The sequence below is a fragment of the Ursus americanus genome, chromosome 32 (assembly GCF_024610735.1).
Source record: "Ursus americanus isolate L20-20 chromosome 32, mUrsAme1.1.p, whole genome shotgun sequence".
Taxonomy (NCBI): domain Eukaryota; kingdom Metazoa; phylum Chordata; class Mammalia; order Carnivora; family Ursidae; genus Ursus; species Ursus americanus.
The window spans coordinates 22619953-22764131 of record NC_142158.1 but is presented as its reverse complement, the minus strand read 5'-3'; positions in this window follow the sequence as shown (position 1 = coordinate 22764131).

Here is a 144179-nt window from a genome sequence, read left to right as displayed (position 1 = left end):
GGAATCCTCGAGTGTTGGCATGCCTTTTATGTGCACTGTGGGATTCAGCCCCCGGCCGGAGATGGAGGGTTGATGAAAACGACTATTGGCCGAGGCAAACACCATCTCTGCGAAGACAGCAGAACTGTATGGGAATCCTCCGCCTATGGCAACAAGGTTGGAGCCCAAACCTCTGTTTCTATAGCATCACCCCTACACATCCCCCCTCATCTTCGTTGTCCTCTCCCTCCCCCACGCCCTTCTTTGTGCAGTGTTCTGAGCTCATTTGCTTGGGTTCTTTCCATTGCAGACTTCAATTCAGCGTCAAATTGAATATTGCGTGAAGAGTGGGGAAGGAAGAGTGCTTCTGAAAAGAAAAATAGCACAGGAGGAAAAGCATGATGTGGTGGGCTTGGGGATTCCTTTCAAGAGGGACGACACCGAGGGACTAAGGGTCAACGAAGCACCTCTCTTGCTGGGTGTGGCTCGGTCTTAAGTCCTTTCACTTGTGTTCTGGTCCATTTACCTCCTGCTGCTCGAGAAGAGTCACCCCCTTAAGAACCTGCTCTAGTGGCCGAAGGGAATGAAAATACTGCTGTCGTCCCTTCCAGCGACTTCGAACACACATACTTACAACGCACAGCCACGTGTACCCACACCTGCCCACACACGCTCACACACACAGACGTATACATCACACACACACACACACACACACACACACAGTAGTGCCATTGATTATTGTCAGTGTTTGGGAAGATCTTTAAAAAATTCTCAGTTCTAACTTCCCGTGCCTGGCTTTGGAATTGCTTGCACAAATCTACGAAAACCACCAGCACTCTGAGGCGGCTCCCCCCCACACACACCACCGGTGTTGGCAAGGCCACACGTCCTTCGAAGGCTCTAAAGGAGAATCCTTTCTTTCATTTTCAAGCTTCTGGTGGCTCCAGGTGTTCCTTGGTTCGTGGCTGCAGCACTCCCATCCCTGTCTCTTCTTCTTCTCTTTTGGTCTGTGTCTTTCTTCTCTTCTGTCTTATATAAGGCACTTGTCGTTGCGTTTAGGGCCACCTGGTTAATTCAGGAAAATCCAGACTTGAGGTCTTTAGCTTGATGACCTCTGCAAAACGCCCTTTTTCCAATAAGGTCTGACTCACAGGTGTTGGGGCTTAGGACTTGGTCATATCATTTTGGGGACCACCATTAAACCTGGCTCAATATTCAAAAGCAAGATAAGGCATTCTGTTGTTCAAAGCCCAGCCCTGGCTTACCATTGTGCTTAGAATTACAAATCCCTTGGTTAATAAGGAATAAGACCCTGGTTAATAAGACCTCGCCCAGTCTGGCCTTCTCCATAATTATTCACTATCATTCACAGCACTCCAGCTACACAGGCCTTCCTCTGATGTCTTGAGCATGCCAAGTGCTATTCTTCTTCAGGCTTTCTATGGCTCCGTTCTAACTCGTGCCTGGGAACTCCCTCACCCCTGCTCTTCACTGGGCTGGTTCCCTTTCTCCTTTGTCAGCTTGAATGTCATCTCCTGGAACCGTATGTAAAGTAGGTTTGAACATTATCCTTTATAGTGGCAATTTCTTGATTATCTTCTGTCATTATTTGTAATGATTTATGTATTAGTTTCTTGCCCAGGTGTTCTATGAGCTCTGCCATGCACTTTTTCCATCTTAATCATTGTTTTAGCCTCCAAGTCTAGCACAGAGTGAACAATAAATATATGTTGAATGACTATATGAATGAATGAATGAATGAGTGAGTGAGTGATGCTCTTAGTTTGGGAGATGCTCTGATGGCACTCAGAGTGGAGCTGGTACTTCAGGCACACATGAACCGTGTCAAAGGCTTGGAACCTTAATCTCGAAGCCATTTCTTATTACGCAGACCAGTGAGGCTACAGTAGCATATTAGTGGGATGTTCAGGGATTTCTGCCCGGATAATGGGTTGGTATGAGTTTGGAAGAAACCTTTCAGACAATGACGGGTCTGCACTAAAGAGTAAAACTCTTCAACACTTCTCCTTGCCATCTTTCCCAGGAAATAAGAGGTTGGTGGTCTCGCCCCAAAGCTGAGACCCATACACACATCACAGGCCAGCAGCCAAGGAGCTGCCAGGATCCCCTTATGAGGGTGGCGAAGGGTCCCCAGGCTCATCCTTTAAAACCACACACCCTCACCCCATGTAGCCCATTTAAGCAGAACCCTAGAATTCACTGAAGAAGGGAATTAGGAATAATGAGGTAGCAGCCTAGTGGGGAGTGTTGGGGCCTGGAGGGAGGGGCTCCAGGGAAAATCCTCATGGAGTTTGGGGCTGCCTGTCAGAAGAGCAACGGAAGAGGAAGGAGCACAGGTGCGGAGGGGCCCAGGGGTCAGGCTGGGCTGGAGGGGGCAGGGAGGCTTGGGCTTGGGTGAGCATTAGCATTTTGACATCAGAAAGTGAACCCTCAGTTTTTGATGTAAAGTTCCATGATTCATTACTTGCATATAACACCCAGTGTATCATGCAATACGTGCCCTCCTTACTACCCATCACCAGCCTATCCCATTCCCCCATCCCCTCCCCTCTGAGGCCCTCAGTTTGTTTCCCAGAGTCCGTAGTCTCTCATGGTTCATTCCCCCTTCTGTTTACCCCCCTTTTCTTCTTCCCTTTCTTCTCCTACTGATCTTCCTACTTCTTATGTTCCATAAATGAGTGAAACCGTATCTATTCCCAACAACTCTTTTCTATAGGAAGCCACCAGAAGAGAGAGTAAGCAAAAACAGTCTTAAGCAACCCATTCTTAAGAATGGGAAAGAGATTTAGAGACAAGATGTACATTGTAAAATGCAGTGCCACGTACGATGTGGTCTACAGGCTGGTACCACTCTATGACAAAGGTACAGAAACTGAGAATAGTATCTAGAAAATTTTATAACAATTTGAGAAGTAACTGATGCTAAATCAGATTTGAATCTGGTAATCAAAAATGTGGATTGGGGGCACATGGGTGTCTCAGTCAGTTGAAAATCTGACTTTGGCTCAGGTCAGGATCTCAGGGTCCTGGGACTGAGTCCCGTGTTGAGCTCCTCAGTCAGTAGGAAGTCTGCTTATCTCTCTCCCTCTCCCTCTGCCCTTCCCCCGTTCACAGTCTCTCTGTCTCTCTCTCAAATAAATTAATGAAATTGTAAAAAAAAAAAAAAAAGAAAGAAAGAAAAGAAAAAAGGAAGTGAAACCTCACTATTAAAATGGGACTTGCTCTATGTAGTCAAGAAAGCTAAGGGACTGGCAGTCTGAGATGATGTCAAGGAGAGAGAGGGGGTTTTGGAAGGGGTGTGTTGCAAGGCTGTAGTCAGGGAAGAAAATAAAAGCTGTCTCCTGTTTATTCCCCTTGGATTTTGGACTGTTCAAATAAACCAATTAGCTTATTATTAGAATTAGTCTATTCAATGTAAACTATAGGAATAATGAGGTTTTATTTTTTTTTTAATTTGTATATACAATAATGATTAACCTTTGCTGAGTATTGACCTCAGACCCTGTACTAAGTGTTTTATATATTCTGCGAGTGTGTGAGTATGCGTGTGTGTGAGTGTGTGTGCTTGTGTATACAGACATTTTGTAGCACACACATATGAGTCCTCATAAATTCTCATGACAACCTAATGAAGTAGGGACTGTTGTTATCAACTCATTGTAAATGAATTCATGGAGGCATAATAGATAAAATACTTTATCCAAGATCACCTAGCTAATAAGCAGCAAAGTTTGAACTCTGGTCTGTCTCACGACAAAGAGCCAAGATTTTAACCACTCTGCTCAGCCATTATTGCCTAAATGTATATGCATGTATATACTCTGTCTGCTTGAAAGAGAGAATGAAGGGAGGGAGATATTCTGGATTCTTTAAAAACAGGAAGAACTTGTAACTGGGTTCTATGCAAAATGTATGAAAAGACTTGACTCCATCTTGCCCTTCAATTTCTTACAGTCTAATGGCAAAAGTAAAACCCATGTATGGCAACACTGCCCCCTCCCAAGGACCACTTATGATTTTGGGGGTCCAACACAAGCAGGGTGGGAGGATTTCTGGACACCATCTAGGAGGCGTGTTTGGTTTTGCTCATATTTATGAAAAAGCCAGAGAAGGACTCTCCCCCATCATATATGTCAGAGGACATCTGGGTCACCTAGACTCTGAAGTGCTGGGGGAGAGCAGAGCAAAGGAGTAGTCAGGGTAGTGTAGGTATCTGTAGAAAAACTGGATGGTGGCAAGGGCATTGCGGTTGAGGGGTCTGCCACCCTCTAGAAGTGTGACCTTAGGCAACTCATTTCTCTTCCCTGGACTTTAGTTTCCTCACCTGTTAAAGGAGGCAGTTGGGTCATATGGCTCCCAATGCCCTTCTTCAATGCTCAATGCTATGCATCGATGATTCTGTGAGATAGTGAAGAATAGTCAGGGCAAAGAAGGAGAGAGAGACTAAACAAAGCATGTAAGGCAAAGAGGAGCTAAAAAAAGAAAAATTAGTTATTGACTTTCTTGTCCCATTGCCCATTCCTTCCTATAGAAATAACCTCCAAAAAAAAAAAAAAAAAGAAGAAGTAGATTTGGAAAACTTGTAGCAAGATGGTGGAGCAAAGACACTTAAAATAATCCTGCCGTTGAGCAACAAGATTCACGATATCCAGGAGCCCAGGTGCTTGTTGCACCTTCAAGGAGACACAGCATGCTTGGAAAATTGCCTGATAAATATGCCGCACGCTGCCCTGCTCTGGTTCAAGCACATCCCTGGTCATGTCAGCACTTTGATGCTTCCTGGGGCCCTTCTCGTGCTCATTAGCATTTTCAGAAGGTTATCGGAATCACATCCATTAGTAAGATATGCCCCCCCCCAAGTTGTGGGGGGCTGGAACGAGAGAAGACAGGGCAGTGAACTTGGAGGAGACTCACCCCCAGCCCCACATTCTTCTGGTAGGTGGACAAGTCTGTGTCTTTCATGGTGAAAGAACAGGTCGTGACCCCTTCAGACACTGTCTCCGGTGGGGGCAGAGTTCACAAGATGCAGAGGAGGGGGGCCCTCATTTGGAAAGACCCTTGCTGCTGACTCCATCCCTGTCCTTGAAGAGACTCTTTTTGCTTCTCTGCAACTTGCAGGCACCCTGGTGGGTTGACCCCAGGGACTCCCATCTCAATTGGAGACCAGCTCTCTGGCTGTCACATTCACTTCAACAAAACCCCTCCTTTCACGAGAATGACCTAGAGGTGACCCTCTGAAGGAGACAGCGTGTCTGTGGTATTTGGCAGAACCGATAACGATAGTCTCTTTTCAAGAGCAGCCAGGAGAGATGGTGGGGTCACGCAGGCATGTGGGTGCCCCTGTCTGGCTACCCGGACTGAAAACACCGGTCTAGGAACAGAGTAGCTCAGAGCACAACAGAGCTCCCACGCTGTTTGAGACGAAAGTAAGCAGGAAACGAGAGGCTCTAAGTCGGGAGTGGATGTGAGTCAATGGAAACCTTGAGCTCCTTTTGGACCAACCAATAAGTGGATTTGAAAATAGAGACATAATTTTTTTTTTTGAAATCTGCTTAAAGTAACCCTAGGAGGAGCACAGCCTGGGCTTGAGTCTTTAATGGAGGTATCAGGAGGGAATTAAGTAGTTATTGTCTCTGGTTTTGGACAAGGGTCAAAAAGATATTGATTCTCTCTATAGGCAAATGCATGCTTATCAGCAGGAGCTCATTTATACCATCTGCAAGCAAGTGGTCTCCTTTTATATGTAAAATGACCAGAACGGGCTTTAGGACAAGAAACCTGGTGCTGTAGAGCAGGCTGGGTTTGGGAGGGAAGAGATGGCAAGAGGAGGTCCTTAGGGGGATCTTGTGGTGATTTTAATATTAAGATGAGATCCCAGGCCCAGAAGGTGGCATCGCGCCTGAAGAAGAATTTGCTACAGATCAAGAAAGCATAGAATGACTGGTCTTTCAGCAAAGTTCCTGAACAAAAAAGTAAAAATAGGCAAAATGTGGGGAGATTTGTGTGTGTGTGTGTGTGTGTGTGTGGCCACTTTGGCATGTGGGGACAGAACTTGTCTGACCGCAGTGACCTGTGACCGTGGAACAGAGTGTGGTGTCTAAGTTTTCCAGGGCTGCCGTTAACAAAGTGCCCAAGACTGGGTGCTTTAAATTACGGGAATTACTGTCCGATTGCTCTAGAGGCTGGAAGTCCAAGATCAACGGGTCAGCAGGGCTGGTTTTCTCCGTGGCCTCTCCTTCACTTGTGGATGCCTGCCTTCTCCCTGTGTCCCCTGATGGTGGTCCCTCTGTGTGTTTCTGTATCCTAATCTCTTTTTATAAGGATGCCGGTCAGATTAGATTTGGTCCACTCCCATGTCCTCATTTTAACTTAATTACCTCTTTAAAGGCCTATCTCCAGATACAGGTGCATTCTGAGGTACCGGGGGTTAGGATTGCAAACCATGAGTTCTCGGGGGACACCATTCAGCCTACAGCAGGTCATGTTCTGGGAAAAGCTGTGAAGAAGGAAGCGGATCATCTGAGTTAATCCTAGCCTTGTCACTAGCTGTGTCCCTCACTTCTAGCCTTCCATCTCTCAGCTTCTGCTCTTGCTTGACCTCTTCTGCTTCCTGCTAAGAGTCAAAGAATATCAGCCTCACTAGTGAGCTATTTTAGATTATGCTTATGCATCCCAGACATCTGCAATTTCTGCCAAGTCCTGTGGTCATCCTTTGGTATCCAGATAAGATGGTCTGGGTCCCCCATCTTACCTGTTGCTAGAAGGAATCTCTGCTACTCCTGGAATTTCCGGAGGGGCTTCATTCTCCAGGGCCCTCTGGGCTGCCTCTGGTCATGGCTCTCAGCTTCTGAGCCCATTCTCTTTCCAGATCAGTCCCTTCTCTCCGAAGCATCCTACAAGGACTTGAGACCAAATTTTACTGGAGGTTTTAGGGGAAAGGATAGGCATGCAAGCATGGCGATATGACAGTACACTGCAAGGAAAGTTTTCAAACTGAATTGTGGATTTTCCTGTTTTAAGTTTCTATGGTCTTTTCTTATTTCAGGGCATTTCTTGCCTGAGCCACTGTAGCCTGCTTTGACTCCTGCTTTCTGGCCATCGCTTAGAGCCCTCTTTTTCCCTCAAAACTTCCTTCTCTTTTCCTCCTTCCCCGGTCCCCTTACATACCCCACTCCGGTGTCTCAAGCTGTCAGTGAACAGCTCCTAAAATCCCATTATTTTCTTATGCAGAGTTGTAGCTCATCGCAGTTTCTGCTTTCCTTTGCGTTGGACTCGGGGAGGAGTAGTAGGCGGGGTGGAGCTCACCTTCCTCCATCAAAGACCCATCAACACATGTTCCCAATGGTCATCTCCTCTGCTGTGAATCACGCCTCCAAGGTGTTAAAGCAGCTCTGTCTCTGTTTAAAATCACATTCTTGTCTCATTCTCCCATCTACCCCTTTGACTCTGCTCTATGACGGCCTTAGGCACCACTCTTTCATCTGTGATGTAGGTGAATTGATGTTGCAACGGTTTGGAGTACATTTTAGTATTTTTGTGCAGCGTGAATATTAATGGTAAGAAAAAAGGAGACACCATTTCTCGTCCTGGTTGCGTAGTACTGATGATTGCGTCAAGTAGAAAAGCATCATCGAGTCATTTATTTGATTCCCTCTCAGTCAAGACTTAAGTGGGTCAAGCGAGAAGTAGCCCGTGTCATATCTATTATTGGTGGAAGGCGCCAGTCCTTTTCTCTCTGTTATGTCTTTAAGACAACGACAGCAAACCAGCCCTGAATCTCCTGAAAACTGTCACCAGCTGTGCTAACGTTTCAGCGTCTTCCTCTTGCCCAACCCTTTGGAAGTCAGCGCTTTGTATCTCAACAGATCGTGGGGCCGCAGAAGAACTTCGTAGCAAGAGCACAGACTCAGAAGACAGAAGGTTTGGGTTTCCGTGCTTGGTCTATGACTTGTAGGTTACATGACCCTGGACAGTCATGGAAGGTCTCCAAGCTAGTCCCCCTTATCTATAATGTGGGGAGGAGTCCGGCTCTCTTGCTCGCAGGATTGAGTGAGATTTCATGAACTGGAAGCACTTTTTTGGCTAGAAAACCGGAAGCCAAGTGTCTGAGCTGGGTAGCTGCTGTGACTTCGGACATGATCGGGCATGTCCGGAGGTTTAATTGGCACATTTGCCAGGTTCAGGCTCGCCTGACCCGCTCAGGGGAGGCACGATGACTGATTTTATTGAATCTAACAATTGGCCCCCAAGAGTAACACCTGGCATGGTGTGTGAGTGGGAGCTAGAACGCAGGTGTTCATGCCGAGTCCAGGAATGCTGGTTGGAAGGGAGAGGGGCTGGTGCACGCAGGTGAGAGAGCATGCCTCCATATTGTCTCCCTGCCTCAGAGAACTCATGCCATGTTCCTTGAGAGGGGGAACTGGTATGAGGAGTGGGCCAGGGGAAAGAGGCCTATCCCTGGAGATACTGAGATAGAGAGCGGTTCCCCTGTGAGACGTGCTAACTCTGGGTTGCGCTAAACCTGGTTCAGTAGAATAATGCTAGCTGCAGCGTCAGGGGTAGACTTACATTTAGTGGGACCGGAGGTTGTGAAATATCGGGCATTCTCTTTAAGAAAGGAATACACAATTACAGATGCAAAATTGAGCAGGAATTATTTCTTTGGAATGATAAAGTAAACCACAATAACGTACATTTTTAAAAAGCTGACAAATAGTACAAAGCCCTGGAAAATAACAATATATTTTTTTCTAGTCGTCTGACACATCTGTTTAATACCTTTTTTCTTACTTTCTTTGGTAACACACATTTTGATCATCACTTCATATGACAATGATTTTGACTATCACTTGCTATTAGAGAGAATGAAAACATAATTTGGTCTTTCTTCCAGGATAGTTAATCAAAATTAATTCCCAATTATTGATTGTTAGGATGAATAAAAGAATGAAGACAATGCAAATGATGTACTCTTTGTGGGATTCCTGCAGCTTGAGCTCAACAAACACAAGAATCCTGAAAGATCTCATTTTGAGTGATTCCTACAATAAAGAGGAAAAAATACATGGCACATTTATAATTGTATATACCAACAAAAGACAGTCTCTGTTTTGACTAGGTGTTGATGAGAACCAAATTGTCTGCTTACATGTTTACATGTCTACAACTACAAGGAATTCCCATGGAGAAGCTTCTGTCAGGTGCTTTTCTCTACTATGCGCCCCTGTGGCACCAGGTCTCATAAGACCTGTACATGTTGCGTGAGAGCGTTTGGTCTTGCTCCTGCGTGCTTAGATACCAGGTGAGGTGGCACAAGGGTAGTAGAAAGTCATTTCTATTCTGGTACAGCTAGCACCAACATAAATATACCTGGAATTGATTTTGAACCAGATAAATTGATCCCATTAATTCCAAAATAAACTTCCCTTAACCAGATTCCAAAAATGTCCCTGGCCACTCCAATGCCACTGGAGACAAAATGAAGTATAATGGAGGACAAATCAAAGAGGAAAGGGAACGTGGTCTTGGCCACTGTAGCTAAAACATTTAACTTCTGCAGATTCTAAGGAAAAAAAAAATATGATCACATGAACTCATTGCCAAAAACTTCTACAGGTTCTTAGATGGGGCCCATGGAAGTGAGGGGGGTCTCAAAACTGAAGCTTCATTACCTTTTGAGGAAGTATGCCTCTGGATGAAACAGATAGACTCCTGAATTTCAGCTGCTTTACACAATAGTTTGTATTTTGTTGACATAAAGACCAGTTCGTGGGTGGTGGTTGTGGACTTGAGTAGCGTGGTGTATGTGGAGAAGCCGGGGTAGGGAATCCCTTACTCCATGCCATCATTCAGGGACCCAGGATGACAGAGGCTCAGGCGTCTTCAGCATGTGTCTTCCAGCGTTGCCTTGGGCACTGACAGCTAGCTGCCAGATGAGGAAGGAGATAGAGACAGAGAGAGCAAGGGAACATACAGGAGGTTTTCTGGGCCAGGTCAGGAAGTGGGGTACATCACTTCTTCCCACGGTCTTTGGCTGAAACTCACCCCATGCAATGCAACTGTAAAAGAGGCTGGGAAATGTGGTACCACTGTACATCGAGGGGAAAGAAGGAATAGGTTTTGGTGAATTACAGTAGTCTCGGACCTAAGAGGGGACAGGACTTTCCCTTAGTTGGGATTGGAGTGACACAAGTATGGCGAGACAACATGGCTAGAGCCACGAGAAGACCATCAAGAGCTCCTGGGTGACCCCCCCAGTGTCCTCTTGAACCAGGGAAGATTGCAGGGCTGCGGTAGGAGAGATATGTCATGGGAGCTCACAGAAACTATTGTTTTGCTATTGATATTTTCACTCTCTTTGTATCCAGGAAAACAGCCTGGAAACCAGCTTAAGGGATGATGATAAGGCTGACTGTGAGTTAATAGAGATTTTTAGGGATAAGTTTGGAAAGTCATATCTCTAAAATTCTACCTAGTGCCATTCACCCACGGGATTCCCAATGACTGTTTTTATCAGACTGTGAGCTCCAGGAGTGAACGTGTCTCATTTACTTTTGGGTCCCGGGCACTGGGGGCTGTACGGGATTGTTGAAAAGATTTTCCTTTACTCTCCTAAATACACAACTGTTCTATAAGCACTGAACAGTTTTTGATAAACAGTGCTGTTCAGAGCCTTGGCAGAATACATATTAATGCCCAAGGTCAACAAATTATGTTCACTTTGATCCACAGTTCCCAGATATTTCATAATTAATTGAACTTGGAGTCATGCTTTGAGATTGATTCTTTCTATTAGACCTTTTCTACAGCAATTTAAAAAAATAAGGCTTAGGTATACATTTTTTTTTCTTCCTTGGAATACAGAAATTCCTTCAATCAGTTGGAAAAGGCAAGTTCTTCCTTTCTTCTGGCAACAGAAAATTACTTTTCCCTTAAAGCTTTTCTCTCCACATAAGTTAAAAACCCATTAGTAAATTAGGCTTAGCTGGGTACATTCATTGATATTTGATCCTTGGAACCTCTCAAAGAAAATCAATGTGTGGCTTTTCAGTTGATTAACATAATGTTAATAGAATGTATAAGGCCAGTGTAGCTGGAATCCTCATACTTAGTGTTCTGCTCAGCCCAAGTGAGCAGAAACGGAGATCGATATTTTTCAGAAGAGAGCATATCTGGACTCCTCAAGGGAAGGCAAACCCAGGACTACTCTGAGGTGAAAATTGTACCTGTCTGCCCATTCCTGTGTGATTGCCTGGTGGGGATTGCTACGGCAGGAAGACAGGCTAGAACGAAGCTAAAAATGAGACAATTTAAATTCTGTCCATGTAAGGGCAATTAGTGGCAGCCGTGGAACCTGACCCGAATAGCAGACTCAAGTTGAACCCTCTGAGACATGGAGCTCGAAGAGGGGCAGGATGAGGAAGAGCGGGCTGTTAACTCAACTACTTCTAGGGTTTCTATGGTTAGGGGTGTAACCACAAAAAATAGTCTTCCAGCACCGGGTCCCATCCCAAGGTATGCAAATATTTTCCTCCCTTCCCTGCCCCCCTCAAAATGTTTAATTGTGGTAAAACACACACAACGAAATTTACCATTTTAACCATTCAGTAGTATGAAGAACATTCTCGTTATTGGGCACCCATTGCTGCCATCCATCTCTAGAACTCTGTCTTGCAAAACTGAGACTCTCAAACAATCCCTAGCCATTCCCTCCTCTCTCCTGGCCCCTGGAAGCCATCTTTCTCCTTTCTGTCTCTATGCATTTGACTGCTCTCGGTGCCTCATATAAGCAGACTCATACAGTATTTGTCCTCTTGTGAATGGCTTATTTCACTCAGCAGAATGTCCTCAAGGTTCATCCACATTGCAGCAGGTGTCAGAATTCCCATCCTTTTTAAGGCTAAAAAAATATTCCATTGTATGTATACACCTAATTTTGTTTATCTAGTCAGTGAACACTTGGGCTGATTCTACTTTTTGGCTATTGTGAATAATGCTGCTACGAACGTGGTTGTATAAATAGTTCTTTGAGTCTCTGTTTTCATCTCTTTGGGGTATACACCCAGAAGTGGAATTGCTGGATCATATGGTAATTTTAGTTTTAATTTTTGAGCAACTGCCATACTATTTTCCATAGTAGCTGTACCATGGTGCACAAGTATTCTAATTTCTCCACATCACCACCAACCCTCGTTCCCTTGTTCTTCCCTTCCTTAGTCTCTCTTTCTCTTTCTTTTTTCTTTCTCTTTTTCCCCTTCCTTCCTTCCTTCCTTCCTTCCTTCCTTCCTTCCTTCCTTCCTTCCTTCCTTCCCTTCTTTTATATAATAACCATCCTAATAGGTATGAGGGGCTATCATGCTGTGGTTTGCATTTGCATTTCTCTGTTGATTATTGACATTGAGTATCTTTTAGTATGCCTGTCAGCCATTTGTATGTCTTCTTTGAATAAATCTATCCAAACTTTTTGCCCAGTTTTAAGTCAGGTTGTTTGTGTTTTGGTTGGTAAGTCCTTCCCCCTTACTTAAGAGGTGGCACTCTGTTTGACTCTGGTTCTCTCTTTAGCCAGTCTTGCTCAAGGAGCTGAATGGGTCTGTTGCTGTCGGATCTCAGTATGTTTTGGAGCAGTGACTTTCCAATCATGACCCCTGTGCCCTCAGGAGTTGATAGGGGCTTAGGAGGCAGCTGGGAGAAGGGAGACCAGGGGTGGTGGTGAAGAGGGGATGTGCTAAGACCTACTCCAGCTTTAGGCCAAAGAAGCTCTATTTTTCCCTGGTTTACCCATTGGAATGTCCATCTAAGATGGCATTAATGTTTTCTCTACCGGAAAAAAATTTCCAGAACACTTGTTTTAGGGATAAGGTTGGCCTCAATTACCTTTCTGCACTCCAGCCTGTTTGAAAACAAGACCCGCTGTGGTTTGCTTTGAATCGATGTCTCAGAAGTGAGTTGAGGGGAAGCATTGCTCAGTTCGCTTCCATGAGTAACGGTGGGATGTCCAGTATGTACCAGACCCTGTCTTGATCTTACAGAATTGCTTACAGATAAATAAATGGCTGGTCTAGGGTGTGATCTGCCACCTTGGAAATAACCAGGTGAATGGGGCTTGGGGCTAGAATGTGATCCTAGCCTCGTGTGCCTGACCTGGACCTGACCAGGCACAGTTCTTCCCATATGGGCCCCGGGGACTCTCTACTCCATTCCCAACTCCTAAGTTCACCGGGACGCTCAGTGAAGGGTGAAAACTCAGCCCAGATGCTGCCTGCTGACCGTTTTCTCTCTCCTCTCCCTGTCCCCCAGACCCTTTCTCTGTCCCACACCGCACAGTTTCCCTTCTCCCCTTTCGTCTCCGAATCTCACGCACCATCTGCCGTGACTAGTGTTCTCATTCACCTTCTCCTGCTTATCTCCTCTTCGGCAGGAAAGTGCTTCGGAGGCTGACAGCCTAATCTCTCCACGGATCCCGTGTTTCTGAATTCATCATCCCGCCCCTCAGCCTGCTGTCCCTGCACTGATGCTGGGGCTGAGCAGGAGAAGGGAAGATGAGGCTGGACCAGACCAAAAAGGAAAAAAAAAGAAAAGCAAAGGGAAAAGCAAAAAGCGGAGGAGTCATCCAGGCACAGAGAATGAGGCTGTGGGTACCCCAGATGGCCCTTGAGGTTCTGACAGAGGCTGCAAGAAAGGTTGTCTGCCCCTCTCTTTCCAGGAGGGAAGCTGAGGTGGCTTTCTCATCTCTAAACACTGCCCCTTTCTGGTCACTCCTTGGCCAAGGTCACTTGCAGAGTGGGCTTTCTGTATTGCTATCCAGATGGTAGCCATAAATCATTTTTCCTTTTTCTGTTTTATATATATTTTTTAAAAATTACTTATTTTTAAATTGGGAGACGACAGGGCTTATCAGCTAGGGGAGAGGGCAGGAAACTCCACTGCAAAAAAGCAAAGCAAAACAAAACAAAACAAAACCTTAAAACACTGGCTGATGACCATAACATGAGGCCATTAAAGTGCGTGATGCTGCAACAGATTTCCTTTAAACGCACATTTTTAATTTCTATTCTACCTCAGAGAACGAGCTCCTCACCTCCACCCCAGCCTTCTGGACCACAGAGGATGCAGGCTCGCTTCACATACTACCCTCAGTAACACTTGACACTTACAAGACCTTGGAACATTTCCAGAACATTCTCCTTTTATTTTCTCTTTCACATGCATGTACACATTCTTCCTCTATGCCTCTTTCCCTTCCAAATCGGGCAGACGGACTGGACCTTTTTTTCCCCCCTTTCCTGTTTTGGCTCATTTGAGGATGCTGTGGTGTAAAGGAAGGATGCTTCCAGCACACTGTCGAACTGCTGAGGAGTGCACTTTGGGGAAATGAAGCTCAGGTCATGTGTCCACTCTCTGCAAAGGGGGAATTATGATCAAGTGTGAGATTCTGTCACTGTTACCATGCTAGCGTGTCCTGGAAGGAGGGAGCAGTCATTATTACCGCAGATGTTCTCACTCCTCTCTCTCCCACCCTAACGTACATCGTGTAATAAAATCTATTTCTGGAGCAAATGGAAGAAAACCGTGTGGTTCGGGGTGGCAAGCAAAGCTGATAAAATGATGACATGACCTTTTGTTATCTCTTTTTAAAGCTACTTCCCAGGGCAGCGATGTATCACTCCTTCCAATTCAATTCTTGGTGCTCCAAAAACTTTTACCTCATGAAGACATTGACCTCTCTCATGGCAAGTGGTTTCGTCCACTGACAATATAAAGGACCATTTTAGAACACTGAGGTTTCAGGACTTTTCGCTTTTTCTTGTGGCTGCGTACGTTTCACTCATGAATCACCGAATTCCATTGCTGCTGGGAAGGCGTTCTCGAAAGAGCTCGCGTGTGAATGCCATGGTCAGAGGGAAGGGCAGTCTCTGAGCTGCAGGTGGACGGGCTGCAATGTTTATTCAGCTTTATTCCTGGGAAGAAGCTATCGTGAAGCAACCTTCGGCCAGAAGAATAGTTGTCAAGTTTACAGAATGGGTCAAAAGTCAATAGCAAGAAGTTTGGCGGTTTCTTATGAAGTTAAACTTCTACTTGCCCTGTGGCTCATCAGACCCATTCACAAGTATTTACTCAAGGGAAACAAAAACATACGTCCACAAAAAATACTTTTTACAAGAATGTCCACAGGATCTTTATTCATAATAACCCAAGACTGGAGATGTCCAAATGTGCATCAGTGGTGGAAAAATGGATAAACAAATTATGGAATATTTGCATAATGAAATACCACTCACCAATAAAAAGGAATAAAATATAGATCTATTAAACAGCATAAATAACTCTTAAAGAAATCATGTTGTGTGAAAGAAACCAAACACAAAATAGTATATGTTGTGTAATTTCCTTTATGCAAGGTCCCTAAACAGGAAAGCTAATCATTAGTGATAAAAATTAGAAGAGAGGGATCCTGTGTGGCTCAGTCAATTAAACGTCTGCCTTCGGCTCAGGTCATAATCCCCGGTCCTGGGACCGAGTCCTGTATCAGCCTCCCTGCTCAGAGGGGAGCCTACTTCTCCCTCTGCCTCCTGCTCCCCCTGCTTGTGCTCTCTCTCTGACAAATAAATAAATAAAATCATTTAAAAAAAATCAGAAGAGAGGTTGCCTCTGGGGACCAGAGAGTAGGGATTGACTAAGAGGAAGCATCAGGAAATTTCTAGGGTGATGGAGCTGTCCCCAATCTTGATGGAGTTCAGGTAACATGGGATTTATATTTGTCCAAACTTTGCGAACTTAAAACTTCATTTTGCACTTCACGGAATATAAATTTTAACTCAGAATGAAAAAGTACTATAAATAAATATTTTTACAAAACGCGTAGCGAGTGTGGGGGCAGTGTCCCACTACGGGGGCTCTTTTGTAAACCCTGGCGCGGCAGCTCTGATTTTCAAACCTGGCTGGACCTTAGCTCCTGACCGGGGAGCTTGTATTCTGCTGGTGCATGGGGCTGACTTACCCCCAGAAATTCTGACTCTGGGAGTGGTCTTGGAATCTATGTTTCAGAATAAATTCCAGGGCTGCTGCTTTTTTCTTTTTAAAAAAATTTTAAAGATTTTATTTATTTAGTTGTGTGTGTGTGAGAGAGAGAGTGTGCATGAGTGGTGGCATGGGCAGAGGAAGAGGGAGAAACAGACTCTGCACTGAGCAGGACACCTGACTCGGAGCTCGATCTCAAGACCCTGAGATCATGACCTGAGCCAAAATCAAGAGTCAGATGCTTAACCATCCAGGCATCTCTAGAATAAATTCCAAGGCTTCTTAAGGCACCTGTGATGGTTTAGATCTCAGTGGACATTTTTAAGAGGCTGCTATGATATTTGGTCCCAGTCACCCCTGCCACTTTTGAGTTGTGACATCAGTGAATTAAATGGTAAATGTGTTTATTCAAACCCATGTATGTGTTTATAAAAGAAGTAGGTGTGAAGTGGAAGATAGAGGAAAGGAACTAACATATATTGAGAGTCTAAGATGTGCCAGGGAGGGTATTAGGCATTTGACGTAGATAATTTCATTTAAATTCTCTGGGAAGCACATTTATCTTTTATTATCTGTTTTTTCACCGTAATCGCCATAGTCCAGGCCCTCAGCTATTAACAGTCTTGCCTTTTAAGCTCCAGCAAAACCAACTTTCTTGCAAATCTCTTAATAGGCTGAGCTATTTCAGGGCCCCGGGCCTTTGCAATGTCTGGGATGCATGGCCCCTTCGTCTGCCAGACGTCCTTCTACTCACCTTTAGGGTCCAGTGGAAGTATCCCACATCATACACAGTCCTTCCTGACCCTTCCCTTACTCTATTGGTGGGATTTTGCTCTTTTTCAGGTAGAAGTTGTATCTGCTCTCCTAGGATTTGTACCAGACAGTGTCTTGGAATTCTCTTACGTGAGTCGGAGATACTCATTGGTGACCGCTTTGGTACTAAAGGCACTTAAACAGAGAAAACACTACAAATAAATCTTTGGTAGTCAAATGTCGGTTTGCACTTGACCGATTTCTACTTTTAGTATTACATTTATTGCACAGAATTAGAATTTTAATGTACATTTCTCTCTCACCCACTAGACAAAGATCTCCTGGAAGGCAAAACCATGTCTTTGAAATCCCACGACCTTGCAAATACAGTGCCCAGTAAATTATTCTTGAATAAATGTATGGATGAATGAATGAGAGCACCTGGCTTCTCCTTAAAATCTAGCCTATACCCAGATAAATAGTGAATTTTCAGTAACCACCCACTGACCTCAAGATAAATGTAAACCCTCAAAATGGATTCCAAGAGTTCCCAAAATTACCATCTGCCCTACCTCAGCTCTATCCCTAATTAATCTTATGGGCTAATGGTTACGACATTAAATCCCTTGGCTGATATATGTTGACCCATTTCTTGAACATCATACACTCATTTTTTTCCTCCACGGCCTTGATTAAATTGCTCTCAACTCCGTGGCATAATGGAAAGATCATAGAGTGTCCAAAGAGCTGATCATGAGATCCATACTCATGTTAGCTGTGTGACTTTGGTCAAATGATTTAACATCTCTGAGGTTTGGTTTTTCTCATTTATGAAATGGGATAACATCTGAGATAACACATACAGATTGCCCTGGAAGCCGTGCAAATTTTCTTCTTCTTCTTCTTACGTATTATTATTATAGCTGCACATAGAACCATATAAATATTATTATTTATCCTTCATTTTGAAGCTTAAGGCCCAAATTCTCTTTGAAGGTAGGAGAGCCGACATTGTTTTCTGACCTGTCTGAACCACTAACTACGTACTCCAACTACCCTATCAATTGTTATTTAGCTGTTTCATGTGTGCGTGGTCTTTCACCCAGATTGGGAGCCTCTCAAGGGCAAGAACAGGGAACTTGAGTTACCCTGTGACACCCTTCTTTTTATGCCCCTGATCACTTAGCAGACATATTAAAATGTAGTAATATAATCTATTAAATATATTAATATTAAATTGTCTTAAATAAGGATAATGGAAAATATATTTAGAATCAGAGGGTTTTAGAGTGATACATTCTAGAACATCAGTTAACCCTAGGTATGTCATATGCCTTTCTTCTAGTCAACAGCTGATAATAATTCACACTAATGATTCCTGAGAATATCCCAGCACTATGCCAAGTAATTTATTTTTTTTTAAGATTTATTTATTTATTTAGAGAGAAAGCGATATAGAGCAGAGGAAGAGGCAGAGGGGGAGGGAGAGAGAATCCCAAGCCGACTCCCTGCTGAGCATGGAGCGCCACGGGTGCTTGATCTCACGACCTTTAGATCATGACCTGAGCTGAAATCAAGAGTCGGCCACTCAACCACCTGAGCCCCTATGCCAAGTAATTTAAATGAATGATATACTTTAGTGACGTTGGATTACTTATGATCCCCACTATACAGATGGAAAGACTGATGCTTAGAAGCTAGGATTCAAACCCAGGAATCCTTCTCTGGAGCTCCCACCTTTAAACTTGCCTTTGGCATTGACTTAATTCTCACACCAGTGCCCTTCCTGCTCCAGGGGCAAACATTATCTTCTCTCCGTGGTACCGGTTCTTTGTGCGGCCCCAGACCAGCAGCACCAGCAGCATCTGGGAACTTGTTAGAAATGCAGATTCTTGGGTCCCACCCCGCCCTGCTGAATCAGACACTTGGGAGGGGGTGGGGGGTCCCACAATCTGTGCTTTGAATTCCCCAGTGATCCTGATGCACCTTCTTGTCTAAGAACCACAGCTTTTGGGTAAATATTATACTTGTCTTTTTGCTTCTTATATTGCTCATCCCGTTGCTTAATAGATTTTTATATAATAAGGTAGTTGTATAACAAGGGTGATAGATGGAGTCCCCATCTCTCCATCAATATTCAATGATTTCTGTGTTCTATATAAGAAACACCACTTCAAGCAAAGGGAACTAACCTGAAATCTGCTGGCACGCATCTTATAATTTGAAGAACCTTAATTAGTTTTGTTATTTCACTTGTTTTTACATACGTTTTTATATTTTCCCTTAACACAATTATAAGAAACAATTTGAATTTTCTCTGCACAATGACTGAAATTTTTAACAAAAATTGCATCTTCCCCAGGTCCTTCCAGAAATTCTGTATTCTGCTTAGCATCCTTAACAGGGCTTTAAAACATTTAAAGACAGAGCAAAAAATTTTTTTTTATTAAAATTTGGGCTGGATAGCATCATGAATGTGATATATACAATATGTAATAATTAGGGAAGAAACCCCGACTTCATTTTTATAGAATAGTAACATATAGACTGGTAAGAAGAACAAACAACCTTAGCCAATATTCATATGCTTAGTTTACATGAAAATAACAAGGGAAAAGGGCAAATAAAATATGTGATTTCTCCAGAGAAGCCTATTTTCTTCAGAGTCTTTTAAAGTGCTTGCAGTGATTTTTCTAGAATGTGGTAATGTGCAAACCTAAACTCATGATTGTCACGAGACTTATATGTGTTGTTTGTCATTCGGGTACTTTTTTTTTTTTTTAAAGATTTTATTTATTTATTTGACAGAGACAGAGACAGCCAGCGAGAGAGGGAACACAAGCAGGGGGAGTGGGAGAGGAAGAAGCAGGCTCATAGCGGAGGAGCCTGATGTGGGGCTCGATCCCAGAACGCCGGGATCACGCCCTGAGCCGAAGGCAGACGCTTAACCGCTGTGCCACCCAGGCACCCCTCATTCAGGTACTTTTAGATTAAAGCAATTACCGTTTATTTACTCAAAATATGTAGCTAACTTAGGGGAAAGTCTGTCCTATTTTTGATAACAATTTTAGAAGGACAGACATTTAACATTCCTACCACTGACAAATTTCTGCCAGTCAAAAGACTGCATCGAAGGACTCCAGATCCACTGGGACATGTTAAACATTTAAAATTTTCTACTTTTGGGCTCCAGAGAATAGGAGGTTAATGACTCCATTTTCCACAAAAGGAATAATGTAGAAGAAAAAGAGAAATGTAGTGGTGGTTGAAATGTCACCTTTAAGATTTCAAATCACTCTAAGTTCTATGGGTAATGAGATTTTTCTTGCTTTGGGGTAAGAATGGCTACTTTTTTGAACAATCTAAGATATTAGCTCAGTAGTATTTCTGAGAAACAGTGGAACAGCTCAATGAATCCTTAATACATCATCCTTATGGACAGAATGACTTATTCTGTACTTTTAAGGAACAAGGTCAGGGCAAATATTGTCCTTGTGGACACACAGCGAACGAAGTGTGTTAAACCGATGTGACTTCAGGTAAATTTCAGAGAATTTAAGAGTTATAAGGGATGTTAATTACCATCTACCCTAATCTCCCATCTAACCCCAAATCTCTTCAGTATAGTCTCTGATGGAATGTTATCCTGTGCTATTTGAATATTTCTCCTAGGGATAAAAGAGCAACCCACCCCATTCTTGGACAGATCCATTCCAGTGTCTTCTCAATTTCACTCATTGGCACAGGTTCTGCCTCCCGGAGCCCCACACTGACTGGTCTCATTGCCGACATCTGGATTACTTCTCATTTGTGAATGTCTTTCTTTAAATGAAGTTTCCAGAGCAAGTACAATTCATTCGGCTGCTATCTGAGAGCAGAGCAGAATGTGGGCAGGACTGACCATGATCTATACTGAAGACCTAGTTGTTAAGGATATATTTCTTTCTATGGCATTCTTTTATTTTTTCATCAGGTGTATTGAGGTCTAACTTACATGCAGTATAATTCACCCCTTATAATATACTGTCCTCCGAGTTTTGATGAGTGCATAGAGTTAGGCAACCCCCTAGCACAATCAAGGTACAGAACAGCTCTGTCACCACCTTGTGACCTCTGTAGCCAACCCTACACTTCAGCCGCAGCTCCTGGCAACCACTAATCCATTGTCTGTTTCTACAGTTTCGCCTTTTCTTCTTCGATGACATCGTGATTACTGAAGGTCAGTATTATGTTAGGTGCGAGGGTCCTCATGAGTATGACACCAGTTGCATGATAACCTGTAAAGAATTAAAAAAAGAAAAAGATGAGGAAAAAATAAGTAAGTGCAAGAGAATTGGCAAAGGAAAGAAAGGATCTAGAGAGAGGAAAAAGGAAGACCACAGGAAGGGGGTGTTTGTGAGAGGAGGTGCTTTGGATGTTGGTGGCCACATCTGTTCGAAAACCTTACCTGTCATGGCGGGGAGCTGACCCATGGCACTGATTGGAGACCTTGGTGAGCTCACTCATTGCACCGATGGGAAACTCGAGGGAGCACACAGCTGCCTGCACAGAGGGAGAGGTTCATCTCCAAAGCCATGGTGCTCACGAATAGTGAGCAGGAAGGGCTGTGTGTCGTCTGCCGCAGGGACAACCACTGTGTACGGTGCTAAATGTCTGTCTACTGCCTGTTACCATGTATTTCTATATCTTGACTTCTCTCTACTTCTCCGAGAGACTCAGATCCGGGTCAAGGCCGAGGTTTTGGAGAAGAGAATCTAACATGAATTTGGGAGACTGACTCTTACAGAGACACTTTCAGAAAAGAAGAGAGGTATTTGTTTTGAAATAATTTTCAAGTAATTGCAGTTGCCTTGAAGGGTTTGTTTTTTGTTTTTTGTTTTCCTAGCCAGTTAGGAAGATAGAGTCCCTCTTCCACTCCTCCTGACCCATTTATTGTTGTGATTAATGATTTGCACCTCAGATTAGTTTAGCCGTTCCTTTCCTCTTGGGGTTACTACTCTTTGGAAGGTCCTCATGGTGACGTGTCTGGAGATTTGGGCTCTAATCTCAGCTGTGCACCGACTGGCTGGCTAACTGCCCTACTGCCTCTCAGGCCTTAGGGATAGGGTTGTCGGGCTTAGCAAATTAAAAGAGGCTGTTGAGTTAAATTTGAATTTCCAATAAACAACAGAGATTTTTTAGTTATAAGTGTGTCCCATGCTGAGCTAAGTTGTTAAAATATCCTGAAATATGCAAATGCTGTGAAATGTCAAGCGGTTGCATTGTTTAAGAAGATATTCTTGCCTGTGGGTGACCCTTAGTGATTTAGGAGAACAAACAGTATATAACCCTTGTCAAGGAGGTTACTTTTGGATTCTCAGTATCGAAGGTAGCTTCAGCCAGTAAAATCATCAGGTTGTAATGGTGCTTGTAGTTCAAGGGTGGGAGGCGGGAAGGTGTGCACCCAAGACAGTGTCCACATGGGGGGATGCTGAGGACACCTGTAGAGACATTAATATTCAAGGTGATGGCACCATTTCTAGTTCAGGTGAATTTTATTTCCTGTGATTTTTTAAAATGTCTTTTCTTCTACTACCTTTTTTTTTTTTTCTGTTTGTTCATCAGCTCATTTTGGTCCCCTATTTGTGTTTTAAATCTTTGCTGTTTATTTTCATTTAGGATGTCAGCCCATGAAAAATAGATTTTTTAATTCTGCGCCCCGGACACAGCATCGATGATTTTTACTTATTTATCCATCTTTATCCTGCCTGAGGGAAAACAAGGATTTAAAATGCATTGTTGTCTTCATCTGTGAGTGGATAAATTTAGTACTTATCTGCGATGATGCTGTAGTCTACTTTCTTACTCCTGATTTTGCCGCCAGCAATTACTGGGCCACGGTCTTGGCAGAATGTCTATACGCTGGCTGTCTCTGTAGTCTCTCTAGGCATTTAATCATGGTAAGAGGGCTAAGAGTAGAACGAACAATGGAAATGGACATTACATCCTGATGGTTAATTCTTACCAAAAAGTAAATTCAGCTCCAACTTTCAGCTTTTTAGAAAATGACTGTATTAAAAATTTCATAAGTTCATCTGTCCATCAAAAATCTAGTGAGTACAGATCAGAATAACAGATTAATGTTAAACATGATTTCTGAGTGGCAGGAAATTTTGTTCTAGATGGAGCTGATGTCTCATACATACATGACTGACAGGTTCATGATGGCATATTACATTTACTCTCCCACTCCTCTTGTGAGTAGATAAAAAAAAAAAATCAGTTACAATAAAGATAGTCACATTTCCGATAATGTACTGTTAACTCATTATGTAATGGTAAGTTCTTTCAGTCAGTACTCCAGCAATATATTTTATATTGATTTTCTCTTGGTGATGCCTGCCTCTGGCTCCCTACCTCTTTAGGTATTTACTAAAAGAGGTAAGTTACAAAAATGAGATTATGGCTTTCTGAGCACGGGTAATTTAATACTTTAGTGAATAGAATCTGCTAATAAATATTGGTCTTCTAAATGTCACCTGGGACTTATGGCCTACTGAGCTGGTCAGCACGGATTCTGGGAAGATCATGGCAGAAGACTATCCCTCAAGAGAAAGCTCAATGTCAGGATAATGGAGATCTGCAATCCTCCCGCAGTTGGAGGTGAGAGACACAAGGTTAGCACATGTGATTAGCACAGGATAGTGGACAGAGTCTGGAGCTGAGACATCGGGTATTTTTTTCCTTCCTTCCTTCCTTCCTTCCTTCCTTCCTTCCTTCCTTCCTTCCTTCCTTCCTTCCTTCCTTCCTTCCTTTCTTTTTTAATTATAACCCCTGACCATCAAAATAGCTTCAGGTCCTTAGTTTTATTTTCCTTGTATAAAATGGAGAAGTTTTGAGCTGAGAGGGATTTTAGGGACTTCCAACTCAATGATCTCATCACATCCATGAAAAGTCTAGTATCCAGATGGGTTAATTGAGCTACTCAGTGGCACGAATAATACTGGTAGAGCGAGGGGCAGGATTTGTTTTTCAGATTTTTATTTAATGCTCTTGCAAATGTGGTCAAAGGGCATGAGCTCAGAGGCGAGGTTTGGGTCTTGGGAGGATCATATCTGAGCCAGATGACCTTTTCAAGTAACAATGTCCTTGAACTCAGCTTCCTCATCAGTAAAGTGGGGGCAATAACACCTGCCCTGTTTACTTCTAAAGGCTTTTATGGGTATCTAGTGAGACAATAAAACATAAAGTTCTCCCCTGCCAAAGAATACCACATTGTTTATTTCTTGCCATGTAATAATCTTCACAGCTTAAAGAGCAAACATTTACTATCTCATAGATTGTGTGGATCAGGAATCTGGACCCAATTTAATGGGATGCCTCTGGCTTGAGGTCCTTAATAAGGTTTTAGTCAATCTGTCAAGCAGACCCTTGGTCTGCTTGACAAAGCAAATCTGAAGGTTTGACTTGGGGGAGTGCAAGGAGAGGTCTTTTTCTAAAGTCAGTTACGTGATTATTATCAGAATTCAGTTCCTTGCGTGTGGACCTCTCTAGGACTGCTCACAACATGGCAGCTGGCTTCCTTGGACCAAGTGAGCAAGAAAGCAAGAGAATGTGAGCAAGATGGAAGCAGGTCTTTCTGTAACCTACTCTTGGAAGTAACATCCCATCCCCTTAGCTGTTCTCTATCTATTAGAAGTGGGTTACTAGGTCCCCACACTCAAAGAGCACAGATGATATAAGGGCACTGATATCAGGAGATGATGACCATCAGAGGTGGCTGCTGCAAGAATTATTCTCAGTTCTATGGTTGTTACAAGGAAAGCATTAGATAGTAGATGTATCCTTGCTTTAATGAATGAAAGGCTTTTACCAAAAAAAAGGTGGTATTAATATCTCCATTTATCACTGTTGATGGACTCTCTGCTCCTAAAAGAGATTCAAGGCGGCATCCACATCTTGGCATGTGCTTTATTCCTCCTGTTTAGAATGCCTTCCTTCTCGGCCCTTGTGCACCTGAGAATTGCTAAATCATCTTCTGCAAATTCACCCAGATGTTGCCTCCTGCATATGTTACCGTGATTCAACTATTATGCTTTCTAACATGAACTTGGCCATAGGACACTGTACAGTTTGGAACACAGTTGCATTTTCTAGTTGTATCACAGTTCCCTGATGTGTCTTCCCAAAGGAACAGGAATAAATGATCTTGGGCAAGGGGACCTATGTCTCACTGGTTTGTTCTAGTTTGAAGACTAGACCTTTGATGATTTGTAAAGAATTCTTGATACCTTTACAGTTACCTTGCTAGGGGTGGAGAAACATATGAAAACCTTTCATCAAAGTGGGGCCAGCTTCGGAAGGATATAAATTTCAGATCCTTGGGCGTTGCTTCAGGCTTACTGAGTAAGAATCTCTGGGGTTGATCCTAGAAATTTGTATTTTTACCAAGGTGATTCTGATGTACTTTGATAAGCCCCAGTCTGAAGGACCCTCCAAAGCTTATGAGTGACGGCTGTTCTTATTTGCCTTTATATTGGCTATGGTTTGTGATTATAGTTCTTCTAAGACACCAGTGGTTGTAAAAGGCAATGTTATATTATGCACTATTAAGAAAGAAGAAAGAAACCAACTCTGCTGATTGCAATGTGAAGACCCATAAAGATTCCTTCAATTGGAGAGATGTTAAAAGTATGAGAAAAATCTCAGAATTGAAGCAACATGACAAAATATCTTTCTTTTCTGACCTGACCAGATCTATGGGATAAGCACTCTGTATTCGACTTCCTAGATACGAATCTTTTAAATTCCTGCATTTATCCACCCAACCCTTCATTCATTCCACATATACCATCACATAGAGTTACTGACGGCCCGGCACTTGGCCGAGGTGATAGAGTGATGAACGAGGTGTGCCTCATGGGGCTTAGGCTACAGGGGAAAGACTAAAATTAAACAAATACACACACCAGTCAATATATACCTGCTATTAGGATAAATGCAATGAAGGACAAAAAGGAATTGTCACCTAGTAGTTGCCCAGTAGACAGAGAGATTCAAAGGAATTGGCTGGCGAGGGTCTGAGAATACACCCCGCTGTGGGGCCGATGGGGATAAACAAACAATTGTCTCTGAAGAGGCTGGAAGTAAGGGCAGATGGGAAGTCGCTGGCATTAGCCAGGCTCATACCAATGACTTCTTTAGCAGTGGCATGTGAGACCGTGAGCCCAGCACAGAGACACGCATGCGCAAAGGGTTACTCTCTCAGCATCCAGGTGGCTGATGTCTGGAAAGGCCAGCCATCCACAGGTTCAGCAACTGAGGACCCCGCTATGCTGGGTCTTGTCTTCCTTTCTCCCCACGTTCTCTGGGTTTGACTTCCCTTCTGGGCTTCCACTGTCACGTGCCTGACTGTGAACTGAACTTAAAACCCCGCATCATCAGTGTCAGCCGGAGATGGATTCTTTACAATCCTTAATGTGACAAACTGGATTGATCCCCTGCCCGTTACCTGCCACCTTGCTGCAATGTCTCCTTAAATCTCTTCTTTTCCCTCTGTCTCGCTTCCTACACCACGCACAGGAAAGGAAAGGCATTTCCCTGCAAATGCTCCTTTATTACCCAGTGTGGAGAAGCAAGATGATAGGGTCCTGAGTTCTGGAGTCCACTCGGACCCTCATCTCCTCTTCGTGCTAATCTGACGTGATGGAATTCTGCAGCCTTGTCAGCTGCCTAAATGCCCTTCAGTCTTTATTTTGGGAGACTTTGTATAAAAATTGAATCAATCTGGGTGTCATCCGGAAGCCTGAAACAAATGAAATTGTAAAAATGTTTATCGCCGACCTGTGATTTGAATACCCCCCTCCCCCAAACCTGTTACAAAGAAGGAAAGCAGATCAGTTGTCTCTGGGAGATTTAAAATGAAAGGTACTTTTCATCTTAAAAATGGAACTCAGGACGCTGTTTGATTGTGCTGTGCATTCAGTATTCACAGGGTACAACATAAAAGAAATAACATGGATTTAAAAAAAGATATTATTTTTCTGCTGCATGCTGCTTCTACCAAACCACCTGAGAGGTGATTTGAGAAGGGCATTTTAGAATAAAGACATTGTTCTGACAGCAAATACAAATGAAATAAAATTGGCCCAAGGCTTTGATGCCAGAACCCACATGGAGAGCTGAGACATAGCAACAGGCTAGCTTAATGCACCAGAGGAATAGAACCAGCATAATTTGTAGAAGCAAAGAAGAAAGAGGAAAATATTTTTTTAAAAATTTAAAAACATGCACAGAGATTAGAACAGACTTTTCTGGTCGTATTAATTCCTTTATTGCAAGAACTTACCCATAAATGTAACAAGGAGACAGAGTTAAGCTGTAATCTTTTTGTCCCCGCTGTCAAGGGAAGATATGTGAGTGGGGAGGAATAAGTTATTTTCCTCTAATTTTTAAGAAAGTAATAGAAAACAGGGGCGCCTGGCTGGCTGGAGCAGGTGACTCTTGGTCTTGGGGTTGTGGGTTTGGGCCCCACATTGTGTGTAAAGATTACTTAAAAATAAAATCTTAAAAAGAAAAAAAGAAAGTGAAGAAAGGGTAGAAGTCTTCTTTTGGGTGCTAATGAGATTCCGGCTTCTGGCTCAAGCATGTGACATACCTTGCAACAAATCCTATACATAGGATATGATTGGCGACCCCGATCTTCCTCTCCTGTGAGCTTTGCCCTAAGTGTGAGGAAGTGGCTCAAAATGGCTTCCAGTCAGACATAAAACAAGTAAGAAAGGGACAAAAACCACAGGAAAGTGAGACCAAAGCTATCTCAGACTTTCCAGGTGACACTATGTCCATGAGTTGTTCCTGACGAACAGGTATAAGAGAAGTTTAAGAAGAAATAGGGACTCAGTCATTTGACAAGCCCCTAAAGAGGGTCATTTGCCTGTTGTTTTTAGATCAGTCACCAAGTACCACAGCAGAAGGCTGAAGGAAAGATCCCAAGTGCCTTTCCTGTGTATTAGTGAAGAACACACTGTCCATTGAGAGGCGGTATGGCCATTCGAGGCATGGAGAAGGAAAACACGGTTGATAACTGATAACTGTTCCTACAGACCGCTAAGTCTTCTGCTATCACTTGAACAGCTAAAACAATGCTGGCTGATTTTAGAAAAGACACCCTCTGAAGTCCTTTCCCGCTCTTTAAATCTTACACAAAACAAACGAAGGCAATGCAAAAGATCAAATTAAAATTGCATTTTAATCTCATTCCTTAAATAATTAAATTTGTAATTTTTTCCCTTTGATAAATGATTTAGCCTGGAAGGGAGGTCACTTAGGGTGTGTCTAGCATGGATAACAACGTAGAAATTACACAGCATTCAAAAACAAGCTCTCGTGCTTAATTAGCTGTATGGTCTTGAGCAAGATGCTTACACTTTAAGCCTCCGATTTTTCATACATAAACATGGGATGAATATCTATTTTTCCAGGGTTACCATAAGTATTAAATGAGATATGTTCAATTGCTTAGTGTAGTGCCTGACACATATTGGTCACAAATAACTTCCCTTCTAAGGATTAATATTTAGATTAGATTTCCGTTCTCACACGAGACCTACAAGAAGAAAAGTAAAAAGTCCCAGCTTTTTAAGTTTTTTAAGCCTATAATTCTTTCTCAACAGTGAAAGTAACACATATTCTTATAAAAAATTAAAATATAAAACATTGAAAGAAAAAAAATGACAGGGGTCCCCCTTCTCTGTGCTTTCTGCTAGTTACCCCAGGTCAACCATGGTCAGATGATCCTTCTTCTGACTTATTGTCAGAAGGTCAGTCTACGTCACAATGCCTACGTCATCCACCTCACTTTGTCTCATCACAGAGGCGCTGTTAGAATCTCGCATCTTCACAAGAGGAAGAAGGGTGCGTACAGGACAATAAGATATTTTGAGAGACAGACCACAATCACATAATTCTTTTTACAGTACATGGTTCTAATTGCAAGGGTTTCATTTCTATTTATGATTGCAATTTCTGTTTTATTAATAGTTATTGGGGTTAATCTCTTACTGTATCTAATTAATAAATCAAACTTTATTATAGGTATGTATGTATAGGAAAAAACACAGCATATGTCGGTTTCAGGCATCTGCTTGAGGTCTTGGAAACGTATCCCCTGTGGGTAAGGAGGGTTGCCATATTATCCACAATCTTACCACTCTTAATATTTGTAGGTTATGAATTTTCTGCATTTATTACAGTCTTTTAAAGATATTTTAACGTTAGCTATTATATATACAGATAATTAAAGCAAGAAACTATCTTTTCTAAAATCAGCCAGCTTTTCAAATTCGAATGAGAGCAAAACAAGTGCAATATTATATTTTTCTCTCTCTTTCCTTATATTAGTCAAAACTTTTGGCACATCTAATGTTTGTTGGTTATATATTGCACTTATATGTCATAAATGCTTAGGATATTTTCAATGTTTTGCTATTGAAATTGACATTGAGATAAATATATTCACATATTTTCAAAAATTTACTTAATTTCCAAGTGCTTTTTGTAAATAGATTTCAGGGTAAGTGGATAAGAACACTTCTAAGACTTTGAAAACATCGCCAAACTGCTTTCCTATAGAGTTGGGTCAACTAATATCCCACCAGCAACATGAGAGCCTCACTTCCTGGTTTCACTTCTACCTCATAAATATTGAACAGTATTATTGAAAAAGTTTCGCAAAAGTGAAAAATGGTATTTTTGCTACATTAGTTTGCATCTCTTTATTACTGTGTTTGAATGCTTTCCCCTTTTGTGAATGTTTGTTCATACCCTGTGCCCATTTGGCTGTAGGGACCCTCATACTTTCCCATCCATTTAGATGTACCTTCTCTATAGAAAAGATAAACACTTGGTCATACGTGCTGTGAATCTTTATCTTATTTTTTGCACATTTGCTTTAAAATTTTACAGTTCTATTTATTCTTTTCTTATGGATTTTTCTTTTCTATTAAGGTTATCCCTTTAGAGAAAGTCCTGGGGTTATTACTCATTTTTCTTTTGAAAATTTTGCTACCCAAAGGGGTTCCATACTGTACCCCTAAAAAGCTGAGTATTTCCTCTGTGTGTGTGTGTGTGTGTGTGTGTGTGTGTGTATGTATGACTCTAGTTAGGAGAACAAAAGGGTAGAATGGAAGAAAAGATCACGAATACCAATCGCAAACATAATCAAAATGATTCATAAGTTTGTTTTTTCTTAAAAAATCCAAATGCCCATAACATTTCACTGTGTGGTTTCAGGCTTGGAGAGAATTAGAAAGAGTTGCTGACAATAAAATGGAATGTTAAAACCAGCAGGCTTCTTGACAGATGGGAGGCACTATGAGTTAGTTATATGAAGAGCTATTTGAGACAACGAGGAACAGTATAGTAAGTGGCAGAATCTACCCAGACTTAGCTCCTCTCAAACACTTTTCCTCTTTGTGTTTGCCTGAGCCTGCCTGTGGCAGATCTAAGGGAATCTGTGAACAGCCAAAGAGAGGCGAACGATTTTCAAACAGAAGGAAATCTATAAGAATGTGATTCTTCCTCACGCTAATAGGGAAACAGTATGAAAAGTCTTTCTCAGCTTATGGTCCCAATTAAGCTATCTCAATACTCTTTAAAGCAAATTCTGCAACCTGTCCCCCACCCCAACACATAGTTGGCCACGGTCACAAATTTCAACGGGCAGGATGTCTTCTCCTCTGAGAATATTCTCTCTTTTAAAATTTTCTGTTCAAACGTTCATTCTAGAGAAAGAGAAATCAAACCAGAAACCCTCTACTTTTCAATGCTCTGCATAAAACAGAGTTCTGAAGTCATGGATGCCGCGTATAAATGTACTGAGCAAAGAATTATAGAGACACCACACCCGGCTGCAAGGAGGGTGTGGTGGGCAAGCCTGTGCCAAGTGCATGGTGTAAGGGACGTGGACACAGATAAAGTAAGATAAAGATATTAAAGATATTAAATCAATATAAGAATGGACCAAGAACACCACACGTGACCTACACATGAAAAGAGATGTGCATCGGTTCACCTGATATATGTAATGGTAAGTATGATACGGGTCATTGGTAATTACTAGCACCAGTCCTTAGGGTACCTTCTGTGAGGCACCCCATCATGATAAAAACTCTCTCAGTAAGAGGAAATAGAAGGGATATCCTGCAACTTTACAAGGAGCAGGGACGAAAAACCCACAGCTAATCCCATACTTGTGACCATGTGTGTTGGTTATTCTACAAGATTTCCAGAAAAGCTGCTGGAACTAATAATCCCGGGGATGGCAGGAGAAGGTCCACTTGGTCACCGTATATCATGCTAAAGACTTCGGCAGTAATTTCTAAGTGGCAGGAGACGTGGAATACTTTTGGACTGAGGAGTAATTGGTCTGATTCTCATTTGTGAAAACTCCTACTGGCAGGTGAGTGAAGACTGGCTTCAAGGGTTTGATACAGAGAGCAAAGAACATTGAAAGGATTTTTCAATGGTTCCTGTGAGAAATGATGTGGGACTAGATGAGGAGGGGGTGGATGGAGAGCAGAGCGGATCCTGCAGAAGGCAGGGCTGTCGGAACACAATAATATGGAAGCAAGGGAGAAAGAAGAGTCAAGGATAATGTTCAAGGTGTCTGGCATTGTTTGAAACCAAACGTGCATCCTTGCTTCTGAGTTGTTCAAAGCACCGAGAGAGGAAAGTGGCATTTGACACTGAGGTGAGAAAGGAAAAATAATAAAAATCCAAAGTGCATTTTTCAAAATGAGCTGAAATACACTGTATTTTGTGATTCGGACATGCAGGCTGGGATTGTACCTTCTTAGTTCACACCAGGTGGTTTTTTGGTGTGATTTTGAGTTTTAACTGCATCTTTGGGTGGGAGATTTGTACATTTCCCCCGCCGTCTTGAAAGCTGATTTTAGGCTGGAAAGATTGCATTCTATGAGGATCTGCCAACACGTGATAATGAAGGTTTCCTTTGGTAGGTCTCTGAGAAAAAACTGTAAGTTATAATGCATGATAACTTACCATCGGAACTATTACTAGTTTCTAAAGATGAGCGTCCATAATGACATAGAGTCTGAACATGATAGTTTCACATCCTGACCTTTCATCCTTCATGGTTTCAGTTCTTTGATGTCAGATGTGAAATAGTAGCAGTGCAAGAAAAGACTTTTGGGTGAAAAATGCCTTTGCTTCCAGGAAAGCTTGCTGTTTTCCTTTTCATTCCTCTTCACGTGGGAGTAGATATTAGCCCTTCTTGTTCTGTGGCTGTTATTTGGGAGGGGGGCGATAAAATAGAAGCCAAGAGTATATTTTAAAAATTGAAGAGCATCAAGACATCACAGCCTGAGTTGGCCATCAAGATTTACAATTACATTTCCATCACAAAGAGCCTGGCCCATCATATTTGGCCATGACCATTTATGTTTTGATTTCTATTTCTTTGGCGGGACAACACACCCCAATTAGACAGATGAGCATTCCGTTCTGATTCTGGAGCATATCCTTGCTGGCCTAGGTTACTCTGGGGCCCCAGTGGCTATTCTCCGCTCCGCGGTGCCTGTACCCCATGAATCCTCAGCATAGAAGAAAACCATGCAGGTTAATACACTCATGGTAATTTAACCTGGATTGTGGTGGAATTACCTGGATGACAGACCAGAATTTTCCCTGCAGCTTCCAAGTTTTTCACCCTTAAGTGCTTTTTGCTGGTGTTATGTAAATTGAGCAAAGGTCATGGGGGTTGGGTAGAGGGAAAGAGTCTGGAATTTATTTTTCTCTCCTTGTATCCAGTAACTGGGTTGGAATGTCTACTTTAGCCTCCTGGTAGCACATGGTGTTCTTATAAAATATCACAGGAAAATCATAACTAGAGCATCATTATTATAAAAAGGGCGTTGTGGCTGCAGATTCTGACATGTGTGCAAAAAGAACCATTTTCATTCAGAATTAATATCCCGCTAACACAATACATAGTTCACGTGTTCACAGTTGTGTATTATGACGAACGTGGGTTCACTGTATATCTTCAGTGAAGGAAATATAAAAGGAGAAACCATCGGACTTGTCCTCCTTGTAAGAAATGAAACCCACAGTTAGCAGGGCTTCCCTGGCATTTCAAACCATTCCAAGAAGAAAAAAAAATCAAAAGTGACTCCATGGACAGATTTTCCTTTCTTCAGGGGTAAGAGCTGCATTTCATTACTTTAAAAACGCTCGTTCATTTAAACAACACTAAATGCTTCCTGGTCTGGGTATATAAAATTATTGGATGGCCACTGCTGGCCATTCATCTGAGACCCTGATGTGCCACACTCGATTTTTGAGAACGGCTCTGCCACTTAATGTGACAAACATCCAGGCTTGCAGTTTAAGAGATCTTTGAGAAAGGCCATCCCCACATGAAATGAATTTAACAGCACCAATTTGTCATTTTGCCCTTCCTTTGCCGGGGAAAAAAAATGCTGGTGATTTCTTTTGACTTAAACTGGGCATTCAAAAAGCTGTTTTTATTAATGAATCATATTAAGCCACTAGTGAAAGGCTCCCTGACTCTGTTTAAATAACAGGCTATGATTCCTCTCCCCTCAAGCTCCCCCCTCCCAACCCCCATTTGGCTCCGCTGCTATTAATTGAGGAGTTTCTTTGTTTCTTTCCTAATGAAGCTAACAGAACACATCTGTCAGGTGCTCGTATTCTTTGCCTGTCTATAGTATGTAATAGGCCAGCTGGAGGCTATAATGCTACACAATACCCCTGGCCGTTACAGCAACTATTTATTCCTGGGCTTTTCCTCCGAAAGGGATTTGAAAAAAAAAAAAAAAAAAGTCTGAAATTTGGGCCTAATTGCTATTTACCCAGCGATAGACACCTGTTCTAGCTGAGACATTGGCTCATGAATCCTACACCTGAGACCTTAGGGAGAGTAGAGGGGAGATTTCAAGCAGCTGCCAGTCCATTTAGACAGAGAAAGCTGTAGCTTTCGGGGTTTGTGTGTTTATATGTATAGGCATATATTTTTAAATACTGTATGTTTAGTATGCACACCCGTAACCAGAGGGTATATATTAAAAACCGTGTACTATTATTTCACAGTCAATTGCTTATCTGAAGGCTGGACGCATAGTGCCGTTCAGCTACAACTGTGACCGCTTTCAAAATAGTGCACCGGGGCTGAATTCAATACCAAGAACCGGCGCGCGTCCTCCAAAAAGTCCATTCCAGGCCTCGGGGGAAATAATTTCTTAGGACGAATCAGGAGAGAAATGTAATCAAACGTAGCTTTTCTTGGAGACATATGACTTTGTTTTTGTCATTCCCCTCCCCCAATACAAAGGGCTTCCCTCCTTAAGACCTACTGAAATTGTTCAATCTTCTGTTTGTTTACTTTTTGACCTCAATAACACTGTTTACCCTTCCTCCCTTGGTCGGCCTGCATAACGCCTCTTTTGCCCAGTGGCGCTACAGAGAGGGTTCATGGTCGTGGGGACAACGATTTACTTCTTGGGAAAGGTATGAAAAGCAAAAAGCAATTAATTATGGAGACTCTGTGTCACGTAAGTTAGTACAGCATCTAGTGTTAAGTCTAGTAGTTAGAAATTCAAGCTTATTAAAATGCTATTAGATCGCAAACAGTACCCCTTTGCATTTGTGAAAGAATGGAAATTATGGTAATAGTATGGGGATACATGCATATATGTGATATACATGTATCATGTATACACGATATATATATATATTTATATATCATATATATTATCTTCTGACATCACACACTCCAATCTCACTGCCCCCTTTTGGCTTGAGGTATGTTTATGTGAAGAGAGAAGACTGGGGATACAGAGATTTAGTACAAGCTCATTGGCAACAGAACAGAAATAAAATGTTATTGCCCTGCTATTTTATCTGGCCTCTAATCAGAGGACATTCCTGTTGCAGAGGGCTGGCAGGGTAGGGAAAGTGGAGGGGGGTGTAGATGGGGAGGAAAGGAAAAGGACGAGGAGGTTTTGGGGTTTTTTTGTTTTTGTTTTCTGTTTTTCCTTTTCTTGTCTTTTTCCCATTTGGTCTGACTTCTGAGGTTTTTGATGTATGCTCCATTGGTATTGCTGGGATAACCTCCCCTTGACGTACTGTTTTGAGAAATCTGGCCTTGCCGAGCTAACCAAATGATGCTGCCAAACAGCACCTAATTTGTTACCAAACTAGAAAACTATTTATTATTTCTCCCAAAGGATATGTGAGCTATATTAGATCCTGGTGTGGAGAATTCATGAAATGCAATTAAAAGGGTGAAAGGAGATTTAAATACAAAGCAGAAATACAAGTCATAAATGAAATAAAAAATCATCTGAGTGATTGAGCGCATGCGTCCGTGCGCGCGCGCGCGCGGGCGCGCACGAGCACACGCACGCACGTGCACACGCGCGCGCACGCACAGCCCTGCTTGTTAAGAAATACCCCTCGGTCTCATCTGCAGCCGGAGATGACCAAAGAGTCAGAGCTTTAGGAAGTGGCTGGCGATGACAGGGGAGATGGACAGTCCTCACATACAAATGAGAGCTTTGCCTCGGGGCTCACACAGTTGGATGGAGAGCTGACGCAGAGGCAGAAATTCATTTCCCAAGAGAAGGCGAGAAGTGCGCAGGGAGCTCAGGGTCACACCAGAACAGGTGATAATGAAATTAGAGTTAATGAAAGCTGGAAGAAACCAAGGCCAGATGGGTTGGAGAAACTTATCTGAGAGGCACGCTGAAACCAGACATGGTATCTCAGTGCAGGAGAAATCAGTTGTTGGAAGCGCACGTTAGAAAAGTTTGGGGAGATGTCAGACTCTCCCCACCCCGCGTCTCAGAAGCAGGTCGTTTCAGGGCTTCCGCGTGAAAAGACGTTGAAAGAGTGCAATTCTAGGAGGCAGATTGTGTGACTGAGGGCAAGGTGGGTAATGTCTCTGAGCTTCAGTTTCCTTCCTGTAAAATGGGGATAACAATACTTAGGATCCTCTTTTTGTAAAGATTAAATGAGGTGGTTTTTGCCGAAAATGTAGGCATGCAGAGTTGGTATCAAATATACGATAATGTTATCATATTTATTTGTAGGTGATTCGTTTATTCTTGTAAAAATGCCAGTAAAGGCCATGCCAGTTAGCCTATCCATAGAGTTGTCTACTTTCTAGAACCTTCATAGTGAGCATACGACATCAGAAAAGATAAACGAACCCTACATACATCTTGCTGTTCTTAGTAGGTTTTTACATCTGCGGTGTAATATGAAAGATAAGGATTTTGTCAGAAGGAGCCAAGAAACGTATTGATGCAGAGATAGTCCATGGGACAATTATTTAAATAAAAGAGTTAATATCATTGCAGGGGTCAGTGTTGGTTGTAATAAAATGGGTTTGGAGCTTGGTAGAAGTATAGGTGGAGGTATATAGGCAAGCTTTTCTTCCCAAAGCACACTGTTTATAACACCACTTTATTAATTGCAGGGCGAGACATTTTGTGGGTCATTTTATGAACAAACCCTTCTTGGGGCTCCTGGACCTCCAGGAGCAAGGAATAGTGTTGCAGATTATAGTACTCGACGTAGTATTTGTGGCTGTTCAAAATCTTCTGGATGATCTTCTTACCTTCTACACTTCCCACACTGAATCCTGTCTTTCCAAGTAGATGCCAGACACCTTGTCAGCATACTACTTGGAAGCTAGGGTTCAGGCACATGGCCTGGGCTCTGCCAGTCAGACCTGTTCACGTGAGATGTGGATACCAGTGAAGCATCACTGGAGACCAGTCTCATGGCAAGCATGGTAGCAGAGGTGTTCTGTTGATTGGCCCCAGTGCTGGCGCTTTCTGACCTCTAGTTCTGGATGTCGTTTTACCAGATGGCATTCAGAGGGTATTTTGATAGCAAACAACTTGGCGTGGTTGTACAGCACTATGGTCTAGATCTCTGACCCTTCAGAAGATTCTGGTAGCTACCTCAGACCTTTCAATAAAACATTTTCTTTTTCCACTGGCCAGAGTGGATTCTGTTGTTTGCTAGTAAGACTCTTGACCATTGCACATGTTACATATTTTCATTAAGTATAATGCAAATGTTTCAGTTTAGTAGTACTGTGGAGGCAGGACATGCCTCCCCCCCAAGGATCCATTTGCCCTTCTCTTGGTAATTACCCTGGTATTTTTTGGGAAAGATGGTGTGATCCATGATTCTCTAGCATAGTCATCTGGCTGGGGGCAAGTTAACTCTGCCCCGACTCTAGGGACAGGTCATGTGGCTCAAGGCTGTGCTAATCGATGTAATTCTATTGTCAGTCATAGTCATGAAGCAGATATTTGGAGATATAAGAGGAAGTGTTCCAGATGTTTCTAGGAAAATTCTCCTGAGAGTTTCCAGAAACTTTCTCTCCTCATGCATATCAAGAGAGATGTAAGTCAAGGGGTTATTTGCTGCCTGATTTCAGACCCAAGAAGGGCACCAGCTCCAGGATAAATAGAATGGAAAACACAGCAGAGATCCACAGAGAAGCCACATACTTGGTGACATCACTGGGCCACCAAATCTACCCAACCCAGTCGTCCAGATATGGACTTTCTAGTAATGGGAAGCAATTAGTGCTTCTTTTGTTTACCACTTTGCATTGAGTTTTTTGTTATTTGCAGTGAAATACATCCCAACTTACCAAACACTTTAAAAAAAAAAAAAAGGCAGCAAGGTGTTACTAATTATATGACTCACCAGTATGTTATAAACTATTAGGGGGAAAAAATCTGCCAATTTAACTCAATGCTTTTGTTACTTAGAATTTTTGTTCTATATTAACTGCAAAAGCTCATTTATACATAGACTTTTGTGTTTATCACTTATTACTTGTGTGCATATATACGTCAAAAGGAAAATATCAGTGAAACAAATTTGTCAAATGTTCTAATAATTCTTCACAACCTCTATTTGCCCCTCCAGGTCTGTTTGTCTGCCTTTTTCTGTCTGGCCGCAGGCCCTGTGGGGCACCCCTATGGCCTGGATCTCCAGAGCTCAGTGCCAACCGGATGCCAGTAAAGGTACCATCGGGAAAGGGGAGGGCGTGAGAAAGGGAAGTTGGGCATGTCTTCTAGCTGTGCCTCAGTGTCTCCAGTAGTAGCTATTCCCTCTGGGGCTACAGCTTCTCCAATTCTCATCAAGCTCCCATTAAGATTTCCTTCGCGATTTCTTCAATCCCAGGAATAGTAGTGGCTTCTTGGTGGGACCACAGTTTTGTAAGAAGTCCTTCCATGGGGCACATGGCTGGGTCAGTCAGTAGAACATGCAACTTTTGATCTCGGGGTTGTGAGTTCGAGTCCCATGGTGGGTGTAGAGATTACTTTAGAAAATCTTAAAAAAAAAAAAAAAAAAAAAAGAAGTCCTTCCATTGAAGTCTTTTCATTTGACTCACTGATGGTAAATTCTGATTCTTGACAGTCCTCTGACTGGTCCAGAATCCAACTCTTCTAGATAACTTTTCTATTCAAAATCTCTGTTTTTTTCCTCCCCTAGTTCCATTCCCAGTATCACTAAGAGCACTGGTGATGCAATTACTTCTTAAAGAATTGGTCACTCCTTCCTCCAGTAAGACTTTAAGATGTAACTTGGCGAGGCAGTCACATTCCCCTTAGTGACCTAATATTGTTTGCTGTGTAATAGTAAGTCTCTTATCTGTGTCGTCCTTTGCATTTCTGTAGCTCTCCTCTCTTCAGATCATCCTTAGGAAATATAGTTTTCCAAATAGCTCTGCCCCAGCTTGTCCATTCTCTTGCTCATTGACACACCACGGTCACACGCATGCCCCAAACCACCCAGTACATTCCACTGTCCGCAAGATAAAACCCAATTCTTTGCCTGACATTGAAGACCTTGTATAATCTCACCTCCTCCAGATCTAATTTTTTTCTTTGAAAAACACACAATTGAGCTCCTGGAATGCACCAGCTACTATTCTAGGACCTGTGGATGCAAACATAAGATAGATATTCCCTACGTTTAAGAGACAGACAGGTAAACAAATAATTATACCAGAGTATGAATGTCACACATATAACCTGTGTTTTGTAAGAGCACCCCAGTTTAGGGGCAAAAATTGGGTCACATCCTCCCTGTTCTCTCACTTACTTCCTGTGTGACCGCCGGCAGGCTGCCTTAACACTCTGTGCCTCAGTTTCTTCATTTATAAAATGGGGATAATAGTAATGACCATCTCATAAAGTAGTTGTGAGAATTAAATAATTTTAAAATATTTGTGAAGTACTCAGAGCAGTGCCTGGAATGTGGTCATTGCTCAGTTAAAAGCTATTTTAGAGGGAGTAGTGTCTATTAGGCTCTTCCCCACAGCAAGACTTGGCATTCACTTAAAAGCCCTACCCGTATATATCTTGCACTTCTTTAGGGGCACCTTGCTTTTGCTGTGCTTGGGCCCCAGCTTTCCTCAGGCCATCTTAGGAGAAAGGAGCTTATTATAAAAATGCATGAAGTTTGGTACTGGTCAGGGAAGTCTGACGGCCTCAGGACGGTGGGGCAGCTGCTTTCCTTTTCACTCTCTTGTGGGCCTTGGGATCTCTACTTTGTGGCATTTCTCCTTTTCTTTACATGCTTCTGTATTTCTTCTTGTTCACTGGCCACTCCACCCTATACCTTCTCCCTCCAGCCCTGCCACCCTCCAGGTGGAGCTCAACATGGGGCCTGAACTCACAACCCTGAGATCAAGGCCTGAGCTGAGACCAAGAGTCGGACACTCAACTGACTGAGCCACCCAGGCGCCCCTACCCTATGCTTTTTAAAGAGAACCCAACTGGCCCAGAGATGAGCCTCACCCAATCAGACAGATGTAATGTACCAGGTCTCCTTACATAATCAATAACCAGCCCATGATGGGCCCATCAGATGAAATGCTCAACCTGGTCCAATCAGGAGCTCGCCTTGTGCAAGAACTGATTTCACCTGTTTTGCTGGCTTGGGGAGCTTGGCTGGATGCTGTGAATTACGATGTTATGCAGAATGTGGCCAGTGTCAAGGGTCAGCACACTCTTCTTAGCAAGGTGTAAGCTTCACTCCTAGGAGACCCACATCTCACACTGCAGGGCAGAGTTCAGCCCCCAGTTCTCCTACCCTTCTAGGATACCTGGAGAGGAAGATCCTCTCCTATAACACGAGACCCCAGCTGCCTTGCTGGAGACCCTCTGTCCAGTGTCCACCCTCTACCCCCTTCCTGATGATCCTGCTGAAACTCCTAAAGACTTCCCACCACTCTGTGCTCCCTTGATCCATGCCAGACTCAAAACCACCAGCAATCTCCCTCTTTAACCATCAGAGATGTCCCTCTGCTTCTTGCTGCCTGTGCTTTTGGAGGTTTTTTTCAGAGACAACATAGCTGTGATGCTTTTAGTACATAATTTTTCTTCTGTACTGATATTTCTTATACTTGAAAGATCATATAAATTGTTTGGGTCACCCATGAAAAATATAGACACCTGCTCCCACCCATAATTCCCAAATTGAGCTCTTCATGAAAAATACTTAGAGATCTGGACTTTTAACACATGTCCCCAAAGTCTTATTTCATGAGAGCATTTATTTTATAATTCTCTCTTTCCAGAACTCATAGGCATTTCAGGTATGTTTGAGGTGGGAGTGGGAAAGAAGGGCTGGGTTAGGGAACAGGTTTGGGGACACTGCTAGTCCAATGACCAGGGCCACTCAGAATGTTGTCCAGGCACCTGTTCTGGTCTGCAGACTTTTAGTGGTCTGGATGAGACAAATATGGTGCTGAAATAAGAACCTAAAGAAGGATGAGCTGGTAGACATTGTCCCCACTTCCAGAAACCTTACAGTCAGTAAGTGAACATAAATTGTCATAGGGCAGAAGGGAATGCTCTGGAAGCAGGTATCAGTTACAAGCTCAGGGAAGGCTTCCCCAGAAAGGCCATGTCTAAGCCTGGGCCTGAAGAGGGAGCATGTTACCCAGGCTATAGGGGGCGGGCAGGGTGAGAGGTACAGTGGGGTCCAGCCCAGAGTGGGAGGCCAGGATGTAAGACAGGCTGGGGAGGCAAGACAGTCTTCCAGTCCAGACAATGCCATGTTTTGCCAGCTGTATGCGAGCTCTTTACGATGGGAACTCTTTACGATGGGAACATTTTGGAAGGTTCTGCAGAGGGCAATGGTTAGGTTTCCCAAGCCCTGCTGAGCAGAACTGCAGGGAACAGACTTCTGGTGGTGTCTAGGGAATTGTGATTAAAAAAAAAAACCACACACACACACACACACAAAACCCAGTAAAACAAACAAACAACAACAACAACAAAAAAACCCAACCCAAAACCAAAAAACAAAAACCCACCCCCCAAAACAAAGCAGGTAACTTCGATAAAGTTTGGGAATGTAGTCACCTGAGGAATCAATATCAAAGAGAGATTCAAACAACAAATTCTGCTTTATGGCTATATATACATAGTAGAAAATAGTGTATCATATCATAACAAAATTTGTAGAACCAGTTAAATAAAAAATTCAAGGCACATTCATTGAGTTCAGGAGTGACTACATTAATTATGCAGTCATACTGCTCTCGAGTATGACTTTGCAAACTCAACAAAGATTTTTGGTTTGTTTATTTGTTTAGTTTTGGTCAACCAGATTGTTTTTCAACTCAGTAAAAGAAGTTTCTTGGACCTAATTGTAAATTTTAAGTCAAACTTCATTCAGCAAACTTAATTTAAAATTGTCTCCTACTCCGTGTTCCTCTTATTTTAGCCAGCTTTACAATTGTAATGGTTAAACTCCATCAGTTGGATACCTTTTTCACACAGATTCATGCTCTGTTTGTACGGGAGTCATGGTTTTCACTTTTTGACAATTACACTTTGACAATCACTTTGTCTGGTAAACTCGATCAAGCGGCTCAGGAGCCAAGTATCTTGGCTTAGTAGACACGCAATACCCCTCCCAATTGTGTCTATGAGGATCCTTACCTCTGATCTGTGCTTCTAACCAATGTCACGCTCCCAGGGAAACCTAATGTCGATTGAAATTTTTGGCCTAAATGTTGAAGTTCAGGATTTTTTCTGACTTAAGCACTATTAATTTTCCATACATCACCATTTTTCTGACCGATCTGTGGAGATTGTGGCAATAGGAATGAAAAGCTGAGGCAGCACGCTATAACATTTACATAATAATAACTTACTTAATGGGGCTTGACAATCAGTGCAAATAAAAGGTGGGCAGGAAAGGGGAACCTAGCGCTGGGAGCTGTAGGGAACTGGCTTGTCTAGTTTGCCCCTGAGGAGCAACAGGAAACTGACATGGCTATTGTCAGGGTAGCGAAACCAACTTGCAATGTGAAGGGTTCAAAATAAGTTTACGTTGTAAACTGTTGGGGGGAAAAAAGGTTAAACACTCCTGGTTTAAAAGTCAAGGGAGGATGTCACTACCGATGACTTTCCTTTTCAAAGGGGATTGGAGATAAAATTTAAATTGTCAGATAAATGTATTTTCAAAAATGTGTGACTACGTCCTGTGTGCCTACAGTGTAAAGTGTGATGGTTTTAAACCAATAGGAATATGAAAATAACTACAGGAAGACATAAAAGGGTATTGTGTTAGAATTCTGTGGACAAACTCACACCCCATCAGCAACTCAGACAAAATTAGCACATTCCTAAAGCAACAGAATGTAGCAATACATTATTAAGAAGGCAGAGGGGCTAAGCGGTTTCATGTTACTGCAGTCTGATATTATTTACTCGAGAACATTCTTGATGAAGAAGAAAAAACACCGAGGCTCGGTAAACATTAGAAGGCTGTAAGGATCCTACCCTCTGTGTCTAATATTTTCCTTTTTGCTTGGTTGGGTAAGGAACCTAAAGAAAGAGGTGTGATGCCTCAGTGATGCAGCAGGGTGGCTGATGGAAGATCTTAAAAAAATTGGTTGTAAATAATACCAGGTCATAGCCCTTGTTTACAAATTGGGACTTCTGACTTTTTCTCGTCTAGATTCTCATTCTGTTTCTTCAGTTGTTTCAAATTCACACTTTTACATTTGATTTTCATGGCAAGTGTTTATTTCCCTACACTGCAATCCAGTCTATATTTTTATTTCTTACTGAAAGGACAGTGTTTGTTTTTCTAGCAATGCCTGTATTAGATAAGCAGCTGTCACTGTGTATCACTGTAGATGGAAGGCAGAGCTGTTCTCCATGGGCAGGGGTGAGGAGAGAGAAACCAAGTCACTAAAGAAATCATCTAGCGTAGCTTTGGTAGGAAGAGCCCTTATGGCTTCCAGGTTACCCTTAAGCAAGAGTCTAAGAAAGGGAATATTAGTTCTACAAGTGGGCAGCACATTCAAGGGACCACAGTGGGCATTTTTATTCTTTTTTTCATGCCAGAGAAAGCGAAGTCCAGTAAAAGCAGTCAAGAGACTCCCTTGAGATGATGGTGCTAGAAAATGATTCCTGAGAGCTGGGGAGAATTTAAATGAGGCTGCCACGGACACCTATAGATAGCATCAAACAACTTCCATTTGGCTGCCTTGGTGGGGAATGACGGCCCCTGGATGTGATCAAAGCCCCCCACCCACCCCGAGTTCTCTGGGGTTCCCCCTTGAGGGGGACCATCGCAGCTCATATAGATGCCGCGCGGTATTTGGCAGGGCGTAGGAGCTGCTTTTGCTCCCGGTGCTTAACCTCCTTTCCCCTAGATACAAATGTCAATATTGGATTTAGTCTGGTTGAATGAATGTGTCAGAGGGGAGATTAGTGACTGGCAGCCACAAAAGGGTTTTTCAATTGGCAAAAGTAAATTTCTCACAAATGAATCAAAACAGTTTGAGGTGGAAAAGAAGCAAGGGGGGAGAAAAGCCTTGCCAAGTTGAGTCATGATGCCTCATTTAATGGGTTTGAAGACTTCAGGATAGGCGTTTTATCTATAAGTTACTGGCTTCACCCAGCAGGAAACAGGGGGTAAGGGAAAGAGCATATACCTCACTATCCTCAACAGAGCATTTTCCGTGAAAAGTCTCAGTATGTTATCTTGATAGCATAAAACCATCCACAGCCTTTCCGCAGATGATCGAAAATCCTTAGACCATTGAATGTAATAAGGTAAATGATGGAAGTTTTTTTTTGTTTGTTTGTTTTTTTATGGGTGGTTACATTCCTGCCTTTAGAAATTGGTTTGCTTTGCTGTTTATTTGTTTGCTTTGAATGCTTTTTTGAGCATCATGCATCTCTGCTTTGACTGGTTGAGAATGAATGTAGGTGGTTCCCAACAGAATCACGTTTCCTGTACAATTCCCATTCATAATTGCTAAGGCCTTTGTGTCTGTGGTCACATTAAGGTTTCTAGTCATTTTTCATATTATGGGCATGTCTAATTCAAGGAATCTGTGTTCTGGAGTGAAAGGAAAAAGGAAAGCCAACCTTTGGGGTGTGGTTATTGATTTATTCATTAGAAGCAGTTCTGAATTATCCTTCTCAGGTTTAGCAAAACAGGTTAACAGTTATAAACAAGTCTGAAGAAGGGAATTTGAAGGTTATGGGAGAAGTGTGGGAAGTATCAACTATTCAGCTCTATTCCTTGAGAGCTACTAACATAGTGTTTAGAAAAGTGGCCTCCAGGTCCTCAGAAAACATAATTTTCATACACTACCCACATGTATTAAATCTTCTAAATTGAAGGCTATTGCCAAATGACTAAAGAAGACAATCAGTCAATTGGCTAAAGTCTAGTGTCAGAGCCTATAGTGGCCCTTGCTGACTCCCTGAATTTTCTATATTAAAAGATAAACAACACCCAAGAAGTCTCCACTTTATAAGATTCACTAAAAAGTCTTCTTCTAAAGAATAATCAAGCTATATAAATTAGGATTAGATTTGGTCCCACGTAACAAAATCCCACCAACATTAATGTCTTTACCGCACAAGGTTCATTCTCTCACCTGAAATAGGTCCTGAGGTTTACTGGTGGCAGACCATTATGGAGGCTCCATATTTAATCGAGATCCTTGATGGTTCTTTCTTGGTATCTGTCACCCTTTTTCCTGGCACCTTAACAAGGTATAAGGTACTTGTAATTCTAAACACTTTCAGAAGTTGTTTTGTAAGAGACAGATACATAAAAATGTAACTATAATGAATAAATAAAATGATAATATGAGGACATAGAAATGAGAAAGATTTTTTTTCTTTTTAAGAGAATTTAGAAATAATTGTAATTGCCATGAAGCTGAAAAAAATATGTGTGGGAGAATAGTTTTTTATTTCGGTTTTTTTGTTTGTTTTGATGTTGTTGTTTTATCTCTCTCCCTCTCTCTCTCTCTCTCTTATTTATTTCTCACACTTAACCAGTCAATAAGCCCTGGCAATTCTTTCTCCAAAGCATTGTCTCAAAATTTTCCTTCTTTTTTTTTTTTCACATCCCCACTGATACTGCCTCTGCCCCAACCCTGCCTGAACTATTGCAGATTTTGAAATGGTGCTTTCCTCCATTTTTTTCTTCAATATTGTTCTCATTTTATCATTTTGCCTTAAAAAACTCAGGAGCTCTTGTCAGCTAGAGGACAAAATTAGAAAGCATCCAAGATGGTTTACAATCTTTCTAGTGTTTTCTACAAAGACTTCTTTCTGTCCCCAGCTAAACTATCCCCTTCATACTCCTTGGGCTCCCTGCTTCTGTATAAACACATCCTTTCCCCTCTCTAGAATGCCTTCTATATTTATGTTAAGAATCTATCCATTCCCTACCTCTCCCATTAGGCTGGCTACTATAAAAACAAACAAACAAAAACAAAAAGAGAGTAACAGGTGATGGAGAGGATGTGGAGCAATTGAAACCCTGTGACACTGTGGGTGGGAATATAAAATGGTGCAGCCACTATGGAAAACAGTATGGTGACTCCTCACAAATTAAAAATAAATTACCATATGATCCAGCAATTCCACTTCTGGGTATACATCCAAAGAAAATTGACAGTGGGTTCTGGAAGAGATATTTGTATACCTGTATTTATAGCAGCACTATTCACAAGAGCCAAAAGGTGGAAGCAAGCCAAGTGTCCTTTAACAGATAAATGGATAAGCAAAATGTGATATATATATATATATATATATATATATATATATATATATATATATATATACACACACAACAGAATATTATTCACCCTTAAAAAGGAAGGAAATTCTGACACATGTGACAACAGGGATGAACCTTGAGGACATCGTGCTCAGTGAAATAAGGCAGTCATAAAAAGACTTATGATTCCACTTATATGAGGTACCTAGGGTAGTCAAATTTCATGGATACAGAACGTGGAATGGTGGATCCAGGTGCTGGTGGTAGGGGAGAATTGAGAGTTATTGCTTAAGAGGTATGGAGTTTCAGTTTTTCAAGATGAAAAGAGTTCTGGAGATGGATGGTGGTGGTGGTTCACAATTATGTGAAAGTACTCAATGCCACTGAACTGTACCCTGAAAAGTGGTTAAGATGGTAAATTTCATGTTATGTTCATTTTAACACAATTTATGAAAAATGAATCTCATTCCTTTAAAAGAACTCACATTCTACTTGTTCTTTGAAGCTTTCCACCAACCCATTCCACGCTGAAATGATTCTTTCCCTCTCAGATCTATGTTAGGGGGAACACTTGTCCTTGTTTAAAAATGGGAACACATCTGGTTTTCCCCACCCTCTGAGTCATTCCACTTCTGATTGGTGAGTTTGAGAGAAGAAACTGAGTGTGTTTAAGATGCATCTGATGAGCTTCTCCCCTTTTCATCTGCCTATTCGTGGTGGGTGCTCTCTGTGGGTAAGCTTAGTGGGGTGGGCTTTGTACCTGCAGGTGCAGATCATAGTTACCCACTGTGTCAGTGATTCAGAGGTGAATCAGTCTAACTCTGGGGAATGCCAAAATCATATCTAGCCACAGATCTGTTACCACATTATTTATCACTAAGAAAGTTGATAGTTTCATCTTTTTGTCTGTCTTCTGTGTCTTATTTTTTTTTAAGACTTATTTATTTATTTTAGAAAGAGAGAGTGTGTGTGACTGCATGAATGGGGGAAGGGGCAGATGGAGAGGGAAAGAGGGAATCTTCAAGCAGACTCCCCACTGAGCATGGAGCTCGAGCCAGGGCTAAATCCCACCCCCCATGAGATTGTGATCTGAGCTGAAACCAAGAGTGGGACGCTTAACTGACTGAGCCACCCAGATGTCCCTCCTGTGTCTTATTTTTTAAGTGTCCAAATTCTATCAAGAAAGAAAAGAGTGTTTTGTATTGACTATCTAAAATATATACCATAATAATAATATATACTCTTTATATCTATATATAAATAGGTAGATATCTTTCCTTCAGCTTATTGACATTCTAAATGCCGACTCATCACAGGCACCATGGCCTTGTTCTAGGCTGTTGTGCCATGATGCATTACAAAAGGGTCAGAGATTCATGTTCTAAAACATAGGTGGAAACTGGCAGCCATGAACCAAACATGGCCTGTAGTTACCAGTTCTTGATCAGGTTTTAAAAATTAGTTACCAACATTTAAAAATGGAAAGATTTCAGAGAACAACTTGATCTCTGACTTCTCTTGAAGAATTAGATCAGCCTTGGGCCTCTGTTGGTAGAAGGCCAAATGCCTCTAAAGCTAATTAGTTGCAGCCCCTTGGGATAGGGCACTCTTCCCAAATTCCCACTGACCTAACCTCTCCTTAGCATCTTTTATCACCTACCTGGCCTAGCAGGCTCTTAAGTTGCAACCTTTCTTTTTGCAACTTTTGTTCTAAAAATTTTTGTGTCACCTGTGAGCACATCTGAGGCTGACAAGTTCTTTTAGGGCCAAAGTGTTTGTACCAGGTTCCTTCCAGCTTTGTGAGACCTCTCTTCATATTTCTTCCTAGTAGTATTATTTGGAAGCACTCTACCTTGGGGATAAGTCCTCACAGCCAAGGTAGCCTAGGTATGCTGGGAGGTGTTGAGTCCAGAATTGACCTGCCCCTCTACCATGTTTACTTAACAGGGCTTATTGTAGAGAATTGATTCATCCATTCTCATAATTTATCCTAGACCATATGTGAAAGCTCAGGGAGATCCTCCCAGAACTCTGAATCCATTCCAGTAGCTTATGGACCCAGAGTGGCAATGACCGAGTATTGCCTTTTATTACTCAAGCAAAGCTGACTGGGCCTTCCTAATAGTCTTCTTTCGCTGCTTTGCTGTGGCTGATTCCACTGTGGAAATGGCCAGCATATGGCCTCAGATATCTTTTAAGTACGTGTTCCCCAGAAGCCCCCTGGAAAGAAGTAATTAAGAATATCTCAGCTAAGTGTCTTGGAGGGTCAGCTAAGCTTAGAAACTTCTCATTAGCTATGACCACGTTGTCGTCTCTCATTATTAATCTACGGAGGTGTCTACTACCCCAGGCTATTGCCTAATTATTGCTAAACAACTCCATTACCTAATAATTTTCATTAAGACAAATGAAAAAGTTAGTGACTTCCAGTTACTCCCTTTGCTTCTTTGCATTCTTTATGGGTTTCCAAAGCATCTGTATAGCAAGCAACTAGCTCAGCAGTAGCTGAGATGATCCCATTTATGGAGGTGAGGGTGGGGTGTCCAGAACTAATGTCATCTTTGACCAATCTTCATGTTGAAAATATTTGCACAGTTTAGATTACCCTGAATAGGTGTAGCTGGCTGTGTACAGGAAGGTATAGAGGCCAAAGCAATAATAGCACACAATCTTAACAGGTAATAATTATGTCATGCTTAGTACATGCTAGGGACTGCTGTAAGTACTTAATACTTTCAACAACTCTAGGAGGTGGGTACTGTTATTTCTCTCATTTCACAGATGAGGAGCCTAAGGCACAGAAGGGTTAAGTTCATAAAGCCGGAAACGCTGGAGCTGGGATTTGAACTGAGGCAATCTGGCTTCAGAGTCCACACTCTTAAGCAAAACTTCATCTTTCCCTTAGAAGACTGGATGATTCTGCAGGGTGAAGCTGGGCTATGTCTCACTTTAGCCTCACTTTACAGTAGCATACTTCCAGGAAAATTAAGATTGTATGTAATTTTATATATTGTATATAAAAATATACATACATATATGTTTATACAAAATATATAATGAACATATAATATATATAATAAGGGGCTTTATGTCTAGACTATAGAAACAACTTTTATGACTCAGTAATAAGACCAAAAATGGGGAAAAGACACTTGATATGTAGTATGAATAGCCAATACTCACATAAAAAATTGCTTAACATCCCTTTGGGGAAACATAAAACCACAATCAGATGTCATTACGCATCTTTGAGAATTACTAAAATGAAAGACTGACAATCTCAGGTATTGGTGAAGAACTGGAGCCAATAGAAATCTCAAACATCGCTGGTGCTTTTCAAAGTGGTTGTAGGGTGGTATAATTACTTTGGAAAACAGTTGGGCAGTAGCTAAGAAATTAGACGTGGACTTAACATATGACTCAGTAGTCCCACTTTTGGTGTTTATCCAAGAGAGATGAAAACATGCATCCACAAAGAGATTTGCACACAAATATTTCTCACAGCTTCACTCATAATAGCCCCAAACTGAAAACAACCCAATGTCCATTGACAGATGAATGGAATGAATTGTAACATAACTCATAGAATGGAATATTACTCAGAAATAAGAAGGAATGACCTACAAATACATGTGACAACATGGATGAGTTTCAAAAACACCATGCTAAGTGTTGTATGAGCCCACTTTTATTAAATTTTAGAAAAGACAAAGTACATCATATTGACAGAAAGCAGATCAGTTGCCCTGGATCCAGGTTGGGTGGAGGTGGTAGGGCTGATTGCAAAGGGGAATAAGGGAATTTTGGCATACTAGAAATGATCTATATATCAATTACAGTGGTAGATATACATCTTTCAAAACTCTATATAAAATGTGTGCATTTCGTTATATACAATTTATACCTTAATTAGTTTGCTTTTTTTTTTTAAAAATGACTGCATTTAAGAAAACCAAAATAAATAGAAATTATAAAGAGCATACATTAATAAGTAATAAACAAAGATATGATTGGGAGCATCAATAAAGTCCCAAATTTTTTTGTTGTTGTTGTTAAATTCTGACAAGAAAAAGAGGAAAGGCACACACAAATAGTATTAAAAATGAAAAGGACACATAACTACAGATGTAGAGATAAACAAGAAAGCCACAGTAATTATTTTAGGCTAATAAATATAAAGACATTCAAAACAGACAATTTTCTAGAAAAATATGAACACTAATATGGACTCAAGAGAAGATGGCAACTCTGAAAAAAAAAACTTATAACTGATAAATAAATGGAACAGGGAATTAAATATATACCTTCTCTAAATTTTTACACAAAAACATTTGGCTTTTAACAAGAATGTTCTAAAACACATCCAATGATCAAAACTTAAATACTATAAAACACTTCCACAGAATAGAAAAAGAAGAATGCCCCTACACTCATTTTACAGCTAAACGCACTTAAATTTGATGATATTGTTATTAGGGAATATTATAGGCCAATCTTTCTTATGAACATTGATTCTGAAATTTTCAACAAAATATTAAAAGACAAAATCCGGCAATGTATTCAAGTATTTGATTTATCTGAGGCATTACAGGAAGGTTTAATATTTAAAAAAATAATAATGACTATTTATTCCATTGACAAATTTTAAGAAGAAATACCTCTTGGTAAATTCTGTAAAAACAATTGATAAAATTCAACATACATTTAAATATATTCTTGGTACTATAAATAGAAAGGAATATTCTTCCCTGATAAATAATTTTTACCAAATATTACACTTAATGATAATAGGAACATTTCCTTCAAGTCAGGCATGATTCGTGGATGCCGATATCAGGGTTCAATCTTATATTTGGGATCCTAGCCAGTGTAGTTAGTCAAGAAAAAGAGAAAGAAAAAGAAAAATTATTTAAGAAAGAATAAGGAAGAGTGGCAGCTGGGTGGCTTCGTTGGTTAAGTGTCTGCCTTCAGCTCAGATTATAATCCCAGGGTCCTGGGATTGAACCCTACGTCAGGCTCACTGCTCTGTGGGGCCCTGCGTCTCACTCTCCCTTTGCCTGCTGCTCTCTCTCCCTGCTTGTGCTCTCTCTCTCCATCAAATAAGTAAATAAAATCTTAAAAAAATAAATTAATTAAAAAAAAGAAAGGATAAGGAAGAAACGAAACTGTCATTATTGATGAAGAGTATGATTGTCTAGATAGAAAAATCCAAGAGAATCTACAGATAAAATACCATGATCAATAAGAGTTCAGGAAGATTGTTATTATATAATATTGATATACAAAACACAAAATCAATGTACAAGAGCAACAGACTATTAGAAAATGTAATTTCACCAAGATAAAATTTATAGAGAGCTATATGGCTAGCTCTCATTTTGAATAATAAATCTAAAAAAATGCACAGGAAATCTATGGAGAAATTTATAAAAAAATTTAAAAGACATTCTAAAAGACCCTAATAAGTTAAAAGGAACATGTGTTCATGAAAAATAAGACTCAATATTGTAAAGATGTCATTAATGCCAAAATTAATTCATAAATTCAATGCAGTGCTAATTAAAATCCTAAGCGGTTTCAGTTTTGTTTTTATGAAACTTAAAAAATAAATTCTAAAATTTATATTGGAAATAAAGAGCCAAGATTAAGAAAAACAGTTTTGTAAAAGAACAAGGGAACATAAGCTTAATAACTTGATTTCAGGAGCTAGTATTAGGTTGAATCATAAGTAATTTCTGTTTCTTTTCTATTAGTCATTATCAGTAGGATATTGGCAATACCACAGAATTCAACCTATAGTAATTAAGACAGCCTGGTATTGACAAAATAATGAGTAAAAAGATCAGTAGGAAAGAAACCTAAAGACGAGAAGTAGACACCACATGTATATGGAGACGTGACACTGAACAGGATTAATTTTGCTTCAATGGATAAAGGATAGATAAATAAATAAGTGGTTCTCGAACACTTAGCAATCCATGCAAAATAATAAAAATCCATAGTGTTGTCTATAATAAAAATGAAAGATTTTTTTTTCAAAAATAAAAGACTTTGACATGCATAAAAGACTTAAATATGAAAGGGAAACTATAATATTATTAGAAGGCAAAATGGGAGAATATGTATTTATGATCTCAAGGAAGGGAAGAATTTCTTAAACAAAACACAAGCAGGATGAACAATAATGAAAAGGATAGATACAATTATATTGGAATTAATACTTCTATGCATCAAAAGACACCATAAAAGGTTAAAAATATAACAGACATGAAAGAGACTTATGTAATACATGTAAAAATCCCAGGATAAATATTAGAATATATTTTTAAAATGCCTAAAATCAGTAATAAAAATACAAACAACTCAATAGAAAAATAAGCAAAAGGTATGAATAGGCAGTAATTGGCCAAGTTGTCTATGAAGAAATGAGAAGATACCCAGTCTTCTCAATATTCAGGAAAATCTAGCTTAAGACTAAAACACACACAACTGTCAGAATGGAAAAGTTCAAGCTTGACTACACTGCTTCATGAGGATGTGGATCATTGGTAATTTGCATGATCCGAATTGGGAGAAGAACCTGGCACTACTTGGTAAAGATTAAGATGCACACACCTTACCACCCAGCAGTTCTACTTCTACATAATTATCCCCCAAAACTTATAAATGTGCTCATGGAGTCATTTACAAGAATATTCATAGAACATTGCTTATAGCAGCAAATGATTACCACAATGTCCATCATTAGGAAAATGGATAAGTATACAGCAGTCAAAATGAGTAAACTAGTCCATCTTTAAAGATATAGGTGAATTTCACAAACACCGTATTTAGTGAAAAAGACAAGGTAAAGAATACATCCAATATAGCACCATTTTAATAGAGTCTATTGTACATTTCAACAACACCACACGGGGGTAAAAGAATAAAGAAATACATGAGAGGGATAAACACCATGTTTGGAATAGTGGTTAGCTCCTAAAGGAAGTAAAGGAGTTGATATTTAGGAGGAATATGCCATGGATTTTAAAATATGTGTATAATATCTTGTTTCTTAAAATGGGTGATGGGTATTGTTTTCCACACATTTTTGTGTATCTGAAATATTAAAAAATAAAAAGTGGATGGAATTGAGTAGAAAGTTTTTGAGATGTCTGACCATGAAGAACAACAAGATGACAGAACTTGAAGATAACTGTAAATTCAAAAAATTTACTGCTGTAGTTGTCTCTTTTGAGTTGATGAGGGGAATGCCCAACTCCAGACAGCGCCATTTTCATAGCCTGGAGCATGTTTGAATGCTGAGGAAGGACTGAAGATGCAGCAGAGAGACTTGACAACAGAAAGAAAGGGATTGCAGGGGAAGGGCTCTCTGAGGGACCCTTTCTCTGTTGAAATTAATTGGAGAGAAAGTGATGTGTGTTAATGGAAGCAGTGGCGCACAGATCAGAGATGGGCAGATGAGTGAGTGCCTAAGTGATGAACCCAGTTCCTCAATGAATTAGAGACAGAGCCCAGGGATAAACTAGGGTGAAAGTCCTTCCTGAGAGGGAGGTCAAGCCCAGCAAATCAATGTAATTACCGGCACTACTGAGTGCCCATTTGAAGGTGGTGGTCATACATGTATAGTGGGCATCTCTCCAGTATCATTCTGCCATATCATACTGACACAGAGAAGGCCTTCAGTGGAAATCTATCTAAGAGGGTCATAAAAGTCTAGGGTAATTGTATTGCTGGACTATGGAATCTGAAGTTGAAAAGAAATTCAAAGAAAGGAGGATGGATATAGTAAACACAGGAGGGGGTTGAGGGGACTGAAGGTCTCTACCTTCAATTCTGAAGTCAGAATTTTCCTTGTATGGAAAGTGAGTGGGAAGGGTGGACCAAAGGGGGAAGTGTTTGTATATCCTGAATGATATTGGGCTCCCTGGTGACCAGTGTTAGCATGGTGTTGCATTCAAAGAAATGTCATTTCAACCTGCAAGGAAGCATAAAAAGAATTTTTAAATTTTTTACTCAAATGCCTTGAAAAGGGGCAGAGAAGAATTATATTCCTTGTCACAGCAAAGCATAAATTCCCCTTGCCTCTCACTCACCCAGTGTCTCCCTTCTCAGCCTCTGCAGCAGTACCATATAGAACTCAGCTTGCAATTCCAGTGTGTTTCTCTCCCCTTCATCTTCATCTTCCAGATCTCAGTTCTGCAGGGAAGTGCTTCAGGCCCTTTATGACATAAATCAATCAAGCCTCACTTTGCCCCATCTCATTTTTTCAGCAGTGCCCATTCTCTGGATCATCACAACCAAAGCCCGGTAGCTTCCATTTTTGGTTCCTATCATTTGGATTCACAATCTTGCATGTGGTGTGGTTTCTGGTGCTGATGAGGTCAGGGATGTAACCAAGTGCAGAGAAAAAGGACATCCGAGATGAGATGACCCAGGATTTGAGAGGCCAGGGTATCAGGCAGATTATTCACATGGAGCTCAAGGCTATGTTCACATGATGTTAGGAGTTGTGGTGAAGAGGACCCATCTTATATTTTATTGAGGGAGAGGAATGACCAATAAATTGCCAGATGATTCTTGTGAGAAGGGAAAAATTTTCCATACATAGCAGAATGATTATTGTTCAAGACGGAGGAGGAGTAATGGTCTCAAAGGAGTAAGTTGAAGAAAAAATAGCTTCCACCTAAGAGGGCTATAGGAGAGCAATATCCCCAAGAGAGACTCAAGGTTCAGTTAAGGAAAGGAGATGGGCAGGGTAGTGGTTCAGGGAGGAGGTTAAAATTTATAAGATATTGCTGAAAAGAAGTTTCCAAAAGGCACAGTGGAAGGTATATTTTTTATTTCATTTTATGAGGGACAGACGTGGAACAGATTTGGGGATTTACTGCACAGTTTGGGGATGAGTGATGGGAAGATAAACATTGGAGAGGTTTGCTATTTGATGACTGAGGCAAAGAGGGATAGGAGCATTTTGAACTTAATTCAGATTTTTGAGGCAAGTGTGTTCCTGGGATCCAGGCTTGTGGTTCAGAGGTATCATGTGGGGCATACAGGGAATTTCTCATGGGCCAGGCATATCTGCCCATTTGGCAGTTGTAGAGCTAGATTTTGGCTTCTTAGAGACATGCAATTCTGAGAACTTATCCTAAGGAATTAATCACGGTGGCACACAAATTTATGCCTGAGGACATTCATCACCATCTTGTTTTTAATGACAACGTATGCAAATATTTTAAATATCCAACAATAAGGAACTGATTAAACAAATTCTGACACATCCATGATAGAATTCTGTGTAGACATAAAAAAATACATAGAATATATTTAATAAAATGGGGAAACAATAGAATATATTTTTAAGTGGAAAAATTCTCACCTGGGGGCATAGGTAAATGCAAATAATTAATGATATTCTAATTCTTCTAATTCTTGGGTTGGAAATTGGGTTCATTATATTCCTAAAAACAAAAATAAAATGAGAGGGCTATGGGTAAATAAGGATGATCCAAGAATTGTGATTAATAAATTATGCTTATCTAAGCTTCAGTTAAAAAAATACACAAAAGAACATAAACAATGATCCTAATTTTTATTTAAAAAATTTGAGCCACATTTGGTCTTGTTCCTCATTTCCTAGGCCTCTGCCTTCTTGTTCATTCTCTGTATTTTAGCTCAGTTTCACTGTTTTAGTTACCTATTGTGTAAAAATCAGCCCAGAATTTAGTAGCTTAAAACATTAAACATTTATTATTTCAGTTTCTGTGGATCAGGAATTTGGGAGCAGCTTAATTGGGTGGTTCTGGCTCAAGAGGTTCCATCAGGATATTGCCAAAGGTCGCAGTTATCTGAAGGCTTGACTGAGGCTGGAAGTTACACTTCCAAGATAGTTCACTCATGAGACTGTCAGCGGGAGGCCTAGTTCCTCACCTCACAAGCCTCCTTACAGTTTGAGTCTCCTCACGACATGGCAGCTACCCTCCCGCAGAGTAACTAATCCAAGAGAGAGGACAAGAAGGAAGCCACAAGACTTTTCATGACCTAGTTTCTGAAGTCATGCACTGTCACTTTGGCCACACTATATTCATTAGAAGTGACTCACTAAGTTCACTCAAGGACAGAGATGCAGCTGCTGGAAGTTGGAAGTTGGGTAGGCAGGCACTGATGTAACAAGGCCTAAGGGGCTGTGGCTGGAGCAGTGACAGCTCTGTCACACCTCCTATTATTGAAAAGCTCTTGAGATATTAATCTGTCATTCCAGTCAGACTTCCTTTTTTTTTTTTTTTTACCTTTTCAGCATTGCCTTCCAGTTAAAGTTCATGTACTCTTCTCTCACCTTCCCACTAAAATCCAGATGCTCTCATCTAATTTATGTATTACTTTAATTTAATTATTTTAATTGCACATTTTCAGTATTTACTAGCATCCACATGTCCACAAGTCAAACCTTCATCTGTTCTACACATTCTTTTAAAATATTTCTCACAGGTGTGGTCATTCAGGACCTGCTTCCATACTACTACTGAAAGGGGCTCTCTACCTTACTGCCATGTAAAGGTACTCTATAAAAGCTCTTGATCAAGAATGATTCTTTATTCTAGGGGCGCCTGGGTGGCACAGCGGTTGAGCGTCTGCCTTCGGCTCAGGGCGTGATCCCGGCGCTATGGGATCGAGCCCCACATCAGGCTCTTCTGCTATGAGCCTGCCTCTTCCTCTCCCACTCCCCCTGCTTGTGTTCCCTCTCTCGCTGGCTGTCTCTATCTCTGTCGAATAAATAAATAAAATCTTTAAAAAAAAAAAAAAAAAAAAAAAAAAAAAGAATGATTCTTTATTCTAGAAACCTGTCATATCAAAGGTGGCAAACTTATGAGATATATCAATAATACTGGTAATCTGTGTTAGTTATCTTGAGCCGCCATGACAAAATACTGCAGAATAGGTGTTTTAAACAGAAATGTATTTTCTCACAGTTCTGGAGGCTGGAAAGTACAGGATAAAGGTCCAGTAGGGTTCAGTTTCTGACGTGAATTCTCTTGCTCTCTTGCAAATGGCCACCTTCTTCTTGTGTCCTCACATGGCAGAGAGAGAAAAGAGTGAACAAGCTCTCTGGTGTCTCTTCTTGTAAGGACAATAATCCCATCATTAAAGGTCCCACCCTCATGACTTCATAAACACAATTACCTCCCAAAGGTCCCTTCTCCAAATATTATCACATTAGGAGTTAGAGTCTCAGCATATGAATTTTAGGGAGATAAATTCAGTCAATAGCATAACCCATAGTATGACTCAGAACTGCTTTTTGTATCTGAGATCAGGTAAGAGATTTTTGCTCTTCTTCTTTTAGGGAGCTCATCTCTGATGCCTTGATAAATACTTTTGGCTAGAAATGATCATGAAGTGATGATTTTTTCTCCTATCTTTGCAACTCTGGCACTGACTTTGGGGTGATGATATACCCGTTTTTTCTTCTCCGTAAGACAGAGAAAGTAGGAAAAGTTCTCATTACTGGATTCTGGCCCTGATTCTTCACCATATGAGTAATGAGTCAGTACTATTTACCTAGGAGGTTTATAATGATTATTTCATGTTTTAAATTCAATCCTGATTTTTCTGCAAATGCAGCATTCAGAGGAAAAGAAAGAACTCAGCTGTCTCTACGAACATATGGAAATCAATGATAAATGGACAGAAACTGCACAGTATATTTATTAACCAAGCTCGTATAAATCATAATTTTTCAACCATTTATTAAACTAATAGGATTGTTTTGGGAACATCAAAGAATTCTTTATTAGGTAAATAATCATGTTTACCCACTCAGTTATGGGGAAGAGCAAATCATTCACACCGCATTTACTCTGCAGCATCAGATTTCATTTCTCTTAAATGTCAGCTGTTGATAATTTTTACCAAACAACCTGGTAAAAAAAAAAAAAGTCCAAATTTTTATCAGACATCAACCACCTCTCTGGTCCCAGAAAAGGACTGCGGCTTGTTCCATTTCTTTCTTCCCTAGCTGGGTTAATTGCTCCATGAGGTTCAAAATGGCTCTGCTATACCAAACTCAAATTTAGGTAGTTGGTCATAGTGGCCAACTCTGTTTTTCTTGATTCATCTTATGTCAGTCTTCTCATTATATGACCAACCAGGCACATCTCAGCAGTCTCCTTTGTTGATTAAGCCTGAGCTAGATCCCCTCGACACCTGAAACAATTCCCTTTGTTTTCACGCTTCTCCATCACACAATCAGCTGATGTGGGCTCAGAGAGCACTGACTTTTTCCAGTGTTAATAGAAAAAAAAAAAAACCACCCTACAATTGGGAAGTTAAGTGAGCTACCTGACAAGGAAAATGTACTCCATGTTTGTCATTTTGAATTGTAATATCAATGTTGTCCTGAAAAATTATTTTTATAAATTAGAATTTTATAAATAAAAATGTATTTTAGCCATATTTAGCATGTACCAGGGGAGCTAGAAATTCCATTTATTTGGTAAATAGTTATTGATTGCTCTAAGGCCAGTCATTAGGCATAGTGGGAAATATGAAGATTTATTGATTTATTCAATAAACATTTACTGAGTATCAGCTATGTGCCAGACACTGTTTGAGACACTGGGGATATAGAGGTGAATAAGAAACAAGACTCCTGATCTCAGGGAGCTGCTACTCCAGTGGGAAAAGACAAATGATAAACAACTAAGTAAGCAAATAAGAATGATCATCAAGTAGCAGCAAGTGTTATAAAGAAAATTCAACAGAATAATATAAAAATGACTGTAGCAGTGAGGGAAGCAGTCATTTAGATGGAATAGTCAATGAAAGCATCTGGAGAGTGACATTTGATCTAATATAGATGATGAGTAGAGTAGGGCACGTTCCTTTTCCTGAAAGAGTTTACAGTCAAGAAAGATTCTAAGACTGCAGTCAATTTACTGCAAAACCCCAAACAGGTGTCTATGAACTTCATGTTAGAAATGGCATAACATCACACAACTCAAAGAATAAAATAAATATCTGTGGGTCCACACTGATGTAAATCAATTATTGAACAAATAAACAAGTGCAAAAGAGTAGACAAACCTTCTTACAGAAGAATTTTTAATAATACATACAGATATTCCTTTCTATAGAAGGGAGAGCATAATTCCTCTCCTTTTGTGTGTGGTCTGGACTCTGCAACTTGCTTACAGAGGAAAAAAAAAGGGGGGGATAAACAAACTTTACAGTGGAAAAACCTGACAAACACCACCTTATTGGAGTGAGCAAGGTTAACATCACCAGGTATGAGTTATATTAATATCAGGGACCCTCTGATATGATGTGACAAGAAGGGCATTTTATCCTCCAAACCCACAACCCCAGTTTAATCATGAGAAAACGTAGGAAAACTCAAATTGGGAGACATTCTACAAAATTCCTGACCGTTACTCTTCAAAACTGTCTAGGCTATAAAGAAAAAAAAGAGAGAGAGAGAAAAATGTCTATGTCATTAAGATGGTGATATAGGTCATTCCTGATTTCAGTACCTGTCACAAAAAGACCAATTAGCAACTATCCATAGGCAAGACACCATTGTGAAAATCCCAGAACCAAGAATAAGGCTGAAGCACCCCCAGGACCACAGAGACCAATGAGGACCCCATTAGAAGGGTAAGATCATCAGTTTCACTCTGGAGACATCACCCCTCCTCTAGGCCAGCATAGATGCCACAATGAGCCTCTGGTTTCTCCAGTGGGGAAAAGAAGACCCAAGGTGGACAACCAGCTTCTTCAGTATGGAAAGACTCTTTCTAGGAGACCCACTCGGGTCTCATCTTACAGAGATCACTGGGAGATTCTGCTGGGCTGGACTACTGAGGATCACTGGAGAGTGGGTTTGAGACTTATAGCAACCAGCCCTCAAGTCTTTGTAGACCAAGTGCCTGTTTCCAGGAGTGCCAGAGTATAGATCTTAGCCAGTCACTCTGCAGAACCAAACTGGTGTGGTCCTGTCTGGTAAGGGAGCTCAGTTGGCAGTTCTATCTGACTTAGGTTTCCAGCCAATGGGCCATGGCAGCTATGGAACTTATTCTAAGCCTCACTCAGGCAGAGAAGCAAGTTCAAAGCCTCACACAACTGCTGAACATAGCCTCCAGTCCCTTCCCAGAGAACACAGCAACTGTGGAGCCTATCCTATAGCCTGCCTGGGCAGGGATTCAAGCCAGCAGCCATGCCAAACTGCTGAGCATAGCCTCTGGCTCTGCCTAACCACAGAGCCTGAACAGTGACTCTGGGCAGTCTTGAAGCCCAATCTATGATGCCACCAATCCATGGAGCCCAGTCTACAGCCCTGCCCAGCAGTGGATCCCAGCCAGTGACCCTGTCCAACCATGGAGCACAGTCTCAAGCCGCATTTAACTGCAGGGTATAGCTGGAGGCCTCGCCCAACTAGAGAACCCGGCCAACAATATTATTCAACAGAGTACAGCCAATGGCCTACTTGATTATGAAACCTAGCCTGTGAATGTGCCCAACTTTAGAGTAAGCCTGTGGCTCCACCCAATTGCAGAGAACAGCCTGAGGTCCCATCCAATTGTAAAGCCCTGTCTGCATCCCTGCCTGAACATGGAATCCAACCAGCAGCACCATCTGGTTGGGGAGCACAACCTGAGGTGTCACCCAACCAAGAGGGGTTTCAGAGCCCAACTAGTGGCTTCCCTGACCACAGAGCAGTCAACAGCATCCCCTTCATCCCCCACCACTTCAGAGCATAGGCAATAGTGTAGCCATGCTAGAGACACTGATAGCAAACTCCACATGACCATGGATACTACCAGCTGACTTGTTTAGTGTCCCAAGCTGAGCCGAATGGTGAAGATAATTCCCTGTTGCAATGAATGTGTAAAGTCTGGTAGAGATTGCTTACTCAGATGCATAGAAACCAATGCAAAAATAGAAGGATCATGAAGAATCAGATAAACATGATACAATCAAAGGGAACTAATAAAACCCTAATGACTGATCATAAAATAATGGAGATCTGTGAATTGTCTGATAAATAATTCAGAATAATCTTTTTAATGAAGTTTAGTGAACTACAAAACATGCAGGTAGACCACTAGACTAAGTTAGGAAAACAATACATGTAAAAATGAGTTTAAATAGAAACCATAAAAAAAATTCAAACAAAAATCCTAGAATGGAAGAATTCAATAGAGAGTGTCAACAGCTAACTTGACTAAGCACCCAACAGCAGCAGAATACATAGTCTTCTTAAGCACACATTGAACTTTCTATGATAGATCATATGTTAGGCCACAAAACAAGTCATAACAAAGTCAAGAAGATCGAAAGTATATCAAGTATCTTTTCCAACCACAGTGTATAAAACCAATAATCAATAATAAGAAGAAAGCTGGAAAATTCACAAATACATGGAAATTAACAAACTCCAAAACAACCAATGAATCAAAGAAGAAAATTAAAATAATAAATCATCTTGAACCAAAAGAAAATGGAAATACAACCTACCAAAATGTATGGGATACAGAAAAAGCAGTTCTAAGAAAGTTTATAGTTATAAATGAATACATAAGAAAAAAGAAAGACCTCAAATAAACCACCTAACATTATACCTCAAGGATATAGAAAAAGAACAAACTAAGCCCAAAGTTAGCAGAAAAAAATGAAATTATAAAGATCAGAGCAAAAATAATTAAAATAGTTAATAGGAAAACAGTAGAAAAGAAAAAAACTTAAAGTTGGTTCTTTGAAAAGATAAACAAAATTGATGGACCTTTAGCTAGACTTTTTTTAAGAGAAAAAGAGCAATAACTCAAATAAATCATGTTATAAATAAATAAGGAAACATTGCAAGTGATATCACAGAAATACAAAGGATCAGGAGAGACACCTCTGAAAATTATATGCTAACAAACTGAATAGCCTAGAAGAAATAGATAAATTCCTAGGAACATACAACCTACCAGGACTGAATCATGAAGAAATAGAAAATCAGAACAGACCAATGATGAGTAAGGAGACTGAATCAGTAATAAAAACATCTCCCAAAGAAGAAAATCTCAAGACCAGATGGTTTCACTGGTGAATTTTACCAAATATTTAAAGAAGAATGCCAATCCTTTCCAAATTCTTCCAAAAAAAATCAAAGCAGAGGGAATACTCCCAATCTCACTTTACAAAGACAGAATTACCGTGAAACCAAAGCTACCTAATGACACTGCAAGAAAAGAAAATTATAGGTCAATATTCCTGATAAATATATATGTAAAAATTCCCCCCAAAATGGTAGCAAACCAAATTGAACATCACATTAAAAGGATCACATACCAAGATCGAGTGGAATTCATCCCAGAAAGGCAAGGATGGCTCAACATATGCAAATCAATAAATGCTATATACCACACTAATAGAATAAAAGATGAAAATGATATGATCATCTCAATAGATGCCAAAAGAGCATTTGACAAAATCCAACATTCTTTCATGATAAAAATGCTCAACAAGTTGGGTATAGAAGGAACATAATAAAGGCCATATATGATAAGTCCACAGTTAACGTCATGCTCAATGGTGAAAGGTTGAAAATTTTTTCTCTATGATCACTAACAAGATGGGAGTACACACTCTCACTACTCCTATTCAATATAATACTGAAAATCCTAGCCAGAGCAATCAGGCAAGAAAAAGGAATAAAAAGCATCCAAATTGGAAATGAAGAAATTGTTTGCAATTATATTATATATAGAAAACCCTTGTAGTGTAAATAACTGACAGTAAATTGTTTTGATTATAATGTTAGGGCCTGACATTATTCTTCTAATTTCCAAGGCTTTCATTTCAAAGATATTCTTTTCAAATAAACATATTACCAGTTACACAACTGGATAAAGAGGCAGGCTGTCCCACTTGTGAAGACCCCCTTTTAGAAAGCCCTTACTAACCTAGATAATTGACCCTGCTTTTCCCTTCCCACATCTCAATTCCTGCTCTTATGTTTTAAATTTGTGAATAAAGAGTCAATCCATGAAGTCCTAGGCACTTCACCCTAGACCTCAATAAAGGCAGAACTGCAAATCCACATTCTCTCTCATCCTTCCCCTTTCCTCCTTGTCCCTCCTTCTTTCCCTCCTCCTCCCTACAAACTCACTGTGTGGCCCTGGGTATGCCATGTACTCTTAAGAACTTGTGAGTAATAAAGCTTTTTTTTTTTTTTTTTTTTAAGTTCCCTGATGGTTTTTGTTGAGTTGTGTCTTGCAATCATAATAAGAACCACAAGCACCAGTCCAGCCACAACATTCACTCCAGTAAGATAAACATCTGCCAAGGCTTGCCACAAGTAGTATGGACCCAGCTGAATGCCCCAGGTATTCCTAGCTGATAGCAGCAGTATCAATAGGCTGAAACTGACACAAAACTGCACCCCAAAAGAACCTGATAGAACTTATAAACAAATGCAGTAAAGTTTCAGGATACAAAGTCAACATACAAAAATGAATTGCATTTCTATACACTAATAATGAACTATCTGAAAAAGAAATAAAGAAATAGAAATAAAGAAAACAGTGCCATTCATCATAGCATCAAAAAGAATAAAATACCAAGGAATAAATTTAACCAAGGAAGTAAAAGATACATGCTGAAAACTATAAGACATTCATCAAAGAAGCTGAAGAAGACACACATAAATGGAAAGATATCCCATGTTCATGGATAAGAATTAATATTAAAATGTCCACACTACCTAAAGCTATCTATGGATTCAGTGTAATCCCTATGAAAATTCAAATGGCATTTTTACAGAAATAGAAAAAAAATCATAGAATTTGTTTAGAACACAAAAAGACCCTGAATAGCCAAAGCAGTCTTGAGAAAGGACAAAGCTAGAGAACCACACTTTTCTGATTTTAAACTGTATTACAAAGCTATAATAATCAAAACAGTATTGTATGGACATAAAAACAGATACATAGACCAATGGATCAGAATTGAGAGTCCAAAAATAAATCTGTGCATATATGGTCAACTAATATTTGACAAGGGAGCCAAGAATATTCAATGGGGAAAGAATAGTTTCTTTGATAAGTCATATTGGGGAAACTGGATATTTACATGCAAAAGAATGAATTTGGACCCCTATCTTAAAGCACTCTTCTATGTCCTAATATCACCAAATAAAGGAAAAAGAACATGGAGATGGCAAACGTGCTCTTTACTGCTACAGTATAGAGGTGATATGTGTCTATTGCCAAGAGCTAGTTATTTGGCCATCCCAAAATACAAGAGGATAGTAAATGAATTGTAAAGTATATCCAGCAAGAAGTAGAGCATATGCATATTGATGAATCTTGGCAATCTGTCATAGTTTTTGTTTTTTCCTTAAACAGGTTGTGGGTTTTTTGCATACATGGGGTCTCTTCAACTATAGGCTCCTTAAGAGCAAGGATTATCTTCTTTAAATCTACTACAGGGACTTATATGGTAACCATTCTCCAAGATGGCTCCCAGTGTTCCCTACTTCCTGTACTTATATTCTCCTGTAATTCATTTCCATTTTGAATAGGCCTGACATGTATAACCAATAGGATATTGAGAAAAGAATAGGGTGTGATTTCTGTGGCTGTGGCTAGGCTGTAAAAACCATTGTGGCTTCTGCCGTTTTCTCTCTTGGATCACAGGCTTAGGGAAAAGCCAACAATCATGTTGCGAGGACACACAAGCAACCTTATGAAGAGATCCATCTGGCAGGAAATCAGGCTACTCTGTGAACAACCAGCACTAACTTGCCAAGTATGTGAATAAGCCACCTTGGAATGGATCTTCCTTCCATCCTCAGTCAAGATTTTGACACCTGCACTTTAGGGTTGCCAAATTTTTTTCCTACGAGATTCACATCCGTTCACACATTCATCAAAACCTTTCATTTGTTCCTCAAAAGACATTGTTGCATACTTGCCTTAAGACTTACCTGAGAAAGAGGTGGTGAATTGGATTCTTCTCACATGTCAGTTCCCATTGGTTGGTAGTGATTGCTCATGTTGCTTCCACGCCTCTGAGGTTGTGTCCGAGGATAAAGGGTGTAAGCCTTTATTCATCAGTAATACTTGCTACGGAAATGAAAACAGTAGTGGGTACTTCGTGCACTATGTATTTGCCATCTATGTCTAAGTATTCTGACTCTTGTTTTTCAAGTCTGCATCATCAATTAGAAGCCCATAGACCACTAAGTAGCATTTGACCTAGACAAGGGCTCCAGAGCTTCAGGCCTGACAAATGGCATAAGGGAAAAGCCGAAGCCAGATGCTTTTTGGTCATAAGTCAGTCAATTAATCTGGATTTACTTACTGCTAATTTATTTATTGTCTAAAATGTGTCTTACACTACGTAGTGGTTCATATTGGTTGCTGAGAATCAAGTGGTCTGTGGCTTTTTGCAAAGATCCCACACTCCTCACCTCTAACTTAATATTCTTATGATTAGATTTTTCTAGCACCAGAATCAAGGGCAAAAAGGGTTGTTAAGTAACTACTGTAATTTGAAAGAAGCATGAGAAACATTCTGTTCTATCAGGGTTCATTTATATTCTGTGCAGAGTCTAGTGGCCATGTTCACTAAATGCATAAATTTTCAGGTACCTGCAAAATGCCAGGTTCATAAATCTTTTTTAAAAACAAAGCTTATTTATTTTCCTTGAAAATAAAGTGGTTTTATCCCCCCGTGGAAAATAGAGAAAAGCTCAAAGAAGAAAATAAATTAAAAAAAAAAAAAGATTCATCCATGATCCCACCTGTCAGAGACAACCAATGTTTTACTGTTGTACAAGTTAGAAAATACATACAATCAGGATAATGTCATATATATAATCTTGTTCTGATTTCTTCAGTTACAGCATAACAAAAGAATTTCCTGCATTATTACTAACTCTTTGTAAGCCTCACTTAAAATTGTTTTCTATTTTATTATATTCCTTTATCAAAATGTACTGATCCATTTTCTTAAAATTAAATTATTTTCGTGGCGGGAAGGGGGGTGCTAAACTGCTATAAATCTTCCAATAAGCAAAGACAGTACTATTTCAGAGTAAGATTATTCATTGACTCTTGGGGTCTTACCCCTGCAAGGCTACCTTCAGTGAATGGAGTATAATGCTTTTCTTTTGTAGAAGAGGAAATGGAGGCACTGTTTTCTGACTTGTGTATGATTACCCAGCCCTCCAACAGTAGAACCACATGTACAGCCCCATGCTTCTAGCGATTATACAAACATCAAAAGAAGAAAGTACTTTTCATGAGTTTCATGAAGGTTTCCACCCCTTTCTGAAAGTAGAGTGTTCACGTGAAACCTTTTGTAAACCGAAATGGAATAAGGCAAAAGGTATGCCCCCGCTTTCTGCAAGTTTCTGTTGAGCCACTTTGCTTTTTTTACTTTAGTACAGTAATAGTTTTCTTCATAAAAGCAAAAATTCTTTTTGGATTTTTTTTAATTAAGTTTTTATTTAAATTCCAGTTAGTTAACATACCGTGTAATAGTAGTTTCAGGTGTAGACTTTAGTGATTCAGCACTTCCATACATCACCCAGTGCTCCTCACCATCGGATGAGAATCTTAACCAACTGCTCAGCTGGGGAGGTGAGCCCGTTTGCTAGCATATGTGGAATTCTAAGACTATTTACCTGAGCAGAATATTTCTGTCACCACCACAGAGCACATTTCACCTGCCTATAGCAGGGTGGTAGGTCAACAGCTTGAGGTTAATGCAACTTCAAGGCACAATTAGCAAGTGGATTGTAATATTGTCTGTGGGAAAGTCTCGATGATAAGAAAGCTTTGTTCCATCTTCTGCATTGTTCAACTCTCCTTGACGCTAGCCTCAATGGGAATTGCCTCTGATGTGGTAGTTCCTCGTGTTTGATTGAAATATATCCTACTAGACAGTCCTTTGTAAAAAGAGAACAGAATATTTGCATGTCTGGGGGCCTCTGAATTCTCTCTGTGCTCTCTATAAAAATAGCGCGGGGCAACCCTCACCCAGCCAGCTTCCTTTGCTACCTCATGTGTCCCCCTCCATGTGTTCTTTGAAATACCCATCTTGGACCACAGGTGGCTATCTTTAGAGAGAAGAAAGGAGTACTAACTGATATTCATGACATGGCAATAAAGCTACTTAGGATTTTGGTGATGGACAGGAACGTACAACCTTTCCTGCCATTCCTATTGCTATTGTGTTGTATATTTCTGAGGTTCCCTGTTCCATGCCTATTAAAAAATGATAAAATTAGCATGGCAGGGGTGGAGTGGAGGGAAGGTAGCACTGTAGTTAAACCCTACAAATCTCCTCTTTATATAAATCCTAGAAAGGTCAAGGAGGTGGTATTGGAAGAATGATTGGGCATTTCTGTGAAGGGGATGCTCCCCATTATTGGATTCTTTTTATTCATTTAATAAATGTTATGAAGTCAGGCAATGTTTTAAGCTCTAAGGATTCTGCAGAGAACAGAAAAGAAAATCTCCTGCTCTCAGAGGGGAAATGCTCTTGGTGTTGTGTTCTTAATGTTGGAGGGTAGAGGTGGTACAGGGGTCTCTGAATAGGCTTACCCCCCAAACTTGCTCCATTTTTCAGTTGCTCAGACCAGATCTTCAGAATCCACTCTGATCTGCCCAGACCCCTTCTTTCATGCTCTATCTCCAACCTGTCTGAAAATTCTGTTGACTCTTCATTGAAATCTAATCAGAATCTGACCATCTGACTACTTTGTCCCTATTGCTACGTTCCTGGTTAAAATCACCATTATTGCAATAATGACATTATCTCCTACTACCTTTCTCCTTGCTCACTCACTCCAGCATACTGGCCCAATTTAGAGCTTTCATACTGGCTCTTTCCTCTTCCTGGAATACTTCCTCACCAGACACACGCTTGGCTAGCTTGTTCACTTCCTTTAAATCATCATTAAAAACTTCTCAATGACACCTATCCAAACTACTCTGCTGCATGCTGTAAACAGAATCCCTACCAAGTGCTCTTTATTTCCCTTGGTCTGCTCTACTTTTTCTTTAGTGCATAAACTGTTCCCTTTCTAACATAATAAACTGTGATGATTTATTGTATTTATTTATTTTTTTAATCTATTTCCTCTTACCGATGTAAGATCCAGCAGGGTGGGGGGCTTCGTCCACTTTGCTTGCTGACGTTTCTCAGGTGGTCAGACCAGTGCTTGGTAATAAAGAATTATTTCCTACATCCAGAAGTCCATAAACACCTTGAAATTGGTTGCAAAATGTATGTATGTGATTCTCCAGAAAGCAGTATCATACCTTTTATTAGATAATCAAAAAGAATTGTGACCAGACTGGTTCTAAAACCACTCTATTATGCTTACTTGTAATGTGGTCGATTTGGGGATTTCTTGGAAATAATTAGAAAAAAAATGTGAAATTGTAACAGTGTGTTTTATTGGATGATTTTTTGACTCATGTACTGGCGTGCCTAAAAATCTTCCTTGTGAAGACCAGTTCTAGAAGATGAGAACGAGGGAGAGAGAGAGTGTGTGCACACAAAAAGTACTGGGAGTGTCTTTCTTAGCAAAAAATCTAGAGCATGAATGATAATGATTCTGGTAACTAATAATGCTATGTTAATAACAATGCTAATACTCATAATTATTGCATGTGGAACTTTTCATTTGAAAGTCTCCAGGTGCTTTATAAACATTAATTAGTGACATTTCACAACACTCTGATGAGACAAGTAAGGATTATTATACCTATTTTATACCTTGAGATAAAAGAGTTTCTAAAGGTCGTATAACAAGATAAGAATAGAAACTAAAGTGATACTTGGAAATCCCCCTCCCCCAATTCCTGTTCATCTACTGGTGCCTGTGGGGTTTGAGTACCATTCTTTTAGAATTGATTCATGGCCATGGGATTTGGGGCTGATGGAATGTTGAAGGTATCACAGAGGAATGTAGTGTCCTATGGTGGCCTCAGAGGATTTGTTGGAACTCTATGATGGGTCTATTGTTTTGTTTTTATATTAAAAGAACTTTTCAAAACAGGTTAACATGCCCGTCGCCCTTCTTTTCCCATTGTTGTCTTTCCTTTTGTGGATTTGACCTGCTTTTTTTCCCTGAATGATATTTTATTATTTTTTAATGTTTTTTTATTATATTCTGTTAGTCACCATACAGTACATCCCTGGTTTTTGATGTAAAGTTCGATGATTCATTAGTTGTGTATAATACCCAGTGCACCATGCAATACCTGCCCTCCTTAATACCCATCACCAGCTTTTTACTCTTTTGGCTCCGTTCTGTTTATTGCTTCTCCAGTCTCACCTGGAGCACGTGTGTTCCAGTCGCAGCTGTCACTGCCACTAAATAACTGTGGGACCCCAGGCAAGTCCCTGAGCCTCTTGAACCCCTGTTTCTTCATCCATAAATGAGCACACTGGCTTTAGCATCTCTACGTTTCCTTTAACAATAAAAGTACATGGTTCAGTACAGGGAAATCCTTTGAGAGGATTTCTTCAGAACAGTGTTCATATTAAAGGTATAATAAGGCAAAAAATTATTGCAGGGATGCTTTGTCAATCTAGAGGAGAAGACTCTAAATGTCTTGTTATTAAACATTGTCTGAAACAGATTTCGTGTCCATTTTCATTCACTTCTGAGACCCCTCTTAATGGTGATCACAAGCTTTGAGTTTCTCCTGGACAGGTTAGAGAAAACCAGGTTGGTCCCTTGTTCCTCTTTCGGGGGCTTTGAGAGAAGAGTACCTGTTCTTGGGAAAGGCTCACTTTCTTAGACCTCACCCTCTTCTGTTGCTGCTTCCTTAGGAACCTCCTTGTCCCTCCCAGGGAGTGTCAATTCACATTTTAATCACTTTGTGTGTAATCTCATTAGAGATAATCCCATTTGGCAGTGTGGGTATCTTTCCTCGCACTGAGGCAGAGCTTTCTAGCATTTGTTTTGGCAACCCAATCCAGCTAGGGTTAGAAATAGAGCAGTCATAGCTGCATTCTTCCTCTGACTTTTGATATCAGTATTGGAATATAGGAGGTGATTCTTTGAACCTTTTACACTAAATTTTTATCAGTCTTAGCAATAGACAGGGCATTTTTTTTTTTAATGTTGGTTTTGTGGGGGTTTTGGGGCAGTTTAAATGAAGGAAATATTTTGTTCACTTACCAAAAAAATCTAAGAGAACTTTAATAAATAATCTAGTAATTATGTCTTCTTCTGATTACTCTCTTTTTCTTTGTGGGAATAGAAGTACTTAAAATAAACAAAAGAACAAACATAAAACACACACACACAAACAAAAGATCTCCTTCCCTTTTTACAGTTTGGGCACTTGCCTTATAGTGATTCTCATCAGGCAGTCCTGAGGTGGTAAAATTCCAGATAATTCAAGCAACCACATTTGGTGGTTGAGGGCTTCTTTCAAGGAGGCCCAGGACCAAGTATATATGAAGCTGGACAATGTGAGCAGGAATCCTTTTTTGCAGGAAATGCCAATCCATATGGCTCTCAGTTTGTCATAACATACATTGTATTAAACGTGTGAAACAACTCTTACGGAAACCCCATCTCGCTCTGCCACTCCCCTTCCCCAATACGCAACAAATTCCAATCCTCATATTCTTAAAGTGGGGCGGGGTGGGAGGAACAGCAGTCTTTCTCATTTGATGGTTTGAAAAAAGAAAAGATGTCGGTACCACTCACTGACTGGCTAATGAATAATCAGATTTCACAGCGTGAGTGCTGGGGTGGTAATTTGGTTGCACGCCATGCTCCAAACCCATGGAATAGTGCTTCATTAATGTGAAGACCTGTATAATCAAACAATTAGCAGTCTTTCTGCTATGAAAGCAGCTTTTCATCAGCATACATACTTCATCGAAAGATGAGTCCCAAATCAGTGGATCTGACAGCAACTAGTCTTCCACTAAGTCAGCAACAGTAACATGGAGGGTAACGTGGGTGTTTTTCACCCTTTCCTTTAGCCGAGGATCCTACAGCAACCTGTGCGTTAGCGTCACAGAATGGAAGCAAACATTCGCAGGGAATATGAGATTAGGAGAATATCTTCTAATTTTATTTCTATAATCTCCTATGTTACAGCTCCTGTGTTTTTCCTCACTTTATACTTACTAGGGCTAAGAACCTTGGAAAGATACTTCGAATTATCATGAGGAAAGAGGAACTCTGATCCTTCTTTTCCTTTGCTGATTTCCATCAATATTTTGTGTCATCTTCATTCTGATATAGCTCACTAGCCTCTTTGGAGACTTTTTCTCTGTAACCATGGAGAGAGAGTGCTGTTTTATGGCGGGCTCTCTCATTTGTGTTGTTGACTAATTCACATCGATGGATACCCAACAGGGCTGTTCATAGAACCAGGAGGCAGAGACCTTGGGTTCCTGGTGCCCTACGGTTTGGAATCTCTTCCTACACCCTAAACAAGCCCTGAATATATTGGGCTGCTTTCAAGATATTGCTCAGTGGTAAGGAGGTGAGCAGTACTAACTCGATACCTTTTTTTAAGGTAAAATGTAAATTATCAACAGACGTCAGTGAATTTGCAACTGTCTTATGATTAGTTTGGCTATTCTAAATCAGGGACAGCAAACTTTCTCTGTAGAAGGCCAAATAGCAAGTACTTAGACTCTGTAGGCTAAGAGGAAAAGCAGAATTATGGAGGAACTTAAGTTACAATTAATTGAAAACCATTCTTAGCTCATAGGTCTTACAAAAACAGACTATGGGCTGAATTTGGCTAGCAAGCCAGTTTTCCAATACGTGGTCTAAATCACAGGCTTTAAAAAATCTTTCTTGTCATTGAGCAAAGCAAGAGCCTTTGTATATCTTAATTTCCTTTCATACATTATTGTTGTTTTATTGGGGATAATGAAAATTTTGTGAATATTGTGTGTTTGTGCAACAGAAATATTTAGCAATAATAAACATAAACGAATGGGATAACTAGAATTTGTTTTGGGGAGAAGTAAAAATGAATAAACCTGAAATACTTTCTTAGTGTCTTTTCATTGATTGCGATTGGTAATGGACCAAGACACACGGTTTACTCGGGTCTTGTATGGATGAATTCCTGTTCAACTGATGGATCATGGCACTGACTAGGTCAAAGTTTGAGGTCTGATTTCTGGATTGGTGTGGCGGTTTCACACAAGGGGAAAACACTGTTGCATGGCCGCACTTTATATCTTTCCTCAAGTCAACTCTCAAAAAAGCTGGATGGATTGTCCATGGAAGTATGGTTGGACGACTAGCGCCAATCTTGAAAGGAGCATGCCCTTCGTGAATAAAATCTCAGATCAGATTCTAGATTTGAATATTAAATCCATTCTTTGCAAACACAATTACCAGCAGGTTGAAGCAAGGGTTCTCCAAGGGCAAGCTGTCTATTAGCTGCAAGGTGGATTATCTAGTGGAAGGTCAGTCTCCAAAGGGTGCTGGTTAACAGTTTGATATGGCTTATCGATTGAGATTTCTAGTGACATCCCCGTTGGTTGTTGTTCTCTACCATGTTCTGTTCTACATTTTTTGTTAAAAACTTGCAAGAGGACAAAGAAGGTATTATTATCAAGGCTGCAGATAACGAAAAGCCTAGAGAGCTCACATATTCAATGGATAACAGTGACTGAATCCACCACACCTCTACCATTTACAAACATCATGAGTAGATTCAACAAAATACAATTTAGCTGGGTTACATGTACAATTTGTTATTTTAATTAAAAACAACAACTATAACTAATTATGCAAGTCTGGGATGGAAAGTCCTTAGAAAAGCACAAACGGAAACTTCAGTTGTCAGTAGTCTCAATGAGCCCACGGGGTGGTTAACAATAGCTATGACTACGTTCTCAAAATTCAATTATCCAAGCAAGTTCACTGACAGTGCCAGATTTTACTGTTCCATTCGTGGCATATTTAGATGGTGTGTAAAAAAAAAAAAAGACCTAGATAAAAATATGTTTGATAAAGATCTACGGCCAAGTCAGGAAAAAGCAAAATTAAGTTGTATTACCGTGTTGAAAAGGACTGTTGAAGACATTGTAACTCTCCTGTCAGATGCTAGGGTTCTACCACAGACCCACCAAACCAAAATGCCTGAGAAGGTGCCAGGGAATCTGCAGTTCTAAAAATCTCTCCAGATAATTTGGGTAAGAAACCAGACTGGGGAAGCCAGATCATTAGTGGAAGAAAAATCCATCAAAGCCGGCGAAGTAATTAGTTAAAAACTTATATCTGATTGACCATGTTTCAGTAACGATTTCACTTTTCTTCCATTTGTTTTGGAATCTTAACACGGGACCGTGGCTCCTTTATTCAGGGACCAAGAAATTAAGGTTTAGAATTCTTTCTCTGTGTGGGCCAACTACCTGCTGGTTGATGGACTCTTACTAGACCCCTGATTCTAGCTACTTTCAATAGAGAAATACATAGTAATTATTGAGTCGAAGATTTGGATGCATCATCAAAGTAAACCCATTACTTTCTCCTAGGAGAAGAGTTCAAAATTATTTTTTCCCACTGATTGCTAATCACCAGTAACACAGGAAGGGAAGTACATAAAGGGAGATGCAGCACTGAAGGGCTTTACCATTCTCTGCTGCTGTGAATTTGCACAACCATATCCCATATATACAATAGCTAAATGATCGGATTAATGTCTCCTATGGAAATTCCCTTTTTAACAGTCACCTAAGCTCAATATCGAAGGTTTCTTTCTTTTACTTGCTCCTTACATCTAGATATTTACAATTTATGATTGATTCTACCTCCAAAGTGTATTTTTAATCTATCCATTACCCCTCTGTTCTCATTGTTTTTCCCCTGGTAAAAATCTACTGGATTGTTAAGTTAGCCTTCAACCTTCTAATTCCTCAACCCCCTTTCCCAAGGCTGTGTAATTCATCTTCTTAAAACAAGGCTCTGGTCCTGCTGCTGTATCAAAAACCTATGAGATGAAGTCTGAACACCTCAGCCTGCCCTAAATGATGCCTCAAGATCAGGTTCACACCTTTTTTTCATTAATTCATTCAAAAATAATTTATCGAGCACCTACTTTTGGCCAGGCATCAGGATGTCGAAGTTGAAAAAGCAATTTTACATCTTATTATGTGGATCTCATGTTCTTGCTCTAATTCCTTTGCCAATGCAGGGTCTCTCCTACCTCCCAGTCTTTGAATGTTGAATGCTATCCATCCATAAAGTCTCCAGTCCTTTCCAAAGCACTCCCTGATCTCAACAGTGCGTAATAATCTTTTCTTCTTTGAACCCCTACAGTGCAATGTTTATGGCAATTATCACTTTTTAGTAGTTTGGATATTTAAACATCTTTTCTGCTAGGATACAATGGCCATTAAGAGTAGAAACTAGGCCTTGTTTATCTCCATTGCCCTTAGAATGGTGGCCAATAGCTAAAATATACTCAACACATATTTGTTGAAGGAAAAAAAAAGGCAACAAAAGCAAAAATAATCAAGTGGAGCTATACCAAACTAAAAGGCTTCTGCACAGCAAAATAAATGATCAACAAAATGGAAAGTCAAAGTATGAAATGGGAGAAAATATTTACAAATCCTGTATCTGATAAGGGCTTAATATTCAAAGTATATAAGGATATACAACTCAATATCAAAAAACCCCAAATAATTCAATTAAAAATGGGCAAAGGACTTGAACAGACATTTGCTCCAAAAAAGATATACACACGACCAGCAGCAGGTATATGAAAAGGTGGCTTGACATCACTAATCATCAAGAAAATGCAAAAACCTCAATGAGATATCACCTCACACCTGTTAGAATGACTATTATAGAAAAGACAAGTGATAACAAGTGTTGGTGAACATGTGGAAAAAGGGGAACCCTCATGCACTGTTGGTGGGAATGCAAACTGGTGCAGCCACTCTGGAAAACAGTATGGAGGTTCCTCAAAAAATTGAAAATAGAAGTACCCATGATTCTGCAATCTCACTTCTTGGCATATATACAAAGAAAATGAAATCATTGTCTTGAAGAGATTATCTGCACCCCCATGTTCATGTCAACAGTATTTACAATAACCAAGACATGGAAACAACCTAACTGTCCATTGACGGATGGATAAAGATGAATATGGATATGCAATGGAGTATTGTTTTCCTAAAAAAGAAAGAGAAAGAAGGAAATCTTGTCATTTGCAACAATGTGGATCAAGTTTGAGGGAATTATGCTAAGTGAAATAAGTCAGAGAACATTAAATACCGTATGATGTTACTTATACGTGGAATCTTAAAAAACCAAATTCATAGAAACAGAAAGGCAGAGAATAGATTAGTGGTTGCCAGGGACAGGAAAAGGCAAGAGGGATGGAGGAAATGGAGAAACGTGGTGAAATGTACAAACCTCCAGTTATAAAATGAGTAAGTTTTGGGGGTCTAACGTGCAGGATGGCAACTATCGTTAGCAAGACTGTATCGTATCCTTGAATGTTGTGCTAAGAAAGGAGATCTTGAAAATTCTCACCACACACACAAAAAAATGATAACCATGGGAAGTGATGGATGTGTTAACTAACCTTATTGTGGTCATCATTTCACAATATGTACGTATATCAAATCATCACAGTGTACGCCTTCAACTTATGCAATGTTGTATGTCAATTGTATCTCAGTAAAGCTGAAAAAAAATAACTTGCCTGATACCAAAATACAAAAAAAAAAAAAAAGGGTATTCGTTCAAATAAAGAATGTTTCAATTGGGTGAAGGGCAGGAGCTTTTGATTTATGACATATGGTAACAGTGAAAAGAAAGACCATAAACCCTTACTTATTTAAATAAATGTATGCCAGAGTTGCTTATTGAGGACACATCATAACTGAAGTGTCACTCTTCTCCTGAACACAGCTAGCTTGGTGTGTTGCCAGTGGTCACATTCTAAAGGGACGTTGGCCCTTTCAGTAGGTTTCTGTTTCCTGCTCACTAGGGTCAACAGCAGGTGAATGTGGGACAATTCGAATTTCAGTTGACCGCTGAGGTCCTTCATTTTCCAGCCCAGCACGAAGGCTATTAGAAGGTGTCAGACTTGACTTTTTAGTGATATGGAAAGTGTTACCCTGGAGTCCAGCAAACCACTTAAAATGGACATTGAATGCTCCTGTCCTTCAAGGTCCTTTAAATGCCTTTCTCCAGCCTTCTGCCATGTTAGCCCCCTTACCTATCTTGTCCTTCCCCAAATTCCTGCTCACTCCTCATCCCAAATAGTTAGCTGGCTTTTTGTTTCTGTCTCCTTACATGCTCTGCTTTTTCCTTTGCCCTACAGAGTAGAGAAGGAAACTCAGTTACTTCTCTCAAAGGTATCTTTGCCAGTCAGTCAATAATCCTTTCTTCCCCCCCTTACAAAGAATTGAAGACAGGACTGGACTCTGGAAAATGCTAAAGCTCCCTAGGATTAGGGGCTGGTCCTTTTGATCCCATGGTTTTCAAGCCAAGTGTATGACCCAGTAGTGGGTTGTTCAATTTTGACATAGTCATGTTGCTAGTTGTTTCTAGTTTCTATTCAAAGATGCAAATAATGCAGCTTTTAAAAAGTCAAAAAATTCTTAAGGTTTTCGCAGAACTTTAAAAAAAATTCTTTTTGAGATCCAAGGACAAAGGGGAACACAGAGCCTATTGCCTATCTGAAGGGGGTAGGAGTGGGCATAGCCACACACAGCCAGGACTCCTGGAAACATAGGAATCTTCCTGAAATATAGGCTTGTTTCTTTTCCTTCTGACTGCCTTCATTAGGGGCAGCAAAGGAGGAAAAGCCAACTCTTCTCCTGTCTCTTTCTGTTCATCTCTTCTGCTCTCCACTCCCTTCCCCCCCACTCTAGTCTGGGAAACTGGGAAAATGAACCTAGATATCCCATGGGAGTGACTGGGTTAAACCTAGGCACCTCTAAGGGACAGTATTCTGAAATCCTTATCTTTCTCCCTCCCGGACTCTTAGCTACTGGAAGACTATACCCACTCTTAGAGAGCCTGATCCTTGCCTGCGATGGACCTTACTCCTTAGGCTGCTGCCTGAGAGCACCCTCACCCACAGGGGCTGTGTTTCAAAGGTGCTGAGAGAGAGGCCACCAGGAGCACAAGCACAGAGGTTCCTGGGTTTCCTTCATTCCTAGCAGGTCCCTGGCCTCCAGTCATTCACCCAGCCCCTGGGGAGAAGCAGGGCTCTTCTCCCTCTCCCCCTCGAAATCCCCACCATGCCACAGGGAGGCGGCTTCTGCACAGAAACCAGGAAGGCGAGAGAGGGCAGCTGTCCACACCTCATGCCCACTGTAAGTGTGACAGGTGTCCCCCCCAGTCCTCCTCATTGTGCCCACTCCCAAACCTAAGACATGAGAACAAGGACGATGTTGCCCAAGTTAAAAATACTCAACTTCTCTGTGTCGCTGGGATGTACCACATGGCTGAAACATACACAGAGGTTCTAACGTCGGGACCCCTGCTCTTCCAGCAGAAGGGACATCTTAGAGCTCAGAGGCAATGATCGGTGGACCCTAAAAAGGCTGATTTCAAATGGGAAGCAGAGTAAAGAAGAAAGCAAGGCCCATTATTTGGTTTTGGAGTGCTACCACAGAAGATTTGGTTTTTCAAGGCAGCCAAGGCTCTGCAATATTATTAGAGAGTATTACTGTAGGGACGAAGCCTGCATAATAACGGCGCTTCAGGATGCCTTTGTGAGCGCAGCCAGCAGCCACATCAGCCACACCCGAATGTGGACGCTGACCCAGCATCCACCTGGAGCGTCAGAGAACACACGAGAAACGGATCGAGCACAAGAAAAAGGAGAAGGTGCCATGGCTTCCCCTTTTGAGATTCACACGTGAAAATCAGGCTTGATTTAACGTCCAGAAGCCACTGTTAGAGCGGTAATATTTAAACTTATTTTTTTAAAGTTCTTTTCAAATAAAGTTCTTCTAAAAATCATTGAGAGATGATTTAAAGATCGGAAATCTACGCATTTATTTAATATCAATCTGCCAAGCTTGAAACATACCAAACCTCTCTAAACTGGATGATTTTATGTTGACATATCCATGAATATAATTCTACAGTGTATGAATTTAAGAAAACAATGGGTTTAGATAGCTTCAGTGTATCACTGGAGGGAAATGCATTATTATTCATTTATAGTTGATAAATATTAAAACCCAGAATAAAGTTAAAGCCAGTCTTTTATCATAAAACCCCCCATTTCCTTTCTCCTGCTCCTCTCCCCCAAAATAAAGCCTAGTGAAGGTTCATTTTTTAAAAATTTTATAACTAAAAGAATTTTTTTTTGTTTTTGCAAAAAACTTAGGTTTAATAAATCATGGCCATGAGCTAACCCACATTTGAATCTAGAAAATGCGCTTGGCATTATCCTTCTCTGTTCACATATATTTGAAGTAAATTACATCAAATTGTATTTGAAATACCAAACTGGCATTAATGGAAGATTTTTTTGCTCCAGGCACCATTTTAAAATAGATGAGCATAAAAATGCAGTCTGCATCATTAAGTTTATATGAAACTAGTGAGAATAAAAATCACCATGTAAGTTCTAATAAGATGTGTTTTTCATTCCAGTTTAATAACCCAAGACTATATTCATCTTCCAGTATAATAAATACACCGAGAGGAATGTATTCTTTTGTGGGCTTAACATGTTGAGGTTCCTTTTTTTTTTCCCAAGAAGATAGAGTTTTCTGGGAAGCTGGGTGAAGAAAATTCTTTAATATGGCAGTGCGGAGTATTATTATCATAAATAATTAATGTGCACAGCAGAAGAAAGCCGAGCTTCATTAATAATTCTTATTTTTAGTTGGCATAAGCTAGAGGTGCTGTATCTTCTTTCATCCTATCTATGTCAATTTCCTTGATTTTAATTTAATAGATGTTAAAAATTTTAAAGGTATGGTGCATTATGCAGCGGGTTTTTGTTTTCGACTAAATAACATCCTACTGCTAATTCTTACCTGCCAAGATATTTTTAGAAACGGGCGAAAAAAGGGAAGGAGGGAACAAACGTTGGGGTGAGGCAAGGTGGAGTGGGCATCAATGTCAGTGCCTTTCATCTCCCATTTCCCTCCGGGACCAGCGAAGATGCTCCTTTGATTAGAAACCTCGGGAAATATTAGGACGCTCTGCCATGAATTTCGGCTCATCAAACTCGCCTGTTTATTTTTCAAATTCAGGGCTGAGCCACCTTCTACAATCTGAAAACACAGAATCTCCCTGACACAACCTTGCATTTGTGATCAAGTCCATCACCTGTCAAAACCTCCCGATCTTTGATAACAGGCATTTGTAATTTATTAATTCAGCATCGGAGCAGGAAAGCAGCTAAGTGTTCTGATTAGCACAATGGAAGAAATAAAGAGGCTGCAACGGGGGGCAGCGGGGTTGTGCTTTACAAGGAAGAACGAGCAGCAGCCATGACATTCCAACTGCGGAGGACTGATACCAGCCTGAGCAGCCGTGAGAGAACCAGTCAATGTTCTTTCGCCGGGGAAAGAAGGCCTGGAACACGGGGGAATTGCAACCAACCTCGGGGGAAAATCATGCCGACGTGAAAGAACTTGGATCCCGGGTCTAGGCGTTTTTGCAGCCCTCTCTGCGGGAACACCAGGGCTGAGACTTTTATCTGCAGCCGCCAGGAGCTCATTCCCTCGCTGGCCTTCCCCCCCCCCCCCCCCACCGGCATCGAGTAGCTTCCGGTACAGTTCAGCTAAGGTGAGGGCCGAAATCCAAGCACCGCTTAGGATAGGATAGGAGATAGTTTGCACCGGGTCTCTTGAGTCGGGATGATTCAAGAGCTCAGTGTAATACCATGTGCCTGGGGATGGACTGTGGGTCCTGGAAGTCACTACCACTGCCGGGTTAGCACAGCAAGCCCCATGCTCCCTTCAGGTCCCCGCAGTCACACATGGCACGTGGCCTCCTCCTTAGAATGGCACCATAAGTGGCAAAAAGAACCCAGGGCTGAGCAAGGTGCTCTTCCTGCTCGCGGGCTGGGTTTCACATTCTCTAATTAACTGCAAGTTGTGGTGTCAGGGATGCCGGGTGGCTAACCCTCTCGAGGTTTGTGGTTATCAGCTGATAGAACTGAGTAATTAGAAAGATGCCTTGTTTTTATTGAGCTCTTACTATGTGCCAAACATCACACTGCTTAACACATGGCATCTATCTAGTTAATCCTCACTGTGAACCTTTGAGGGGCAAGTTAACATTATTTAAAAAAAAAAAAAAATCAAATTGCTTCATCTGTAAAATGGGCAAGAAATTTAATTTGAGAGGTTACATAACTTTCTATAGTCAGTCATATGCCAGGAAGAGTGGTCAGGCTGAAAGAAGAAGCCAGATCTATTTGGAGTTATATATCCATATCTGTATCTTTATTTCTTTCTGTACATCGTATATACGTATAGGTATATCTCTATCTATCATCTATCTATCTATCTATCTATCTATCTATCTATCTATCTATCTATCTCATATGAGAACGAATTTGTGGTTAGCATCACCGGCCTTTAATTTTTTGTTAATTCATTATTAGCTGTAAGTTAAGTGTTTTAATCTGTTTGTCTGTTTTTCTTATCACAAAGCATTCATCTGGACCACTTTTCTTTGCCATGACTTGGTGTGCTGAGCCTACAAGCTTATCTTCATATCAGTAGGAGATGAGTATTTAGAGAAAAGTTAATCTGGTGCCAAAAATACATATCATACCATGAATGTCAAACGCATGTCTGCACCGCCTGCTGAGCCCAGCCCCACTGGCCCTGCAGCAGTCAGTAGGGCCACTTACCTGCCAGTGTGGGCCCCGCTTTAATCTAGGCTCCAGGTCAGTGGAGCCTTGGCTGTCTGCAGCAGGAAGCTGAGTTTGGGCGGAGAGCACACAGCCTTTTTGAGCTCAGCCTCTGCTGTTGGGTGACACGCTAGCTATTCTAAACTTAACTGACTCTCTTTGGCCTCACAGACTCTGAACCTTATCAATAATCTTCGTGTCCTTGCAGGTGTTCCTACAAACACAGTTCCTGGACAGGACATGCTCTGACCTCTCTTCCCCCCCTCGTACCGCTCGCCTGGCCCTATCACTGTTACTCTCTTTGCACTTCTCCCAGGTGGGCCTGCTGTTTGCGGTTTGATTTCTGCTGACCCAGTTTCCTGAGCTAGGCTACACATTCCCTGAGAGCAGGGGATAGCTCTCGTCTTGGTCAGTGCTTGGACATAGATGGCCTTCAGTAAAAATGTGTTTATATTAATGAATACATGATTGAATAAAGATTGCACTGTGGAAGATGTCCCATCCCTCCAGGCTAGCTGATCTCCCGCTCTCCATCCCTGCCTCACCCACCTGGGGTTATTACTGCCCGGACCCTTGAGTGATGCCAATTAGAAAAAAATTGAGGTCTCCCCTGTTTGGGCTTTGGCTGCTTCCATCTTTTGCATTGGAAAGATCATCCCTTTAGGCAATGCCTGGGGACCGAGCACCTGTTTTGCACAGTCTGCTGTGCAGGTGCCCCTTGCGAGCTCCTGCAGCATGCATTGTGAAGGGCACGCTCTGAGATTAGTGTTTCTCTTTAGAGCTCCCCCTCTTTCTCGTTTGGTGACACAGTGAGGTTATGTTACTCTCCCTGGGTAATATCTTAGGATTTCCATGGCAAAGACTCCGATGAGATAAACACACCTGTGTTTTAATTGTGTGCTTGGTTCAAGAACAAGGGAGAAAAGTTTTTGTTTAACGATCCCGGGGTCAATAACTGGCAAAGGAGAAAAATGACGCTAGAGGTGAAAGTTGCCAGTTGTGTAGTCTCTATCCATGCTGAAAAACAAACAAGAACTGCAGTCTGGTTCCACTCTTCCCCCAGTTTCTCCAGCCCGGTGAGGATCTCTGCATCGCAGGGTATTAGATTACTCACAATAAACTTGTGGTTGGAAGTCAAGGGGTTGGTCTGGGAAAAAGTGCTTGTACCACATGTGAAAATCCTGACCTCAGACACATTGGGGTCATGAAGAATGATGTACTCCCGATGACCAAAGTCAAAGCAGGCTGAAGAAATGCTAGGGAATGCTATTATGAACAGGGAAATCTTGTTTAATTTAATACAATTTTTATCAGGCTTAGTTGGAGAATGGTACATGCTACTCAATAAAATATTTATTTAGTAGAGATTTTTGCCTAGTGATTAAGAGGATGGATTGCAGACCTAAATCGCCAGGGTTCAAAGCTTGACTATGCCTTTTATTAGCTGTGTGATCCTGGGCAATTTACTTAACTTCTCTGTGCCTCCATTGTCTCATATGGAAAATGGGGATACTTTTAGAGATGTGACAAGGATTTAAACAAATGATATACATTAAACAAAAACTTGAAAGAGTGCACGTCACTTAGCAAATAAAATTATTATTTTAATCATGCTTTTTAAGAAATTAAGATATAACACAATTTCCATTTAACTTCATTTAATTTTTCTTGAGTAATGAATTCAGACACATTCTTTGGTTCCATCACTGTAGTTCTGTTAGGAAGCCAACATCAGTTGGAGCGGATCCTCACCACACAGTGGGAATCGAGACTGCAAGTCCATACCTCACTCAATGGTCGTCTTTTATGAGGTGAATTTGTACCTGAACATCAAGTTACCGGTTTATGAGTCATAATTTACCACCAAACTGAATGGATATATCTGCTTGGCTAAATCAATTTATTCCCTTCTTTTGTGAGGCAACCAAATTAAGATGCTGCGGTTGGTTTTTGAACATAGGGAGTTGAGTGATCTCCAGGGCATTTCTTGGAGCGGTGGTGACCTACAGAATTACCCTCCTGCACCTGCCACATACCACAACACTTTCGGGGCTCCAGTGGGCTTTATCCTTATAATGGAAAAGAAGCAATCAGAATTTCTGACTCTCCACCTCTGTCTTTTCTGGATTCCATTTAGCTCTAGGCCTCTCAGGTCCATTTGCCATGGCAATACTCCATCACATGTCACCCCACAGGGCTGTTACCTCAAATAGGTTTTCATTGCAAGTATACTCAAACTAAAACATCACTTCCTAACAACATCTAAAGAAGGACCCTTAGTTCTAGTATTAAAATGCCCTAGAATCACGCTCTGGAATCCTACAACAGGAGAGGAGAGCTTTTTTCTCTTCAAAGAATGTCACTTTCTGATATTTCCTGTCCTGGAGTGGCCATTTTGGACATCATATGACTTTTGGCTTATAGCTCACTGCACTCTCTCTGTCACTGGTATAAGTGTCAACTATCATTTTGCTGGTAAACTTAGAAATGCCCTTTACTACATAACTTTGGTCAATAAAATGTCAGGTAGGCTATAGATTTACTATATCTTTTAAACTAGTCAATAAGATAAAATCCTCTAAGTCAGACCAGAAACACTGTACAGACCTACAAAAGGAAAAAGGGGCAGCATGTCATTTTTAAGGTAACTTGGGTCTGTTTATTATTCCATTTTTATGTATTTCAGCAAACAAAGAAACATCGTAAGCACTGTATCCCCCCTTTTTTGTAAAAAGTGCCTTGCTCTGGAAAATTTGTTTCCAAGAGATGTAGCCAAAATGCGGTTTTAACAATATTTGTGCCATAAAGTGTTTCACTTTTGATTAAAACATATCACACTTGAGAAATGATTGAACAACTGGTTGGAAGTCACAAAAATATTAACTATAATGAGCTCATTTAAATAGAAACAGACGTGCTATCCTGCTGGTTGTCAAAAGTTTTCAAAGACGGTTTCTCTCGAGTAAGCAGGGTCCTGCAGACTGTGTCCATCTGTCTTCACGAAAGAACATTTTACGTACTATGGAAGGAAATGCTCCTGTGAAAACACCATTTGGAATTATTGATCTCTTAATCACTTGTAGATCTCAGTGGGAAATCAGAACAGCAATGGGCTCAGATAGGAATCACCATTGCCAAGAACATTTAAAAAAATTTTTGGATTAATAGGTGGCTGGAATAAAAATAAAATCATATTTATTAAAGAGGGAACATGTTTCATTCCTCTCTCTGAATCACAGAAGGGATTTTATTTTTTTTTTTAAGTTTTCCCAAAGCCCTCCTTGGTCTTCCCTTAACACAGTGAAAGAAACAGAAAAGAAAACCGTACGGCTTCTGTCTGTGGGTGTGTTTCCACTTCTCAAATCCCTGGCCTCAGCTGCTGGGGAGGCTCACACCGAAGCTAGGCACTCAGTGGGGCTCGAAGACACACGATCTATGTTCTTGCTTCATTGTTTATCACTGGTGAATTAGAGGATTCCGGAAAGCATCAGGACTCAAGGGCAATTGTAAGATGTCTGGTGAGACAATGGATGTTATGTTGCTACTATTTCCTTAAACCTAGACCACAGAATTCCAGGGGAGGAAGGGAGCTTAGATACCAAATTGACCTCTTCTTCTTTTTACATAGAAGAAATTAAGGCCCAGAGAAGTGAAATGAGATCTTGTACTTGATGCTCACTTGTTCTTCAGGGGAAACATCTCAATTTAGTGACGCAGAAGTCTGACTTTGCCAAATAAGTAAAACGAAAAGAGGCTGGTTTCAAGACGATTGAAAAGCAACTTCAGTGTGTGATCTTTCAGTATCTTCTTTGTGGTTATATAGGCTAGGTCTCTAGTATCTGGAGGCACTCATAAATATTTGTGGAATGATTAAGTAGATGAAAGAACGGGCTCTGACGCTCTATGATCAGTAAGTTCACAAATAGTGGTGACACATGCATGGGAATGTGCAAAATAATGTTACATTTCAGGAGGAAAAGACAAAAGAATTTGCATCTAATAGTTACAGCTAAGTACCAATGTATTTTTGAATGTTGCTGAAGGCCTGAAGAGAATGGGAAGCCATGTCTGATTTAAGGTTTTCTGATATGTTACTGAAGCCTAGTGCATTAAAACGGATTTGGTTTCAGGTTAAGTTCTTTCTCAGAACTGTAGTGACCATGGCTCTTCTTCAGTTTCCCTTTTTATTTTGCTTTAGAGGTGTGTACTGAGGGAAAACTAACCGGGGCAAACTTTGCTCCACGGTACTTTTGAGAAATTCAGGAGAAATTCCTGTCTAGGTGCATACGTTCAACTCCTGCTCATCTCCACTGCCCAAGGAAGATGGGGTCTGGCTTCTTTGCCGATTGTCTTTCGAGACTCCAAGGTGTGATTGCTAGGGTTCCCAGGGCCCGTCACACGTCACATGTCACTTCCACCTTGTCAGCGCAGAGCTTGGCGGAAGTAGCATGTGAGTAAGAGCGCCACCCGCAGTACGCATAACCCATACCTCCATCAGCCCGGATCACTTCCTGGGTGCTGCCCACCGGAGGCTGTGTGTGTGTGTGTGTGTCTGTATGTGTGGGCACGTGCCTTCTTACCCCAGATTCTGTTCCCCTCACCTGTTCAAAGACACCTTGATAGCCAATTCTCCTCCCAGTACCTAGCTCGAAAAATAAAACGACCCTTACCTAAAAGGAGCCACAGCTAAGGAGGTGTGGGAAACAAAGCATAGACGTTTTGAAAAAAATTAATAATTGGTAGAGAGAAAAGAAATGTTCGGTTACTATTTTTTTTTTTATTGTTTTTTGGTTTTTGTTTTTTCCTGCTTGGCATCGGGCTGTCTGTGTAATAAGGATGAAATGGGTTTTAGAGGGATGAGGACCCAACAATGCTTGAGAGGCTGGCTGGGGGAACAGCCTCCAAGGCAGAGCCATTCAACTGCCTTCAGTCATTTCCTATTTTTAATATTAAAGGAATATGGAGAGAAACAGGACAGAACATAGCGTTCTGGGAAACCAGTAATCAAATGGCCTAAAGCTAATGTTTACTTTTTGGAATGTTTTATGAAGGCATTACTTGGAGATGTAAAAAAGAGAGAGAGCACCTAATAATAGCCTTTCAGTGGCGGAAATAGAAAAGCAGCACAGACATGATAATTGAATTTGGTTTGGATGGTCAAAATCTGTGTGATCCTACAGCTGTATTTTCTAAACCATCCGCTTGACTTTTAATACATGTTCCACGTTTTGTTTCCTTTGCCCATTGCTGCATTTGAAAATTGCTAATTACCTTACAAGCCTATTCAATTTCCCTTTGCTACTAATTTTTTCTTTCCCTCTTGCAAAGGAAGATGCTCTGCCATCATTTCTCCTCAGTCCTCAGTTCCCTCACCCAGCCATCAGAGCAGGTCAACAGAGGATTAGAGTCAACACAGATCATGAAAAACTAGGAGAGAAATACCAGCAAGCCCAGCTCCATTCCCCAGGCACGTAGGTTGATGACTTCTTGCACTTTGCCCTACATAATTCAACTTGGTGCACACAACAGGCAGACCAAAGGAATGGGAGTGTTTTTATTGCACTTAATTCAAGATTAAGTACCACTTGAGTTATGGAACCTGGGCTCCAAAGTTGTGGTATAATTTTACTTATATATTTTGAGTCCTTATTACGTTTTGTACAAACATTCGTATCCCCAAACCCTTTTTGGAATCATCCAAGAGAAGAATCTCCATGTGTCCCAATAGATGTTTATTTGACCTTGGCTTGCTATAAAGAGCAGTGCCATGTCCTTACTATAATTTAATATTGCTCTCTAATGTTTATCTTATGAATTCTGGACATCTGGGAGCTCATAAGATGACACTGGAATTTGTAACTTAGTCCCATATATGTGGACTTGACTTGCAATATTAAGAAAATAAAAGATTTATTACAGTTGGACTCAGGAAAAATTATTGACTGTGTTTATCTTCTTTACTATTTGTTTCTTAGTCCAGAATAATGACCTTTAACATTTGAATAAAATGTTTATAAAGTGTTTGCGAACATGTTCTTCCATTTGAGCTATACAATGTCATGTGCATTAGAGCACGATTTCCTCAGACCACTAAGGCTCTGATATGTGAGCTAAGTTACTCAAGTTATTCAAAATTGCTGGTAAGGGATAGAGCTTGGACAAAGAGCCACTTTTTCATTCATTCACTCATTCATTCACCAATACTTATGGAGCACTTATTACACGACGGGCATGATGTTAGGTGCTGAAAATATAACCCAACCCCTGTCCTTCAGGAGTTTATCGTCCAGTGGAAATGACACATATATGCTAAAAAACAATTATTTACTTGCAGCTATCATATATACTATGAAGGAAAAGTACAATGAATAAGGGTATAGAGTAGGAAGCCTATATTCACCAGCTAATTGCAAGAAACGGAATCTGTTCTAGCTAGCTTAAAAGGAAAGGGATCTGTTAGAGGGTAATGAGTTTCCAGAAACTTCCAGAGGGACTAGTAAACCAGCTAGGATGCGACTGCCAGGAACTACTACAGCAGTAGCTGCATCTACTCCACAGAACATAGGCTGTATCCAGACCTCACTGCAAGAAAATTTAGGAGATCTATGTTTGTTTGTTTGTTTGTTTGCTTGTTTGTTTGTTTAGCTTTCTAACATTTGTACATGGGAAAGGCCGCAGGGTAGGGTTTGAGGTGGGTGTTAGGCAGCCAATCCAGAGTACTGCCTCAAGATCCTAACCTAGTCTGGGGGCTATGGTAGGCTTCCCTAAGACTTGAGTTCAGCTGACATTGGGAGGTTGTGGAGGAGTTTGAGATGATTAGGTGAAGGGACACAGGTCTGGAGGAAAAAACATTGCGTGTACTGGGGACAGCCCTTTGGAAGGGTCCCAGTGCAGGCAGAGCTTTAGGCATTAGAACAGTTGAAAGAAGGCCAGTGTAGCCAGAGTGTATCAAGGGAGGTAAAATGGGATCATAAAGGACGCTGGGAACAAATTAAGCAGTTTGGAGTGCTTCCTAACCGTTAGTGCATTTTTGTCATGAGAGTTACCTCGGTCCTCTGAGCCGTATTCTGTTGATCTTTTCCCTCTTCTTCATAGATCTTGTGATGTCATGGTATCACTAATTTCTGCATTCATTGCGGGACTCTTTGAGCTATTCTCAAAGTTAGCTTGGCCAGTCTATCTAGAGAGTCGCAGGCTGAGGGAAAGCCACAGACTGACTCCTACATCTGGCAGTTCAGCCTCTCAGGGGTGATAGTCACAGTAGATGAGGGTCATGATTCAGAGCAAGGTGCTGAGACATGATTTCATTTCATGTGCAGCTTGCCGCAAACCATGGTCTGTGCCAGGCACAGGATGGTGGTATCTCTGAGGCTCTCAGATTCTGTGACTCTCGTCATTCTCAGGATCACCTCTGGATCAGTACTTCTGATTAACCATCTCCTTTTCTGGAGTGTGGCTAAAGCTGGCGTCTGCATGCAGTGGTGTGGGGATTGGCCCCTTCTCCAGGCTAGAGGCGAGGCCAGTTAATATCCATCTGGAAACTCAGCAGGGCCTTGGCTCACACTAAAATCTCCCTCTGCTTATTAATAACCTACCAGAATTCTCACTGTCCCCTTTTAATAAACAGAATTTGGAACATCTTAAACCAATGACATCTAACCTATTATCTAAATTTTCTAAATTCATTTTTTTCCTTTTTTTACCTCTGAGTTCTTAGCTATGTCTAAGGAAATTCTCTTCAAGGGAATGCAAAGGCCATCCCGGGTACATATACTATTCGATAATTTCAAATGATAAGCATTCTTCTTTACTACTGTAAATGAATTCCTCTTTAATTTTATGAATCCAAACTGTTTTCTGATACTTTTAATTTTATGGAGAATCTAATCAATAAAGTATAGTTCTGAAGGAAGTTGAAGTCTGTGGCCATTTTTATTTTAAAATCCTAACAATTTCCTTTGGAAAATTTGTTAGAAGTGGACAATTTGATGATACCCTCATAGATCAATGATGATAGTTTTAAACACATTTAGCCCTACCAAATTGTCTTAAAACAGGTCAGTTATGTATCTATAAGGTATATGAAGGCAGACCGTTATCTGTCCCATTCACTGCTCTGTCCTCTCTGCCCAAGAACCTTATTCAATTATGTGTTGCATGAACAACAGCAATTGTTGAGTACTGAGTATCAAGCCAGTAAAATAAGACTGTATTTCTCTTTAACTAGGATATCTTTGTGAAGTTCTGAGAATCTTATACTTTCTAAAAGGAATTACTCTTGGGGTCCTGGGAGTTCCGGGAGAAACTGTCACAGATATTTAGAGAAGTATACTCGACCTCCAGAAAGTACATTTAAAAAAACAAGAAAAAAAGCAAAATGTCAGCAGAAATAAAGGGTATCTATGTAGCTCTTTGTCTTCAGAGATGCTTTGAGACCCCCAATAGTTCTTCTTTAGGGAAACAGCATCAAGGACTCCAATCTCTTTCTAAAGCCATGGGAGAAATGCACCGTGGTCTGTAGGAGTAGAAGGAGACTCCCTTGACCACAGTGAGTTTAGAGGCCGCAGCAGAATGGAGAGTTTGAATTGCCAAATTGTCTTGAATTGAGTCGTTTGAGGCTGGCCTGTCTCATCTTGCAGCAAGAGACACACCTGGTCTATAAATCCAATCCTAACAGATTTCTACAAGAATCACTGGAGCCTAGATGATATTCAGGATGGAATGAGATAACAAGTAGATAAATGAGTGTAGTTCATTATTATGATCTTCATAAGTAATATTCTTTTGCTTTTCTTTTTTTTCTGAAAAGAACTTCATCTCTGTCCATCACCTCCTGCTTCTAAGAGAGCTCTTTTATCGGTGCTGCGAATAAGGTCATGGTACAGGACCAAATAACCAATAAACCCTCCAATACCTCGGAAGGTTCCCATTGATAGCAGTTTCCCTATCTGGCAGGGATTGCTTCTGTGGGAAGTCTCTTGAGCTGCAAGGGAATTTACTGGAGATTTTTTTTTTTATGTTTAATAATGATATGGATAAACTCAGTCTCTTCTCCTGGTCTCTTACTCTCAAGCAAAAGAAAAATACAATCTTGTCCCAATTTGTCAGACATTTTCTTTTCCTGAGACATAATATTCACTTGAGACATAATTTCACTTCATTTGTTAACTATGAACAAATGCTCTTTTTGATTTATCATTTTTAATAAGAAAGTTGTATATCATCTTCTTCATTGGATGAATGAACCAACAGATTGTGATCCATCCATACAAAGGCACACAACTCAGCAGTTAGAAGGGGCAAACTGTTAACTCACAAGATCACATGGATGGGTGTCAAATGCATTTTGCTAAAGTGAAAGAAACCAGACCCAAAGGCTACATAATGCATGAGTCCCTTTAAATGAAATTCTGGAAAGGCAAAACTATAGGGATGGAAAACAGGTCCATGGTTGCAGGGATTGTGACTGGGGGAGGGATTGACTGTAAAGAGGCAGCATGAAGGAATTTGGGGGGTAATGGCACTATTCTATACCATGACTGTGGTGATGGATACACACCTCTGTTCACTTTTCAAAACCCATACACCATAAAGAGTGAATTTTATTTTATATAAATTAACAGGAAAAGAAGCCGTATAAAATAAATCTACAATGAAATATTATCAAGAAAGCAAGCAGCTTTGTGTGTCGATCATTCTTTGTATAGAACAGACTAGAAGACTGTGGGTATACGAAGGCATAGTTCCCAAGTGTGCTCTCTGGAACACAAGTATCCCTAAATATGTCTCTAGGTGATGCTCAAAAAAAAAAAAAAAAAAAAAAAAAGAGGGTTTCAATCACTCCTCAATGGAAGGATTCAGTGTCAAATGAATTTGGGAAACCTTGCATCATAATCCCATTCCCCTTTTGGAAAGTTATGATCTATATTAATATTAGGAGGAATTCTACAGGGAAACACACAAACATAAGCGACAATTGCTGGCACAAACTTGAACTTAGTAGTTCTCAAACTTGACTCAGAATGGAATTTTGTTATTCACAGAACATCAATTAACATCTAATGGCCACAATTTGAGAAAGGCTGGTCTACAATAGAGTGGACATTTGACCACAGAATCACAGAATCTTCGTACTGAAAGGAGGCTCTGGAGGTCCTCCTGCATTTTGGGTGGAGCACAACTTAGCCATTTTTTGATAGAGGAGAACAAATCCTATTTTCCGGCATGACCAGTTCCTAATTTCACAGGGTTTTTTTTGGTGATACAATCCGTATTTAACAATTTTCTACATCACAGTAGTCTTCCTTAGCGTAAGCCTAAATACTTCTTCCTCTGATGTGTATCTTTTTAATCTCTCTCTCTCTCTCTCTCTCTGCACTCCCTGCCCCTCCCACCTGTGGAGTTTGGAAACAACTCCTTACCATATGCTGCTGTAACAAAGAGCTCATCTGGGAGAACAATGGTGATCTCTGGGGATACTCACAAGGATACCCCCCTTCTCTGGCACTGCTCCTAAAACAGAGGAGTTGATGCCCAGCTCACATGCCCATCCTGTGTCCCTGTCCCTGCTGTGGCCTCACAATTGATGCAGGCCTGCTTATAGACCCACCAGATCCCCTCTCCTGGGTGCAAGAGAGACAAGCCTTGGAATGATAATGATAGACTGGCATCTCCTTAATGCCAGGGCCTGAGAGACAAGGTTGATGGTTTTGCCCTTCCCAAAGCTTGTTTCATTCTATTTGTTTGGTTCAGCTTCTGTTTGCATCCAGTGAGTTACTCCAGTATCTTCAAGTAAATTCCCTTTGAGCTAAAGTTGTTTTTGTTAAATGCATCCCCCCAAAACTTTAGGGTGCTGGGAGAGACCCTGTATCTTCCAACAACTTATCTGCCTGCGGGCCCCGTGGAGCACATACTGGCCGAAATCCCCACATTTCTGGAGACAACTACTAGGGAAATGTGGCTCCATTCCAATTTACCTGCGGATGAAGGACCAGATTGGATTCATGCCCTGGTTCCTCCCACTGGCTCACTTCAAGCTCTTACTGCCTGCACTTGGGGTCCATCTAGCTTCCCTCTGGTCTCCAGGGGCCTGGGAGGTTTTAGTTTCAATCCACCCTTGAGGAGAGTTCATTTCCACTGACCTCCCTTCTGTAAGTAGGATGGTCTCCACTCATCCTGTTTCCTTGCAATTCCTCTTTTTTTCCACTTTGCAGCCATTTCCAGCTTCTCTGCAATCCTCTCGCAGACCCTTCACGTGACACTAAATACTTCAGGAAGTGACTGAGTCATGTAGAGATGCGCACGCAGTTCTCTGGTATGGCGTTGAAGAGAGGCCTTAATTTTCGCTTGACATCTGGATAGGTGCATTTAACTAAACTATGCATTTTGGAATGGTTCCAAAGCACCTGAGGACAGTTGCGGCACCTCTGAGGTTTGCCGTAATGTAAAGATTTATATGCAGCATTTACCCCATGCTGGTTCGCAGTGTTATTCTTTTTCATCATTGATTTATATACTTGCTCAAAGTTTTCCAATTGTAGGTGGGATCTCCGTGTCAGCGTCTGCACACAAGCGGCTCGGAAAACACACCGCCCTGCCCGGCCCGGCGCAAAACCAGGCAGAGGCGTAGGCACAAGGAACTCTTTCTAGAATATTCATTGTCCTTGCAAAGGTGAGAACATAGCAGCTGAGTAGACCCCAGGGGCTTCCTGCATTGTATTATCAAGCAGTTTCCAAACGAAAAACACTCACACACGCCACGAAACTTCTTTAGATACGACCAAAGCTTTATAAGCAAAAAAATTTTTTTTTAATCTAGGTAATTTTGAGGCAAGTGTTCCTGAGTTCCACTGTAAAGCTCAGATCTGCCCGGCTCTGTGCCTTCTTCCCTGAGCCGCCCCCACAGCCAGGTGAACTCGATTTGTGTTCTTGGCAATGTTGGCAGGTCCTGGCATGGCCTCCCGCTGTGTGCCTCTCCATCCGATTCTCACCTCCCATTCCTCCACCAGGATGAAAAGAGAAAGCTTCATAATCCTGCCAAGGACCATATTTTGGAACTTTGTGGGAAATTACCAATAGCATCAATATATTTGAATTTTGCTTGAGTACTTAAGTGGCAGGAAATTATACAAATAGATCAAGACAAATAGTCAAGGACATTTTAAGGGAAATAGTCACTCTTTTATATCCACAGTGCTTAATCATAGGATGCTTTCGAAGCCTGTAGACGGGCTTGGCCAGGTGTCCTCAATACCATTCCTGTTCTGTCCTCATACCAACCTGGTTTGCCCAGGAAGCTGGATGGGACACTCACACCCCCAACCCACAATTCCCCTCTTCCTGCAAGGCTGATAGGCTTCGGGCCCTTTCTGCATTATTTTCCCCCTCTCTCGAGTAAAGCTAGTGCCAGAGAGGAGTGGTGGCAGGGAGGACCATCTTTCCTGCACCTGCCCCAGACCCCAGTCTGTTCTGGATACCCCTTCGCTGTGTTCTCCCAGTGCTCTACACCCTGAGTGAGGCCTGGGCACTTGGTCTTCCTGACTTGATCCCGAGCCCTTTGTAGACTGGGCTGTGAATTCTTTGTCTGACTAATGTCTGTCCTGGGCGGGCACTTAATCATCATTTGTTGAGTGTTGGCCTCTCCAGGCGTCCTTGGCTGGCTCCATTCTTTAGCTTTATGTATTACTTGGGATTGGATTATTGCCTGTGCCACTCAAAGAAGAGAAAACACCCTTCTGTGCTCTGAGTCCCAGAATAGCTACTCTCTTCATCCTCGAGGGCCCTAGGGACTGAGCTGCAGAGAGAGAGACAGAGACATTGGGATTATGAGCAACAAGCATCCCAGCTGGCAGCTCCTACCTGGAAACCGCTCTTTCATGGTCCATTAGGCTCTAGCCTTGAACTGGTGGCATCTCTTTGATATTAAGGGTGGAGCTGAAAACATGGAAAAGAGAACTCACCAGAGGAAAGTTTCCCTTGGAGGTAACATATGAAAGAGAGCCCTGGGCTCCCAAAGTAACCGTTTTTTTAGGATAGCTTTTACGTACTGAGTGCTGGGTACGTGGCAACAGAGGGTGAATCCCATTAGAACACGTTCTCACTGGGGCGCCTGGGTGGCACAGCGGTTAAGCGTTTGCCTTCGGCTCAGGGCGTGATCCCGGAGTTCTGGGATCGAGCCCCACATCAGGCTCCTCCGCTATGAGCCTGCTTCTTCCTCTCCCACTCCCCCTGCTTGTGTTCCCTCTCTCACTGGCTGTCTCTATCTCTGTCAAATAAATAAATAAAATCTTTAAAAAAAAAAAAAAAGAACACGTTCTCACTGAATCCTGACAAACCTCTGAAATCCTTATCCCTCCCCCCACCTTTTCTTTTGCATATAAAGAAACCGAGGCTAAGGCAGAGTAAGAAACGTGTCCAACGTGACCCGGTATGATATTTCTATCGCAGAGCTAGGATCCAGATCTGAGGATGAACCCCAACGCAGGGGCTTTCACTCCTGACCCGCATCCCTTTTATGGCAGAGGATGGTTCCTGAGAAGCTACAGTTCAACTTCTCTGAGCCTCCGTTGACTGGAAGGAGGTTTAGGAACGGCAATACCTACTCACAGGACCCTCAGGAGGCTGAAGCGAGGTGACATCTGAAAGCAGGAGCAGCAGAAGCGTGGTCCTGGCGCGTGGAAGGCATTAAATACAAATGTTTTTTCACCGCCTTAGAGCTGACTGTGCCTTAGGCACTCGGGAAACAGCGATTAATACCCCGCGGGGAGGCGGAGGCGGGGGCGGAGGCGGCGTCACTGTGCCCGGCTGCCGTGGAGCCGGCCTGGGCCTGGACTTGGCTTTTCCTGACATTTGGGAGGCGTCGGCGCGGGGAGGCGTCGGCGCGGGGAGGCGCGCGCACGTGTGGGTGAGAGGGTGTGCGGCCTGCTCAGGAGAGATTAATGCTGCGCCGTGACTGTACAGCCATCGCTGCCCACCGGCCTCTCCCGCTCACAAATGTGCCGTCAGGGCAGAATGGATAGGTGTGTGTAAATAACTGTGCGTGTGCGTGCATGTGTGTGCCTGTGTGCATGCGTGTGTGTGTGTGAGTGTGTGTGTGTGGAACACATTTTTCCATCATTGTCAGCAACAGTCCCTCATCGGGGACATTTGATAGCTTTGATGCCACTGAACTCATTATTACTTTCTGCTAGACACGAATTCTGCATAAATTTAAAAAATTAATTCAAGTTCAAACAGAGGAAAAATCCTGATTTCACTTTCCCCCTCACCTAGGGACTAGGAAGGAGTAGACAGGACAAGTTAATTCACTGTTTCGCTCGGGACTGGACTGCTATCACCTAGAACAGTGCCCTGCACATAGCAGCCCCCCTGTGCCTACTCGTGTAGTGAATCTGAGGGTCCGAGCAGCAGCCGGGCCCCTTTCCCACACTGTCATTAGAATCCCCTTTCTAGAACACATCTATCACTGACGCACGTCCGGGCTCTGCCTCACTCAATCACCAGCAATTTCCACAGAAGCCCACACACTATCTTGACTATGAGACTGGACATGAGCTGTTCTTTCTTCCTCGGAAGCCCTCATCACTATCCACTTACCAAACTCCTATTTATTCTTTTTTAAAAAGATTGATTGATTGGGGCACCTGGGTGGCTCAGTTGTTAAGCATCTACCTTTGGGTCAGGGCGTGATCCTGGAGTCCTGGGATGGAGCCCCACATCGGGCTCCTCTGCTGGGAAGCCTGCTTCTTCCTCTCCCACTCCCCCTGCTGTGTTCCCCCTCTCGCTGGCTATCTTTAAAGAAAAAAGAAAAAAAAAAAAAACGATTGATTGATTGATTGATTTTAGAGAGGGAGAGCAGGGGAAGGGGCCGAGGGAGAGAGAGAATCCCAAGCAGACTCCGCATTGAGTGCAGGCCATGGGGCCTGATCCCATGATGCTGAGCTCAGGACCTGAGCCAAAATCAAGAGTCAGATGCTTAACTGACAGAGCCACCCAGGTGCCCCTAAACTCCTGTTTATTCTTAAGGGCCCAGTACCGATGCAACCTCATTTGTGGAATTTTCCCAGTCCTGCCCTAGCTGAATAAGAGATTCCTATTTCCTCTGCCCCTGAGGCAATTTGTATCTGCTTCTCTCCCAGTGCATGGTTCTGTTACTGATGATGCTGTGATGACCTTCTGCTGATTTCTTCCACTTGACCATCACTCTCAGAGGGCGGGGAGCCTCTTTGTTTTTTCATTCCCTTGGGCAATACCTACAGATACATAAGGAAACTGTTCGTTGACACAAAAAGGCAACGAGTTAGGTTGAAAATGTAAAGGACAGGGGATATTATCGAAGAGAAGATATGAAACAAATTACGTAAGTCAAGTGGCTACCTCTGTTGGTCTTTCTTTGTTCACAAACTCCAATGAAAAGAACACATACTCGAAGGAATTCCTCTTTGCTCTGTACATAACAAGGCCAAACAAACGACTTATGGTTTAGAAAAGCTAATTACAGGCCAGTCACAAAAGCAAGTCATGGCTTTACAATTCAGACCCACCCTAAACAGAGGAGAACAGAAGAGAGTGAAATTAGATGGTGAGCCTCTCTCTAGTTGCGTTATCAGAAGGAAAAGACTCAACTGTTAGTAGAGAGAGACTATTAGAGAAAAGATAGAGTTATATTGAGGAACCAACCTCTATTCAGAATTTTCTGAGCAATGATTAGACAAATACTACTAATGTCTAAAGCTATGTGAGTTGTATAGGACTTGGTGCCACGTCCATTTATCTCCTCCCTCTTCCCAGATTCTACAACTCAAAATCGTGATAATTTCTGCAGAGGCCAGTCCCTACAGTTGATGTGAGCCAGCTCAAGTCCTGGGAACCTTGGAGCTGTTGTGGTTCCTTCACACTGACTTGGAGACATGAGCCTCAGGCTGAGCCCTGGGGCGCAAGGAGGCCCCTCTTGACCTGCAGGAAGACAAATGGTAGACCAGATGTCCAGACATTAGCACACATGCATGGGCGTGTGTGTGCGCGCACACACACACACACACACAGACTGGGTGTGGGACTGAACTGCATCCCCACGGGACTCCTATCAAAGGAGTCAAAGCCAGCTCAAAGCTGAGCAGATCCTAATTTGTCCATATATCTTTGAGATGTGACTATCTTCCTCAGCTCTCTGGCAGCCTGCCCAGTTCTCAGAGGGAAACTCAGTTGGCCAGAGTTCACCTGGGTTTATCAGTCCCCCAGGGGAATCTGTTTTCTCTGTGTGCTTCTTTTGTTATTCTTCGGGAACTGGGTCAGCTTTTCAAGAGTGGAAATGTCAGAGGAATAAAGAGGCTCCCTTGAAAAGATCTTTTCCACCACAGAAAGGAAACATCTCAGCATATCCCTTAAATAACAACATACAGCGTGACAGCCTTGCTTCCGACCCAAAGAAAGAAGAGAGGCCGAGAACAGTGGGCAACATTTACACACACCCCTTTGCTGGGGAGACAGCTGGGCTGGGGCTGGGTCATCCCAAACACTGAATTAAAGGAACGGAAACATCCACTCTGTGGAATCTTTCGGATGGCAAACGAGGTTAGGAAACAAAGGAAGGCTTTCAGCAAAAGCCTGATTTTTTATATTGCAGCGAGCTTGGAACGTAAGCCTGCTGCCCCGAGAAGCAGGAATCCGACTCCTGGGGAGAAGCCCCATCCAGACCGCTGTCTCCCGCAGGCCCCAGCAACAACAGAAGGGCGTTGTGGAGGGCAGTGAGCTGTGGCTGCGCCAGTCCGTTCGGTTGCTCTAGAAAGATGCCACCGTTGGTGAAATAGATTTCACCCTATTGATCAGGCTGCTAGGAAGATAAATTTTCCCACGGTCTGCCTGGAAGAATCCTGGGAAACCTTTACCATGAGTCCACCCGCATTGTGGAAGTGGGCACTCGAAAGACGCAAGCCAGATTGGCAATGTAGATATGCCAAGCCCTTTCCCGATGACAGCGTCCCTCACGGTGCCCCCACGTGTAGCAGCATCCTCAGCAAAGTGGCCATCACCCAAATAATCGGCACCCTGTAACAAGCTGACCTGATTTTTTTTAAAGGATTTTATTTATTTATTTGAGAGATAGCAACAGAGAGCACAAGCGGGGAGGAGAGGGAGAAACAGACTCCCCACTGAGCAGGGAGCCCGACATGGGGCTTGATCCCAGGACCCCGAGATCATGACCTGAGCCGAAGGCAGACGCTTCACCGACTGAGCCACCCGGGTGCCCCAAACTGAACTGATTATTATCAAGCAACTAGGGGAGGCCACATCGGTGATGTTGCCCAGGGTCTCAGCCAGTGTGTGTTCTTCCTCCTATGAACCCTGAGGTGCTATGAAATGCAATATTCGTCAGTTTGCTCCACAAAAAGCCCTTGTGTGTCAGAATTCTTCCAAACCATTGGCAGTGGGGACTTGGCTCAAAAGTGTCCATGTCCACACCACCCCCTCCATGCCCAATGTCAGTACAACAAAGAGAAAGCAAACACCAAGATTGCATAGACAGAGCAAATAAGGGGGAAGTAAGGAATCTTAACGCCGATTAAACTGTCTGAGAGAGAAAAGGGAATTGCAGGAAGTCATACCAAATCCTGGGAGGCCGACCTGAGATTACTGCCCCAGACTTTTGCCCCTGGGCTCCTGCATCCTCATTTGGGCACCTCCTTTTAAGACACCTCGTCATTGCCTCTTCTTACCCCAGGTTGTGTTAATCACAGATGACGTGCTACTATTTCGGCAGCTGACCCTCTGAGCATCCAAGGAGTGCTTCTCAAACCTGGACTCATGTAAGGATTAGCTGAGGAGTTTTTCAAAGGCAAAGATTCCAGGCCGCGGCTTCAGGATGGGGTAGGAGCAGCCCATCTCAGATGGCTCAGGCGTTTGGGGACTTCCGCTGAGCAGCAGGGGATACATCAGCATTAGATCCAGTCCAGAGGCAGTGGGAGGGGTGGGAGATGGAACAGGGCTCTTCCAAAAAGAATTCCATGTGATTCTCATATGCTCTTTCCTTCTGCAATTCCCTCTCCCCATTTGCAAACACTGGCACTTTGTTTGGATTAAAAATGCCTTGGACTAATCCTGGCTCTGCCACTCATGAGCCTCTATGGCCTTGACACCCCTGTATTGGCCTGGATGTCCCTATTTCTAAAATAAGAGCGTCAGTCGGTTCGGTGGTTGTCAACCAGCCATGGGCATCAAGACCCCCTGGGGAGTCTTTGTAACACACAAGTGTCTGGGCCCCACCCACAGAGAGTCTGACCTGGCGCCTGGCGTGGGGCCCCGGCTTTGGGTATTTCGAGATCCGCAGGTGATGCTGCTGTGGACGGAGCTCTGAAGTTGTGTGACTAAAGCGCTCACTTCTCATCTGGGGTCCTCCGCAAATGATGAGCAGCCCTCCCCCAGACACGTCCACAAGGCTGCTTTCAAGGCCTCATGTGAGGGGTGCCTGGGTGACTCAGTTGGTTAAGCTTCTGCCTTGGGCTCAGGGCATGATCTCAGGGTCCTGGGAATCAGCCCCACAGCAGGCTCTCTGCTCAGTGGGGAGTCTGCTTCTCCCTCTCCCTCTGCCTCTCTTCCACTCATGCACACTCTCAAATAAATAAATAAAATTCCTTTAAAAAAAAAAAAAAGGCCATGAGAAGGAGTCGTCGAGCACCACTCGAGAAGTTAACATTAACAGGGAACCGCAGATTTGCTTTACCTGGTGAGGGATGATGCAGCCACAAGGTGCTGCATGGGGCTTTCTGATCCCCTTTAATACATTAAAGACCCACGAGCCACGTGGCTTTTCCCAAAGCATCTCTCACAGGACGTGACGTCATGTTCTGATTCTAAAGCCATTTCTTTTCAGGGAGTAGGTATCACCCTACCTTTATAATTGAGTGTGTGTGTCTCTGTGTGTGTGATTTTCTTGCTCTAGAATAAACCAGCCTGCAGGGACTAAAACTTCGTGTTTTATGCAGCCCTGGTTTCCTGTTAGGACACTAGCAAAAAGGTACTGAGTACTTGCTGTGGGCTGTGCGTGTGTCCAGGCATTTTCATTCATCCCCCGCAGTTGTCCCCACAGCAACTCTGTCTGGTAGATTTATGGCTCGTTCCCATTTTATAGCTGAGAAAACTGAGAAACACCCCATTTAAATACCTTCATTGAAGTTACCCAGTAAATGACAGAGGCAGGATTTGAACTCGGGCATTTTGGCTCCTGAACCTGCACTCTTTATGACGCAAAATTTCTCTCATGTAATCAGTGGTTCATGCTTGTACCACAGCGCCGGTAACAAACGCACAATGTAGCGTTGCTTTTGATAGCTTGGTTACTCTCAGCTCTTCTGGGTGGATGAAATTCACAAGGCTCTGGAACAAGCAGTGTTGCCCTTGATTTGAGCAGGGGAGGAGACACGCCAGCTGTGGGTGAGAGCCTTTTGTGCCTGTGTACTTGCCAATTTATCACCACTTTCCTGTTTCTGTGTGAAACCTGAACCAGACTGCGGAACAGCTGATCTGCTCTCTGCAACCCACCCCACAGCTCACACCTGTTTCAGAGGCCTCGGGTCCCGCCACGTTCCATCCGTCCCAGGGCGGCTGCTGGGGTGACTCAATTGTACTGAATCCGGTTCTTCTGGTTGCATTTCTCTGGGCGTCTCCAGCTGGAAAGCCAAGACAAGCAGGTTCACACACCTTTGTTCACGGATGGAAGATGTGCTGTTATCTTTCTTCTTTTTTTTTTTTTTTAATTCAGAAAACTTTGGAGTTGTATGGAGCAAAGGGACAATGTATGCACATTCCTTGTTTTAGGAGGTTTTGCTCCATTCTTTGCACTGTGGACCCAACCACAGCCAGCAGCAGTTAAGTGCATGATAATGTGTTTCCTTCCTCCTCTCCTCCTCCTCCTCCTCCTTCTTCTCCTTCTTCTTCTTCTTCTTTTTTTTTTTTTTTGGTTAATGAAACCATTCCCTATATGTCCCATTAACTTAAAAGCTCCACATTACTGCATATTATCATTTATAAATTGCGTATTTTTCTTGTTTCTTTATTGTACAAGCCATAAAATGTAAGGGTGGGTTCTCACTCATACTGAAAATAATTTTATGATGTGCTCAGTGGAGCCAGGGGAAGCTGGTTAATGGATGATGTGGGGCATGGGGTCATTCTGTGAAAGGGGGCAGTTAAAAGAACTTGTGTCATAAAAGTTAATGAGAAAAAGTCAAGAGTTAGGTGTGTGCTTAAGTGTAAATCTTGATGAACTGTGTATTAATTTCTCCCTTGGGTTTAAGTGTCATTCAGTCCAGAAAGCAGCTGTGGAATAAATTCAGTTACTATGATCCCCCTCCCCCAAAATGCCCACTTCCCTCCTAAAGATGTGAGGTTTGGATCTGCTTCTTAGTCAATATCCTCAAATATAGATTGAGAATTTACTAGGTTAGGTAAGTTTGTTAGATGCCCTGGAGAGAATCCAGTAAGGAAAAAAATATATATAAACATGTAATCAAGGCAGATATTTCTCATAGGATTATATAAATCTTATTGTATATATCCTTTATCTATTACATTACATATGACATATATAGTTACAACACCGAAGCAATAAGGAAGAAGATTGCACCTTCCCTATTTGTCTTTACCTTAGTGCCTTTGCTTTGGCAATTTCCCTTCAACGGAATGCTCTTCTCTCTAAGGAAGCATGGAGCATGGGTTCCTCCTTCCGTCATGTAGATCAGAGGTTCAATGTTATCTCCTGAAAGAAGCCTTTCCTACCACCCAGTTAAATTACCTACGAGCACTCCTCATCACATTCCTTGTCCACACATCCATTATCCTACACCTGACAGTCTTCTTTTTTTAATCCTTTATTGTCTATCTCCACCTTTCTAGAGTATAAACCCCGTAAGAACCCAAATCTTGTATGTCTTACTCACTCCTGTAAACCCAGTTTCTTAAAGAATGAGTGCCTTGGGTGTAGTGGGAGTTCATTAAGTATTTACTGAAAGAAAGAGAAGGAAGGGGGGTGCCTGGGTGGCACAGCGGTTAAGCGCCTGCCTTCGGCTCAGGGCGTGATCCTGGCGTTGTGGGATCGAGCCCCACATCAGGCTCTTCCGCTATGAGCCTGCTTCTTCCTCTCCCACTCCCCCTGCTTGTGTTCCCTCTCTCGCTGGCTGTCTCTATCTCTGTTGAATAAATAAATAAAATCTTTAAAAAAAAAAAAAAGAGAAGGAAGGGAGGAAGGGAGAAAGGGAGGGAGGGAAGAAGGGGAGGAGGAAGGGAGGCAGGGAGGAAAGAAGGGAGGGAGGCAGGGAGAGAAGAAGGAAGGCAGATGCTGAGAGCTGATCTTAGGGATTTGATGTTGACTTGCACAATCAGGGAAAACTAAGAGCTGTGACCTGAGTTATATCTTAAAAGATCCAGTGGGGCGCCTGGGTGGCTCAGTCGGTTGAGTGTCCAACTCTTGATTTCAGCTCAGGTCATGACTTCAGGGTCTTGGGATCCAGGTGCACGTGGTAGTCCACGCTCCCCGCCCTCTCCCTCTGCCCCTCCTTCCACTCACACATGCACTCTGTTTCTTTCTCAAATAAATCAATCTTAAAAAGAAAAAAAAAAAGATGGCAGAGGTGTGGTTTCACAGCTGGTGGAAGGAGAGGCAGGTTTTCTAGTCAGAACCACGGAACAACCAGTTCTGTCGGTTGAGGATCCTGGAGAGCACATACTCATTGGTGTTACCCCAGGTTCCGAAGGCATGCTTCCAGCAGCGGACCTGAGGAAGCGGCAGGTCGGGGGGCTCTGGGGAAAGGAACTCAAAGCTTGTGTGAAATTGCAGGGATCGGTTTGTGGTAAGGAGGGGGCTGGATTAGGAAGCAAGCTGAAGGAGGGACACAGTGGGTAACGCCTGGATCTCAAGGAAATCGGAGGTGTCTCTCAGTCATTGGCCTGACACCATTTTGCAAAGCTGATTGGCAGATGGACAGAAACTGGGGAGTCATCAACTGCAGATCTGGTGGAAAATAAGCTCTCACCTCCCAGACTGAAAAAAGACTGCTTTCTTACTGTTAAAATGTTGGGACAGCCATCCCTGCCCTTGCTGTTTGGATAGTAGCAAGTGCCAGGAAAGGTGCAGTGTGGACAAGGCTGAGGCGCGAAAGGTGGTCGGAAGCTTGAGAACTAGCAATCGGGACTGTGGTTTGCTAAAAAGGATGTTTGCAGGAAAATAAAATGTCCATGATGTAGTTCTGCTCTTTCCAACTCCCTGGCCAGAGAAAGGAAGGCAGTAGCTCTGGATTGTGTGAAAACCAAACCAAGGAGAATGGGGAAAGCACCGCAGCTCTTGTCACAACCTGTTCAAGGATATTGGTCTGTAGTATACACAGAACTTGACGCAGCTTCCAAAATCTCCTCAGCTCCTCTAGGAACCAAGGTGGTGGGGACGAGCCACTGCAGTGGAAAGGGGTGAGCTGCAGCTGGGTGGCTTTTTAACAAGTGATCCCCTACCTCCAATATCCCACGGATCCCACTGATTCTCATCTTCTAATCCAGACTCAGCAATTAACCTCTTCCCTAAGAAATAGGCCTCTATGTCTTAATCTCCTTGATTCTTAATACTCTTTTGGCAATTGGTCTTCTCCATTGGATTCTGAATTGCCCTTTACATGGACTCTTGTGTCCCACCAATTTTCTAGCTTATCTCAAGCCAGACTGTACCTGGCCCATCATCCAGCTACCAGCAGCTTGGGACTCTCCCTGAGACTCTTCCCCACGTGTACTCTGACTTGGCTCTTCGTCTACACTCTGCAGTCGGGATAGTCATTCAGGCCACATAGCCTCCTGACTATCAATTCCTTCCCGCATTTCTTTCCCAACCCAGTTTATTCAGGCTGCCACCATTTATAGAGTCTGCCCTCACATCCTTTGTCACACTCGCCTGGACACACAGGGGCCTCTTTTGTTAACAGTAGAAAATATCAGCATTGAGTCCTGAAATAGTATAGTCCTCTCTTCGTCCCTGCTGTACAAACCCAGGAAGGGAAAGAGAAAATCACCCCTCAGAAAAATCCATTTCACATACTAGCAATTTCTTTTTCCTCTTGCTCCAAGTTAGAAGCTTCCTGTTATCTCACTTAGATAATATCTCACTTAGGATAGAATGATTTACATGAGCTATACTGCATCCCCCAAATTAGACAATGCTAAATGCTGATTGTGACACAATAAATTAATTTTGTGTTCTTCTGAAGATATGTGGCCTGCTAACCATGGCGCAGGGTGCCATTGGCATGGGTTCTGGGTGGGGGGAGGGGAAGCCATGCTGCATCCCACATTTGGGCCTTGGCAGGTTGCATGGTGGTCGCACAAGGAAACTGAACCGCGTCTGCATGGCTCACTGCTTATCAGGAGCGCACACTGGCTGCCATGCTGTAGGGCAGCAAAGGAAAACAAAACAACAATAAGGGAGGCCTTTGTTATGGATTAAAAGGGTTTAGAAACATCTGAGCCATGCAGTTTTCGAACACCGACACTGCCAATGACTTCATGACAGAATGCTAGAAAATGTGCTAACGGGGTTAGATAGAGTTGGTGGGGCCGCCAACACACATGCTTTGTTAACGGCTCCTTATCTGTGTGTGTGTGTGCATGCACAATTTACGAATAAAGTGACCTTTTACAGAGTGAGAGGAATAAGGTTAATGACATTACAGCATTGCTGCTTATGATTGCAGCTAAGGGTGTCCCTAAAGATTGTCATTATTGAGCAAATTCTTCCTTTTTCAAGTGGGTTGGTCTCATGTATTCTCAACTTATTTCCTTAGGAAATTCATCACTGGCACTAAGAGAAGGATCCATGTGGGCTACCTAACTGAGTATTCTTCAGGACTCAGCAATGATATCCTCCCGTGCCCTCAATTCCGTACCTAGTCATTCATTTCATGGTACTAATTGCTACCCCATTCCCCCAAATTCTTTCTTTAAAAATTTAATTATGTGGTCCTCTTCTTGAATTTCGTTATTCAATGTGCCTCCAAGTGTCTTTGGATGAATTTATTTCAAAAGAGTCAGAAATAGCAATATCTGTCTGTCAAGCATTGATAAAATAATTAGACGGAAAATCAGTAAGGATATTGACAATTTGAATAACACTATCATCCACCTTGATCTAATTGACATTTATGGAAAACTCCCCTCAACAACCGCAGAATAAACATTCTCTTTAAAGCACACTTGGAACATTTACCAAAATAGACTGTATTCTGGGCCATAAGTCAAATCTCAATAAATTTAAAAGAATTCAAGTCATGCTGTTTATTTTCTAACTGCAATGGAATTAAATGAGAGATCGTTAACAGAAAGATCTCTAGAAAATCCCCAAATATTTAACTTCAATTTAGATATTTAATATTTAAAAGTAAGCAACATAACTCTTAATAATGAGTCAAAGGAGAAATCCAAAGGGGAAGTAGAAAGCATTTTGAACTGAATGAAGCAAATATAGAGCATATCAAAATTTGTGAGACGCCACTAAAGCAACATTTAAGCAGACGTTTATAGCACCAAACGCCCGGATTAGAGAAAGAAGAAAGGTCGCAAAAAAAATGACCTTAGCTTCTATCTTTAAAAACTAAAAAAAAAGAAAAGAAAAGAAAAGATGAGCCCATGAAACCCAAAGTAGAAGAAAGGAAATAATACAGATCACAGCAGAAATAAAGAAATAGAAAACAGGGGAAAATGAATTAACCCAAAATTAGGTCTTTGAATGAATTTTTTAAAAATTGAGAAGACTCTAACCAGATTTATTGGGGGAAAAAAGAGACCGATGTCACAAATTATCAGTCATAGAAATGAGAGAGCTGACATCAATACCGAATCTACAGATATTAAAAGAATGATGAGTGAATATTATGAACTACTTTAAGCTGATAACTTCATAACTTAGATAAAATGGGCAGATTTCTTGAAAGACACAAACTGCCAAAGCTCATTGAAGAAAAAATAGATAACTTGACTAGCCCTATATCTATTAAATAAGTTGAACTTGTAATTAAAAACCATGTTCCAAAGAAAATTCCAGGTCCCTATGACTTGGGGTATATTTGGTATATTCACCCAGTGAATATACCAAACATTTAAGGAAGAAATAACACCAAGCCTAACAAAGAGTTCCAGAAAAGTTAGGAGAAGTGACTACTTCCCAACTCATTCTATGAGGCCAGAATTACCTGATACCAAAATCAGATGGATATAGGAGGAAAACCAACCAACCACAGATCAATATCACTTATAAACATAGATGTAAAAATTATAAACAAAGTTTTAGCAAATTGAATCCACCAATATATAAAAAGAATTAGGATCAAGTGAAGTTTATCCCAGGAATGCAAGGATACATTAACATTCAAAACTCAGTGTAGTTCTCTGTATTGAGAAATTGAAAAAAAAAAAACAAAAACCATAGTGTCTTTTCAATAGACATAGAAAAAAAAAAAAAAAACCCATTTGACCCAATCCAACATTCATTTCTGATAAAGACTCTCAGCAAACTAGGAATAGAAAGTAACTTTCTCAACTTGACAAAGGACATCTACAAAAAACTTACAGATAACAGTATACTTACTGGTAAAAGACTGAATGCTTTCCCACTAACATTAGGCCCAGCACAAGGAAGCTTGCTTTCCACCTCTATTCAACACTGTAGAATAGAATATTTTTCTCTTTTATTCAAGGCAATAGGCAAGAAAAGGATATAAATCATCCTTATTGGGAAGGAAGAAGTAAAACTATCTTATTCATAGAGACATGATTGTCTAGGGACCTACAAAAAAAAATGTTATTAGAACTGATAAGGGAATTTAACAAGGTTGAATGAAACAAGGTCAATAAACAATATACAAAAGTCAACATACAAAATCAATTGCGTATCTATATACTAGCAATGAACAATCTGAAGTTGAAATTAATAATACCACCAACCATGAAAATGGCATCCAAAAGAAAATCAAATAATAATTAAGGATATATCTGACAAAAGATGGAAAATACCTGTTTGCTGAAAACTACAAAATGGTGTTTAGAGCAATTAAGGAATACCCTAAAGTAAAAAAATGAAACAAATGAATAACAATTACAGTATGCTCCAATTGTTATGAAATGATTTCTGTTTTACCAGTTAACCATTTTCATGTTACATGTAAGAGAGATGTCTGGTAGGAAGGGTACAAAATGTTAGCTCTTTCTCGGTGGTTGGATTTGAGGTCTTTTGTTGATTTTTCTTTTATACTTTCCGCGTTGCTTGCTTTTTAAAAACAAGCATGCGTGATCTTTTCTTTTTAAAGAAATTATTTATTTGGCAGAGAGAGAGCACAAGCAGGAGGAGCAGCAGCAGAGGGAAAGGGAGAAGCAGGCTCCCCACTGAGCAGAGAGCCCAACGTGGGGCTCAAGCCCAGGACCCTGGGATCATGACCTGAGCTGAAGGCAGACGCTTAACCGACTGAGCCGCCCAGGCGACCCACATGCATAATCTTTTACAAGAATGGTAATTTGGGGGGGCGGCTGGGTGGCTCAGTTGGTTAAGTGTCTGCCTTTGGCTCAGGTTATGACCCTGGAGTCCTGGGATTGAGCCCCATATCAAGAGCCCTGCATGGGGCTCTCTGCTCGACAGTGAGTCTGCTTCTCCCTCTGCCACTCACCCTGCTCATGCTCTCAATCTCTCTCTCAAATAAATAAATAAAATCTTAAAAAAAAAAGAGAGAAGGGTAATTTTTAATTAAAAAATTTCTAAAAGAAATTAGAGTGGAAAAAACTAAAATAATTATAAACAATAACAATACATTTACTTTATATACGGTATATTTGAATTCAAATTAAACAAATACCTTTTTATATTTCTAAGAGATTTGTAAAGAGATATTATTGGGGTTATTTGCATTGCATATGGTTAAAACGTAGGCCAATTTTACCTAAACCTTTATAATTTTCTTTCTGTTACTCTACATTGTCTGTTGATTGTGAATCCAGTTGATTTTGAATACATAATTGTGTCTGCGAAGAGATTGAGTCAACTCAATCATTTCAACAAAGAAGGGAAAAATTGGCATTGATCATCAAATATGACAGAAATATAGCCCAATTACAAGATGGCACATTGGGCATTAGGAAGGGGAGTTGGGCCACAGATCTTCAACTGCATGCTAGGGTGTGCGCATAATCCAGACTGAGACTACATTGTGACAGTGAACATCGTGAAGTTAAAAAACAAAAGTTAGACAAGCAGATCAAAGATCCATGATTTTGTCTCCAACTGGGATAGGACCCAAGCCCTGAATATTTATCTGAAAGGTGAAGATTAACTAAATATATGGCAGAAGACCCACAGCTATATATGGTTACCAGGTGGCAATTGCATGCTGATCCAGCTTCTCCCCTTAGTTGAGCTCTTCTCTTTGGTCCTTTGTAAACACTTGGGATCTTAGTTAAATATTTCAGGCCCGCCAAAAGTAAATGAATAGGCTAAGAACATCCAGCTTTGAAGTTTTTAAATGTCAATTGGTATAGGTATTTAGTATGACTGTTTCAAAATTAATGAGAATAAGTAGAACAGAACATGACTCAGTCACTTGGATTTCCTTCGAGAGCTTATATTAGACAACGGCAGAATGGAAAGCCTGGGCAGTAGTTACCAGCATCACAACTTTGGTGTCAGTAACATATCACTGCAGTGCTAAAATGTGCTAATTCACTCATTTCTGTACATCTCTAGCTATCCATATGTAATATACAACTACATTTGTATCTATACATCTCTGTATCTATATATATAACATTAATGGCAATTTAGTAGAAAAGATTTGTCTCAGTAGTTGCTTGGTACCATGTGGACAAAACAACTGATTAATTGGCTAGTTCACTGTTCAGCCAGCAGTTGAAGATACAGAAAAGAATTAGGAAAAGAGAAGGATGGACAGTTGGATAGACAGATAATTAAAATTGTCTACTTACCTCTCTCAAGCAGCCCGAGATCTCTGGATAAATCTAACAGCTCCATTCAGCTTTGGATAAAAACAGCTGGAGTAAGGAAAGTGTCGTGCTGACCCAATCCTGCAAAGACTGTTGTATATAACTGGAGAAAAGAAAAAAAAAATATTAAACTACTACGTTTTGTGTAGGTGGGGGTTCTTGGCTGCAAACAACTGAATTCACTGAATTCACTTTAATTCACTGGAACTACATTAAGCAGACAAGGAATTTATTGACGGGTTTTGAGTAACTCACAGAAGATCAATTTGGTCCAAAGAGCCAGATTTTGAGACTATCTAGCCATGAGTAATGCCAACCATACTGAAGCAGCTCTTGTGAAATATGCCTACTCCCTGCTGAGCAAACATGACTCTTAGCACTGAGCACTGTTACTCCAGAAGAAAAAATATTCCTTGCCCCTGAATCAATATCCCCACCCAGCTACTCCTTCATGATGGTTAGTTCTGAACCCAAGTCTGTCATGGCTACTCTAATTGGCTGAAAGGCAAGTTAATCATTTATATACTAGCTACAATACGTTCTGGGAATGTGAATTCTACATAGCTTCCACCTATGTAGAAAAAGAACAAAATACGAGAAGCGTGCTCAAAAATGTTGGCAACCAAAAATGACAAATGTTTATACCACTAATCATAATTTTCCAGGTGACTTCTGTTTCAAGAAGCTATTCAAAGTCATCTCCAGTCATCTATTATTCTATGGTAGGTATCAAATTATTTGGTAACGTCTATGAAGTGGTGGGAAAGTGTTGCTTATCTCATCTTCTCTGCCATTGGATTGGGAAAATACTTATGAAGATCTTTCATCAGATCTCTCAAGGGTTTCTAAACAAGGTTGAACACATTTATAGCAAATATGACAGATGAGTACATAACCAGGTGGTTCAGACCATGGAGAGAATCCAACTCACCTCCCTAGGGTATATACTCTACAGCTCCAGGTTAGAATTACTGTGTTTACTTTGACTTACACCCGGAATTCTAAAGTGAGCTGGCTTTGTAAAGATAGGTAAAAGACGCTAATTTGCAAAACCATTTTCAGTCATGCATACAATCCCAGATTGGAGGTTTTATTCAGAAACACTTGAAGTTTTCACTGTAACTCGGTAAGGTGAATGATAAATTTTCTTTGCCAGTGAGCATCAATATGAGACTGTTTTTACAGACTCTGCTCATCTCTTCATCTAGCTGAGAAAAAAATTTAAGAGGCCAGTAAGTTGAGTTAATTGATTAACAGTTGTAACAGCTCTGTTAAGTGTTCCTCTTACATCTTCATTCATGTCTTAGGTGACAAGGGATTCCTTGTACATGCAAAAAAGAACAGATTTTGCTTCTGGGACACATTTTTCATACCTGTAACAAGTTATTTCTCATCTATATTATTTTCCCTATCTATGTTATTATATTGTCCATATGATTTTTCACTAAGTTATCAATATCATCTATTTTCAACTTCTCCTAATTTATCATTTTATATAATCATGGTATGTGTCAAAACAAAGTTGTTACATTGCTATTAACTAAACTACTAACTTTATTTGGATTTCATGAGTTTTTCCACTAATGCCCTTTTTCTGTTTCAGGATCCCATCTGGGATGTCACATTGTATTTATACATCATGTCTCTGTTGGTCAGTGACAGTCTGTTAGTCTGTCCTTATTTTCATGATCTTGACTGGTCACATATTGTAGAATGTGCACCATTTTGGGTTTGTTTGATATTTTTCTCATGATTAGATAAGATTTGTGAGTTTTAGAAAGAATGCCGCAGGGTGAGGTGTCCTTGTCATCACATTATATCAGGAAGTATATGATATCAACATGACTCATCAATGGTGAGGTTAAAATTGGTTAATTATAGTGTTTGTCAGTTTTCTCCTTTGTAAAGTTACTATTTTCTTCTTTCCAAGTTCTACCCTTTGAGAGTAAGTACTAAGTCCAGCCTACTGCCACCTAGAGAGGATATATGTACAAAGTTATTTGGTAATTATCATTTGGAAATCTCTCTAGGGAACATTTATCACTTGTCCCCCATTTATTTCTTTATTTATTAGATTATCCATTTGTATCAGTATGCTGTTGCTCAAATTGTTCCTGCTTTGGCCTTGGGAGCTTTTTCAGTTTGGCTTCTATCTTCCTTTGACATGCGTCCACCATTTTGTTTTGTTTTGATTTGCTTTTTCAGCACTTTCTTATTTTCTGGCACCAGACCATGCTGCAAGTCCACCTTGTATTTTCCTTGACCCAGCCCTAGAATCAGCCATTTCACTAAGGAGCCCTGGTTTCTTTCACTGAAGACAAATATTTTAAAACTAAGATATGGGTGCTGGGTGTATCAATCAATACGTTTTTAAAACACACAGGACAAAATTGTACAAAACAAAATGTTTTCTTAGACTTTTTAAATTACACAAACACCAAGATAGCCAAGTTCAAAGTAATTTTGAATTCATCAGTTTGCATTGAATAACATCCTCTTGGTTGATAATAAACTTTACTTATCTTTTCTGTGATGAATTGTTTTATTACATAGAGAGCATAGGTTAACAGAACAGAAGGGGAAGAGTATGAGAACCCTGGACCTCAGTGGGAGGGGAAGTGGAGTAACCAAGGTCCATGGAGAAAAAGTATTTTCCATGGGGACAGCAGGGTTGACACCTATAGCCTTCATGCATGTTTCTTTTTTTAGATAGGGCTGGTCCTCATCACTGATGTGGGGGATATTTACAGGCAATTTTAGGCTTGTTCAGGGAAACAAATCAATTAAGGTTTTAGTTTTTAGTCTATATTATCAGTTATTTTTCATTAGGATCAGGTGTTTAAGACAAAGAATCAATTTAACAATAAAGAGCAAGTTATCCTCATTTTAGCTCTACTGTTTGTTCTTTGTCTAGAGCAAGTCTCTGAATCATCCAGCATTCCTGTTGTCACAGTAACATGATGTATCTGTTGGCCTACAACTTGGGAGACCACATTGCTTAGTGTCTAAGGGGACAGACGAAGCAGGCTCTGCAACTTGCGAGGTGTGTGAACTTGGGCAAATTATATCCCTTTTAAAATCCCTGGATTCCCTACCTGTAAAAAAGATCACGACAATAATATTTAACTCATAGAATTGTTTGGGGGATTAAATTAGAGACTGTTTGTAAGGGCTTAGTAAAATATCTGGCACACAGTAAATACTCAATAAAAACCAACTTTTATAGCTGTAATTATTAAGGTTAAGTTTATTTTTCTTTCTAGTTTAGGGTCTGCATGATATTATAAGGTGCATCAGTTTGGTCTTCCGGGTTCCTGCGCTTTGTCTTCCCAAGCAAATGTTAAAGGGTAGTGCCCACTCTCTCGTGGGTAGATGAGGTGGAGGGTCTGGACCTTCGGGTGGACTCTCTGATGTCCTCTGCCCCTTTCTGCTGAGAGGAGCCAAGTTCTCCAAAAAGTCAAATACCAAACCTGATTTTTATGCAGAAAATGTCCACTGACCCTTCATGATGAGTTACTTTATATCCTCCAAAATATCATGTGACTGTGCTTAAAAATTCAGTCCGTTCTTCCATAGCAATAATGTCCAAGGATGGAGATGGGGGGAGTTTTCTAGATGATCATTCCGAGCTGCTACAGTTCTAATGTTTATGATAGGTAAGTGTCTACGTCTTTTCCTGTTATAGGACAGTAACTCACTATGGTAATAATCAAAAAGAAGTATCTATTGCTTTCTTTCCCATTGCATCTAAATGTTTGTGGGGTATTTTTCTCTTTATATATGTTCCGTGTAAGCATGGGTGTGCGTGTTAGTGTCCTTCAACATTTTATAGTCCACTCTTCAAACCTTTCCACATTTTTTTTTTTTTTTTGCCTTAGGAAGATTGGCTGATATGGCGGGGGTGACAGGTCTCAGAACTATGCAATGTCCTCAGGTAGGTCTGCTCAGGCCGGTTCTTACACACACTAAACACGCTTTAAATCCTGAAAGCAAATGAATTCATCAAGTAGCTATCCAATCCACATTCCATCTGAAAGTGTTTTACTTTAAAATGTTAGATTCAAAGAGACAACTGCACTCTGGCTTACACAATGTCAAATAAATTATATGCTTGAACTTGCCACTTGTCAACAGCTCGTTTTGGTGTTGTACAAGCTCGGCTATGTAGTCTCGAGAGGAAACAAGCACTTCGAATCCAGTCTTCACTTCTAGGAGGGCACTGTGGGTGTCCTTTGAGAAAACAAAGAAACACTATTCCATTCCTTATCTTTCAGATTTTCTCTTTAATCTAGATGTAGGATGCCAGATTCTAGGAGGAAAGTGGCTAGTTGCTCTCTAGGTTACAGATTGAAAGAAACCTTTCAAAGTCTACACCAAACAGGCTAAACAGCCAAAACTAACATATGGTATTAGAGGTCAGAAGGGTGGTGAGACTTTTGGGGGCATTGACTGGCACAGGACAACAAGGGTCTTCTGTGCTGACACGGTCTGTTTCTGAACATGTGTGTTCGTTGTGTGTACGTGTTCATGTGAAAATTCATCAAACTGGACTAATTTCTAGTGTGCTTTACCATAGGGACATTAGACTTGATGAAAGAGTTTACTTTCATAACACTTCCAGCCAATGGAATATTATTCAGTACTAAAAAGAAATGACCTATCAAGCCATGAAAAGCCATGGCGAGAAAAATGTGTATTATTACCAAGGGAAAGAAGCCAGCCTGAAAGGCTACGTACTGTATGATTCTAATTACATGACATTCTGGGAAAGACCGAGAAAGCCCTGGAGGTCATAGAAAAGAGCAGTTGTTGCCAGGAGTTAGGGTGCAGGGAGGGGTGGACAGGTAGAGCACAGAGGATTGTTAAGGCAGTGAAACCATTCTGTTGGTTTCACAGATACCGCAAGGTGGATACGTGTCATTATACATTCGTCCAGATCATAGGATGTAGCACCGCAGCAGTGAACCCTAATGCAGACTGTGGACTTGGGGTGATAATGATGTGTCAGTGTAGGGTCATCTATCATAACAGAAGTACCACTCACAGTGGGGGATGTCGATAATGGGGAAGATTTGGAGGGGGACTGAGCATATGTGGGAAATTTCTGTACTTTCTACTCAGGTTTGCTGTGAACCTAATACAAAAATCTATTTTTATACAAAATCTATTTTTTAACCACACACACACACACACACACACACACACACACACACACACACACTTTACTTTTAAAAGAGAGGCTTTCTTTCTTATCTTAAATAGAATTGCCTACTCTCCATCTCCCAGACACCTACGCCATGCTGCACAAGTGTTGGTAGCGTGATGGGGAGAGGGAGAAAAGAAGGGGTTCTTACAGCCAATCCTTTCCTCTTTTTGGAGGGCTGACCTGTTAGAAGTGAACAGACATCTTTTAAAATAAGCATGATTTGACTATCAAATGACTTACTAATATTTATTGTTCAGAGCAGCAAGCAAAAAATTGGGTCAAGTCGACACATCTCTGCATGAATTCTTGGTGACAGAATGCCCAGATTTTTGTTTGCTTTGTAATTATTTAACATTGTTTTAAATTACCTGGAAGAGAAGGTAGGCAGGGCAATCACCAGATATGCACATGATGTTGAGCTTTTAGGGGAAGTGAAATGTCAGAGAATATCAGACCTGTTTGTAAAAGCCAGTGGGGAAAATGACGGAGATGAATTTTACCGTGGCGGAATTTTGATGGACGATGAGCCACTAACTCTTTATTCATTCAGTTAGTATCTTAAAAATACATAGTATATGTCAGTTGTTATACAAGGTACTGGGATTCCTGCCCCAAGGACTCACAATCTTTGGGGAAGGTGAGTCACCAGACTCATAATAATAATAGCAATGGGTTATGATATGTGCTATGACAGGGCAGAGTGTCCTGAGAGTTCCTTGGGCCCCTGAACTAAGCTGGGAGAGGGGTCTTGAGAAGCCTGTTGGGGTTGATGACACCTGACATGGGCTTAGCCCAGAGAGAGCTGGGGGGAACTGCAGACTGTTCCCTCAAAATATCAGAGCAGAGACCTAGCGACTTTGTGTGCACACAGTCGATCAGAGAGCAGCAAGCCCTCAAAACCAGTATGGTCCCCCGTGTGCCATTCCAGTCAGTCCAAGAAAGATATAGAAAAGTTGGAGACATTTCAGAGAAGAGGAATTCAAATAATAAAAGAGACTAACTCCCTTTTGGGGACATCACATATTTTAATGTATGAGTCAATCTCATGGACTCCATCTGTTGATATTTGACCCCTCCTCATCACTTCCTCCCAACCCCCACCCCAATCACCAGTTGTGGCTGCTTCAGTTACTGTTGGGTAAACATCAGGCTAGCTGCAACTTTGTTTATGTAATGTTCTGGAAGAAGTCGTTCGTGGGTCAGGTCTTAGTGTCAAGACGAATGTTGATCCGCATGCTGAATAGAATCTAAAATCTGAATTTTCAGATTTGAGAACGTATGTCTCTCTAAATACACCTTACATCTTATGATGTCATGATAGAATAAAAAGAAATGCAGACTTTTCTTAATCTGAAGCTTTTAAAACAAAGATTTAAAGGGGGTGATTTTGGCTAAATTTTAGAAAAATCCCGGAAGAGCAAGCCAGCCCAGGTCTCCACGTTGTGGGACTCCAGGGGTGCCGACGTCATTTATGCTGTGGTCAGTACTCCCCGGGCTCCGCAGCATGGCAGCCATGGAGACGGCGGACATTTGTGTCACAAATCTCAGAATCCTGGAGCTGCGAGGCAACCGTTGAAGCTAAGAAAATATAAATTTAAGCTAAGTGAAATAATTTCTAACAGAGCTGATAAGGAAATCCTAGATCTCTATTTCTGAAAAAATCACACAGACTGAAAATATAAATAGCACAAAATAAATAATGATTGCATTGGAGGGTAGCCCAAAGAATAAAATAAACACCCATGAGTCTACAGTGATAATAATAAATGCTGGTCTAGATAAATAAATGGGAAAGAAGAGACAAATCTTCCTTGCAGAGGAATTCCAAGTACTCTATGTTGATACTTTCCCCCTCCAGAAAGGGGGCCTTATTAATTCTCTTCCTCGGAAGTGTGGCATGGACTTAGTGACTTACCTCTAAAGAATAAAACATGAGGGGTGAAGAAGAAAAACTCCATGATGGAGAAAGCTGGCGGACACAACCTTAACTAAGTGATCGAGGTCAACGGCACCCGTGATAAGCCATGTCCACATCATGTGCCTCTAATATGATGTGATGAGATGGGTACCTTACCCTTTGGTAGTCTTTCCAGAAACTAGTCTAAACATGAGAAAAACGTCAGAGAAATCCAAATTGAGGGTCATTCTACAAAGTACCTGACTCGTATTCTTCAAAACTGTCAACAGTCATGGAGAACGGGCAAGTCTGAGAGACTCACAGCTCAGAGGAAACTAAGAATGTATGACAACTAAATGCAATATGGTATCTCAAGTGGCATTCTGGAACAGAAGAAGGGCATTAGTAGGAAAACCAGTGTAAGACAAGAAAGTCTGGAGTTTAGATACCCGTTCTGTAGCAATGTTAATTTCTTAGTCTAGACAAATGTACTTTGGTTATATCAGATGTTAAAATTAAAGGACACTGAGGGATGGTCATATAGGCTCTACTATACTATCTTTACACCTATTCCATAAATCTAAAATTATTCCAAAATTGAAACTATATTTAAGGTATGTAAATAGATTCTAGAAGTATTTAGTAAGGTTACTAAGCGATCGATCCACAACGTGACATTATAGGAAGCCTGAGGTATTTGATGCAAATCTTATATCTTTGGGGTATTTACCAAGGATTGAAATCAGCCCACTCTATCACTTACTAACCTCTCATCTTACACAATCTCACCTTCATTGTAAATGCGTGAGAGTGGGTGACTATGCTTTCCTTCACAGAGAGCACATATTTTAAGTGGTTTTGGTTTTTGTGTTTTGTGGGTTTTTTGTTTTTGTTTCTTTGTTGTTGTTGTTTTTTACCTCAAAGAGTGATTGAAGCAGAAATTTTAGTCACTGTGGTATAGCCAAAGGAAAAAGATTTGGTGCAGGGACCAAACGTCTGAGTATGTGACTTGGCTGAAGCCTAGGTCAGAGAATGGACAGCAGAATGGTTAATGACAGCCGAAGCCAGGGAGTGAGGAAGAGAACAGGGGGAAGAAGTGACTGGAAGCATGAGCAGTTAGTGAACGGAGCTCATGCAGAGGAGGCTTTCTCAACCTTAGCACTACTGACCTTTCCGGCTGGAAAATTCTTTGTGGCGGGGGGCTGTCTCGTGCATTATAGTGGCATCCCTGGCCTCTGCCCACTCACCGTCCAACTTGTGACAACCGGCAATGTCTCCAGATATTGCCTAATGTCCCCTTGAGAACCACTGGGTTAGAGGGTCAGGCTGCTGTCACCGTGGGTGTTCGCCTATTTGTTCTGTGGATAATGCGGAGGTAATTTCTGACAAAATATCGCGCTCAGGCAGGTGTGTCTCCTGCCTCAGTAGTTTTAATCCTATGTTGTTAGTAGATTGTTGGCATTCTTGTTTTCCTGGGTAGGACCAGCGGATAAAGAGCAGTGAGGTCTTCCCACTCGAGTTCGCAGCAGCCCCATGCTCGTGCGGAGCAGTCACTCAGCGCCCCTCGTTATTTTTCTCCCGGGAAGGGATAGCTCTTGGCTGCGTTGTGGGTGTGGTAGAGGACTGGAGACAGGTCCTGGCAAAGCAGGTCTTTACTTGGGAGTGGGGAGCTTCCTGAAAAGCATTCTCTGCATCTTCAAGGAGGACAAAATGTAATCTGTGAAGTCCAGGAGGAAAATGCTCTATTTGCATCTAACAAGCAGATCTGGATTGGGTGATGGGCGCATTTTAGGGAAATGCCTATCCTTTGATACTGAGACAGGACAGGATCGACATCAAAATGGAGCCATGGCCACAGGATCCCTCCGTGGGCTTTCTCTTGCAAGTTATCATCTTGTCTTCCTTTAGCCCCGTCAATATCCAGAACACCTGTCTTAGAAGCGGAGTATGGAAAAGTAGCATGACATTTGGAGATGTGGGTAAGAATTTTCAGCTTATTCTAATTCTAAACAGGTAATAACTATGGTGGCACCTACCACCCCCATCTCCCACTGACCTCTGTCCACCTTTTATTCCTTTCTTCTTCCTGTTCCTTATCTCTTTTCTTTATTGTCATATTTTTTATTCAAGAGATAATGATTGTCTATTACATGCAGAACCTGTCAGACCAAGAAGGGCCAGTACCTAAAGACTCTGTACTTCCTTCAGGCCACCAGGCAGGAAGGACCACCTGGACAGGTGGTAGCAGCAGGTGAGGGAGGAATCCAGAAAGGCCAGGTGAGATGTGCAGAGGAGGTTGGTACCTGGACATGGGCAGAAACCCCAACCTCAGTTCTTCAGTCTGAATGGGGGTCAAGAATCCAGCCTCCCTCTTGTGATTAGGACCTAACAGGGACCCTTGCCTAAAGTAACTGGGGTCCAAGGCAACTTAGCCATAAAAAGACTGAGAAGAACAAACTAGAGCCCAGTGACCAGGACTGAATGGGGCCAGTGCACAGCTCCACGCCCAGGGAAGGGACATTCTGATCAGAGGTAAAAACCTCTGCCATTTCTGCTACTGCTCCCTAGCCATGGTTAAGGCAGATTTATACTGACCTACATCGGCTCCTGACCTACGCTCTCATTCTGTGGTTCAGGAGCAGGACCCACCTCAAGCCTTCAGGGCCGCGGCATTTGAGTATACCCTCCCCTTAAAGGCAGAAGAGGAAAATCGTGTTGAACAAAATGGGAGAGAAAGGACACTGCCGGCTTGTGAGTCTCAAAACTCTGCTTTCTAGCTCACCTGTGTCCTTACATATGATCACTGGATTATCCTGCGTACGTGCGCGTGCGTGTGAGAAGGAAGGGCTGGAGTGATTTGTTTTGCATTCTCTGGAGCAAGTGTCCTTGACTTGGGGTCCATGTGGGCTTCAGGAAGTCTGCGACTCTCGAAAATGATAAGTACCAGTGCATTTCTTCCCCCCCCCCTTAGCAAGGACATCTTCAGCTTCCTTCAGATCCCCGGTGCAGTCTGTGACCTACGTGGCTTGAGAACAGCCATGCAGAGAGAGACAGTACTCTGGGAAGCTGATGTGTGACAGAGGGAGGCCTCGCTATTCATGTCACTCCCTTCTTCACGTTCCTCCTTTTTAAAAGCTCCCCTCCCCCACTTGCTCCTGCGCGTGGGGATTTTCTCACAAATCCATTTTAGAACGCAGGAGAGTATAAATCAGGAATCGAATCTAATTCGATTCAGACAACATGGAGCACCAGCACACCATACCACGGCTGTTCATCTACGTCATCTTCATTCTCGCAGCTCCCCTGAGAGCTATGGTTAGGCTTCCTTCTACCGACAAAGAAAGGGAGACTCAGAGAGGTCAACAGCTTGCCAAAAGACACACAGCACGTCAATATTGTGCCGAGATGTGCACGCTTCCCTCTGATACGGCAAGAGCAGGCTGTCTTCCCACTGTCCCCGTAATCCTGTCAGGCTGGAGCAAGGAGACAAAGGTTGCAGTGCCCAGAGGCTTACCGGGGCTTTTGTACCAGATGGGCAATGCCTCATAACCACCAAAGACCCTGCATCTTACTCTAGTTGCCAAAACTGAGGCCAAGAAGAGCCATTGTCAGCGATGTCAAAACGTGCAGCATACTGGATTTCTCCATCTTTGTTTCTTTCTCCCGAGGCCTTTAAACAAATGACAATGATGGAGAACAGTTATTAAAAGTAAAAATCCAGTGTACAAAAATCTGTCTTGATAATCTCGGAGTTGACTGTCTTGTATCTCTTTGGGCTTGCAGAGATCCAAACGGGCAGCCTACCCTGCTGGGAATTGAGGCCATTAATCAGATTATTCAAGGTGAAAAAACACTTGCTTCTATTACCTGCAGACTTCAGGCATTTTGTTTTTCTTAAGAGAAAGGTTTCTTTGGTCTGGCTTATCTGGCTAATCCCCTCTTTCTCAGCTTGCTTTTGCTTGGTGTCACTCTGATCATACGGGAGCTGATATTTTTGCAGCAAAACCGTGTACGAATGTTGTGGGGGGAAAACAGTGCTCTAAAAAACAGTCTTCAGCAGGGCAAGGACTTCTGTGAAACAGGCTTTGCACACACAATTAGGGATTCTTTCGCTGTGTGCAAAGAGCACCTTTATTATCTATAGGCTTCTCGGGGTCCTTTCGCCTCACATAGGAAGGCTGCATAATATAAACATAGGTCATGTTTATGATCAGCTCATTTTGCCCCTGTCCGGCGATCTCTCTCTCTCTTTTTCTCCCTCCCACGTTTCCTCTCTTTCTGCTACTCAGGGCTTCTAAAAAGCCCCAGCAAGTGTCTGAAGAGCGGCGCTCCGCGCAGTGAGTCCGCATTCTGTGATGAGCTCAGTGATCTACTTGTCAAGCCTGCCTCTCCACCTTCCCATCCTCGTTCCAGGAGCCTATTAAATTAATGAGATAGAAGTCCGCGCTCCCGCGGTCGGCTTGTTACTGGCGTACCGCGCCGGTGCTGTTACACTGTGCTTGTTTTCTCTCCTGGGACATTTAATTTCCGCTTCTCAAATGAGCTGCGAAGCTGCGAGGCCTGGCAGTGTTCGTTCTCGGCATTCTGTGATGCAGATAATGAGGGTACTGATAGGGACCTAGGAGGCTGTGATGACTCCAAGAGCAGCCATGGTCTGATAACACTTTATGCCAGCGGTGTCACCGTGGAGCCACTACCATCCCTCAAGGAACGGTTCATCTTTATGTGCAATACAGCAGCTGTCACCTAAACGGCTAATGGGGAAGCAAAGTAGAATCTTAGTGCTAGTAATCTTTGTCACTTAATAATTTTAAAGGTATCCGACTTCAGTGTCTCCTGCAAGTTCTAATAAAAGTGCGCTTGCCGATTTTATGTGGTTCGTGGTGGATTAAACGTAGATTGGAGGGATCCGTGGTGCTGCTCTGTGCAAATCTCATTTAGTATAATTTGAATAGCCAAGTAATTAAAATGTATTATAGGTAGAAGATGCTGGGATGGTGGAGTGCCTGCGTTTAAGAAGAAGATTTATTGGACTCGCAGCATCCACTGTGAACCTTCTACAACCACATTAGCTAACATCTGTTGGAAAATGTCGAGATGCAGGGCTGAAGGGAGGCACGCAGAACGTACGCTTCTGCGAGTTGGAACGACCGACCGGAAACGTGGGGCAGCACTTGCAAGTTAAATTAATTAGCAGTGGGACCCGTGTCTGCACGGGCACAGGCGAGCGTGCACGAGGGGTATGTGGGCGTGTGAAGGGGCACGTGTGTGTGCTCCTAGGTACATACAAACACATATCCTTTCTAATTAACATCCAACCCCTGCAGAGTGGGAACTGAAGTTTGATTGGATTTAAAGAGCAAGGTAATAATAATGGGACAGTTAATACAAACAATGTCTGTGTTGACACTGCCCCATTAGTATTTCCTGGCAGATTATTTTGTTTGCTTTGCGTAAGTGCACAAGATTATAGGAGGTGATTTAGTACGCCGGGGCACTGGATTCTGAAGGCAAGCCAAGCCAATTTCAGTCACACCTACAAGCAGACTGTTAATCTTTGGGGAGTTACTGCACCTGTGCTGGCAAAGGTTAAGAGGCGAGAGATTCCAGAAGGCACAGATAGAGCAAAGTGTCCAGGGGAAAGGGTAGAGATAGAAGGGACCCATAACTCTCTTAGGGGATAAATCAAAGGACATTTTGAAATCTGAAAAATATGCTTGTAGATAAGTGCTAGATATACCACCCAAACACAAAACACGTTCCAAGAAAATTTGGGGCAGGAGGCAGTCAAGGGTGCTCGCTAACCGATGAACGATAGTCAAATGCACATTAAATATGTTTAAGCAACGCTACATATTATTAGTCTTCTCTCTTCGCCATTCAGCAGTTTGGGCATATTGTCAAATGTGAGTCTCTCTAGGAGAAAAATAACTAGGTGGGATGCGAAGCTGAGGTTCTGAGTGATAGTTGACACTCCCTCCCCACCCCCCACCTCAGGCTTCCAAATCCCAACGCTCTCCTCCTCCTAAATCTTTGCTCCAGTGAGGAATTTCAGGGCTGTAATCCACTTCCCCCCAAGGGCTGATCTTTCCCTGCCAAACTCACTTCCTGGCTGCCCTTTGGCTCCTGGGCCTCGGGGTCCGCAGGTATAAATGTTTGTTTAGTTCAGGCCCCTTATGTTTCCATCACAACTCGCAGAGCATCTCTGAGGATGCAGAGAGCTAGAGCTGGCTGTTTTGAATAAATATGTAGATTTTAAATAAGGCTTTTAAAAGCACCCTCTGGCTTGTGATGCCTGAGCCAAAAACAGGTATTGACATAAGTGTTGGAAACATTTGCTAACACCTGCAGTCAGTCTCCTCCGTCATGTGTCTCTCGGCAAGTAAGAGGAGAAAGGCGAGCACAACAGAGTCATCAGAAAATTAGACTGGCAATGCAAAAATGGAAACAGTTGCTTTTGCCTAATGTAATAATAACGCGACAGCCAACCTATATTCAGATAGGTAAAAATGTCTTTGGTAGTCATTAGAAGATGACTAATCACCAAGAGCTCTTTGGGAATCCTTACAGATATAATTAATAAGCTCTACACAAAATGCAACCAAATTTAGCATTCGTTAAAGTCCACTTAATATCAAACGTCATAGTCTAGGTCAGATCTTCAATTCATTGCCATTTCCGTGGGAAGCCCTGCATTTGTGCTTTGAAAATCGTGGGGAAAACAGCTTTCCTGCGGTGGAAGTTTGAGAGTCAATATTGTCAGCGTTTAAAAAAAAGGGGGGGAAACTAACATATGAAATGTCTGACTCCGTCTTCCTCATTTATTCAAAGCAAAGGTTTTGCTTCACATAGAGCTGAGATAATGATCGTGCCTCTGTTGCCATAATACGGTGAACTGGGAAGAACTAAGTACGTGCAATTCAATAAAGTATATTTAGCATATTTTCATTGCACCAAATATCAGCTGATCCACCTCTTATTAGTATAAATGGCATAGATTAGTGTCAGGCATTTTCAACAGTGAAGAAATTACAGGAGTCTGCAAGGCTCATTAGGCTCTGCCTGCATGTTAACGAGGGGCCAGGCCTTATTAATAAGAAGAGGAAAAGATAAAAACTCAGCTTCGAGGAAAATAAAGGAGCAGAACACACCTTTAAAAATTCTCCAGCATTTAAAGGGGAGAAGGCTGCAACGGGTGATTCTGTTCCTTCCTGGTTTCCTAGACATTTGAGAAGATGGGTATTTTCCTTTATTGTTACTATTTTTTTGCAATATGTGTATATATATATATATATATATATACACACACATATATATGTATTGTTTCCGTGAATATCAAATATGTACAGAAACTATGTTATATTATGTATTTTATTTTATATTTTTTAGAAACTATGTTATTTTAAATGGGTGATACAGTTGTCAATTTCTGCTTTTGGATAGCTGTTCTGGAGTGGAGCTCAGGGTTTGCATTTCAGTCTTGTCTTCCTTCTCCCACACTGTCAGTTAATGAAGGTGGGAAATGACCTGCCCGCAACTACAGGAATAAAAGGATCTGTATCTCCTCCCAGCTTCCCCACCTCCCTGCATTACAAAATCTGAGCGGCAGTATTTGAAAAGCAATCCTTCCTTGGAAAGGAAAGGAAAGGGAAGAAGAGGCTTTCCATGGTGTTGACATCCAAACGAGGGTAATGAGGGCTTTCTGTTAACCCCAAGATCATTGTGATGAATTCTGCTTGGGGAGAACCAGCTCCATGAGTAGCATTTTGCTTAAATATTGAGAAATTCATCAATAAAGACTCACTCCAGAGAACAGGGGAAATAAGACAACACACAGAAGAGTAGAAATGAGGCTCTTGGCTAGAGGCTGTGTTGATTCAGAACTGGGTCAAAAGGCAAAGAACGGAAAGCAAAGGAAAACCCTCCAGGCTCAGTGCACATGATGAGATGCTTTTGAGAAAGGGAGAAAGAAAAACAAATAAGATATTTGTCACAGAGTCTTTAAAATGTGTATATATTTTATGCACACATACACACCCTCACAATGCAGCAATTCCATTGCAAAGCTTTTTAAAAGCAACACCAGAAGCGATGTAAATAATGGGTTTTTAATGCAAAAGTTAAAACTGCCCACACTTTGCGTGTCTGTGGAGTCTTTCAGCCACAAATATTTCAATGTACCTTTTAGGCTAAGTTGTTATAAAAAGGTAAGTTTTACATTCGGGGGAGGATAGCTGTGCTAACATAATAGCCTAATGTTACACAGTCAACAGTAATTAATCTAGAGTTTCTGGATGGTTTGAGTCACCCTGCATGATGTTTATGCTTCAAAATCACATTTCTTTTCTACCCATTCCTCTCCACTCTGATTCACGGATTGATTTTTTTTTTCCCCGCTGTGTTCAAAATGGAAGTGAAATGATCACAACTCTTGAGGTTAGTTTTGAACCGACATTATCACTAGCAGCTTTACAGTTCCAAAACAACTGCAGTTTTCAGCGGATGACAATGGCAAGGAGAGGGGGACCCTTCTTGACACAGGCCTGTTCTGTGAATGTGGAGTGAATGAATCCGGCACAGCGATACAGAAATGCTGGGATTCTGGGGTGTAGCATGGTGGGTGTTCAGGGCCCTCTAAATTCCACCGTCTGAAATTGTTCAGATGCTTGAAGCCCATAGTAATTGTCATTTTGGTCTGCGTTATTTTTTTTTTTTAAGCTTCTTTTCTCTACTTCACCTAACCTATTTTCACAGACCAAGAATCGACTGCAAATTATTACATATATGCTATATGTTTAGAAATATTTTCCTTTAATAAAGTTCTATGCTTCTACAAAATTATATCCTCACATATTTGACTATAAACGTCTATAAACCCTGGTTTTTAGGCATTGGATAAGAATTTTCTGAAATAGTAAAATCAAACTTCTGGGCGACAACATTTTTTTTTTAGTAAGAATTACATGAATGTGTCCATTTTAACCCTATCAGCTTCATCAAAGCTTTTCTGTGAAAAGTTTCTCATAGAGTCAATGGGAAGGAAGCGATTGTTTCTCTTTTCTTTCTACTCTTAAATATGGAGACACAGAAATATTTCCTGACCATCATCTTTCCAAGCAGATTTTACCAATAGAATTGGAAACCAGCTCATGGAAACTTGGAAAAGCTCAGACCTCCAAAATCCCCATCATGAAAGATCATGTGTATTACTTGATTTTCTGAAGTGACAAGACGTACATTAAAAAATATTTCTCTTATTGTTACATTTCAGGCACGTTTACTGTTAGCTGCTTGGCTTCATTATGTATCATAGTCTGAATCTACAAATCAAGTATAATTAGACTTAGCAAACTGATTGGATTTCTAATTAAGCTACATTGGAAACAATGCACAATCAGTAAATACTCTGACTAGGTACATTTTAAAGAGCAACTCTTGGGCTTTTTGCTGATGACTAGACACCAGTGTCATTAAATTTGTTGGTGGCAAGCAAATTTTAAAGCTAAAATAGAGGCAATTAGTAAAGATCTTGAAATATTTAATCACGTTTGTCCAATTAGTGTGCAATTAGGCAGTGGTGTGGCGTGGGACAGGCATTCTGCTTCACTGCTTGGTGCAGAAGGATCCCTTTGAAATTTTGCTGTTTAGTTTATTGATATATAAAAAGGAAGTTATGGTTGTAATTTCCAATTTAAAAAAAATACTGTGCAGATGGTCTGACTATATATTTAACAATGTTAAACAAATCCAAACAAGGGAAGCATGTTACCTGAAATTACACAGCTGTGATCTGTGAATGAGCTCTGGATCATGGTAGATTACAGCTGGGCTTATCTCGATCATTGAAACCGCCAGGCATTTTGTACTGGAGACATCGGGAACCTGATAAGCTCTTCCAACAGGTCTTAAAATGATTGGCAGCTCCTTACTTGACCAAATGTGCCGTCCCTGGTGGTTCGCTCAGTTCTTCTGAGTTCCAGTGGTTTAAATTTTATGCAGAGGGCGAGACGGGAAGAGATCCTGCAAGAAACTGATTTGGTAAGTATCGATAAGCTGAACAGCAACGTTACCTGGTGTAGTCAGACTGCTCCAGTCTACATAGCTATATCCTGGGGATGGGACAAAGTCAATGGGACATTTGGCGTGCCCAGTGCAAAAGAAAGGAACAACGTCTCTTATATTTTAAACACTTAATTTGCATCGCCCTGCCCCAGAATAGAGTAACCCTCTCTTTAGCTTTGCTGGAAAGCAAAGGTTATGTTCCTGATCTTTTTTTTTCTGGATAACCTTTGGAAAACAATACTTCCATTTTAAAGAGAAGGGCTGTGGAGGGGCCACAGGGCCCTGTGTGTCTTAGGCAGCAGTCAGACCCAGGGTTGAGTGGCTTCAAAGATACCTGGGAAGTGTCATTCCTCGGAGTTGTCAGGTGGGACAATGAGGTAATGGTAGGAGATTATTTTTTATGTACTGAGGTATTAAAAAAATACCTCCAGAGGAGAGGAAGGGGGTTGGGGTAATGGGAAGATGGACTGTGAAGAACTTCGTATGTACCCTGATATTCTGTGGTACTTGTTTGGGTCAGAGGAATGTCTCCCATTTTCTTCTGGGGTATTGACATCACGCTCAGATTTAACAATCCAAATATCATCTTAACTGGGAAAGGAAAAAATTCTCATAAACAAGCAAACTTGTTTTACTAGAGCCTGGCAACACAATACGTTGAAATACATTGAATTCGGGAATCTAAAGTGGGGTTTGGGGAGGTAGATCCATTTCTCCTAGCTGCATCGACATTTCACGTTACCAGATGTATGTACGTTCTGTTTGGATAACTTGGAAACCAGTGAGAAGACAATCCCCTGGGTATCCACAGATGTAAAAGGAAGGGTTCAAAAGAAAAATGGAATAAAATATGTCCTTGAGAAAATGACAGGTGAATTCATGTGGAGGATGGGATTAGCACACACAGGAATACAAGACCTTGTAATAGGCTTATTGGGAATTTAGTTTAAGGAGCCTTTATCATATTTATTTACATATCTCCCTTCTTTCCCTAATTTTGAAGGCATCTTTGTCTGCCTAACTTTCTGGAAGCAGGTTACAATTATCCTAAGTCAAAGCCAGCTATTTTGAAACCTTCGAGTATAATTAAATTTTATATTGAGATTTAATTAAATTCTTAATTAAATTCTATATTTAGAATTTTCATAAATTTGTAATTCTGAATGTAGTGAATTTTAAATGAAAAAAACTCAGAACATTAGTGAATAAGTTCTCCATGGATTACAACTTGCGCTTGCCCCGGCAGGAACGGGATTCTAGAGTGACGCTGTCAGCTGCCGAGGGTCGTCGCTGGTATGTCTGGAAGGACAGCATGTCTGCCGTCCAAGCTGCTAAGGGAGGGGAGATTCTCTTGTGGGTTTTGTTTTGTTTTGTTTTGTTTTGTTTTGTTTTGTTTTGTTTTGTTTTACAAGGATGTGGCAGTATGGTACCTGAATGAGTTTGGAGAAGTCAATTTCCTGTTTGGCACAGCCCTTCTTTGTTTGGTGGTCTTTCTACAGTATTCCTCTGACTCTCCTCAGGGTCCCTATGTCTCTGTCATTTTTCTGCCTTCTGCCCCCATCCCCCCCCCCCCACAAACTTCCACAGCCTGCTTTCAGAAAGCCTTCTGGATAGGCTTAACCAAACTTAGCAAATAAAAATATAGGTTGCCCAGTTAAGTTTGAATTTTGGATAAGCAGTGAATAACATTTTAGTATAACAAGCGTGTCTAAATATTACACGAATATACTTACACCAAGAATTATTTGTTGTTTATCAGAAATTCAAATTTAACTGGTGTCCTGTATTCAATCTGACACCCTGCTTCTGGGTGACTGTGTAGTCACACTTACATATACATAATTGAGAAAAGCCTCATCTTTCACCCAAGGGCATGTGTATTTTTGTGTCAGTTAGAAATTCAGGTGAGGGGGTGCCTGGGTGGCTCAGTCATTAAGCATCTGCCTTTGGTTCAGGGCATGATCCCGAATCCCTGGGATCGAGCCCAGCATCGGGCTCCCTGCTCTGCTGGGAGCCTGCTTCTTCCTCTCCCACTCCCCCTGCTTGTGTTCCCTCTCTCGCTGGCTGTCTCTCTCTCTGTCAAATAAATAAATAAAATCTTAAAAAAAAAAAAAATTCAGATGAGAAGTAGGGAGCCTAACATTGAAATTTCAGGCATCCATTAAGGTACTGGTTCTCCATCTTGGCCGCATATTATAATCACCTGGGGAGCTTTTAAAATCACAATGGCCAGGCCAAAACCCAGACTAATTAAATCAAACTCTCCGAGGGTGGGACCCAGGCATCAGTATTGTTTAAAGCTCCCTAGTGATTCCAAAGTACAGCCAAGTTTATAAACCACTGAACTAAGGAAGGGTTCCCAACCATGGCTACACATTAGAACCACCTGGAGAATTAAAAAAATGTACTCATGTCTGGACCCCAACCCCAGAGGTTCTGACTTAATTGGTCTGGGTGGGAGTCTGGCATCCATAATCTTTAAATCTCCCTGGGTGATAGAGAACCACTGGGTTAGAAGATGTGCAAAAGCATCTCTTGAGGGGCAATGGGTCATCCCAATACTCTGTAAATTACACCGGGGTCCCACTGTGCCCACATCGAAAGCTATCCATGATGCTTCGTTTCTGTGAGACAAGAGTCCATATTCCCCCCAGTAGCATCGAATTTGTCTACCGCCCGATATAAATCAGGGTTTTATATTTCAGGGACACTTAAGATGCCCCTGACAGTTGCCTTGGGGGAAAAAAATCAGATGTGACTGTGCAGTATTGAAAGCATTTTTTTTTTTAAAGGAATAAAATATTCTCTACCCTGCTGAGCCAGAAGGGTAGATCAGGGAGTTGCCATGAAATAAATGATCATCAGGAGATCTGGGAAACCAAAAGGAGAGAGAGGCTGGACCTAAAAAAATTGGTCAAAGGAAAGAAAGATTCCACAAAAAGATCGAGTGGGATGGGAATGAAAATATTAAGAAGCAGCCAGTGAACCAAATTAAGCTTAGCTTGGTAGAAGGGATTTTTTTTTTTTCCCACAAACCAAAACAAAATTTAAGCATTTGATATGTCTGAGTGACAAGCAGTAACTGGGAGGGACTAGCACCTCTGAGCAAAGTTGGCGGAAATCAAACTGACAAATGCTGTTGAGTAAACCGACAATGGACAGTTGACAGACATCAGCTCCGTCTCCTTCGTGACCCACCTTGTTACCCAATGTGGCCTTACAGCAAGACATATATGTTCATTTGTCATAGATTGTGTGGCTCAGAAATTGGGAACCCCTTAAAGTACTAGCCCTGAGGAGAGAGTAACTAAGCTAAGAAAAGTTTTGGTTGAGGTCAGACGCTGGGGAGGGCATAGAGCAGGTGCCAAAGCTCTGTAGAAAGACGAGACTGCGCAGATTCGCAGCTGGGCTGAAGTTAGGGTCTGATTGAAAATAGGAGCTGCTGAGCCCCCCTGTGTGCACGTGTGTGTGTGCGCGTGTGTGTGTGTTGAGGATGAGCCCAGGTGAGGGGCAGCAGGAGTTGAGGAGTAGGTAAAACAAGAGAAACTTGGAAATACACACTAAAATTGCAGAGGAAGTTGCTGGACAGCTTTCTGCTGAGTCAGAGACTCCTTCCAGGACCCTGCGACCCCTCTGCGAGCCTGATCCAGACTTGGATCTGCAGATGTACCAGGCTGGTGTGACGCACGAGTCTTGGGCAGAGACTCTTGGGACTGAGGCCACCTTGCCCGGGGCCACTGCAGAAGGAGCAGCCCCCAGGCCCATGTTTTGTACCATGGGACCCCACACTGCCCGTCTCTCAGCTGATTGGGACAGGAGTGGGTATCCTACTGTAGGACAGAAAGCCCTTAGGCTGGTCCCTACCTATAACTCTGTTCAGAAAAAGAGAAACAGAGCCCATCAGATTTCTCTCTTGTAACAAATAAATCAGATGGTGGGAAGGGGGCTGCTCAAGGTAAAGCAGGGGCAAGAGAGGCCATGGTGGGTTGTGTTTAGTGGGGCTGGAAACCTTGATGACACAGAGGCAGCTGACATTTGAAAATAAAATGGCAGAGATGTGCTGAGAAACGAGGAGACATGGAAAGAAAAGAGATAATGCTGCCTTTGAGAGGGAGAGTAGCTGACCCCCGGAGCTGTGTTAATTTCTAGAGTTCTGCAGTTTCTGGTCCAGTTCCAGTCTGTGAGGATCCTTACAACAACACTCTATCCCCTTTTCTTGTATTCTGAATGGATCTCTGTTGCCCTAACCACAAGCATCCAACGAAAACAGAAGGGCACAAAGCAGTTGGTGGTTCCCAGTGGGAAGGGCTCCTAGTAAATGGGCACTTGAGAAAAATCCCCCCTCTTCTCAACACTCTTAATGGGTCACCATAGTGACAGTCTGGAGTGCCATAGCAGGGCTCTGGGCATCTTCTTGGGACTGTTTGTTCTCTGGTTCTTCACTGTCCCCACCCCCCCTTCCCACCAGCATCCTGACTTGTGAATAGTCTGCCAGCTGTCCCAAGCTTCCAACTACAGGTTGCTATAATTTATAATCTCACAATAATATTTTAAGCCATTGTTAATTTCAGCCCCAGTCCCAAGTAGAACACCTCTCCAGATGGTCTTGAGCAATAACTCAAGTTGTTGCAGAGCTGATGCTTGGGTTTATAGGAGAAAAGAAGTTCATGTCACCTTGGGCTTACCCTTTCTGTGCCTCACATTCCTTGTCTGTAAAATGGTGATCATACCATAATGATGAAAGATTAAATCAATTCACGCATGTGAAGCATTTAGAAGAGTATCCAGGGAATAGTAAACCCTTAACACACAGAAGCGATTGGGTTGCTTGCTCCCCTCTACTCTCAAGGACTTCCATTCTTTTTATAAACACACCCACCCACCTCCCTAACTTGGATGCCTATTAGAGGTGATGGTGGCCCTTTATGGTACGCCTGATGTCCTTGACCTGACACCCTCGTTATGCTGAGTACCTTCTCCTTCCATTGCCAAACTTACTTTGTATATGTCTGGAAGGCACTTAATGTGCTTTTGCAGAAGAGTCCATTTTATCTTTGATTTTCTGGAAATGATATCCCACCTTTGTTGACTAACCTATTTGGAATTCCAATGAAAGGGAGTTCAGATTACTCAAAGTAGGATTATTTTAGGCACTCCTACCCTTGAAATCACAGCCCCTCCCTGCCCCCTTTCATCTAATGGTAGACATACGGCATGGCCATTGTGTCAACATCCTAGCTCAGAATGAAGCCATGCTGATCAGTATATCCTCTGGTTACTACCTGGGCTGCTGAAGAGAGCAAAAGGCTAATCATAAAATGACTAACCATGACCATAACATCAACGAAATAATAATGGCCATTTTCTATATATAACCCCCCAAAACAGGGCATCATGCTGAGTGCTTTATACAAATTATTTCCTTTAGTCCTTCCACAGGTCTTTGAGGTAAATGTTTTCAATTTTATTTTTATCGATGGGGAAACTAAGGCCTCGAGAGGCTCACCGTCTTTCCAAAGTGAACAGCGAGCGAGTGACAAAGCCAGGATCTGAACCCAGGTGTGTCTGCGTGGGAAGCCCGAGCCCTTGCCTTCTGTACTGCATGGGACAGGAGAACCCAAACGGTAACTACTGGCCACTGTGCAGACTCTCCAGCTTACACGTGTGTGAGCCCCATTCTGAGGATCTTAGAAACCACCACAAAGAGAAAAACAGACTTTAGGAATAAATGGAAGTATGTGGAGCTCATTTGCACCTTCTTTTTTATGTTGCATTTTTAAGGATGGCAATAAACAATCAAGCAGAGTCTTCTTTTCTGGACAATTGGATTCTAAGCTAAAACATTATGTATATATTTGGGAAATCCAAAAGGTGTAGAAGAGAGATTTAAAAAACAAAGCAGGCCATTGATTAAAAAAAAAATAGACACATTGCAAATGAATTTTATTTGGTTTTGAGAATTCTCTGTGAATTTCCAGAGACCCCCTTCAAGTCAATGATGGCCCTCCAGAGGGTTGTGAAAGCAGGCAGGGGATCTCTGTCTCTGCTCCCTCCCCACCCCTGCCCCGGTTGGTACCCCTGCTCTTGTTACAAGCTTTTGAGAGGGAGGGAGTGATCACATGTGGCTTAAATTTGTTTGCAAGAAGGAGAGTGAGATAGCTTTTTTTCTACAAGAGTGATTCTTGACATAGCTCTGTGGCTTAGTCACCGTGCTTCCTTAGTGGGATGTTCCCAGGCGACTGAACAGGGTACCCATAAGGATCGCAGTTTTCACCGGTCCAAAACTTTTTGGTGGGGAAACATACATCAAACTCTGTCCCTCCTACGGTCATAACGGTTGGCTGCCAATCTGCCCAGCTGGCGCAGGGCTTGGCTATTTTGATATAAAAAAGGAGAGAAGATGCCTTTCTCCCTTTGCCCTCCCCTCCCTCCCCCTTCCCCCCATATTGTACAAAACCATGTGGATTTGCTGAACAGGTCTGTAAAATTAATTATACTGTGAGTGCTTGGTAACCAATGAATTGTAAATTGTGCATTATTAAAACAGCATCAGAGCTCTGACTGATCTATTATTCTTTGGGGAATGAACAAAGATAAGAGCTTTATGTGCTTTAGAGGTCTTTCTTGCCACCATACAGCAGGCATGGAGAGGAAATATCAAATAGTTTTGCGCTTTGTTTTGTTTTCCTGCAAGTTGAATTAAATAGAAAAATTATCTTTTTTTTCTCTCTCTTATTACATTGTTATATGCGCCCTCCCAGTTCTGTGTGTAGCATCTGACGTGGTAGTGGGCACTTAATAAGTGCTGTTCTGTAGCGATTGGGGTAATGCGTGTCCACATATGCCGTACACAAGCACAGGGCCATGTCAACCTGATGTGAACAGGAGATACATGAGATGACATGGCGTCGTCATCAAATACATTGTGTTGATGTAGTTCTCTGCAGTGGCTCAGGAAGAATTCGGAGTAAACAGTAGGACACATAGAAAATATCGGCTGAGTATGTGCCGGTGCCTTGTGGCTTCAGCTGAAAAAAGAAAAAGAAAAAGAAAAAGAAAAAAGAATCTGGAAGAAATGGTTTTTCTTGTCTCTTCCTTCTAGACACAACAAGATCACCCCTGGGATTTGCCTGTGAACCTCTCTTTTTACTGAACTATTTCCCCCGGGGAGAATTTCTCCGTAGCTTCCTACCTGCCATGATGATTCCTTCCAGGCACTCTGCACAGTTCTCCATGGAAACTTTCTCTTTCCGTAATTGACCAAGCTTGCCCTCCTTGGGAATGTAAGTGCCGGTCAGCCATGCAGCACTATCCTTGCAAGCAGCCATTCTAGCTAAGAGAATCAGGAACGGGTACGAGACAAACCACACGTCATTACACACACACACACACACACACACACACACACACATACATACACACATACCCCACCCCCCTCCAAACATGAACGTTTATAAACCCACCATTTCTGGAGGGAAGAGGATGCCTCAGAACTGGCCTGCCCCCAAATTCTGTGCAGGACCAGATACGTAATTTGTGGGGCATAGTGCAAAAAGACAATGTGGGCCCCTTTATTGAACAGTTGTGAAGAATTTCAAGATGGTGACAGCAGAGCATTGGCCTGAGTGCAGGCCCCGTACAACTGCTCAGGTCACACACCCAGGAAGCCAGCCCCGCTGCAGAAGGACATCTGCCCAATGGTTTGCGGGGGCTTCTGTATTTTTGGTGCATTTTCATCTTTGAGTGGCCAAATTGGGCCATCAGATACTTACAGCATTTCTTCTGCCCGGAGAAAGACAGTGAGTCCTACCCATTCTTTCCCCATGAGGAGCCGCGGAGAGATCACGTCTCTGCGTCTCCACCGACAGCAGCCGCATTCTCAGGGTGGACTGCTCTGGTCCAGAGAGGGCCGAAGGGGGAAGGGAGCTTCACGATCTACTCTGAGAAGGCTGTGGGGGTAGCGTCGAGCTCAGTGCAGCCTGAGAGAGGCAGACCGACACACAGAGAGATAGCCATGGAACAAATAGAAATCAACTTACTCACAGAACCTGATCTTAGACCTAGCCTCCTGGTTGTTCTGAGCATGGCGTTGTGGCTGCCTCCTTGTTCTCCAAAGAACTCCTGGGATTTTGAAGGAAAGATGACAACAGTTTTTTCTGTGTTATATTTAATGAGCGTGTTCTCACCTCTTCCTTCCTGTGTGGGTTTGGTACAGGAAGTGGGGAAGATGAGCAGAGGACGTGAGGATAGAGTCGGCAAGATGCTATGGGGAGGGAGACGGAAGCATTATACACATGGTTTGGGGGCACGCAATCACCGCAGAGTGGAGATGGTAGTGGTGGGCAGGGGGGCGGGAGGACAGAGGGGATAGCGAGCTGTACCCAGCCCCCCCCCCAGGTCTAACTTCCTGCAAGGCCTTCGAATTTCTCTGTGACCCTGCCCCCCTCTGAGAGGACCTCCAGTGCTCCCTGTTGTCCTCAAAGGACAGGAATATGGAATAAGGCTTCTTCCAGATTCTTTATCAGCAGACTTGCATGCATGCAATTTCAGGGAATGAATACATCAGCCCAGAGGGGGCACTGGTCTGGGTGATAAATTTGGATGAGATAGGAAAATTAAAACAAAACCAAGAACACAACAGCATGTCTTGCAGCCCATGTACAGCTTTGTTGTTGGGGAAAATGGGTTTTGCTTTGGCCCCGGAGCACCAGCAGAGAGAGTGGTGTTCATTAGGGGTGGGGACGTTGGAGTACTATCCACACGGCTCCGGACTAGCCTTTGCTGGACATCAGAACACTCCACGGGAAGATCCCACCTGCCCCAGGACAGGGAGAAGAGGCTCCTTCAGGCGGCGGGCCCTGTTTACGAGTGCAGTGTGCCCTAAAATTCAAAAGAGGGCAGCAGATAACAGACACAGCCTGTCGCACCAGGCAGGCGTGTAACCTGAGGAATGTCAGCAGGATAATTCGCTGCTTTATCAAAACTCACGACATGCAAGGGTTAGCCATGCCAGAAATGTGTGTTTCTAGCACCGTGTGCTTAATGTAAAAGCAAATATTGGATTAATGGAATCTAACGAGCTTTGGCGCTGTTGAGGGCAAGCGTAGGCCTAGTGCCCACCTCAGCAGCCTCCTGCAGCGGGATTTAGGGATGTAAAATTCTGTGATGGCAATGATGGGAGGTGAGGGCCTGAGGACGAGAGAAATGGCCAAGCCCTGCAAGGTGGAGTGACCACCTGTGTGCTTGGTGCTTTGCTGTGAGTGCTTCTCCTGATTCTCTGAAATGGGCAGGACCCTCCCCCCCAAGTGTGTGCGGTCACTTTCCTACCTGGTAAGTTCCACAGAGTGTGAGACTCGCAGGAAGTGGGAGAAGGCGATTCTCTTTGACGTTTCCAGCGCTTCCAGAAGACAGAAAGTTCCCGATAGGGAGGACAGGCCCACTCTGGGTCCCAATCTGGAGATTAGGATTTCGGAGAGCCTGGGGGCACGTGGAATGGAAAAGAGGAGAAAATTGCTAGAGGGGAAGAGGGCTGAAGTTCTCAGTTGAAGTCCCAGTCTTTGATCCAATCCTAAGGGGTGGAAGTATTAGGCCTCCACCCCTGGAATCGCGCAGCGGACTGCCTTATGATCCTGTTTCCTAAAAAGAGGGGGCATCTGGCATCGACCCCAAACACAGCTTCACAGAGGAGTTCTCCTGTGTCATTGGCAGGGAGTAACAGTGAACCAAAAGGAAATCTTATTTTTAATAAACCCTGAAATGAGATTGCAAGGCTTCTGAGATCTACGAGTCTTTTTTTTTTTTAACCTGGTTCGATTTTTTTTTTTTTAAGCATTTTAAAATCATTTCAACCTACCCAGAGGGCATCAAACTGCATCAGGAATCTAGAAGATGTTGCCTCTGAAAAGTTGAGCTCTGTTTATTTTTAGCATGTTTGTGATTTCTAGAAAGAATTGAAGGGTTTTTTTTTTTTTTTTTGCTCCATCAACAAGTTAGACTGCTTACACTGTGAAGAGTTTCCATTAAGACTTGAGAAAATGCACATTATCTTTTTTTTTTTTTCACCTAAAAATTAACAGCTGCTCCTACTGCCTGGATACACACCTGATGCCAGACAAAGGGTTTCTGAGAAACATGCCCTAAAACTTCGGGCTGATTTAATATTAAACAATTACTACGGAGCTGAGAAAATCAGCCCCTTTATAGATGCTGGTGAACAGAGGATTCTCTTTATATGTATAATAATAAAAACCAGACTTGGCAAGAGCAAACAGGTCTGCAGTGATTGTGCATTTCTTTGTATTCCCTGAAATAAATGAGGCAGGAGGTGATTTTTTTTACTAGTGTTTCACATGTCATGAAGTTAGCACTGCAAATTGATAAACAAATTGAGAAGGTCCCTAGTGTCCTGCAGCATCGCTAAGGACTTATGGGGCTTTTGTAGGTATCCTTGGAGCCTGCATGTAGAAGAGTCTAGAATGATCGTGAGATCTTTCACTTGAAAATAACTCTAGACGAAAAGATGCATTTCTTTTTTCCAGAGCAGTCATCTCCAGAGCTTAAAAAAAATAAAAAAAATAAAAAAAAAGTTTTGTTCTCTTAGGAACATGGCCCTCTTGGGAATGATCTCAGTCCTCAAATTACAAATGCAAAAAAACAAAAGGCTGTGTTTACAGATTTTTTTTAGAGAGGAAACTGATTTGCAAGAAAGAAAAAAATACGAAATACATGCATCAGGATAAATGAGAGCCTGATAATATAAATAACTGTATTCTCTATTGAACTTAACAAAGTTAAGGAGACTACAATTTGGAAGACCTGAGTTTTCCTGCATCTCTGCCCCTACCTCTCATCTTCTTACAAAAGGCATGTTTTTACATTTCTGAGCCTCGGTTTCCTTATCGGTAAAATGAGGACGTTTGATTTTACTTCAAGATTCTTATTTTATGATTCACTGAAGTGTTGCAATTGACACGGCGAACTCCCAAACATTGGTCTCTCTACCTTGTTGAATTCCTCTTGGCTTTATTGACGGCAGAGCACAGCTACCAGAAATTATGTTAAACATGTATTATAAAGGGCGTCCTTTGCTAAGCCATGCAGAAATGCACAAAGTTTATGCTCTTTTCAACCTTAGTCCATCTCTCACATACTACTTGGTATGCTGTGTCCTGCGCCGTGTGTAACGTCTTTGGTTTCAGAATTGTTTCTCTACCGGGGAAGTATTATGAGGATCCCGGATTATTTAGCCCTGAGTCTGGGAGTCTGTGGGTAGGTTCCTTCCCTGACCCCATCCTCAGCATCTGTCTGCATCCAACAGCACCATAGCTAGGCATCAGGACATGGACCGGAAAGCAGACGAGCATCGCGCCTGACCATGTTAACAGCAAAATTAACAGCTATTAAGGCCCCCTGTTTTAATTTCCCGTAATCATCTAGTGTCCTCTGCCTTCTGGCCCTTGCAGTTCATTCTTGCTCCTCAGACTCCCATCTTCCCTGAAACCCTTCTTCTTCCATTAACGTTTGTGTCATTTATGTCTTCTGTGCGCAGAGTACCTCTGGTTTATTATGGAGAGAAACAAACGACACAGAGGGTTGAAAATCGAGGTCTCGCAGGAATGTTGGTGCATTTACGGAATTCTTTGTCCTCCGCACTGAGGAGCCAGTGCGTGAACACCCCTTGCTCCTCCGTCCCTGTGAACCCCATTTTCATACTGTTAGAGGGCAACCGTGTATTTAAGTCTTACAAGAGGAGTAGGGGCAGGAATGGGTAGAGGAAAGGAGCGAAATGATCCTGAATGGCTCCCATGCCTCCCACCGCATTAAGAGCTTTGCACACGTGGTTCACGTAAAGACTCCTATTGTTACGAATTGTAGCCTTGTTATAAAAGGAAGTTTAAATAAGGCTCAGAGAGGTAAAGTACTTTGCCTGAGGGCACACAGCAAGTGGCAGAGCTCAGAATTGAATTCCACAGATTTACCAATGTTTCCTTTTCTAGAATTGTTATTCAGTTTTTGAAGAACTGAAGCTATCTTTTCCACTCCTTTTAATCTCATAAAAATCATATACAATCTTACCAAGGAGAAATCTATTATATGAAATTAAGGCACAGTTGTACTGTATTCCAATTTTACACGTGCATGGTATTTTAATATTTGATACCCAATAAGGAGGACAGCTCAAAAGCAGGCACAAGTTGGTGCAAGACCAGACTATTTTTCTACACCACGTTGTAGGTCATCCTTAAGGATGATAGAATATACTGGGGGAAATGAAGTATTTTTTCTAAATTTGTTTATCCAGAAGACTCTCTTGACCATGAAAATGACATCACTCATTGCTGCCAGTGCGGGCAGACCTTCTCCAGATTCTTTTCTAGATCAACACATAGATGTAATAAGAGGACGTAATGATTTAGAAGGACATAGAAGGGGGTAGAAAACATCCTCCTTCTTTTGTGCCTTTCTTTGGAAAATTTAAGATTTAGTGCCATGGGTAAAGCCAAGGTTATGATGAATACTTTCACTCAAAGAAAGATTGAACTGCGTATGGAGGCCTCAGCATCTGGATGGCACGTGCGTCGGGGACCACGCCACAGTCTCGCGTTTCAAGCGGCTCTCTCCTAGGCTTTCCCTACCAGTACTGACTTCCTTTCTCCCACTGGATATTTTTGCCATGACCTTGGATATTATATTAACCTCTCCTCTTCACTTGATCAGAGCCCCTGCAACATTGGAAAGCGATGTCAGAAAGCAGGAGAAATACACCACGTGTGGCCTCACAACAGCAGCCTAAGCCTCTGTAACGTTGGGTAGCTTACAACACTGTTTCTCAAAGTGGGGTTTCTGGGGGACCTGCCTCAGATTGGCCAGGGAAAAGCTAAATGCAGATGCTTGCATCAGAATCTCAGTGGTAAGAGGGGATGGATAGGTGGAAGTCAGGAATGGAAAATTTAAAAATCTCTCGAGATAATGTTTGTGTATCTCCAAATTATAACCAGTGTTATAAAATGTTTTCATTTATGTTACTTTCAGTGTCTTTCAGGAACTCTCCGTGCTCGGTAATTATAAATACACAACCGTTTTAGGGATGAGGCCATTGGAACTTGGAGAAGTGCCTTGCCTGAGGGGACACAGACACCCGCACCACCTCCCTAGACTACGGGGTGCGGGGGGGGGGGGTCTGCACACACAGATGTGGGGAATAACACAGCGTTGAAATTCTTTCATGCTTCTGGTGCCGTATCTAAAAATTCATCACCAGACCCAAAGTCACATAGATTTTCTCCTGTTTTCCTCTAGAAGTTTTACACTTTTGTACTTACATTTGAGTCTCAGATCCATTCTGAGTCAATCTCTTTGAAAGGTCTAAGGTCTTGGTCAAAGTTCATTTTTTGTGGGTGGAGGTCTAATCATTCCAGCATCATCTGTAGAAAAGACTATCCTCTCTCCATAGAATGGACTCTGCTCCTTTGTCAACCAACTTTGAAATACTTGATACTTTTATAAAAGTACATTACCAGGGCGCCTGGGTGGTTCAGTCGGTTAAGCATCTGCTTTAGGCTCAGGTCATGATCTCTGGGTCTTGGGATCGAGCCCAAGACTAAGTGGGGAGTCTGCTTCTCCCTTTGCCCTTCTCCCTGCTTGTGCTCACTCTTGCTCGCTCTCTCTCTTTCTCGTAAATAAATAAAATCTTAAAAAAACAAAAAGTATATCACCTCTGTTTTTTATTTTAAAAGGCAGCCAGAACGGTGCTATATTTAATGGTTATTTGCTTGAGATTTGAACCCCAGCTTCTTAGGGCAGAACACGAGGCAAGTTGTAGATTAGAATATAGACTGAGATAAACCACTTAAGTAAGAGTAAACTGAAATAGAATCCATCCATGCTGAGTTCGTGGCCCTGGATTAGAGAGAGAGGAACCAGCTTCTAGGTCGACTCCACCACTCCACCCTTCAGGCTGCGGTCTTCTTCACTGGAAAATGAGAGGCATGTTAACCAGACATATTCCAGGTTACTAATCATCCGATTCTACTTCTAGGGCCCCAGCTCATAGGAGTGGAAATGAAACTTTCCTCCCTAAAGGTTTTCCCGTTCGTGCAGCAAGCCTCGCCCTTTCAGAACTGACACATGCGGATTCACTGCATTCACTGTGGCTGATCTATTCCATGCCTCTTCCCTGGTCTATGAGAACAGAGACCTGAGGCACATCTGCGGAGACCTGATCATACAATCTTCTGGAGTGCCCCGTGCCTACTGCTTCCACCCCAGACCCATCCCAGCCTCTACCCCTGGAGTCATCCCGCCTTGCCCCACATTTTCATCTCTGGCACTGAGGTGTCTTTGTTGACTCACCCCAACTTGGGTCAGTCATATTTCTTTCTTCAGGATATGGAATCGCTCTGCCTCACTCCTCTCCTTCTCAGTGTCTCCTTCCAAATCTCTTGGCCCAAGGCTGACCACACTCCCTCATTCTCAAGAACACACAGCTTATCTATTTTTCATGTTTTAGGCAGCCAAAGGCTTTTAAAAGATAATGAAAACCCCTCAACCGCAATTTTGAGTTGCAAAGAATTTGCTAGATTTGCTGGCACAGAGAATTACAGGAATGTTCTTCTGGTACTTTGTGGTCTGGAATCCCTGGAGGGTCAGGGATCTACAGGGAACACAGACATGTGAAAATAATTACACTATAGCGTTGGGGGGGGTGGCTGTTTTGAGGGTGAGGAAGAGAAGCATCATATAATTTTTGCAGAAATGGTGACAGTCGAAGGATGGTAAGGAGTTTAACAGCAGCCCAGACTGAGAATGGGGGTCAAGGGATCCAGGCAGGGGGTAACACTATTTGCAAAGGAAGGGAAACACGAAAGAACACGTCATTTTGGAAGTGGACAGGTTAACCCTTACCCACAGATGGGCAAGTTAGCTGGTTTGGCTGGCTGGGCAGGTGCCCCTCCCCCAGACCCACATTCCATGTTCCATGTGTATCTTTCCTGAGTCTGCTCTCTTCTTAACTCTCGGGAAATCGATCTTACATTGTCAAGACAGGGGAGAGAAGCATGGTTTGCTGTCTAGCATGTACAGGACAAGAAAGACCTTAGTTATGGCGGAGGCATAGAATGCGTGCTTGAGGCCAGCCAGAAGTGGAGGAGAGAAAGGATGGCTGGGACATGACATTCGAAGAATCCTTCCATCCAGGTCCTGGGGCCGGAAGAGCACCTTGCTCAGCCCCGGGTTCTTTTTGCCACTTACAGTGCAGCTCCGAGGAGGAGGCCACGTACCAGGTGTGACTTTGGGGATCTGAAGGGAGCATGGGACTTGCTGTGCTCAGCTGGCAGCGGTAGTGACTTCTGGGAACTTAATTCGCTGGCACCTTGACCTGGAACTTCCTAGCCTCCAGAACTGTGAGAAATAAATGTTTGTTGTTTAAGCCACCAGGTTCATGGCTGCTTTGTTACAGCAGCCCGAACTGACTGAGACAAGAAGGAATCTGGAAAGAGTGGCAGGTTTTGGGGGAGACCATAAAATCTTGTTTCAAATCTACTGTGCTTCGGAGGTAGAGAGGACCAGAAGGCGGTTAGATCCAATGGTCTGAAGCTCAGATGTGATTCAGTGTGGATAAAAGGCCACAAAGGAACAATCGAGGTCACTATCAAGAGACTCTCCTAGGGGGACAGTCTTCATTCATGTCAAAAAGTACTTTGCAAGGCCCTGGTTAGGCCCTGAGGGACAGGCAAATAAGAATCACACAGAGCCTTCTACGTCAAGGAGCCTACCTAGTTTTAACTAAGCTATGCACTCAGGGTTGGCATGTGTGCAAAGTGTTTCTAAGAATTCTTGCTGAAATAAGGTGTCAAATTCATGTCTACAAGCTTAGATCTGTTTCCTGGGCTTTCTGTGAGTTTGACATACAGGGACATTGTCCCTCTTTTTTTCTTTTCTTTTCTTTCTTTTTCTTTTTTCTTTTCTTTTCTCTTTTTTTTCTTCAGATTACTTATGAATTTCAACCAAATTCTAGGGTATGAAAAACATGACATTTGATTTACTTGTTCTTTATTTTCCATCCTGCTTTATGCTTAAACGTAACAGGATTGACTTATAGCCATCCAAAAAAATGGGGAGTGCATTTTTATGGAACTCTTCAATCTGAGGAATTACAGTGGAGAGAAAATGGAAAAAGGTTAAGACGGCTGTTATTTTTTTTAAAGTGCAGCTCCTTTTCAAAAAATATTGTTCTGTATGTTCAATAACTATTTTTAGGTAAACACACACAGACATACACACAACTACAGTCTCTCAATTGACTGCCACAGTTTATGGAAGAAATAGTAAATATTTAAGAAAATGCTTAAAATATTTAAGAAAATATTTAAAACCTTTAATCAAATATTTAAATAAAATTTAAGAAACATTCTAAAATATGAATTTGCAGGAGGACTGTATGTAGACGCCAATATTTCCATTGGAAATTAAACTTTGCAAGAGAAGATTTCGAAATGTGAACTTCATACACATGCTTAACTTGCTAATACACACTTTATATCATAAAAAATTGAGAAACCTTAAATAAGGGTGTCTAGTTTCACCAGGAATTTGCATATTTTGCCAATGCTTATGGAATTAGTCTCTTAGAAAATTCCTTTCTAACGTGTGAGATTTCTTATTAGGAAAAATTCAGAATCAAGTGGATTGGCGTAGAACATTGGTCTTGCTTCCCTCTATTTAAACATTTTAAATTCAATTCCTCTTTAGTTACATTTTAGCTCCTCGAATACAGGGAACACGGTTTGTTCTTCTTTCCCCAGAAACTGGTGTGTTTACTTTGATGGACTCAGAGGGGCTTTTCAAATTAACTTCAAATTTCTACAGCCCCTTTTTCATATCCCGTGTGTGAATTTACTGTGGAGACTTATAAACGACGGAACCGGCTTCGGCAGTCTACTAGTGAATTGCTTTGCTTAGGTGAGTGTAGAAAACCTTTGGCAACGTGGCTCAGGCCTGAGTTTTAGCACCTAGGCAAAAGTTTTTAGAGCAATGAGGATATGAATCAGTATGAAGGCCGCACTTGAACCCAAGACTCACTTTTAAAAAGCCATTGAAAATTTGAGAGCATATTCAATGAAGTATCTATGACTGCGGTGTGTCTCCCTTGAACGAATTAGTTCTTTTAAAGTATCGATTGGGCCAATGCTCAAGGTAGGGCTAGGTAACATTACAATCGTAACACCTCTTGGGCAATGGTTCTAATTAATACAATTCATATTTCAGCAAAACATCATGGGTCGTAATTGAAAAAAATCATCTGGGTCTGAAGAATACCTACTGAGGGCAGCCCTGTTAAGATGAACTCTGAGGTGTGCAGATGAATTTCCTAGATTTGCAAAGCAGGAAAGGGAAGGTTTTCCCTCCTTATAAGCCTGGAGGATTTGACGTTTGGCCCCGTTGAAACCCAAGGGCTATCTGGGCTGATTAACATATATGTAATTAAAGTGCCCCCCCGCTAGAAAGGCAGAACCCATTTTATTTGGCTCTGTACTACTGTGAATAATTTCTTTCTCTCTACATTATTTACCTTCTGTGTACGTGTCTGTGTGGGAAGGGGTCTAGTTTCCCTGGACATCGTTCTGCTGCCTGGTTTAGGATTATTGCTTCCTATCCTGGCAGACAGCAAAGAGTAGACAAGCTTTGCCTAGCATTCAAACTAGATTTTTCTTTCCGTTCATATCACCATTTTTAAGCCACATTTTTCATCACAGGGTAAGAAACACTGTAAATAATTGAGGTGATCCATCAAGAGACCCATTCTTGATAATGAAAAATTGCATAACTCAGAAGTCAATTAAAACCCACAAACTTGAGACCCCTTTGCTCAGTGAAGATTTATTTTTATAGGAGGCATTTAATACGATAGATTATGGGGGTCAAAATTTTTTAAAGTTTTAAAAATCCAGTTAGAGCTTGACAATCAACATAAGATTTATACAGTATCAAAGTACATTAGTTCATTGAAACGAAAAGGTTTTTTTTTTTTCCATTCCTTTAACATAAAATGTCTGAGATGTTCAGGATTTTATAACCGATTTAGAAATGATATCCCAGTGTGGGGTACTTTTTTATTCCTTGGAAGGTTTTAAATGCTTCATTCTCTTCGCTTGTCCCTATACAATGAAAAGTAGGTGAACTAAGAGAGAAGGCAGGACATTTCATCTGTTAAACCAAAGATCTGAATAATTAGGACTAGATAAATGACTTGAAATGTTTTGTTGTC